The 114,718-nt window shown below is 51.7% G+C and overlaps 6 protein-coding genes, 1 long non-coding RNA gene and 1 other non-coding gene across 17 annotated transcripts; 3 read left to right on the top strand and 5 right to left on the bottom strand.

Moving 5' to 3' along the window:
- Window positions 1-5,564: 5,564 nt before the first annotated feature.
- On the top strand, window positions 5,565-6,836 carry LOC131915943 (ubiquinol-cytochrome-c reductase complex assembly factor 4). The gene is made up of 2 exons (XM_059269247.1): window positions 5,565-5,683; window positions 5,763-6,836. Exons 1-2 carry the CDS (start codon window positions 5,652-5,654, stop codon window positions 6,142-6,144), a joined length of 414 nt encoding a protein of 137 aa, XP_059125230.1. The 5' UTR covers window positions 5,565-5,651; the 3' UTR covers window positions 6,145-6,836.
- Window positions 6,837-10,036: 3,200 nt separating this feature from the next.
- Unkl (unk like zinc finger) lies at window positions 10,037-57,831 on the top strand. Of its 3 annotated transcripts, XM_059270299.1 has the most exons (15): window positions 10,037-10,138; window positions 11,072-11,281; window positions 22,736-22,912; window positions 23,865-23,998; window positions 28,847-28,982; window positions 30,455-30,572; window positions 35,363-35,447; window positions 36,664-36,746; window positions 38,481-38,540; window positions 44,226-44,403; window positions 53,433-53,516; window positions 54,116-54,343; window positions 55,109-55,311; window positions 55,442-55,696; window positions 56,676-57,831. In XM_059270299.1, exons 1-15 carry the CDS (start codon window positions 10,062-10,064, stop codon window positions 56,829-56,831), a joined length of 2,184 nt encoding a protein of 727 aa, XP_059126282.1. In that variant the 5' UTR covers window positions 10,037-10,061; the 3' UTR covers window positions 56,832-57,831. The 3 variants fall into 3 exon arrangements, with proteins under 3 accessions (XP_059126282.1, XP_059126283.1, XP_059126281.1); XM_059270300.1 differs by lacking the exon at window positions 54,116-54,343; XM_059270298.1 differs by lacking the exons at window positions 10,037-10,138; window positions 11,072-11,281; window positions 22,736-22,912; ... (3 more) ...; window positions 35,363-35,447; window positions 54,116-54,343 and having other exon boundaries at window positions 36,645-36,746.
- LOC131918094 (U6 spliceosomal RNA) lies at window positions 11,842-11,948 on the bottom strand. Its single transcript, XR_009380843.1, has one exon. It is a non-coding gene; the product is annotated as a U6 spliceosomal RNA (small nuclear RNA).
- On the bottom strand, window positions 25,525-31,791 carry LOC131916783 (uncharacterized). The gene is made up of 3 exons (XR_009380596.1): window positions 31,264-31,791; window positions 29,679-29,999; window positions 25,525-26,232 (listed from the first exon to the last, which is right to left on the bottom strand). It is a non-coding gene; the product is annotated as an uncharacterized LOC131916783 (long non-coding RNA).
- On the bottom strand, window positions 49,506-66,507 carry Gnptg (N-acetylglucosamine-1-phosphate transferase subunit gamma). 5 transcript variants are annotated; one of them, XM_059270296.1, is made up of 11 exons: window positions 66,417-66,505; window positions 66,278-66,335; window positions 66,139-66,206; window positions 60,856-60,910; window positions 60,705-60,788; window positions 60,515-60,608; window positions 60,328-60,442; window positions 60,162-60,244; window positions 59,960-60,091; window positions 59,790-59,871; window positions 49,506-51,533 (listed from the first exon to the last, which is right to left on the bottom strand). In XM_059270296.1, the coding sequence occupies exons 1-11, from the start codon at window positions 66,466-66,468 to the stop codon at window positions 51,391-51,393; spliced, it is 966 nt and encodes a 321-aa protein (XP_059126279.1). In that variant the 5' UTR covers window positions 66,469-66,505; the 3' UTR covers window positions 49,506-51,390. The 5 variants fall into 5 exon arrangements, with proteins under 5 accessions (XP_059126279.1, XP_059126276.1, XP_059126278.1 ...); XM_059270297.1 differs by lacking the exon at window positions 49,506-51,533 and adding an exon at window positions 59,287-59,700; XM_059270293.1 differs by having other exon boundaries at window positions 66,278-66,507.
- Window positions 66,508-66,538: 31 nt separating this feature from the next.
- Window positions 66,539-69,027, top strand: Tsr3 (TSR3 ribosome maturation factor). 2 transcript variants are annotated; one of them, XM_059270301.1, is made up of 6 exons: window positions 66,539-66,708; window positions 66,792-67,011; window positions 67,403-67,596; window positions 68,045-68,218; window positions 68,347-68,410; window positions 68,667-69,027. In XM_059270301.1, the coding sequence occupies exons 1-6, from the start codon at window positions 66,597-66,599 to the stop codon at window positions 68,869-68,871; spliced, it is 969 nt and encodes a 322-aa protein (XP_059126284.1). In that variant the 5' UTR covers window positions 66,539-66,596; the 3' UTR covers window positions 68,872-69,027. The 2 variants fall into 2 exon arrangements, with proteins under 2 accessions (XP_059126284.1, XP_059126285.1); XM_059270302.1 differs by having other exon boundaries at window positions 66,585-66,689.
- A 914-nt stretch (window positions 69,028-69,941) lies between these two features.
- Window positions 69,942-78,332, bottom strand: Baiap3 (BAI1 associated protein 3). Its single transcript, XM_059269246.1, has 33 exons — window positions 78,208-78,332; window positions 77,918-78,005; window positions 77,640-77,720; window positions 77,294-77,401; window positions 76,706-76,765; window positions 76,493-76,559; window positions 76,194-76,389; window positions 75,848-75,892; window positions 75,651-75,728; window positions 75,425-75,527; window positions 74,990-75,097; window positions 74,810-74,905; window positions 74,610-74,713; window positions 74,356-74,476; window positions 73,800-73,924; window positions 73,621-73,711; window positions 73,444-73,500; window positions 73,265-73,362; window positions 73,122-73,173; window positions 72,874-73,004; window positions 72,646-72,769; window positions 72,427-72,570; window positions 72,249-72,341; window positions 71,962-72,153; window positions 71,803-71,871; window positions 71,637-71,716; window positions 71,456-71,564; window positions 71,069-71,140; window positions 70,812-70,892; window positions 70,609-70,729; window positions 70,412-70,535; window positions 70,128-70,333; window positions 69,942-70,045 (listed from the first exon to the last, which is right to left on the bottom strand). Exons 1-33 carry the CDS (start codon window positions 78,330-78,332, stop codon window positions 69,942-69,944), a joined length of 3,453 nt encoding a protein of 1,150 aa, XP_059125229.1.
- Window positions 78,333-88,349: 10,017 nt separating this feature from the next.
- Window positions 88,350-103,720, bottom strand: Ube2i (ubiquitin conjugating enzyme E2 I). Of its 3 annotated transcripts, none has more exons than XM_059270290.1 (7): window positions 103,549-103,720; window positions 98,249-98,325; window positions 98,028-98,111; window positions 97,094-97,166; window positions 92,993-93,102; window positions 92,795-92,874; window positions 88,350-90,354 (listed from the first exon to the last, which is right to left on the bottom strand). In XM_059270290.1, exons 2-7 carry the CDS (start codon window positions 98,312-98,314, stop codon window positions 90,291-90,293), a joined length of 477 nt encoding a protein of 158 aa, XP_059126273.1. In that variant the 5' UTR covers window positions 98,315-98,325; window positions 103,549-103,720; the 3' UTR covers window positions 88,350-90,290. The 3 variants fall into 3 exon arrangements, with proteins under 3 accessions (XP_059126273.1, XP_059126275.1, XP_059126274.1); XM_059270292.1 differs by lacking the exon at window positions 103,549-103,720 and adding an exon at window positions 102,698-102,824; XM_059270291.1 differs by lacking the exon at window positions 103,549-103,720 and adding an exon at window positions 102,299-102,489.
- Window positions 103,721-114,718: the final 10,998 nt, after the last annotated feature.

Here is a 114,718-nt window from a genome sequence, read left to right as displayed (position 1 = left end):
CCCCCCACCCCATATAACCTCCCTGGTTCTGTGGGTTGCAGTCTGATTGTTCTTTGCTTTATATCTAGAATCCACTTATGAGTGAGTACATACCATGTTTGTCCTTCTGGGTTTGGGTTACCTCACTCAGGATGATATTTTCTAGTTCCATCTATTTGCCTGCAAATTTCATGCTGTCATTGTTTTTCTCTGCTGAGTAGTACTCCATTGTGATCATGTACCACATTTTCTTAATCCATTCTTCAGTTGAGGGGCATCTAGGTTGTTTCCAGGTTCTGGCTATTACAAATAGTGCTGCTATGAACATAGTTGAGCATGTATCTTTGTGGTATGATTGAGCATTTCTTGGGTATATGCCCAAGAGTGGTATGGCTGAGTCTTGAGGTAGATCAATACCCAATTTTCTGAGAAATCGGGTGGCACACACTTTTAATCCCAGCACTTGGGAGGCAGAGACAGGTTGATCTCTCTGAGTTCAAGACCAGCCTGCTCTAAAGAATGAGTTCCAGGACAGCCAGGACTACACAGAGAAACCCTGTTTCAAAAAAAAAAAAAAAAAAAAAAAAAAGAAAAAAGAAGGCCAGGCAGTGGTGGCGCACGCCTTTAATCCCAGCACTCGGAAGGCAGAGCCAGGCGGATCTCTGTGAGTGCGAGGCCAGCCTGGTCTCCAAAACGAGTTCCAGGAAAGGCACAAAGCTACACAGAGAAAGCCTGTCTCGAAGAGAGAGAGAGAGAGAGAGAGAGAGAGAGAGAGAGAGAGAGAGAGAGAGAGGAGAGAGAAAAGAGAGAGAACTCCAGAGCCAAACAATGGCTGTGGTGGTCCATGACTGTAATCTTAGCCCTGGGGAGGCAGAGTCAGGAGGACCCTGGGATCCAGCTAACCTCGCCTTCTTGAGTTTCAAACCAGCATGGGACTGTCAGAAAATAAAAAGGTAAGGCTGAGTATGGTGGCACAAGACTTTAATTCCAGCACTTGGGAGGCAAAGCCAGGCAGATCTTTGTGAGTTCATGGCCAGCCTGGTCTACAGAGTGAGTTCCAGGACAAGCCAGAGTTACCTAAAGAGACTCTGTCTCGAAAAATAAAAAAATAAAAATAAATAAAAAAGTAAACAGCACCTGAGAAAACCACACCGAAAGTTGTCCTCTGGCCTCCACATACATGTATACACACATTCACAAGTGCTCTTCCACATACATGCACACCCCACGACACATGCACATACATATCATACATACAAGCACACATGCAAGGAAACCAAAGAACACCAGAGCCTCAGCTGTTTCCTATGTGTGCAGAGACCCTCTCCTGCAGAAGGAGGGCATGGGAGGTCCCTCCCCAGGGCTGCCTCCTCCCCAGGGCTTGGGGTTTTACCATACCCCATCCCACCCCCACCCCTTCCTCCCCCTCTTGTCTGACCCAGGCATGTGACCATGGGTGGAGGACTTTGACACCTTGGACAACCTGACCTGACCAGGTGCAGAGATGCTCACTGGTGCTGGCTGAGAGAAGGCTGTCCACTGACAGGATCTTGTCCTTATCCTGGAGTAATTCTGACGCTCTTCACTGCCTGGCAAGACACTGTGGGGAAAGCCACAAGCTAGGATGGAAGATTCTAAAATGGGGAGAACCAGAGCAGACAGCCGTCTGGGAAGAGAAGCCTAAGAGGGGCCTATGGGGCCGGCATGGGGCCGGGAGACCTGAGAGAGTAAGCCAGAGTCCAAGCGAAAGGAACGGGGATCTTACAGGGGCAGACTGAGAGTGTCGGTGGAGGGGAGACCCGGAGACTTAAAGAGTGTGGTTAGGGAGTCAGCCCGCCACTTTCCACCCCCCGACGCGTTTTCAGCCATGTTCACGGCAGACTAGGTGTCCTGCAGGTAGAGACTGAACTCCAGCTTTTGTCTGGTAAGGCTTGGTTGGAGGACTCTGGGTCAGTGGAGACACACACTTTCCTAGAACGGTTGCCTCGTATGTCTAGCTGGCAGTTAGTGGGTGGGTAAGGCCCATCCGAGCCCGTCACCCTGGCTTTGTCACCTGCCATTTCAAGACCCTGGAGGAGGCAGGGGCTGAAGCATATGTCCTAGCATCTGCTCCTAACTGGGCAATGGTTTGGGTTGGGCCCAGCAAGTCTCTTTGCCCGCTGTCCCCTGCCCCGCCAGCCCCCACCCACTGTCAGGCCTCAGACCCTGGGAGAGCAGGACTCTGCTCTTACAGAGACACAGACCTGCCTGCCCCCAGGCACCTGGTATCTATTTTCCTGGGAAAATCAATAGCTCCAATATGTCAGCTCTTAAGTGGAGCTACAATAAATTACCCTGCCATTAAGCACGGTGACGGCTGCCGCCTCTGCCTCCCCATTAGAGAGACATTAGGCTTCCTATGAAGTTTCTCTGTGTGCTTTGCAATAATGACGGCTGAGGTGTTGGTTTACATCCCTGAGGGGCGAGGCAAAGGCTCCATATACAGTATGGTGGCATATCACATCTTGGAGCTTCTACTACAGGGCTGCTGCTTCTCCAGCTTCCTGGCCAGGCTCCTGTAGCAGAACCTGCTAGAAAGAGTGATTCCTCCAAAAATGTTTGTTGAAGGATGGTTGGTCCAGAAGCAGGTGGCTAAGGAATGGGGTCCAAGGACACAGGGCACTGCCCTGGACCAGATGCCTTCAGGAGCAAAGTGATGCTAAGGTGGTGTCTATATCAGTTGCTGGAGTTCTGTGACTGAGCGCCATAAACTTGGTGACTTAGAACAAGGGACATGTGGGGCTGCAGAGATGGCACAGCAGTTCAGAGCACTGGCTGCTCTTGCAGAGGACCTAGGTTCTGTTCCCAGCAACCACATGGTGGCTCACAACCATCCCTAACTACAGTTTCAGGGGATCCAGCACCCTCTTCTGGCCTCCATGGGCACCAAGCACACATACAGTGTACATACATATATTCATTGCAAAACATATACGCATAAAATAGACATTTTTTTCCCAAAGGCGGGGTTCTCTGTGTAGCCCTGGCTGTCCTGGAACTAGCTCTGTAGACCAGGCTGGCCTCGAACTCAGTAATCCACCTGCCTCTGCCTCATGAGTGCTGGAGTTAAAGGTGTGTGCCACCCCTTCTGGCTTAAATTAAATTAAAAAAGAGGATATAGGCCAGGCGGTGGTGGCACAGGCCTTTAATCCTAGCACTTGGGAGGCAGAGGCAGGAGGATTTCTGTGAGTTTGAGTCCAGCTTGGTCTACAGAGCTAGTTCTAGGACAGCCAGGGCTACACAAAGAAGCCCTGTCTTGAAAAACAACAACCAAAGGAGGATGTATTCCTGATGGTCTGGACTAAAGGTGTTCGCCGCCACCACCCGGCTTACAAAGAACTTCCGTGTGGCTGGTGAGGCTCTAACTCAGGTCCTCACGCTTTCATGGTGGTCACTTTACAGATGTGCTGCCCCCCCCCCCAGCCCTAAGTTGTCTATTTCTGTCTCTGATCTGAGACAGTCCTTGAGACTGAGATGGGCTCACTGGTCATTGTCAGAGGCTGGCCCACCCCAGGGTGAAACTAACTCTTGCTTCACCTCCTTGATGGTCCCATGGCCTGTCCTGGGCAGCTTGTGTCTGGTTTCCCTAGAGTCCTGTCCAGGAGCCTGGCTCCCTTCACACCTTAGGGCCTCAAGAGCTCTACCTCCTTCAGGAAGCCAGCCCACCCTCCCACCCCCCAGCTTGCACATTACCTATAGTTAAGGCCCTAGGTGCTGCTAGGTCCTTGCCAAGAGACTGGTGTAGTAGCGTGGGGTTCTGTGATGGAACAGGTGGGGCAGGGCGCAGGGAGGAGGAGCTGGGCAGACAGGTGCCTCTGTTGACATAGCAGCTCTTAGCCAGGGTCCGGGGTTGGGCCTCTCAGCATGGGGAGGACTCACAGGTGTTGCTGGGCTCCAACATCTCTAGTATTCCTCCTGCTCTAACACGGTGAGTGCCTGGGGCAAGAACATGAGTGTGAGGCTTTTGCCACTATTAAATGGGCACAGGAGCACAGCATACTCCAGGGCACAAGGAGGCTGCTGATTCTGTTTCATCCTGGGGTAGATTACAGCTCCCAGGACCCTCTTTTGCCCACAAAACAGTAAGTAGCCAAAAGCTAAGGTCACCTTCACGATGACAGACTGAGTGTGCTGCCCCAGGAGGGAGACCGTGAGCAAAGGGGAAAACCAGGCAAAAACCAGGTCCCAAGGTCCCAGCCTTCTGCACTTGGAGGGAACAAAGCAGGTGAGTTTACAGGTTGCCCAGTAAGCCTGCAATTGGAACAGGTACACATTTCCCTGCGAGATTCTGGATCTAACGTACTTCAGGTCTCTATTTCCCTGGGTGGGGAGAAGTTTAAGTTCAGCTCTGCAGCAGAGAAGTTTCAAGGGAAGACAGGTCAGTGGGGCTGAGTGTTTGGAGGTGAACTTCATGTCTTCAGGAGCCAGGTTGCTGCACTGTGAGGGGTTGTCTCGCTGTGTAAGACTGGGCTTCCCCCAGCAGGAATGTCTACCTCACTACCAGTCACCGGCTGAAAGGTCATCTTCCTGCCTAACTTCTCCCTTCCCATGCTCTGGTGCCTTCAGACACTATCCCCTGAGCAAAACAGAAGCATGGGGACTCTGCTTGCCCAGAAAGGATCCTAGGTTTCTGGGACTAACAGCTGTCTGACCCATGAGACAGAGAGGGAGGTGTTCATATTTTTTTTGTGTGTGACTGGTTTATAGATCAAGAACAAATCCAGAGTGACTGTCATTAGTGGGCGCGTTACTACGCCCAGGTGTGATATAACTCATGGCAGTTTCTATGTAGCATAGGTACACAGAAGATACTGTCAGGGCTGATCCTGTTTTTTGATTTTGTATTTTATATCAGGTTGGTGTTCTAGCTATATAGTCCAAGCTGGCCTGGAACCAGCGATCCTCTTGTCTCTACCTCCGGTGTGGCGATTACAGGCTTGCCTGGCTAGGGCTGATTCTGAAGATGCATTGAGCCTCAATCAGCTCCCAGCTCAAAACGCCGGGTGAGGTACGGAGTTTTAATTCCAGAATCGCCTCCCTGTAGGCTGGTAAGTTATCCAGGGTCTGGACATCCCCTACAGAGCCATTTCCATTCTCCCTGAGGGCAAAGGGATTCTGGGGACCTGGCCATGCGGCGTCTACGATGCGAAGGCTTCCCACCTTCGGGCCTGAGGGCATAACTGAGGTGGACGTAGCTGGCAGCTGAGACACTGGCCAAGCAAGAGGCTGAGATCCTGGATAGAGCGCTAAGAATGGAAGACGCGCTTCGGAAGAAAAGACACCAAGTCCCTCCGGGATGATGGTCCTGAAAAGAAGACAGCAAGGGTTCTCAAGTCTGTGCGCGTCTCGGGCATCAGACTGAACAGCTCCCCAGCCAAGCTCTTCTCGGAGCCGCCCCGCCGGCTCAAGTCTCCACGGAGAGACTGAGAAACAGACATACACGAAAGCCATCAGGCCACCGGGGCGGAACCCGAGACGGAAGAGCTCGAGGGAGGAAGCGCGTCATTTCCGCCGCGCGGCTGGACACACGTTCTGTAGTCGTGAGAGATAGTGGATGTGAACCCCGACTTCCGGGTTTGTGCGCCGGAAGGCACGAAAGCGCAGTGCGCCGCCGAGTGCGAGCCGAGGTCGCTATGAGTGGTGTCCTGTGTTCCCGGGGTGCGGGGTGAGCGCTGTGAGGTGCAGGTGGGCTAGGGCGGGAGGCGGCCGTGGCGGCGGGACGCTGACTGCTGACTCTCTTCCAGAGCGGTCCGGGCTCTGCGGCTTCTGGGCTGGGCTTCGCGAAGCCTGCACCCGCCGCCCCATGGCGGGTCTCCAGCCCAGCCTACCGACAGCGAAGAGGAGAAAGACGACCCCAACCTCCCCATCCAGTTTTCCTCCAGCAAAGCCACCCCAACCCGCTGGACGGTGGAGCATTCCCTGGGGAAGGAGCAGCAGCGGCCCGTGTGGAAAGTGCTGCCGATCACCCTCACCCTCACGATTCTGATCCTCTGGTGCTATCTAAGGCAGGAGACTAGCACGGACCAGTGGTTGAGACAGGTGTTGGGAGAGGAGGACGAGGAGGACGAGGACGAGCCGGACGGTCGTCCGGAGGAGCCTGAAGCTCCGGTTTTTTTACGGAGCTAGAACGTAACAGGGTTCCTGCTGAGGAAGAAAACAGGCCGCCGTCCTTCTGTTTGGTTGTCGAGTTTGGCGATTTCTGACCTGATTCTGTATGCGTCTTCGATGCTTTAAAAGGACTTTTGGCGCTGAGACGCGAGAACACAGCACGGAATTGGAGGCTCGAAATCTGATCCTTGCCAGGACACCAGTGCCCAGTGATTACGTCCAAAGGACTTTTGAGGTTCATAGAGAAGGTTTTGGCTGCACCGTGTGCTGTTGAATTTGTGATGTGTTTGTACAGCCTAATCATGTTTCCAGAGCAGTTCTGGTGGGGATGTTCCCTGCAGCTCTTTTGCTTTCTGAGACAGAATAACTGCAGAAGGTTTGCACTTTGTACTGTGCCATGGTGTGTACAACATCAGTTGAAGCTACTTTAAATACTAACAGATGCAAAATACATTTGTAAAGTCTAATGAACACAATTCTCCCCTCCCCTTGCATCAAGTGGTTTTTTGTTGTCGTAGTGGTCGTTGTTGTTCGTTTGTTTTGTTTTTTTGAGACAGAGTCTTCCCTATATAGGTCTGACTGGCCTGGAACTGGCTGTGTAGACCAGCCTCACCACAGACCGAGATCTGTCTGCCTCTGCCTCCAGCTCTCCAGTGATGGGATTAAAGGTGGGCAGCAGGGGGGGCTGGAGAGGTGGCTCAGCGGTTAAGAGCACTGATTTCTCTTTCAGCCAGCAACCACATGGTGGCTCACTACCATCTGTAATGAGATCTGGTGCCCTCTTCTGGCCTGCAGTCATACATGCTGTATAAGTAAATAAATAAATCTTTAAAAAAAAAAAAAAAAAGGTGGGCAGCAGGACCTATGGCATCTTATTTTTAAAAGGAGCAATTTTCTAGGCCAACAGCTAACCTTTTCTGTTTTTTTTTCCTCTTCTCTCCCACTTGAGAACTTAAAACAAAGCAAAACAAAAAGTAAGTGCTTGCCAGTAGTGAATGCCTGTAATCTCATCACTTAGAAGACTGAGGCAGGAGGATCCTAAGTTTGAGGTCTGCCTGGGCTCCATAGGGAGACCCTGTCTCAAAAAGCAAACTTACTTTTCAATGACCCAGTGGGTTTTTGTTTCTGTCTTTTTTTTTTTTTAACAGTGTTGGGGGTTGAACCCAGGAATCTAGCATGCCAACCTACCACTGAGCTCTATTCCCAGCTCACATAGAATTGGTTTGGGGGGAGGGGGGGAAATGCCAGGGGCTGGAGAGATGGCTCAGTGGTTAAGAGCACTGACTGCTCTTCCAGAGGTCCTGAATTCAATTTCCAGCACCTACATGGTGGCTCACAACCATCTATAGTAGGATCTAATGCCCTCTTCTGGTGTAAAGGTGCAGATAGAGCACACACACACACACACACACATAATAAATACTCAAAAAACTCACATTCCATGCAGCAGGTCCACGGTGCTCCCAGGCAGATCACTTCTCCCCAGTGATGTGGGTACTTGAACGCATGAGCAAAAGGAGAACTTTGGGTGTTTGGGACAGTGGGCACACTTACTACACATCTGTTTGGGACAGTGGGCACACTTACTACACATCTGTTTGGGACAGTGGGCACACTTACTACACATCTGCTTGGTGTTTTTTGCTTTTGTTTGTTTTTGAATTTTAAGACAGGGTTACAGAGAAACCCTGACTGTCCTGGAACTCATTCTGTGGCTGTAGCCTATGTTTTTCCTAAGGTGCTCAGCCTGGTAAGTGCCCAGTAAACCTCAGGTAGGGAGAGGACCTGCAAATATCAGCCAGCACCAGTGATTGCTGCATGTATGAGAGATAGATAATCTGTGGGGCAGAAGAAAATTATTAAATAAAATATGTTCTTTCAAGGGAAAAGGAGTTAACCTAACAGCCACTTAAAAAATTAGATTTTTTTTTCTTTGTTTTTTGTTTTTTGGAGACAGGGTTTCTCTGTGTAGTTTTGGTGCCTGTCCTGGATCTTGCTCTGTAGACCAGGCTGGCCTCGAACTCACAGAGATTCGCCTGCCTCTGCCTCCCGAGTGCTGGTATTAAAGGTATGTGTCACCACCGCCTGGCAAAAAAGTTAGATTTATTTTATGTGTATGATATATGCATGTATGTGCACCACATGCTTGCCTGGTGCCCATGCAGGTCAGAAGAGGGTGTCAGATCCCCTGGAACTGGAGTTATGAATGGCTGTGAGCCAACACGTGGGTCCTGGGAATTGACCTTGGGTCCTCTGGAAGAGGAGTCAGTACTTTTAACGACTGAGCCATCTCTCCTTCCCCAACAGCTACTTTTTGTAAGCTCTTAAAAATGGAAGGTCTCAGTAGTTTTGGGCAGTCTTCCAAAATGTGAGCTATTACACAGAGAAAACCCTGTTTTTGTTTTTAAGTTCCAGCCCTTGAATAACAGCTTCAATAAAAAGGAGACTTGGCCGGGCGGTGGTGTCCCATGCCTTTAATACCAACACTCAGGAGGCAGAGGCAGGCGAATCTCTGTGAGTTCAAGGCCAGCCTGGTCTACAGAGTGAGATCCAGGACAGGCACAAAGCTACACAGAGAAACCTTGTCTCGAAAAACCAAAAAAATAAAAAAAAAGAGAGAGACTTATGTGGGTGCCACAGGTGATGGAGTTTTCATTTCCCACTCCTCAGCAATCTTTGAGATGTGTTTATTCCTCTGTAGATCCTGTCTGTCCTTCCCTGCTTTGTTCTTCTGTTTGATCTATTTTGAAGTGACAATGTTCCTGGTTTTTGTTTTTTTTTGTTTTTCTCAGACAGGGTCTCTTACAGCCAGGGCTGGCCTAGAACTCACTATCTCCAGCTCTTGAGTGTGAGGATTACATACTTGTGCAACCACATCACCTTCCTTTTTAAAAGAAGTTAATTTCAGGGTTTGTGGGCTAGGGATAATACTCAATGATAGAGTGCTCGGCTAACATTCACGAGGCTCTGAGTTCTGCCTCTAGCACCAAAACCAAACCAAACTACCAAAAGTTTCAAACAAATTGTCTACAAAATGTCCTATGAAGAAGTAAGTCATCCTACTGGCAAGTGATAATCTTACCTTTTTCGTATTTTAAAATGTAGCTTACATACTTGGGCCATATTATTTTTGTTCATATTTCACATGGGTGTTCCTAGAAATGGGACAGATTATTTTCTGTAAGCAGGAGGATAAACTGCTTTCCAGCCTTTCCTTTCAGAGTACCTGTGGTCTTAGAGCTTGCTGCTCAAACTATCCCTCAGAGAACCATGCTGTCAGCTGAGGAGTTGTGGTCACTTTTCTTTGCATATACGATGTCTCCTGCCACACAGTTACATACTAGTGAATGCTAGCCCTGGCTTCTCCCTTGCGAATTCGTCCTAGCACCTGCTGAGCCCCGCCCCCAACGTGCGCCCAGCACCCTGTGGATCCCAGCTCACTCATTCCTGACCACCCTGTACATCTTTATCCTATGCACCCATCTGCCAACCTTTTACACGATGTTTTTTTTAAAAAGCAGCTCAACAGAGAATTCACACTCGGTCCATCCTGAAATTCACAATTTTTTGATAAAGTGGTGACCATCGCCACAGTCTAATTATAGACCTTTTCTAGCTAAAAGAAGCTTGTGCCCACGGGCAGCCCTGGCGTCCCAACACCGGTCCATGGCCCTGGACTCAGAGGCCAGCGAGGGGACTCTACACCGACGGGCGTGTCCTGCTTTGCGCCTATAACTTGCTGCCGTAGGGGGCCGGCAGGTTCTGCGTGCCGCCCCCGCCGCACAGCGCGCGTGGGCGAGGGGTCGGCGGGGGCGTGGCCGGCGCGGCGTGCCCGGGGGTGTGGCCGGCGCGGCGGGGGGCGCAGGGGGCTCGGTGCGGGGGGAGATCCGGGGGCGCCGGCGCGGCGCATGCGCGCTGCATTGTTTTGACTGAAAATGCCGTCGGTTTCGAAAGCGGCGGCGGCGTCGCTGAGCGGGTCCCCCCCGCAGACCGAAAAGCCAACCCACTACAGGTCAGTGCCTGGGCTCCGGCCCGTGGCCTCCGGGACGCCACGGCGCAGGGGAGCGGCTCGTGCGCGCCCCGGGCCCGGGTGTCGCCGATGAGGGTGCGCCCCGCCCGCGCCCCCGCCGCCAGCCCTTGCGGGTCACGCCGTCCGGGCGCGGGCCGCCGCCTAAGGTGGAGAGGTGGTGCCCAGGGTCTTCGGTGACCCCTGGCCTGGGGGCTGGGCTTGCTTCTGGTCTCCCGCGACACTAGGCGCCAAGCCGGAGTCTGGAAACAGCGCCTGCGTTTGGGGCTCAGGGCCGCGCCTGGGCTGGAGATGGACGCGCGACCATCCGAACCCGGGCAGTCGCCGCCTGAGCTTGAGAGGCGGCGCCCGGGGTCTGGGGTGGCCTCTGGGTGGGAGGCGGAGTCGCACCTAGGGTCGGATGGACGCCTGGGCTGTGAGCTTGGGGGTCGTTTCTGCGGCGCAGAAGAGGGGTTGCGCTTGGTGTGGGCGGGTGGAGCTTGCAGTCCATCTGGAACCCGAGAAGGGAGTTGCGCGGGAGACGGGAGACCGGGTCGGGAGATTGAGAGGTGGCGCCTGGGGTCAGGGACTGTGTTGAAGGGGGCGGAGAATGGAGTCTAGTTGTGTAGAGTTATCTGGGATCGGACTTGGGGGTGGCACGCTGGGAGGAGGTGTGCGCCTCGAGTTGGGGAACCTTATCTGCGGACTGGGAAATGGTGTTTGGGGTCAGGGGGCGGAGAGTCTACTTGGAGTTACCTGGTGTCTGAGTTGGGGAGTGGCGCCTGGGGTCCAGGGACTGTGCCCGCGGAAAGGGGACGGTACCAGGCGGTGGAAGTCAGATGGACTTGGGGGGCTTTGGGTCTGGGACCCTGCCCCGCCGCGTCCCAGGGGCCTGCAGCCGGCGGCGGCTGCGGCCCGCAACGCTGTTTGTCTTTTTAGGTATCTAAAGGAGTTTAGGACAGAGCAGTGCTCCCTGTTTTTGCAGCATAAGTGCAGCCAGCACAGGCCGTTCACCTGTTTCCATTGGCATTTCCTAAATCAGCGTCGGCGCAGACCGCTCCGACGGCGGGATGGCACCTTCAACTACAGCCCGGACGTGTACTGCTCCAAGTATGATGAGGCCACCGGCCTGTGTCCCGACGGCGACGAGTAAGTGGTGCTCCAGTGGGTGGCTGTTGGCCTCTCCCCAGGACAGGTCAACAGGTCCTTGAGGTTCCTGGTTTTTGTTTTGAGACAGGATCTCTATGTAGCCCTGGCTGTCCTGGAAAACTCTGTAGACCAAGCTGGCCTTGAACTCAGATATCCACCTGCCTCGGCTCCCCAAGTGCTGGAATTAAAGGTGTATGCCACTAGGCTGGCTCCTTGGTTCGTTTTAACATCTGCTACCTGTGGAGGGGAACTTCATTTTTACTCAGGTTTTCAGCAGAGTGTCTGTGTGAGGGGTTCCCCATTTTTAGGCTAGTTCCCTGAAAGATTAGGTGTGTTGTTGGAGAAAGTCTTAGGTAATACAAACGGATTTTGATTTACTTTCCACCCTTATCCTGCCCCGTGCTCTACTTTAAAATTGGCCGGTGTTTGGCATTTACCTGATTTACAGCGGTTTCGTGTGGTCAGTTGCTTTTCAGCCAAGCACTTGCGTACATATAAGCATGGAGTGTTTTTTTGCTGCTCCTGCATATTTTTTTGTTTTGTTTTACATCCCGACCGCAAAAAATACGGAACGTTTCATGAATTTGCGTGATATCTTTGCTCAGGGGCCATGCCAACCTTCGCTGTATCGGTCCAGTTTTAGTGTGTGTGCTGCTGAAGCGAGCACTTCCCTGTGTATTTTAAAGAAGGGGAGCAGAACTGTTAATCTGAGAAGGATTCGTGAGATGATTTCACTTTTTATTATTATTAATAACGTATTGGATATAAAATGACACCCATGGCCTTGCATATATTACGCAAGGACTCCACTACTGAGCTACCCTCCCAGCTCATTATTTAAAAAAAAAAAAAAAGTAGGATTTTTTTTTTTTTTTTTTTTCTCCGAGACAGGGTTTCTCTGTGTAGCTTTGGTGCCTGTCTTGAGTCTCGCTCTGTAGACCAGGCTGGCCTCGAACTCACAGAGATCCACCTGGCTCTGCCTCCTGAGTGCTGGTATTAAAGGCGTGTGCCGACACCGCCCAGCTGGAAAATTGTTTTATTAGCACATTGTCATTTATGTAACACTTTCATATTTTAGTAAGTCAGGGTTTTGTTTGGATTCGTTTATATTTTACACGTTTCCTAATGGAATTATGAACAGATGTCTTTGTGTGTCTCTACGCACGTGTATATGTGTGTGTGTGCTTATGTATGCAAGTGCAGAGTGTCTGTGGGTGCTCATACTCTTGTGTATACATAGATGGGAGTCCATAGGTCAGCCTCATGTGTTGTGTTCCTCACTTTGTTTTGAAAAAGAGTCTCTCATGGCCTGGAGCTGGTCAAGTAAGTTAGGCTTGATGGTCTGCTAGCAAGCGTCAGGGACTACCTGTCTCTGCCTCCCTATCAGCCACTGGGATTGCAACCGTGTGCCACTGTACCCTTTTTTTTTTTTTTTCTTTTTTAGAGTTCTGGAGATCAAAATCAGTTCTTTTTCTTTTCTTTTCTTTTTTTTAAAATCAGTTCTTTATAGTTGCAAGGCAAGTATTTTACTGACTGAGCCGTCTCTCCAGCCCCAGTTGTCTCATTTTGAAATACAGAGACAGAAAGTCCAAGTCAGACTCGGTGTTCAGAGGGAGGTGGTACATAGTATTGAGAGGTGTTACCTTGATCCTTTGGGCAGTTTGGGACTGTGGGGGTAGCTGCTTCCTGCCTGTGAGGTCAGTCTCTGTCTTGAAGGCCTGATCTCTTGACACTGGAGGATCTGGCACCCAGTGAAGTTGTTGTCATAGTATAGAGAATGTGGTGCTGGAGGTTCTTTTTGTTTTTGTTGGATGTGGGTAAGTATGGCTGTTTTCATATGTATGTTACTAGGGAGAGAAGCCAAGGGCCAGCCCTCTTCCACTGATCCATATCTCTAACTTCCCTCAGAGACTCACTATGTACTTCCAAATGGCCTGGAACTTACTGTGTAGACCTGACTGGCCTGGAACTTCCAGTAATTGCTTGCCTCTGCCTCTTGAGTGCTAGGATCAAAGGCATGTGCCACCATACTGGGCTTTTTATTTATTTATTCCTTTAATAGGAATTGTCTATGTAGTATAGGCTGATTTTTCAACTCTGATCCTCCTGCCTCATTCTCCTAAGGCTGGAATTACAGATACTGTCACACTTGACATTGTGCCTTCCTTTCTTTTTCTTTTCTTTTTTATTTTATGTGGTGCATTGGTGTTTTGCCTGCAAGTATGTGTGAGGGTGTCGGGTCCCCTGGAACTGGAGTTACAGAGTTGTGACTGTGCTGGGGATTGAACTCAGGTCCTCTAGAAGAGCAGCAGGTGCTTTTAACTACTGAGCCATCTCTCCAGTCCCATCTCTTTTCTTTTTCTTTCTTTCTTTCTTCTTCTTCTTTTTTTTTTTTTTTTTTTTTTTTTTTGAGACAAGGCTTCTCTGTGAAGCCCCTGGCTGTCCTTCATTCTATAGACCAGGCTGACCTTGAACTCACAGAGATCCTACCTGCCTCTGCCTCCTGAGTGCTGAAATTAAAGGCATGCACCACCACCTTCATCTTATGGGCAGTTTGGGGAGGTGGGGGATAGCTGCTTCCTGCTCAGAGGTAGGGTGTGTGTGTCTGTGTCTGTCTGTCTGTCTGTTTGTCTGTCTTGTGCACATGAGAGTTCAGGTGCCCACAAAGTCCAGAGGATCTCCTGGAGATGGTTGTGAATTACTCAGTGTGAATTCTGAAAGCTCAACTTAGCTCCTCTGCAAGAGCAGTACATGCTCTTTTTTAAAAAATCTTCTTTTTTAATGTATTTATTTTCATTTTCTGTGCATTTGTGTTTTGCCATGGGTGTCCTGTCCCCTGGAACTGGAGTTACAGACAGTTGTGAGCTGCTATGTGGGTGCTGGGAATTGAACCCCGGGTCCTCTGGAAGAGCAGTATATGCTCTTAACTGCTGAGCCATCTCTCCAACCCCTCAAAGAAGGGTTTTTAGTAGATATATTGTTACTGTTAATGTAGCTCCAGGGCCAAACTAGATAAATAATGTCACCTACTGAGCTTCAGTTAAGGTAGTGTTCTAGAGCCAGCAATACGGTTCACTAGGTAAAGACGCTAGCTGCCAAGCCTGATGATGACTTAAGTTTTATCCTTGGGACTCGCATAATAGAAGAAGAAAACTCATGCAAATTATACTCTGACTTCTGTACACATGCTCTTGAAGATGTCTATGCTTGCACACACACACACACTCTCTAAATACATACAGTACTTTTTGTTGTTGTTTTGAGACTGGATTTCTCTGTGTAGCCTTGGCTCTCCTGGAACTCACTCTGTAGTCCAGGCTGGCCTCAAACTCAGATCTGCCTGTTTGTACCTCCCAAGCCCTGGGATTAAAGGCATGTGCCACCACCACCCAGGAATAATTAAGAAAACAAAACAAAACGAAACAGAACAACAACAAAAAAACATAGTCTGGCCAGGCGGTGGTGGCGCACGCTTTTAATTCCAACACTCAGGAGGCAGAGCCAGGTGGATCCCTGTGAGTTCAAGGCCAGTCTGGTCTACAGAGCGAGATCCAGGACAGGCACCAAAACTACACAGAGAAACCCTGTCTCGAAAAAAACAAAACAAAACAAAAAAAAGAAAGACATGCAACCTGTGGAATTTAATTTAATTCTTTTTGAACTTGCTCCTTCAAACATGTCCTTAGAAGACAGGTGACCCTCTGGCTAAGACCTGGGCTCAGTTTCTAGTGTTCCATGATCTCTTGGTTACCTTGGGGCTGCTGCTGCCTGAGCTTGGAGCAGGAATACATGAGACAAATGGTACCCACCTTGTCTGACCTTGTCCTAGAGTATGGCCTGGGGATAGCTTGTAGAATTCACCAGTGATACTTTTAATTTGTAAAAAGAAAGAGTGACTTGGGCTGGAGGGTTGGCTCAGTGGTTAGGAGCACCTGCTGCTCTTCCAGATGACCTGGGCTCAGTTTCCAGTACCCGCATGGCAGCCCACAACCCATCTATGACTTCAGGTCCAGGGAATCTTCTGAAGTCTGCAGGTGCAAGCTACACACATGGTGCACAGATGTACATGCAGGCAAAATACTCACACACATACAAGAAATAAAGTATGTCTCAGGCAGTTTGTGGTTCTGAAACTTGGTTGTCCTGGTTATTGGAGCATGTCACTGCTGGGCATCCAGTGTGTGTTGCTCTGTAGATCCACCTGCCTCTGCCTCCTGAGTGCCGGGATTAAAGGCATGTGCCACTACCTACCACCTGGCAGGTATGTCCATTCTTAACGGGATGAAGTGTGCTGCAGTGATCACCAACCTACAGGTGATCATCTTTAGCTATGTACAAGTGGTAATTAACCATATGCAGTTGTTACTGACATGTTAACTAACATTCAGGCTTAGTAGTTTGTAGTTTATCATTAGGAAACCTAAGTGGGACTTGTCCAGATGCTTGCCATTCAGTTTGGAATGTGTTCTGTGGGCATGTATACTTAAAAAGAGTCAGATGTGTCTTAGGAAAGATTTTTGTTTGTAATTTATCTAGAGCACATGGGCTGAGTTGCCCTTCAGGAAGCATTTGACAGGCTGCCTCCGCTGGGCGTCTCTGTTTAGTAATTACTGAGAAGGACTTCCCCATCACTGCACATGTGGAATGGCTAGAGTTTGTCTTATTAATAATTGCATATTCTGGTTCATGCAGGGTTGCCATAGAAAATGTAAATTAGATAGTACCTTCCAGAGCATTGACGGTGGGGCTTTCTCTTTATTTCAGGGTCTTGAAATTCCTTTTTTTTTTTTTTTTTTTTTAATAGTTCTATCAAACAGTCAATAAGCATTTATTTGTTACAGTACTGGAAATAGAACCCAGGTCCTCAAGAAAGCTGGGCTTTACCTCTAAACCTCATGCCTAGACCCACAAATCCGTTATTTTAAAACATCAGCATTTCTCAGTGCAAAGCCCCCTTAGCCAGTGTGTGGTAAAGCGAGCAGCCAGTTAGTCTTGATGCTGGTAGTTAGTCTTGATGCTGGCTGGGCCCATGCAGGGCTCTGGGTCTGCTCCAGGAGGGTGGGCACCTCTGGGTGGGCAGCAGTGCTGGCACTTGTCAGCAGCCCTCCTCTCCCCTCACCCTTTCCTTCTGGGTTCCCTCCCATCACTAACCTGGGTGAGGACCCTCTCTTGCGTCGTCTCTCTCTTTAGAGTCCTCCCAGTTCTCCCTTGTTGACACACACACTCCCTGGGAAATCTTGCTGTCAAACCGTCCTGTTAAGATTGCTGCTGCACTCTCCTGGTTGGTGGTCACCCCCTTCCTGCCTCCTCCTGTGACCCCTATTCAGCCTGTCCTCCCCTCTGATACTCCTTGGGTAACTGCTGGACCCCTGCCAACTACGTCATTTGGAGGTTTGGCTCCAAAGGGTACTACTGCCTGCTTCATCCCATCCTGGATGACAACTTGCCCTTTTTTCTGATGGGCATGACATTTTGCCAGCATTGGCCTCAATTAGTTGCTCTGGGTCATGTGTGGTGGGCCTTGCCCTTGTGGGAACTGGCCTTCAGGCTCCACATGGCCTGCTTAGGTTGGCCAGCTAATTAGCTAGTGGTGGATCCATCTCCCACACCCACTAAGCAGCATCTAGGGCAGGCAATGGGGTTACGTTCATCCAGCATGGGTGCTCCTGGGGCTACAAGCAAAGTAAGTCAGTCTGTGTGTTATCCATCCATCCATCCATCCATCATCTTACTATGTGGCTTTGGCTGACTTCAGACTCACCGGGATCTGCCTGTCTCCTATCTCTGACTCCCAAGTGCTTGGATTAAAGTCATGTGCTGCTACACCAAGTACTTCTCTTTTGAGGTCATTTCTGGGGGGGAAAGTGGGACCAGCATGAAGGATAGAAGCTCCCATTCTTACCTGAGACCAGGTACGGTACCTCCGTGGGATCGGATGCACATCACTTGGCATTACGTATGCCTTCCTGAACTCTAGGAGACAAAGGCAAACTTCCAGGGAGCCAGGAGTGTGTACCCATGGTTGTTTGGATGGAGAAGGTTCAGGTAGCTCCCACGGTGTGCCAAATGACTGTTGTCTTACTTAGGCTCTGTCCCTGGTGTTGTAGCTGGCTAAAGGCTTCAGTTTGTCTTATTTATACATAAAATTGAACTCATTAATTTGATGCAACTTTTCTGAGCAGCAGGCCTCATTTTCCTACTTAGTTCATGGGGCAGCCCCCCTCCCATTTCCTAAAGATACTTGGGGCATCTGGGAACAGATATTGTCTAGGTGGGTTTCAACATATAAGGGGACTCTTTCATTGTGGATCTTTAATGGAAACTATCTTAGTCAGTGTTCTGTTGCTGTGATGAGACACCATGACCACAGCAACTCATACAAAAGACAGCATTTATCTGGGGCTGGCTTACAGTTTCAGAGCCTTAGTTCATTATCATCATGGTGGGAAGCTTGTTGGCAGGCAAGCAGACATGTTGCTGGAGAAGTACCTGAGAGTTCTACATTTGGATCCACAGGCAGCAGGAAGAGAGAGACACTGGGCCTGCTTTCAGCTTTTGAAACTTCAAAGCCCAATGACACACTTCCTCCAAGGCCACACCTCTTTTTTTTTCCTTTCTTTCTTTCTTTCTTTTTTTTTTTTTGCACTTGATTTTTATTCTAATGTAAGTGGTGATGAAGAACCAGCCTGCCCTCCATCTTAGGCTTAAAAGCCATCTTATAGTAAAGACAAACCAGGTTCATTTCTGTTTATGATTAAACCTCTGTTTCTCAAGGATTGGACTCTGTCCTACCTGTAACCTTAACTACAAATGGTTCTGGACTGCCTGTTCAGGAATGGCAATCATGTCTTTGTTTTAAAAAGTTCTTTATAACCATCTTGCACCCTACCTTTGTTTCAAAAGGTTATAACTACCTATAGCCACCTTGTTAGGACCACCTGTTGTTGTGACTACCTCGTTACGCCCACCTTGCGACCATGTCATTGTTTCAGGAGGTCATCAGGACTAACTGGTTATGCTTATATTCTTCTCCTGTAGCCCCGATTTTGCCTGCCAAATTCCCCATTTGGAAACCCCCTACCCCTGAGCTGTAAAAGCATTGTCTTCCTCGCATCCAATGCTGACCGCTCAAATCCTACCTTAGCGGGAGACAACTCGTGTTCAGGAATAAAAAGGTTGCTTTAACTAATTGCTTTTTTTTTTTTTTTTTTTTTTTTTTTTTTTTTTTTTTTTTTTTTTTTTTTTGAGAGAGAGAGAGACAGGGTTTCTCTGTGTAGCTTTGCGCCTTTTCCTGGATCTTGCTCTGTAGACCAGGCTGGCCTCGAACTCACAAAGATCCACCTGCCTCTGCCTCCCGAGCGCTGGGATTAAAGGCGTGCGCCGCCGGCGTGCGCCGCCGCCGCCGCCGCCGCCACCGCCACCACCACCCGGCCTAATTGCTTTTTTTAATTAATGTGAAGGCCACACCTTTTAATCCCTCTCAAGTAGTGCCATTCCGTGACCACACATTCAAATATATGAGCCTGTGGAGGCCGTTCTTATTCAGACCACCTCACTGTTGGTAACTTGCTGGGTTTCCATTTCTTCTTCTTTTTTTGGAGACAGGGTTTCACTGTGTATCCCTGGCAGTCCTGGATCTCACTCTGTAGACCAGGTTGGTCTCGAATTCATAGAGATCCACCTGGCTCTGCCTCCCGAGTGGTGAGATTAAAGGTGTGTGCCACCACCACTCAGCTGTTTTAGTTATTTTCTTGTGTCTGTGTGTTGGTATGTGCAGAAGCCTGCAGAGGCCAGAGATGTTGGATCCCCCTGGAGCTAGAGTTAACAAGTGGCTGTGTACCCCATGTGGATGCTGGGAACTGAACTTAAGTCTTCTGCAAGAGCAGTACCTTTTCTTAACCACTGAGCCACCTCTACCGCCTCTAGAATTTCCCTTTTTTTCCTTTTGTTGTTGGTTTTTCCAGACAGGGTTTCCCTGTGTAGCCCTGGCTGTCTTGGAACTCACTCTGGCCTCAGACTCAGATATCTGCTTGCCTCTCCCTCTTAGATGTGGTACTCCAGCCATCAAGCCTGCTCATGCTTCCCATTCATGGCAAAAGTTTGCACAGTCGCAGCTCATACTCACCCTACAGGGAGTCCAGCTTTCACTTAAGCCCTAGGCTCTACAAGTTTTTTTATCTTTATTTATTTTTTGAGACAGGATCTCACTCTGTAGCCCTGGCTGTCCTGGATTTTGCTTTGTAGACTAGGCTGGCCTTGAACTCACAGAGATATGCGTTCCTCTAGCCGACTAGTGCTAGGTTTAAAGGTGTGCACCATCACGACTGGTCCCCCTATGAGTATTTATATGAGTAAGAGTCTTTCCATGGAGATATCACAGGTAAGAATGTGACACATGCCATAGCCATTGAGATATAAGACAAGCTTCTCTAAGTCTTAGAAATGGAAACTCAGGCTAGGTGGTGGTGGCGCATGCTTTTAATCTCATCACTCGGAAAGCAGAGGCAGACGGGTCTCTGTGAGTCTTTGAGTTTGAGGTCAGCTGGTCTACAAAGCAAGTTCCAGGGCAGCCAGGGCTGTTACACATCGAAACCCTGTCTTGAAAAAAACAAAACAAACAAACAAAGACATACCTTTTATTTATTAAAGGCATTTTATTTATATTTGATCTAAGCTCAGGCTTTGAGGTCATGGAGTAGTGGGCAGCGACTGCCTGGCCAAGCAGAAAAGAGTGCTAGACAGTGGGGGTGCGGCTGCTCTGTGGAGAAATCTGAGACTGGGCTCTGGTTGCCATGGCAATGGTCCTGGAGCAGAGAAGCAAGGTGCCCCTCAGCACAAGTCAGAGCAAACCCCATGAGAATGGACATAAATTTAGTGTAAAATTGGGAGGATGGATAAGGGTGGGTGAATTGCGTCTGCCATGTAGGGACCTCTCTCCCTACCCCTCTGGAGTGGTGTCACACCTTTTTCTCTGATGGGATGGCAGTTAGAATGAATGACCACTGGAATGGGCACATCCCTGGTCACTGCAAGGTAGATGTGGGCTGTAAAGGGAGGTGAGGCCCATTTCGTGATATTCAGGGCTTGTTTGTAGCGTTGTCATCGCCCCCCCCCAACACACACACACACACACACACACACCCTACAGCATGAGGCCTCTTTGCTCTGTTCCCCTGTATTTCTCTGGTTGTTTATGACTCTCTGGGGAGTATATAACCATGCACCTGTTGTGTGATTGTGACATGGGTGACATTGCATTGTCTCTTCGATTTTGCCCCAGGTCCTGCCTTGGCTCTTCCCAACCTCTTCCCCTCCTTGGGGTCCTTAAAAGCACCAGGATGTGGACTCAGAGCTTATCCTTAACTTCTCTGATAATAACTTGTCAGAAAGATGACATGACTTGTGTGTATGACAAAAATGAACATTTAAGAATTTTATTCAGGGCTGAGAGTAGTGGCATACACTTTTAATCCCCGATTTCAGGATGCAGAGGCAGGCAGATCTCTGAGTTCGAGGCCAGCCTGGTCCACATAGAGGTTCTGAGCCTGCCAGATCTACATAGTAAGATCCTGCCTAAAAATTAAAAAAAAAAAAAAATTTAACTTCAGAACTGTTGAAATGGCTTAGATAAAGGTACCTGCCACCAAAAAAACATCATGGATTAAGTCCTGGAAAAAACAGACTCCTGGAGTTATTGGACACATAGATAAAATAAACAGTATAGTAAAACATTTCTTAGGAAAGAAAAATGGCCAGGTGGTGGTGGCGCATGCCTTTAATCCCAGCACTCAGGAGGCAGAGGCAGGTGGATCTCTGTGAGTTCAAGGCCAGCCTGGTCTAGAGAGCTAGTTCCAGGACAGGCTCCAAAGCTACACAGAAATCCTATCTTGAAAAACCAAAAAAAGAAAGAAAGAGAGAAAGAAAATGGTAAAGGCTAGGTGTGGCATCTGTCTGTAATTCTAGCACTTGGGAGGTTGAGATAGGAGAATTAAGAATAAAGGGCATCCTGGGGTACATAGCAAGTTTGAGGCCAGCCTGGTATATAGAAGACCTGTCTCAAAATATAAACCAGGTAGGAGAGTTTAGTTCCCAGTTTGAGAGAAGTGATGGGCACAATTTGGAGTTGCTTGCTTCCTATGTAGTCTAACTCCGAGAGAGAGCAAGATCACTCTGTGGCTTGTGCTTTAATGCTTGTTTGTAATAAAATTAGTTCTTCCTTTTCTTGGGGAGATGTTTTTGTTTTAAACTTTGTTTACCACATTAACTAAAAGACATTATTTAAAAACCAGTCAAGGAGGGCAGGAGCTGTAGTTCAGTGATAGATCACTTGCCTAGCATGCATGCAGTCCTAAGTTCAATTCCCAGTATTTCCAGGAAAAAAAAAAGTGATCTGTTGACTTACAGGTATCTGAACAATACGTTAAAAAGTAAATAACATAAAATCAGTGAAGGTCTGGGACTGTGCAGTTCATTGTTTACCTCGTGTGCACAAAGCCCTGGGTTCAATCCCTAGCACCACATAAACTGGGTGTGGTAGTCATCTTAGCATGGGGATTGGGTAGAGGCTATGCAGGCTTGGGTCACATGAGACCCTGTCTGAAAAAAAAAAGAACCCTGTAACTTCCTCACCACTCGGAAGCCTCTGTCTTTATGTGATCTCATGAGTTTTGGCATAGTAATTAATGATAATATGGACAATGTCTTAGTTTGCTTTTCTCTTTCTGTGATAAAACATTCTGACCCAAAGCAATTTGGGGGAGGAAACGGTTTAATTGGCTCACACTTCACATCACTGAGGGAACTTGAGGCAAAAACTGAAGCAGACACCTTGGAAGAACTCTACTTACAGTCTTTCTTACTGCTTTCTCACTTGGCTTGCTCACTTCACGTTCTTTTTTTCCCCCCTTTCTGTTTTTTGTTTGTTTGTTTGTTTTTTGAGACAGGGTTTCCCTCTGTAGCCCTGGCTGTCCTGGCACGGTGTTCTGTAGACCAGGCTGGCCTCGAACTCATAGAGATGTGCTGCTTTGCCTCCCCAGTGCCGGGATTAAAGGTGCCACTACCACCCTGTTCAGTTTGCTTTCTTACACAATCCAGGATCACCTGCCTGGGGTTGGAACCGCCTACATCAATTATCAGTCAAGAAAATGCCTCACAGATTGGCCTACAAGTCAGTCTGATGGAGGCATTTTTCTCAGTTGAGGTTCCCTGGTCTCAGATGACCCTGGCTTGTGTCCAGTTGACAGAAAACTGACGAGCACCGGTAGCAGTGCATGGTGTAAAATAGGGAAAGGTGGTGGGGCCAGGTACTCATTCGATAATGTCATCCTTCTGTCAGAGCAGCCCTCGGTGTGCATCAGTGTAGAAGCAGCTTCTGCCAGCGGGAGGCAGGGGGAGCGCAGGGTCAGCTCCGAGTCTACAAGAACTAGTCCGTGTGTTCACCCCTCTGCTTCCCAGATGCCCCTACCTGCATCGAACAACTGGGGACACTGAGCGCAAGTACCACCTGCGCTACTACAAGACAGGCACTTGTATCCATGAGACAGATGCACGGGGCCACTGTGTGAAGAATGGTCTGCACTGTGCCTTTGCACACGGGCCCCTGGACCTGCGGCCGCCTGTGTGTGACATCAGGTGAGTAGGGTGCTTACCTAAGGACTGGCTTCCTCCCTTGCTGCTTCTGGGGTCTTTGCTTCAGAGCATCTGTTTCCGAGGCCCAGTTTTATTTAGTTACTGTTTGGGTACAGGATCTCCTGTGTATACCACACTGGCCTCGGCCTAGCCTCCTGCCACTCTTTGGGTGCTAAGATTACAGAGTTTGCCACCGTACCTGTCTATGGTGCCTAAGGATCAAACCAGGGTTTCATGCGTGCTGTGCAAGCACTGTACCAACTGAGGTCCACCCCTCATCTGTTCTCTGTTTCCTTGTGAATTGTGAGCCACAGATAGGGACAGAGGTGTAATGCTTTCTGTCTAGACAAATGAACATCATGTGTGCCCAGCTGCTGTGGAAAGTAGATCCTTTCTGAGTCTACACCTTTAATACCCTAACACTTGGGAGGCCAAGTCAGGCTCAGACTGCCACGAGTTCAAGCCCTATCTGCAATATAGGGTGACTTAGTAAATACCGGGACATTCTGGGCTACAGTAGAGTGAGCCCCTCTCCTCCTCCTCCTCCTAAAAAAAAAAAAGAAAAAAGAAAAAAGGGGCCAGGGTTGGTGGTGCATGCATTTAATCTCAGCACTCAGGAGACAGAGGCAGGCGGACCTTTTTAAGTTTCAGGACAGCCTGGTCTACATAGCAAGTTCCAGTAGAGCCAGGATTACATCGACCCTATCTAAAATAGGGGTGGGAGTGGGGCAGATCTTTTGTAAACGAACCAGCTCTAAAATTGCAATTTGAGATGGAACTGGTGTTCCAAGACAGGGCTGCTGTGCTTGATGGCACTACGGTAGTTTGGCCCTAAACCTCCAGGTAGTGCCAGTGAAGGGACAGATCGGGTGGCTCTGGAGCCATGGGTTCTGCTGGCTTCCCTACCTTCAGGGACTCTGAGGCCATAACTGCTGTGCTGTGCTATTGGTTGCAGGGAGCTTCAGGCTCAGGAAGCCCTGCAGAACGGCCAGCTCAGCGGTGGGGATGGTGTACCTGATCTGCAGCCTGGGGTCTTGGCCAGCCAGGCCATGATCGAGAAGATCCTGGGGGAGGATCCTCGGTGGCAAGGTAAGCCCAGGCTTACTGCAGTACCTGCAGGGGAGAGCCGTGACCTTTCACTTGGTACCTGCTCCGTTCATGAGTTCTTAACATAGCCTGCAGGAGGGTCAGATGGAAAAACCAAGGTTCCTCGGTCCACTGCTAACCGTTAGCCATTTAGGAAACAGATGGCCAAATGGGATTTGAACCCAGCCATCTGGTCCCAGAATGTGCTGACCTGTAGCCTGTCGTCTTGGTGGGTGGTGTTGGTTGGCTGTGGGGCTGAGGGAAGTGTCAGGGCCCACAGCAACTTCAGGCAGCCTGTTCCAGCACATTGCTAGCTGGTGTCTGCTACCACCTACCCCATTAAAGTCGGATCCACCTGCCTAAACCTGGGTTTCTGTGGAGCTGGAGCTTAAATCAGATGTTTGTCTGTCCTTGGACTCGTCCATTGTGGCTATGAAACCCATATTCCCTGCAGGCCCTGTGAATGATAGTTGTGAAGAGTAAAAGTCTTGTTTTGTGGTAAAATCTGCATAAAAATCACCATTTTAGGGGTTTGGCAGATGGCTCGGAATAAAGTGCTTGCTGTATAAGCACTGGGGTCTGAGACTGGATGCCCAGCATTCCTGAGAAAACCCGAGTGTCACAGTGCAGGCCTGTAATCCAGGCAGTAGGGAGCTGGAGACAGGAGGACCCGGAAGGCTTGTTCTCCAGTCAGTTCAGCTAGTTGTTAAACTCTGGGTTCCAAATAATGAGGGGAAAGGGGCTGGAGAGGTGACTCAGCAGTTGACGGCGTGGCTGCTCTTCCAGAGGACCAGAGTATGTTTCCTAGCATCCACATGGCAACAGTCTGTAACTCTAGTTTCTGGGGATCTGATGCCCTCTTCTGGCCTTCATGGGCACCAGGCACACACATGGTGTACAGACATCCATGCAGACAGACACTCGTACACATAAAGTAATAAATGTTTAAAAATAATAAGATGAGGATGCCAAAGGAAGACACTTGATGTCAACCTCCGGCCCCCACATGTTCATTCAAGGACATGTGCACACACAGACGCACACAAAGACACACACACACCACACACACACAGGAAATTCCATATTCAAGGGTAGTCCTGTGTGTTACCCATGGACTGTGAAGGTTTTTCTGTTTGTTTTTGTTGTTTGGTTTGGTTTGGTTTTGGTTTTTTGAGACAGGGATTCTCTGTGTACCTTGACTGTCTTAACTTGCTCTGTAGACCTGGCTGGCTTCAAACTCATAAAGACCCGCCTGCTTCTGCCTCCAGAGTGTTGAGATCAAAGACCTCCATCACCATACCTGGCTTTTTTAAGATTTGTTTTTATTATTTTCTTAATTATCTATATCTGTGTTGGGGGTATGTCCAGTCTGTGAAGTTTTTAGCAGTGCAGTAAGTCTTGATGCCCTCCTCCAACTTGCTCTGCTCCGGGCTCTCTAGGTTGTAAGTAGTATGTTCAAATCGTAGATAGTCCAGCTGTGGGTTGTATTCCTGCAGTCCTCATCCCTCATTGGATAAAATGAACAGAGCTAGGTGTGGTGATATTTTATTTGTACGTCAATAAATAAAGTTTGCCTGGAGATCAGAGGACACAGCTAGCCATAAACAAAGACAGGTGGTGGTAGCAATAAAGGCACAGGTTAGACAGGAAGATGCTGGTTCGGTTCTCTTGGGAAGCGACAGCGGTGTGGTGAGCTAAGGTTAGTTGGTGGCTATTCTTACTTCTCTGATCTCCATGGCTTTCACCCCTGTATTTGGCTCTGTGTTTCTTATTTTATAAGACTGTTTAGAAATTCGTCTACAGCTAGGGGCCAGAGGCTGGATAATTAACAGCATGACTGTGGAGCTGTTTCTGACTCTGTCTGCCTCTTGCTGTGGTCCCCCTACTATGCTGCTGGCTGGCACCACTGAGACTCCCACTGTCCTCTTCATTGTCCCAGCGGGCTCAGTGCTGACAAGCTCTGGCCTATTATCACATTGCAGGTGTTGGGAGAGGAGGGGGGCACTGCCTGCCCAGTCTCTGTTGCAGAGGGAGACTTGCAGTGCCCTGTCCCAAAGTCACAGACAGCTAAAGATGTGACAGTCAGCTAGAGGATGGTGTGGCAGCAGCTTCATGTCTGGCTTTGCGTGTTTTTATCACCCTTGTTCAGCAGCTTCTCTGTTGGCAGGATCTGTTCTCCTCCTCCAAGCGGGCATCTGGTCCAGTGCCACAGGTGGGAGGTGAGAACCCCCACGTCTCTGTAGGGTAGATTTGGAAAGAAGGGAGGTGATTTTTCAGGGAATCTTTACTCGTGTTTCTGTTTGCTAAGGGTTTTGTTTTTGTTTTTGTTTTTTGTTTTGAGATAGGGTCTCACTAATGTAGCCCAGGCTGACCTTGAACTCACAGAGATCTGCCTGCCTCTGCCTCTCCAGTGCTGGGATTAAAGACGTGCGCCACTGCTTCCCAGCCTTGTTTTGTGTTTGTTTGTTTGTTTTGAGACAGGGTTTCTTTGAGAAGCCCTTGCTGTCCTGGAACTCACTCTGTAGACCAGGCTGGCCTCAAACTCAAAGATCCAACTGCCTCTGTCTCTCAAGTGCTGGGATTAAAGGCGTGCGCCACCACCGCCCAGCATAAAGTGAATCATTTTTAAGCTGAATGTTGATGATGCACACTTTGTGATTCCAGCACTCGGGAGGTGGATGAAAGATGATCATGAACTCAGGCCCCGCCTAGGCTACATAGCAAGAGTGTTTCATAGAGTTAACATAGATACTAAGCTGGGCGTGGTTGGTATATACCTGTATTCTTACCATTTGGGAGTCGGTCTGAGCAAGATTGCAAAATCTAGGCCTTCTTGAGCTACAGAGCCAGCTTGGGCAATTAATAGGACCCTGTCTCAAAATTGAAAGTAAAAAAGGGTTGGGTTTGTGTAACTCAGTATTAGATCACTTGCCTGGGCTCTAGGTCCTAGGTTCGGTCCCCAGCACTTCCCTAACAAAAGATCCAAGGTTTACTCTCCAGCACAATCTGAGCAGAGCATGGGGGTCAACACCTCTGATTCCAGCACTGGGGAGGCAGACACAGGAGGTTGAATTTGAAGCCAGCTTAGATTACGCATAACCTGTTTTTTGTTTTTTGTTTGTAAAAAAACAAAAATGTTAAGCATTTTTGAAAGTAAGAATTTCTTCTTCTCTCCTATCCTTATCATCATCATCATCATTAGAGGTGGGAGTGGGCATTCAAATGCTATGGTGCTTAGGTAGAGGTCACAGGACAACTTTTGGGGATCAATTCTCTCTTTCCACTGTGGGTTCCAGAGATTGAATTCAGGTTGCTAGGTTTATGCAGTAAGTGCTCTTACATGCTGAGCCATCTCACTGGCCTAAAAGTATTTTTAGTCACTGCAAACTGAGAAGAAAATCCAGGCCTATGTTCCTGTGCATCCCAGCCTTATTGACAGCATCCACAGTAAAGCCAGACATCTGGTGCATTGGGTAGACCTACCCTGGCCAGTCACCACCCAAGTCTGTGGAGCTTGGGGTTACATTTCAGTAAGTTGACTTTTTCTTACAGGAATAGAAATAGTTCAAGAAAGAGAAGACATCCCTGAGAATGGGAGTAGGTCAGCGAGCCGAGGACAAACATAGTCTCAAAAAAGCTGTTTCTGGCCTGGCGGTGGTAGTTCATGGCCTTTAATCCCCGCACTTGGGAGGCAGAGGCAGGCAGATCTCTGTGAGTTCGAGGCCAGCCTGGGCTACAGAGTGAGTTCTAGGAAAGGCTCCACAGCTACACAGAGAAACCCTGTCTCAAAAAACAAAACAAAACAAAACAAAAAAAAGCTGTTTCTGTTGTTTGTGTGGGGTAGGTGTGTGCATGCCTGTGAATATGTGTTTGTGGACAAGTGAATGTGCATTTGTGTATATGTGGAAGCCGAGGTTGACATCAGATGGTGTCCTCTGTCACTCTTTCCCTCTTATTCGTTGATAAAGGGTCTTTGAATTGTACCCACAGCTCACCGGATCTGCATTCTGAGTGATGGCATTACAGGCAGGCTGGCATGCCTGTGTGGAATTTCCATAAATTCTAGGATCTGAAGTCTGGTCCTCAGACAGCAATCGCTTAAGACCACTAAGCCGGTGCACACCTTTAATCCCAGCACTCGGGAGGCAGAGCCAGGCAGATCTCTGTGAGTTCGAGGCTAGCCTGGTCTACAGAGGGAGATCCAGGACAGGCACCAAAACTACACGGAGAAACCCTATCTCCAAAAACCAAAAAAAAAAAAAAAAAAAAAGACCACTAAGCCATCTCCTCGGCCTGTCAGTGGTTTTTAATTTGGTCACACAGTGTGTGATCATCACTTCACTGTCATTTGAATTCTCTTCCTTTTTGAGATAGGGCTTCATTTCACTAAGGCTTGCCTTGAACTTGCCATGTAACCAAAAATAACCTTGAGTTTCTGATGCTCCTGTCTATGCCTCTCAAGTGCTGGGATTACAGGCTGTCCCACCATGCCTGTATTGTGCTAGGGACTAAGCCAAGCTTTGTACACACTAGATGAGCCCTCTACTAACTGATCTATATTTCCAGCCAGTTCCCAAAGGAATCCTATCCCAGTTAGCAGGGCTTCCCTGTCTTCTGGTGCTCTTTCATCTCTGGGTTTCTCTCCTCTGTATGTCAAATGAATGTTGGTCATAGTCATAGCCTTGTGCCTGGCATCTCCTACTGCAGTCCATAGTACGGCAGGTCTGGTCCTTCCTCACGGGTGAACTGTGTTTGTTTATCTACTCGGTGGTGATGGATGGGCTTTTGGGCTGCTGTACCTGATGTTACTGAGAGCACTAAAGGCCGGGTTTTCTTGCATCTATTTTACAGACAGTAACTTCGTACTGGGCAGCTATAAGACGGAGCAGTGCCCAAAGCCACCACGCCTATGTCGCCAGGGCTACGCCTGTCCACACTACCACAACAGCAGAGACCGCCGTCGGAACCCCAGGATGTTCCAGTACAGGTGGGTTCGGGGGCCACAGGCAGGAGGACCCTGAGCCATCTCCCAGGTGTTCCCCATCAGGGGTCTGCTCTGGCTGTAGAGTACGTCTTTACTGTAACCACTGGCCTGCCTGCTGCAACCCCGCTGCCTCCGTTCATCTGGCAGGCGCCATGAGGCTTCTTCACTTCTTTCCAGTGACTCTTGCACCCCATGCTGGGGAGGGGGAGCATTTTCCACGCTGTTGCCGTAGAGATGTCCACTCTGAGAATTCTCCCGTTGAGGAGTCCCTGCTCAGCAATGCTGTCACCCCATAGGCAAGGAAGCTGTCTTAAAGGGCTGGGCTTGTTACAGACAAAGTAAAGGCTTGAACAGCTGTTGTAGGGATAAGTGAGGGCAGAGCAGGGGCCTCTCTCTCTCTGCACTCAGGCAGGTTCTCACGTGATCCTCCCACTGGCAGCCCTGTCTGGGGAACACAGCTGGGGATACCCCCTGCAGCCTGTCCAGTACCCTTAGCACTTCTGGTAACAATGCACCACCCTTATACAATGTACCACCCCTGTAATGTAAGGAAGGGCTGTGCCTCACCCAGCAGTCACTGCACCTTTGGCTTTAGTGGGATGTGAGATAGAGTTCACCTTCCAAACTGATAGCAGGGCACTGAATCTGGAGACTGGGAGTTCTAGGGGTTGCTGAACTTCTTGCCCTCTTGATTCTCACCTGCATCTGGGTTGGGGTCCCACCAGGCTGATGGTCACCCATCTTCCAAAGCATCATCTACTCTGCCTCCAGCTGCCCCTCTCTGTGTTGCTGGCCTCTCCTTTGGGCTTGCAGTCTGCACTCCTGGTGGCCCAGGCCTCAGTCCTCACAGGTTCCTCCTTCAGCCTGTTGGACCTTTTCTTTGCAGAGGGCTGCTACCCTCTCCTCTTTGTAATAATCCCATGTCCCCTTGAGTGCCCAGATACATCTGTTCTTATAGATGAATAGAGATGGTGGATTTGTGACTTCACTGCTTTCTAAATAGCTTCAGGGTCAGGAGACCTGAGTAGAAAACCAGGAATAGTATACATCAGTGGTGTTGTCTGTCACCACTGCAGGCCTTAAGAGGACCAGTGGGCGTTCTTGTAAAAAGGATGGGAAACCGGATAAAGGGAAAAAAGAGTCCCACGCGGGGAGTTCTGACTATAAACCCCAAATGACTGACTGTGAAGCTGCCAGAAAGTGTGGGGAGGGTGGGGGGTGGGGGTCACTTAAGCTGATTAAGAGTCTGAAAACAGCAAGCATCAAGTCTCAGATTCTACTTTGCTGAAGAAGACAGAGCCCTGGGCCAACCCCCGCTGTGGGTCCCTCACCCCCTTCACACAGGCAGCCCTGACTCAGATGGCAAGTTCACCCTGTTTTCCTTTGCACCCGAGTGGGAACATGGTCACTGTAGTTCACTTTGCCCTTTGCCCTCTGGATTCTGAGCACACGGGGCACACTCTTCCTCCTCTTAGGTCTACGCCCTGCCCTAGTGTGAAGCATGGTGACGAGTGGGGCGAGCCCTCACGGTGTGACAGTGGGGACAGCTGTCAGTACTGCCATTCCCGTACGGAGCAGCAGTTCCATCCTGAGGTAGGCACGGGGCAGGGCCTGGATGGAGTGATTGGCAGCTCACCAGGGGCTTGCTGTGTGTGGGATCCTCACCGGAAGGGCTTGTAGGACCAGGAACGTCATCACTCAGTGCACATTGTTGCGTTACACTGTGAGATGTATTAAATCAGCCTAGGAGGGGTTAGGGAAGGGGGTTGGGGGGAGGGAGGCAGGAGCGACCCCCACGGGGTGAGGACGACACTTCCCTTTCCCAGAACAGGGAGTCTGCGCAGGGAGTGACAGTTCTTACTCGAGGGTTCCTTCCCCCTGCCTGCTGGTACTGGCTGCCCTGTTGCCAGTACCTGTTGATGTCCAGCTGATCCCGTGTGGCCCACAACTCCACCCTGAGTGCCATGTGAGATGAACTGCCTGCCCTGAGACTCTCTCTTGAGGATGTTTCAGGGGTTCAAAGGTCACCACCAGGATGATCAGAGCTGTCTGTCCTGTGGCATGTTCTAGATAGGTGTTTGGCCCTGTCCTTGTGAGTTCACCTTGACTACTCAGTCACCAAGCAGAACACATTTAGATTTGAGTTAAAACGAAGAAGCAAAAGGACTGTCCTTGGAGCCCTGAGTCTGCAGGGAGCTGGGGCTAGGCTGGAAGACCTGAAGGAAGTGGGACTCCATGCAGACAGAAGTCTGCTAGTGCAGGGGTGCTGCTGTCATGCCCTTACCTGAGCCTCTTTAGTGGGTGATACGGTTTTGGTGTCTGGGCAAGTGTTGGCCCTTGAGGTAGAGTTCCTGGTGCCAAGGCTTGCCAGTCCTTTGCCAGGTCCCCATGGTGAGTGTGGTACCCTAAGTGAAGTGGTGAACAGTCTAGTCACAAGGTAGATGCTTGTATTCATTGAGCAGGCTTTGCTTGAGCGTCTGCTGTATGCCAGAGTTAGACCCCTCTTCCAGAGATGGCAGGTAGCAGAGTGGCTTGGCCTGGCGGTCTGATGGACAGGTTTGGCCCTGGCCGATATGTTCTTCAGAGGAGGGTTTTCAGGACGAAGGGCATCTAGGGGCGAACTGTGGTGGCCAAATTTCCATCACTAGAAAGAAAAGGTTTGTGTAGCTCCAAGTTTTGGAGGTTCCTATCCATGATCACATGGTCCCATAGCTTTGGGCCTGCCCTGCCTCCACAAGAGCATGCCTCATTGTTCCAGGGGCCGCCCACCAGGCCCTGACTTGTCAAGGTTTCACCATCTTCCAGTGCTGAGAACCAGCTGTGTGGTCTGTGATGGCTGGTGTGTTCCGAGCAGCCAGCTGTGCGGTCTGTGATGGCTGGTGTGTTCTGAGCAGCCAGCTGTGCGGTCTGTGATGGCTGGTGTGTTCTGAGCAGCCAGCTGTGCGGTCTGTGATGGCTGGTGTGTTCTGAGAACCAGCTGTGCGGTCTGTGATGGCTGGTGTGTTCTGAGCAGCCAGCTGTGCGGTCTGTGATGGCTGGTGTGTTCCGAGCAGCCAGCTATGTGGTCTGTGATGGCTGGTGTGTTCTGAGAGCCAGCTGTGCGGTCTGTGATGGCTGGTGTGTTCTGAGCAGCCAGCTGTGCGGTCTGTGATGGCTGGTGTGTTCCGAGCAGCCAGCTGTGTGGTCTGTGATGGCTGGTGTGTTCTGAGAACCAGCTGTGCGGTCTGTGATGGCTGGTGTGTTCCGAGCAGCCAGCTGTGTGGTCTGTGATAGCTGGTGTGTTCTGAGAACCAGCTGTGCGGTCTGTGATGGCTGGTGTGTTCTGAGAACCAGCTGTGCGGTCTGTGATGGCTGGTGTGTTCTGAGAACCAGCTGTGAGGTCTGTGATGGCTGGTGTGTTCTGAGAGCCAGCTGTGTGGTCTGTGATGGCTGGTGTGTTCTGAGAACCAGCTGTGCGGTCTGTGATGGCTGGTGTGTTCCGAGCAGCCAGCTGTGCGGTCTGTGATGGCTGGTGTGTTCTGAGCAGCCAGCTGTGCGGTCTGTGATGGCTGGTGTGTTCTGAGAACCAGCTGTGCGGTCTGTGATGGCTGGTGTGTTCCGAGCAGCCAGCTGTGTGGTCTGTGATGGCTGGTGTGTTCTGAGCAGCCAGCTGTGCGGTCTGTGATGGCTGGTGTGTTCCGAGCAGCCAGCTGTGTGGTCTGTGATGGCTGGTGTGTTCTGAGAGCCAGCTGTGTGGTCTGTGATGGCTGGTGTGTTCCGAGCAGCCAGCTGTGTGGTCTGTGATGGCTGGTGTGTTCTGAGAGCCAGCTGTGTGGTCTGTGATGGCTGGTGTGTTCCGAGCAGCCAGCTGTGTGGTCTGTGATGGCTGGTGTGTTCTGAGAGCCAGCTGTGCGGTCTGTGATGGCTGGTGTGTTCTGAGAGCCAGCTGTGTGGTCTGTGATGGCTGGTGTGTTCTGAGAACCAGCTGTGTGGTCTGTGGTGGCTGGTGTGTTCTGAGAGCCAGCTGTGTGGTCTGTGATGGCTGGTGTGTTCTGAGAGCCAGCTGTGTGGTCTGTGATGGCTGGTGTGTTCTGAGAGCCAGCTGTGCGGTCTGTGATGGCTGGTGTGTTCTGAGCAGCCAGCTGTGCGGTCTGTGATGGCTGGTGTGTTCTGAGAACCAGCTGTGCGGTCTGTGATGGCTGGTGTGTTCTGAGCAGCCAGCTGTGCGGTCTGTGATGGCTGGTGTGTTCCGAGCAGCCAGCTGTGTGGTCTGTGATGGCTGGTGTGTTCTGAGAGCCAGCTGTGCGGTCTGTGATGGCTGGTGTGTTCTGAGCAGCCAGCTGTGCGGTCTGTGATGGCTGGTGTGTTCCGAGCAGCCAGCTGTGTGGTCTGTGATGGCTGGTGTGTTCTGAGAACCAGCTGTGCGGTCTGTGATGGCTGGTGTGTTCCGAGCAGCCAGCTGTGTGGTCTGTGATAGCTGGTGTGTTCTGAGAACCAGCTGTGCGGTCTGTGATGGCTGGTGTGTTCTGAGAACCAGCTGTGCGGTCTGTGATGGCTGGTGTGTTCTGAGAACCAGCTGTGAGGTCTGTGATGGCTGGTGTGTTCTGAGAGCCAGCTGTGTGGTCTGTGATGGCTGGTGTGTTCTGAGAACCAGCTGTGCGGTCTGTGATGGCTGGTGTGTTCCGAGCAGCCAGCTGTGCGGTCTGTGATGGCTGGTGTGTTCTGAGCAGCCAGCTGTGCGGTCTGTGATGGCTGGTGTGTTCTGAGAACCAGCTGTGCGGTCTGTGATGGCTGGTGTGTTCCGAGCAGCCAGCTGTGCGGTCTGTGATGGCTGGTGTGTTCTGAGCAGCCACCTGTGCGGTCTGTGATGGCTGGTGTGTTCTGAGAACCAGCTGTGCGGTCTGTGATGGCTGGTGTGTTCCGAGCAGCCAGCTGTGCGGTCTGTGATGGCTGGTGTGTTCTGAGCAGCCACCTGTGCGGTCTGTGATGGCTGGTGTGTTCTGAGAACCAGCTGTGCGGTCTGTGATGGCTGGTGTGTTCCGAGCAGCCAGCTGTGTGGTCTGTGATGGCTGGTGTGTTCCGAGCAGCCAGCTGTGCGGTCTGTGATGGCTGGTGTGTTCCGAGCAGCCAGCTGTGTGGTCTGTGATGGCTGGTGTGTTCTGAGAACCAGCTGTGCGGTCTGTGATGGCTGGTGTGTTCCGAGCAGCCAGCTGTGTGGTCTGTGATGGCTGGTGTGTTCTGAGAGCCAGCTGTGCGGTCTGTGATGGCTGGTGTGTTCTGAGCAGCCAGCTGTGTGGTCTGTGATGGCTGGTGTGTTCTGAGAACCAGCTGTGCGGTCTGTGATGGCTGGTGTGTTCTGAGAACCAGCTGTGCGGTCTGTGATGGCTGGTGTGTTCTGAGAGCCAGCTGTGTGGTCTGTGATGGCTGGTGTGTTCTGAGAGCCAGCTGTGCGGTCTGTGATGGCTGGTGTGTTCTGAGAGCCAGCTGTGTGGTCTGTGATGGCTGGTGTGTTCCGAGCAGCCAGCTGTGTGGTCTGTGATGGCTGGTGTGTTCTGAGAGCCAGCTGTGCGGTCTGTGATGGCTGGTGTGTTCTGAGAGCCAGCTGTGCGGTCTGTGATGGCTGGTGTGTTCCGAGCAGCCAGCTGTGTGGTCTGTGATGGCTGGTGTGTTCTGAGAACCAGCTGTGTGGTCTGTGGTGGCTGGTGTGTTCTGAGAGCCAGCTGTGTGGTCTGTGATGGCTGGTGTGTTCTGAGAGCCAGCTGTGTGGTCTGTGATGGCTGGTGTGTTCTGAGAACCAGCTGTGCGGTCTGTGATGGCTGGTGTGTTCTGAGAACCAGCTGTGTGGTCTGTGATGGCTGGTGTGTTCTGAGAACCAGCTGTGCGGTCTGTGATGGCTGGTGTGTTCTGAGAACCAGCTGTGCAGTCTGTGATGGCTGGTGTGTTCTGAGAACCAGCTGTGTGGTCTGTGATGGCTGGTGTGTTCTGAGAACCAGCTGTGCGGTCTGTGATGGCTGGTGTGTTCTGAGAACCAGCTGTGCGGTCTGTGATGGCTGGTGTGTTCTGAGAACCAGCTGTGTGGTCTGTGATGGCTGGTGTGTTCTGAGAACCAGCTGTGTGGTCTGTGATGGCTGGTGTGTTCTGAGAGCCAGCTGTGCGGTCTGTGATGGCTGGTGTGTTCCGAGCAGCCAGCTGTGTGGTCTGTGATGGCTGGTGTGTTCTGAGAACCAGCTGTGTGGTCTGTGATGGCTGGTGTGTTCTGAGAACCAGCTGTGCTGTCTGTGATGGCTGGTGTGTTCTGAGAACCAGCTGTGTGGCCTGTGATGGCTGGTGTGTTCTGAGAACCAGCTGTGTTCTTCCCCCAGAACCCAGATCAATAAGCTTCCGTGTTTTGTCTTATTTCCTAGATCTACAAATCTACAAAATGCAACGATATGCGCCAAACTGGCTACTGCCCTCGAGGCCCCTTCTGTGCCTTTGCGCATGTTGAGAGTAAGTAGACAACCTCCCGCCTCCTGGGGCCACCTCAGCCACATGTCTCATTCAGCAGCTCCACAGAGTCTCACTCAGTTTTGGCTCATCCAAAGCCAGCTTTGAGGACCAGGAAAGAGTGACCTGGGCTCTGGCCACATCTGCACATAACGTCATGCCCATTTAGATGGCTGGGGCGGGGGCTCATGCCACATGGCTGGACCTGCCTTGCCTTTTGTACCTGAGACAGGCTGGACCTGTAAAACTTAGAAGGACACTTGCCCCAAGGCCTGCTGGGCCCCACCTACCTCAGGGACAGCCAGGTCTGTTTGTCATTCACTTGTTCACCTACACCTTGCCCTGAGCTACTGTTCTAGTGGGACTGGGTGGCAGTGGCTTTGTGGAGTCTTGTCTGTCCATGTAGCTGGAGGAAACACCAAGGTCTCTTAGTTAGGCTTGGCCAGCTGTCCCAGAGCCTCGGAGCCAGTAATTGTCACATAGGTACATAATAGATTCTCTAGAGCTGTCCCCAGCTCTGGAGTTTGGGCTCTGGGGGTTATAAAATAGTTACAAACTCAGACTTCACTTTCTGTCTCATTTGGGATGGCAGCTGTTCTGTTCACACTTGACATGTTGGTTTTCATATTAAAGTTACTGAACCCAAATGGCACTGTTTGGGGTCTAGAGAGATGGATCAGTGGTTAGGAGCATGTACCGCTCTTGCAGGGGATGCGAGTTGAGTTCTTTCCCAGCGCTCACTCAGGAGGCCCACACCACCAGGGGATCTAATGCATTCTCAAGGACTCCTGTGCACATACCCACACAGAGACACACGTCATACACATACTTAAAAGTAGACTTTTAAAAATAGATTGGTTTTTATGTACGTGAATGTTTTGTTTGCATGTATTTATGTGACCACACGCGTGCCTGGTGCCTGCAAAAGCCAAAAGGTGTTGCATTCCTGGAACTGGAGTTACAAATGGTTGTGAGCTACCATGTGAGTTCTGGGAACTGAACTCGGGTCCTCTGCAAGAGCAACAAATGTTCCTAACCATCGAGCCACCTCTACAGCCCCTAAAAAGAAATCTGAAAAAAAAGAAAGTTCAGTGGCTCTCTGAGGGCCAGCCTGCCATCCAGAAAAGGGGAAGTGGTTGTAACACCAGCCTGTGCTCTCCACCTGTCCTGTGGGCCGGCTGGCAGCCCCTCGCTGCCAACTGCTCTTTCTTCTTGGTAGAGAGTCTGGGAATGGTGAATGACTGGAGCTGCCGTGATCTCAATTCCAACAGCACCTCGGCTTACAGCAGCCAGCCTGGAAGTGTAAGTGGACATTGCTTGGCTTAATCACACTGTTGGGGACAGAGATGGGATGACATTTGGGTGGTGTGGTTGGAGGCAGTCTACACGTGGAGTTGAGGTTCCTTCTAGAAGAGTCTAGAAAAATCCTGGCTCTATTCTTGCGTGGGCTGGAGCAGGACACGCTCCCGGTGTGCTGACTGGTGGGATCTTGCTTTAGCAGGTGCCCAGTGCTTTGCCTCATCTTTGCAGATGCCGTGAGCTGTCGGGTCCCTAGGACAGTGGGAGGTCATCAGCAAACGGTAGCTGATGTGGCATGCCTCGTCTGTGTTACTCAACACTCCCGGGTGTTGGATAAGGGCATCATGGATCTGATGGGTAGGATGAGGATGGATGGTCTCATCGTACTTAGAAATCACTTCCTCTCCATGCCAGAGTCAGCCACTAGAGTAAATCCTGAAGAGGGCTCCCGGTATGGGGATAGGCTTCTCAAAAATGGACTAAAACTAGTATTTGGTTCTAAAACTGTTTGAATAATATTGAAATATTATTCCTGAATTTGCTGGGCGGAGGTGGCACAGACCTTTAATCCCAGCACTCGTGAGGCAGAGGCAGAGGCAGGCGGATCTCTGTGAGTTTGAGGCCAGACTGGACTATAGAGCAAGATTCAGGACAGCCAAGGCTACACAAAGAAACTCTGTCTCAAAAAACAAAATAAACACTACTGAATTGTTTGAACAGAGCCACTCTGCTTAGCTTGTGCCCTTTGGGTGTCGCTGCACTGTCTTCCCGAGGCCGCTTGTGTCGGGTGGACCCTGGGTCTGCTGACAGGCCGCTGAGACTCTGGAAGTGTTCTTTGTGAGTGACAGGCCAGCATCTGAGTGTCCTGGGTGCACAGGTGTGCTCTGCTGGTGTCGGCTCGGGACCCGGTGCAGCCGTCAGACTTCGATAGTGCATCGCCAATGCCTTCCGTGACGCTCCTGCCACTCTGGTGTCAGTGAGCTGTCCTGGGTCCCTTCCCCAGAGTGTGTGGACCATCTGGGTTGAGAGCCTGTGGAGGCAGCATCTCCACACTCAGGCTTTGGTGCCTGGGACTCTGCTGGCACTGTGTACCCAGAACTTGCCACTCTTCTCTTGGGGTTGTCACAAAACCCTCACAGGGCCACTAAAATGCCTGGAGCGATCCTCCTCAAGAAGGTAGAGCTGGGTCTCCCTGGCAATACCCACACTCCTGTGCAGTGTCAGCCTCGATGCTGTTTGGGTCAAACAGGAGACCAGGGTTCTTAGTTCTAGTCTCCAGCCTGAAGCCCTTGAATTTGACCACCTCATCTGAGGGCCTGTTCAGTGTGGTGAGTCCATGAGCCCATGGCCAGGCCTTCTTGAGCAACTCCTTGGCTCCTGGTGCCTGTGTAGTGCCCCATAGACTGTCAGTCCTGAGTGATCCAAGTGTGGGAGGGGCTTTGGTACCATGAAAGCACCTTCTCGGTTTCACGAGTCTTCCAGGACTTGTACTTTCTTGTTGTTTTGTTTTTGGTGGTGTTTGTTAGTTTTTGCTTTGAGGCAGGGTCTTATTACATAGCCTAGGTTGGTCTCAAACTTAGGATCTTCCTGCTTCAGCCTCCTTTGTGCTGGAATTACAAGCCTGAGCTAGCACACCAGTTCCAGCGTTTTCTAAATTCTAAACAAAGTGTAAGTCTGTGTGTTTCCAGAAGATGTCTCCTCCTTGCCTTTCCAACCTGAGCGGTCCTTCTCTTGCAGGCCAAACGGAAAGACTCCCCCTCTGAAGGAAGCCAGAAAGCTAGTGAGGACAGCAAGCAGGTACAGTTCTGGGGCCACACGGCTGTACAACTGGAGAGCATGGCTCTCTAGGCCTGTCCATGCACTGTGTGGTCTTGCTCCACCACTGAGCTAAGTCCCCAATCCTAGTGCCCATGTGCTCTGTAATTACCTTTCTCTTGTGCTTGGATTTATGTGTCTGTTGTTTTGTTGTTAAAAAAAATTTAAGCCAAGTGGTGGTGGCGTATACCTTTAATCGCAGCACTAAGGAGGGGCAGAGGCATGTGAATCTCTGTGAGTTCCAGGACAGCCAGGGTTACACAAAGAAACCCTGTCTCAACACCCCCCCACACACACACATACACAAAAAAAAATGTGTCCTTGAAAACAACAAAACCAAAGCTTTGTGGCATTTTTCTCTGGGAAAGCACAGGCCTTTCAGAGCCTGTATATCAGCCAGCTACGGCCACTGTATCAGTGTCTCAGACAGAGGCTTAAGTAACACACTCCATTTCCAAGTCCTGAGGTTAGAGACTGAGGTCAAGGTGGGGTCAGGCCCACAGACTTGTGTGCTCTCTGTGGCCTCACAGGGTTAGTTAGCCCTTGGTGCATGTCTCTGTCCTCATGTCTTACAAGGACACCACTCACCCCGTCAGTGACCTCGTCTTAACCTACCATGTCTATGAAGATGACTCTTGTGTCACCAGGAGGTGGTGGTGCACACCTTTAATCCCAACACTCGAGAGGCAGAGGCAGGCGGATCTCTGTGAATTCGAGGCCAGCCTGGTCTACAGAGCGAGATCCAGGACAGGCTCCAAAACTACACAGAGAAACACTCTCTCTTTTTTTTTTTAAAGACCCTTGTGTCCAGATTAGGTCACAGCCAGATGTCATAGTAGTAAGGGTTCCCACCCAAGGATTTAGGGGACACTGTTTAACTCACACCTCCATGCTAACGAGCCTGGCTTATTTCTGGGAATGGACAATAGTGGCTCTGGGGAGCCTCCCATCTGAAGGAGTATAGCCTGTCTGTGTTCATTAACGCTCCTTCACAATGCCCAGGTCCTGTGCTGGGAGCTCCATGTGTCCCCAACCCCAAGGCTTCTCCCCAACCAGTTTGGCTCCATATGTTGCTTCAAACTAAGTTGCCTGTTTTAGGAAACGGGGATTTTTGTCTTCACAGTGCTGCCCTAACGTTAGACTCAAGGTCATGTCTGTTTCCTTTCCACTGTAAAAGAACAGTGAGTGTTACAGGGTTCCGTGGTCCATGCCTGTAACCCCAAATCCCAATACTTGATAGGCCAAGTCAGGAAGGTCATGAGTTCAAGGCCAGCCAAACTACACTGTCTCTACCTCAAAAATAAATCAATCAATAGTAGTCAGCACTGACTGAAGGATTGCTCTGGGTGAATTTGTCGCTTCTTCCTGTGGGAACATTTTCTTATCCTCCCTTATGTTCTGCTTTCATAGAGCCAGGCCAAGGGAAGGAGGGTGAGGTGTTCATGGGTCACAGGACAGAGTATCAGTTGGGGAAGGCAAAGGGTTCTGGAAACTAGTGGTGATAGTGTTTGCCAAAGGTGACTGTAGTTAGTGCCACAGAAGTATACATTGGGAGCCAGGTGTTGTGGTGCAGGCACATAAAACCCCAGCTGCTTCAGAGGCTTGAGGCAAGCATATCACTGAGTGTAAGGCCAGCTTGGGCATGGTATTGGGGATTGTCTTAAAGGTTTTTTTTTTTTTTTTTTTTTTTTCGAGACAGGGTTTCTCTGTGCAGCTTTGCGCCTTTTCCTGGAACTCACTTGGTAGCCCAGGCTGGCCTCGAACTCACAGAGATCCACCTGGCTCTGCCTCCCGAGTGCTGGGATTAAAGGCGTGCGCCACCACCGCCCGGCGTCTTAAAGGTTAAAAATAAAGGGCTGGGGATGTAGCTCAGTGATAGAGTGCTCACCTAGTGTTTTAGTTGGGGCAGCTATTTCTGTGATGAAACACCACCACCAAAAGCAAGTTGGGGAGGAAAGGGTTTATTGACTTACACTTACATATCACTGTTCATCACTGAAGGAAGTCAGGACAGGTACTCACACACGGCAGAAGCCTGGAGGCAGAGGCCATGGAGGGGTGCTGCTTACTGGCTTGCTCAGCTTGCTTGCTTTCTTTCTTTTTTTTTGTTGTTTTTTGTTTTTGTTTTTCGAGACAGGGTTTCTCTGTGTAGCTTTGCGCCTTTCCTGGATCTCACTCTGTAAACCAGGCTGGCCTTGAACTCACAAAGATCTGCCTGCCTCTGCCTCCCGAGTGCTGGGATTAAAGGTGTGCGTCACCACCGCCCGGCTTTCAGCCTACTTTCTTATAGAACTCAGGACCACTAGTCCAGGGATGGCCCACCCACAATGATCTGGGTCCTCTCCCATCAATCACTAATTAAGAAAATGCCCGGGGGCTAGAGAGATGGCTCAGTGGTTAAGAGCCCTGACTGCTCTTCCAGAGGTCCTGAGTTCAATTCCCAGCACCCACATGGTGGCTCACAGTCATCTATAGTGGAGTCCGATGACCTCTTCAGGCATACATATGTACATGCAAATGGAACACTCATAAAAAAAAATACATAAATAAAATTTAAAAAAAAGAAAAGAAAGAAAGAAAATGCCCAGAGCTGGAGGGATTAAATGATGAAGAATACTGGCTGCTCCTCCAGAGGAGCTGGGTTCACTTCCTAGCATGCACGTGGCAGCTCACACATGTCTGTAACTTCAGTTCCAGGGGATCTGACAGACACACACTCAGGCAAAACATCAGTTCACATAAAATAAAAGTAAATAATTTAAAAAATAATAATGAGAGAAAAAATGCCCTATACCCAGATCGTGTGGAGGCGTTTTCTCAATTGAGGTTCCCTCCTTTCAGACGACTCTAGCTGTGTCAGGTTGACGACATCTGGTCAGCACAGCTAGTATGTGAGACCCTAGGTTCAGTCCCTAGTATCACAAGGAAGTACATGCTTCAGAATGATGAAGGGCCAACCAGATGGTTCAGCAGGTAAGAGCTTGTCACCATGCGTGATGACCTGGGTTTGACCCCCTGAGACCCACAGGTAGAGGGGGAAAACTGACTCCCATGTGTTGTCCTCTGGCCTGCACACACATGCATCCATACACATATATTCTCTCTCAATAAACAAAATTAATAAAACCCAGAATGGCTAAATGATTACTTTTATCCTGTGTGTGCATAGCTGTCTGTCTGTCAGTCTCCATCCATCCATCCATCCATCCATCCATATATCTATAGCTATATCTATATCTACCTACCTATCTATCTATATCTATATCTATACATATGTTTTGTTGTTGTTGTTGAGACAGGGTTTCTCTGTGTACTTCTGGCTGTCTTGGAATTGGCTCTGTAGACCAGGCTGGCCTTGAACTCACAGAGATCCACCTACCTCTGCCTCTGCTTCCTGAATGTTGGGATTAAAGGCATGTGCCACCACCACCTGGCATCCTGTGTATATTTTAAAAACAAAAAAGAAAAGAGAAGGAAGAAAGAAAAAAAGGAAGGAGAGAGAAAAGCCAGGCAGACAAAAGTGGCCTGAAATGAGGAATATCCCTGGTGGTGTCTCTCTGGCCCACTATGTCTGACTTTCTCATCATTTTGACCTTGAACGGAAAGGATTTTCAGGGTCAAGCAGTCTCCTAGCATCCTTACATGGGGAAGAGGGATGCATTCTCTGCTGGTATGATTGGAGGGGTGTTGTCTTAGTAGGTACCACTCTGAGACAGGACTGTTTTGGTTTCTTGAAGACCATGCATAGTACCACATGCACTAATGAGAACCGCAGGTATGGTTGTCCCCCTCAAACACATCTGGGAAGAGAGGATGGTACCTCAGTGCCCTAGGCAGGTCCCAGTTCCTCAGGCTGTCTGTCGGTTCCCAGATGGGGCCCCGGTGTCCCACAGCCCAGTTAATATTGTTGCTGTCCTCACAGTGTGGGTGAGGAGATAACCTGCCTGAGCTACCATCTGGCGCTCTCCACTGCCTCAGACCAGCTATGTTGATGGTTTGGCAGTAACATCCTGCCCCCTTAGAAGTTCTCTGCATTCTTGGTCTCTGGTTTAAAGTCTAGAAAGGTTTTGTTTTGTTTTAATTTTTATTTATTTTTATTTTATTTATTTATTTATTTATTTATTTATTTATTTATTTATTTATTTATTTTTGGTTTTTTGAGACAGGGTTTCTCTGTGTAGCTTTGCGCCTTTCCTGGGACTCACTTGGTAGCCCAGGCTGGCCTCGAACTCACAGAGATCCGCCTGGCTCTGCCTCCCGAGTGCTGGGATTAAAGGCGTGCGCCACCACCGCCCGGCTAATTTTTATTATTTTATTGTATGTGTTTGGATGTTTTTTTGTCTGCATGTCTGTCTGTGTACCACGTGCATGTCTAGTACCCACAGAGGCCACAAGAAGCCATTGGATCCTTGGGCACTGGAGTTACAGATGGTTGTGAGCTTCTGTGTGGGTGCTAGAAATCAAACCTGGGTCCTTTGGAAGAGCAGCTTAACTCCTGAAGTATTAAAGTCCCAGAAGTGACAGAGTACAGATTTTTCCTGGGGTTCCAGGCAACAGGCCTCTCTACTAAACCAGGACCTTGTGAGGAGTGACATGCTCCCCATTATTTGGAAAGAGCTGCATGTGTTTCTAGTGGTATTGGACTTAGGTGAAGTCTGAAGTTTAAGGTAGACGGGTGGAAGGGGGCAGTAGTGTGGAAGGGGCAGTAGTGTGGAAGGGGGCAGTAGTGTGGAAGGGGGCAGTAGTGGTACAATCCAAGATGCTGGCCTTTAGGCTGCCCTGGGGTGGCCTTCAGTCTGACTGATTGGGACTGTTTCATCTCTGGACTGGGCCCACTGGTGAAGAGGGTGGCTGAGAGACAGCACAGGTGCCTACAGCTTCTGTACCTGGTACCTGCATGATGGGGTTACCCCTAAGCTGTTGATTGCCCGCTGTGACGTGTGATCTATCGTCTATAGAGAGCTGGTCACTTCATGCTGGTAGCGGTTTCTTTCAGCCCATGGCCAGTGGCTGTGACTTGCTGATAGAGAACACCTGTCCTCTCTTTGGCCCAGACACCTCTGTCACTCCTGAGTGTGGGGTCACTGGGCACCCTTGTGGGACTCACGGGGAATGTGAGTGCCCTGGCGATGGCTCAGGGAGGTGTGGCGAGGCCCAGGATGCATGGGCTGCTTTTTCTCGATAGAAAGATCCCAGCTTCAGCACACAGTTTGACTTTGGTGTAAGTGTCCATGGTACTGAGACATGCTGAGGGTCTCTTTGTTCCCTGAATCTAGCCTGGGCCACCCGTTTGCTATCCTATGACGTGTTGTATCTGTTGTCTATCAGATGGAGATGGTACCGGTTTTCTCAGTTTTTCACTTTTCTGGTCACTGGGTGGGTAAGCAGTGGGGAGGGGCCGCAGAGGCTCCTGGGAGGCTGGGGAGAAGGGTTGGCAGGCCCCCAGCCCCGGCCTGTCACAGGTTTTATGTCTGCTAAGACACTTTCCACATCTGTTTGCCTGAGTGACAGCAAGACAGCCTGTCATGGTCAGTGCATGCAGCAGACGGTTCCCACCCCTCTGCAACCCCCCCAGACGCTGGCTGTCCTTGTGTGCTGCTCTGCGGTGTCTCTGCTGCTCTGGTGCTCCCAACAGCACCTGCTCACACTGTTTGTGTTTTTGAACAGAACCACCTCGCTGTGTTCTCAGTGCTTCACCCACTGGCCCCCAGCATAAGCTCCAGTGTGGCATCGAGTTTGGCGTCCAGCACTGGCTCAGGTAGCTCCTCTCCCACCGCTCTGCCTGCCCTCCCTGCCCGGGCCCTCCCACTGGATCCAGCTGGCAACACTGTGGAGGCAGTCCTCGGTAAGTCCACACTTCTGTACCTCTCACAGCGTGTCACACTGTCTGTCGTAGATGTTCAGGATGCACTGCTCTGTAGAAAAGCCGTTGACATGGTTCTGTTGTCTCTCAATTTGTATCACTCGGTGCTCTGCAGTGGAGCCCACATCAGATATTGCACAAAACACCAAAGAACCATGGCAAGTGGGCCTTCTGTCCCAGAGGCCAAAGGAAAAGGAGGAGGCTAGTGAGAAGTGGCAATGGAAATCATGATGAATTAAAGGTGGGGGTGATTGGGGCTGGAGAAATGGCTCAGCAGTTAAGAGCATAAGCTGTTCTTCCAGAGGTTCTGAGTTCAATTCCCAGCACCCACATGATGGCTCACAACCATCCGTAATGAGATCTGACATACATGCGGACAGAATACTGTATACATAATAAATAAATCAATAAATCTTTTTTAAAAAGTGGGGTGATGACAAGGTGAAGAGGAGAGTGGTAAGGAAGCCTGGAGCAGATAACACAGCCAGCTGTTAGCTTGCAGCCAGCTTCGTGGATTTTTTTAGTGCCTGGGAGTCATTCAGTGTGGTGGTAGCTGGGCTAGGATGGTGTATCAGGGCCTGAACAGGAGCCAAGAGCGTGGGCACAAAGGCCAGGATGAGTTAAGCAGAGGAGTGAGGGCCTGCATTCCTGTGTACACAGGTGCTTGTGAGTCAATGCTCTGAGCTGCCACATTCTGTGGTCCCCAGGGCCTAATTGACCCCAAGCCCGAGTTGCTTTGGTTTGTTTTGTTTTTTTGAGACAGCGTTTTTTCTGTGTAGACCAGGCTGGCCTCAGATTCACAAAGATCCACCTGCTTCTGCCTCCTGAGCTCTTGGATTAAAGGCTTGTGCCACTACCACCTAGCGTTTTTTTTTAAAAGATGTTATTTGCTTTTATTTTATATATATATGAGTTTGCCTAAATGTATGTCTGTACTGCATGCATGCATTGCCTGTGGATGCCAGAAGGAGGGAATTGGTTCCCCTGGAAATGGAGCTAGAGATAGTTGTGAGCTGCCTCATGGGTACTAGAAATTGAACCTGGGTCCCCTGGAAGAGCACCCGGTGTGCTCTTAACCACTGAGGTATCCTTCCAGTCCCCAAAGCCCGTGTGGCCATGGGAGGTACAAAGAAGAATGCGTTTGTGGTGATTTCAGAGATGAGGAACTGGAAAGGTAAGCCCTCTAACTGGAAATAGGTCATGCTGCCTAGGGGCCCAGAGTAAAGATGTCCATGGTGATGTACACGTAGGCAAGCCTTACCTAGAGGACATAGAGGTGTCACCATCCCACAAGACAGCACAAGCTCTATCTCGTAGGCCTGCTAGAATCCTACATCGGATGCAGGTTGAGAATGATGCCACTAGTGCTGGAGGAGGAGAATTCCCTCCACCATCCTCAAGGGACGTTAAAGACAGTCCTATACTCCATAGGGACTGCTAGGGAGGCTGGAGCTGGTGGGTGTGCTGCTGAGGCTCCTTCCACCTCCACCACCACCACCCTTTTTTTTGGTTTTTCAAAACAAGGTTTCTCCGTGTAGTTTTGGAGCCTGTCCTGGAACTCACTCTGTAGTTCAGGCTGGCCTCGAACTCAGAGATTCACCTGCGTCTGCCTCCCAAGTGCTGGGATTAAAGGCGTGCGCCATCACCACCTGGCTCCCTTTGGTTTTCTAGTGTAAAAGTAAAGAGGATACATAACAGAAGAATGCTGAGGGAAAGTTAGATTCCCATCCCTGAACAAGCAGACTGTGTGGCTCACCAAGGTGAAAGGTTGAACCAGGTGCTGTGAACATTGAATGAATCTCAGAAAGACCTGAATTGTCAGGTGTTTCAGATTGACAGATGTTAACGTATTTGCAGTAGTTTCCAGCCATCATTTAATATGCAGTGCATGGTTTTAGCCGCAGAGTCAGAAAGTTGGAAAATTTTTAAATTTTTTTTGCATTACGGGGAATGAAACCCAAGGCCTCGAGTTTGGTAAGCCGCCTGTCTTCATTTACAGACACTGTATTGTAGTTGCTGCTTCCTAGTTAAAATAGTGAACGCTTCCTCTCCTCAGTGCTGAGGTCATATGTAAAGCCATCTAGTTGGGTACTGTAATCTCAGTGCTTGGGAGGCTGAGGCAGGGGGATCACTTTGAGTCCTTCTAGACTGTATATCAAGACCCTCCCTGTCTCAAAACAAAGTCATAGCTGTAAGAGTCCCATCTTCAGCATTGCCTGGCACAAGTCAGTGGTGTCTTCCCAATGATGGGTATCCATGGTTCCTAGGCACAGGGGCCATCCTTGCCTCTACCCAGTAGCTAGCCTGACCCACATGCCGCCGCCTCATGGGGTTGGCCCTCATTCTGCGTCTTTCAGTTTTAAAGGGCTGGCGATGAAGAGGGGGAAGACTGGAAGGCAGTACCTCTTTTGGGTTTCCTTCTAATTAAATAAGCCAAGTGCAGGGCCTGCACATATAAGAGGGGCAGGGGCGAGGGTGGCGGGGGAGCGGAGTGGTTCTGTGGTCAGTGTGAGCACGCCTCCGGCTCTTGACCACGGGGGAGTGAGCTCCTATGAGCGTTCCCTAGGCTGGGCCCATCCCTCCCTCCCCCGCCCCCCCTCCCCCGTTTCCGTCCCCACCCCCCACCCCTGCTAGTCAGGCTTTCCGCGAAAATCTTGTCCTCTCTAGCACACCCGGTGGGCGGGTGCTGTGGGGGCGTGGCCTGGTGCTCCGGGGGCGGGGTGCACAGCGTGAGTGGGCGGGGCCTGCGCGCCGTTTCGGCCAGCGGCTGGCGAGGGCGGAGCGCGAACCAGGCAGGTTTGAATCCTCAGTGACAGCCGGGGCTGCAGAGGATATGAGTCAGCATTGACAGTGGCTGCGGCAGATCCTGGTCTCGCGTCAGCCTGGCACCAAGTTGTGGGTCGTCATTTCTCAGCGCTTTGGAAAAGCAGGCATACGTCCTCCCTCCTCCCGAGGTGTGCATCCCCCTCTCCGGTGCGTGTCCTCCAGGAGGCTGCTGTCCTACACTCACGTTCTCCCTGGTGGTGTTCCCCCTTGACTGGTATCTCCCCTTGAGATCGTCCTGGTCGGCCAGCGTACCCCCAGGTGAAGTAACAGCTGGTAGTTTCCCTTCTAAGTGTACCCTTCCATCTTGGTGCGCATCTCTTCCTTTCAAAATGCATGTCCGTCCAGGTGCATGTTCCCTGGAAACCATGTACCTCATTCACCGTGAGAGCATGAGATGGATACCAGGTTTTTCAGACTGCAGAAGAGGTTAGCTTACATGCCTACTCATAAGAACTTGCTTTTTGTTGGTGCTGCTTACCCAGGGCCCTGTTGCCCTCAAGGTGGCCCTCCTGAAGCCTGTCCCTAGAGTACTGGTGCCCCCAGTTCCTAACTATCCCAGTTCAGAGTGCAGGTATGCTGGTTGCTTGGTGCTCCTCTGTTCTGTAGCTGCAGATAGGGAAGGCACCCATCCTGTCTTGCCTTCAACTCCTTCCCACAGTCTGTGTGGTCTGTCACTTCGTGTATCCCTGATCCTGGGGGACTGCAGCACCTTTTGAATGTGCTGTGTCATATTGGGAACTGGGGATACCTGGGACAATACTCAGCAGTTCTCTGCTGGTTGCTGTTGAGGTCCAGGTGGCTTCAGGTCATTTGGTGGAGCCAGTTCTGAGTTAGGCGACACAGACTGGCCCTCAAACAGGTGTAGTTTGTGAAATGAGGCTCACCTGGATTGCCTTTTTCTAAGTTGGTTCTTCCTTTAAGTGTGATTCAGAAGTACTGGGTCTGATCATTGGGAATATTAGGGTTGGTGAGGTTGAAGAGCCTGGTGGACTAGGGTGTAGGATGGGCTCCTGAACAGCACTCAAAAGAGTCGGGGAAGCTGGGTGGTGGTGGTGGCGGTGGCGGTGGCGGTGGCGGTGGCGGCTGCAGCGGCGGCACTGGCGGCGGCGCACGCCTTTGATCCCAGCACTCGGGAGGCAGAGGCAGGTGGATCTCTGTGAGTTCGAGGCCAGCCTGGGCTACAGAGCGAGATCCAGGAAAGGCACCAAAACTACACAGAAACTGTCTTGAAAAAACAAACAAAAAAGAGTTGGGGAGCCTCCTGGCTCTGAAATAGGGCTGACAGGGCCCAGAGGCTCCCCAGATAGCCCCTTTTAGCTGACCTTTTGCTGGTCTCCAGGACAGTAGCTCACCCCCGGACAGTGGCTCACCCCCTGTGCTTCTGTTTGGGACTGATTGCATTATGGTTCTGTCCCAGCTTGGCCCCTCTGAGCTGTATGTGCTGTGGAGTGCCAGGCTGCCTCTGCACCTAGGACTCTGTGCTGAGCCACAGAGACTGTGACCAGATTGAAGCGTCCAGGGAACACACGTTCCCACTTCTATGCCTTTCTTTGCTCCTTAGTTCTTCGAATGAGTTTTTGCAACTTTGCAAAGGGGTGCAAGAGCAGTGGAACTGTCCCTCACTTAATTCTCCAGGCTGTCACCTCCCTGCTCCAGATGAGGTATAAAGGCTGGGTTGGGGCCTCTGCACTGGGACCAGCAGAGGCAGGATAGGGCAGGTTGCTGTGTGGAAGGATGGGGGTATGTCCTCGGTCTTCCTGCTTTGCCAGCTCTGTCCAGATGTACTGGTTCAGCACACAGGGTTTGGAGGCTGGTGAGATCTGGGACTGGTGGGACATGCTCAGCAGTGGGTTATGATGAGGAAGGGCAGTGGCCAGAGAGGAGTCATCAGGAAGCTTTGGCCAGCTCACTCAGGGTCTCAAGCTTGAGAAACTAGAACTCCGTACAGGATAGTACAGGACAGGATTGTTCCTGCAAGTGGTAGGCAGCTACAAGAGTGGCCAGAGGATGGATGGCAGGAGCTGTGAAAGCTGTCTGGGGTCTTAATGTGGGATAGAAAGAGCTGTGCTTAGCTTGTTGTCATTGAAGAAGGGACCCTGAAGCATGCCTGCTCTTGGGAGACACCTGCCCTCCCCAGCAGACTGAGAGATGAGATCCTGGGGGTGGGATGTGGTGCTGGGGGATAGCCATTTAGGGCACAGAGAAAGGGAGTAGGTAGTGTTGTGAGGATCCACCAGAGAAGATGACTCCGACGTGGGTTTGAGTCAATAGAAAGTCTTTATTGGCCAGCTGGAGACTACCCCTTCGAGGCCAAGTGCAGTCCTGAGCCTTTCTCAGGGTGAGCTTTTGAGCACAAAACCCACATCCTGGGCTGACACATCTCATTTAGCAAGAACAGTTAGCCAGAAGCAGAACTGTTGAAGCCAGAAAGCAGGGTTAGTACACTTAGGGACTTTCCCAGACTATGGACTTAGATGGGGTTAGGTCTCTGTTCTCATTTTGCTGCCTGTGTGCTGGGTTTTAAGGCCTGAATGGCACTCTGTCATGGCATCAGTTGTGCTAAGTTCTTGGGGCTTACTAGGGCCTGGGGTCCTGTTACCATAGGGCTTCAGAAACCACTATATATAGGCTGGGAAAGGCTTCAAGGCCCCCAGAGGGAGGCTGTGTGAGTGGGGTGTGGGGATGCAGGCTCAGCAGGGAAGACGGAACCCTGCAGAAACAAGTGCCTTGCAGGAGGCAGAGCTGGACAGAAGGGTCTAGAAGGCGGAGGAAAGAGTGGGGCTTGAGGAGGTATGAGAATGAGAGGGCTAGGAGACTGAGCAGAGACAGCAGCAGAAGAGCAGGGACTGGGGACAGGTGCCCTGACCATGTTGAACCCAGTGTGGCATGTGTTCCCAGCGAGAGACAGGCAGTTCTGTGAATGGAGAGCAGGGTCTGGAGACCATGGGGCAGACATGGCAAGGGAGTGTCTCCAGGTGGGATCCCTTTGTTGTGGGTTGATTTTTATCCCCCCCAAAAAGATGAATCTAGACTGGGAATATAGTTCAATGGTAGAACATTTGCCTAGACTGTGAGGCCCAGGTTCGATTACCACCATTGGAGGATACATCTGTGACTGTGTCCTCATTTGGAAATGAGATCTTTGTCATCAAGTTAAGATGATGTCAGTAGAGTAGGTCCTGATGCGCAGTGATGGTGTCCTTCTAAGAAATGCAGACACACAGGAGAGAACAGGATTGTGGCACTGGAGGCAGTCGGGATCCATGTAGCCACACACCCAGGAAGAGCTGACACCCCAGGAGGTAGAGCAATAATCCCTAAGCCAACAGAAAGAGTGCAGGCAGGTCTGCACACTTCGATTTTGAACTTCAGGACTCTAAGACGATAAACTCCTGAGCTGAAACTACCTAGTAGGGGTCCTCAGTCCTCACAAGCCCAGGATACCCATGGTCCCTGGTCAGCTGAATGCCCAGAATCCCATCTCTCTCTGTCCCAGGCTGTTTGGAAGATGTTGCTCAGATAACAGGAGGGATGTACTGAAGGACCTCAGAAGCTCAGTCAGGGACAGGTGTGCAACATGAGGAAACACACAGGAATCAGGAAACCTGTGCAGCAGGAGGCCTCTGCCGTTCATCAGCACTGGGACAGTGGCCCACTTTGCCCTGATTTGCTTCCACATTTGGACTCTCATTGCAGAGTTTCTCCCCTGGCAACTCGGTTTTTCTTTGTCATGATTCTCTTCAGTCGTCACATCGGTGCCTGGTTCCCGTGGCCCGAGAACATCAGGGGTTACAGAAGTAGGTGCTGGGGCAGCACCATCTTGCCTACGCTTTATCTTGTTGCTTTCCTAAGCCTCATTGGATCGGGTGAAGAGGCGTGATTGAGAGCGGTTCTTGTTAACCCTGTTCTTGGGTGCCGGAGTCCATGGTGTCAAGTGTCTAGGCCAGGAGCCCTGGGTTCCAAGTCTCAGCACCTGGCCAGCCCTGCCACCCTGCTCACTCACTCAGCAGCCTTACTGGAATGGCTTGTGTTTGAGAGTGGTTGCCTACAGATTTCTCTCTCCTGGGGCCTCCTGGGGGTGGAGATCCCTGCAATGGGTGAAGCTCTGGTTCCTTGACCACGTGGTACAAGGGGGAAGATTTTCTACTGGGTGCTTTGGCAGCCTGGCCTCAGTTCCCTGAAGATTCCTCTTGAGACCCTTGTCTGAGTAGTTCCTTTCACAGCTCCAGTAATGAGGAGGACATGGCTAGGTCTGAGGGAGCTGGGATCCAGTTGTGCCAGCAGCTCTAGGGATAAATTTAGAAACAACAGAAGTAAGCCAAAGGCCGATCCACTCTGGCGTGAGCCAGTATAATGGGTGTCTCACAGCCACGAGGCTCTTCTCAGAAATTAGGAGCATCCGGCTTACTCCTCATGGAGCCCCTGAGAACCAGTCATCAGGAGAGGTGTGTTCTGTGTTTGGCTCAGGTGGTCACCATGAGGCTGAGAATGAGAATCAGAGACCAGGAAAAGGCAGTATGACTAGGGTTCGTCTATGGTGTGCCCCCGTGTCGGTCCCCACAACTCTATAGAGTGCAGCTGGGACTGTGGCAGTGCCACCCTGTCTCTCACTGATGAGGGCGTCATTTGCATTCCAGGCCACTCCTCGGTTGCAGCTACCCTTGAATTGATCTAGTGCACTGGCCACTGCCACCCAGTGCCTCCTTTACTTCATGGTAGACATGCTTCCCTGAATTCTCACCCTGGCTGAGACATGTCTGGCTCTGTGCTAGGTAGAGACTCACCCTTGGGCAGTAGAGGTGTGCTGGCCACCTATATGTCACTGAGCAGTTTCACATGAAAGTCCCTAATGGACATGACCCAGAGGACGTGGTGACATACTAGACAGTTGGAGGCAAACAGTGGCTTCTAGAGTTTTATGTTGACCTGGTACAGAGAGGTTTCCTTATAGCCTGTGTAGTTCATCCTGTTGTAGAAAGGCCTTTTGTATCCAGCAAGGGGAGAAGACCAGGTCCTTCAGGGAAAGTTTATGGTGACCTGTGGCATCTAAAAAAGATTGGGATTACAGACATATGCCACCATGCCCAGTATGTGTGTTATCTTGAAGTTGAATTCACAGTTCTTGGGAACTGGAGGGCCTTAGCCAACAGTGGGGCTAGGACTGAATCACAGGACTGAATAACTGCGCTGTTCGAGTGAAAAGTGGGTGGGAGAGACAGTAGTCACCATGGCAGAGCTGCAGTCTCATTGCTTCTCAGTGCAGGTCCCTACACGTTTGACTGTGACTGTAAGGGAATACGACACCACTCACAGGCATAGTCCTACAGCCGACTCCTGTCCCCCTCCCCTCTGGCTGTGCAGGCCATCAACACGTCCCTACTACGTGGTCCCTGAACGGCAGCCCTGTTCTGGCTGTGCAAGTTGGAGGCATGTCCTGGTCTCCTCCTCCTCCTGCAGTTCACTATGTAGACCAAATTGGCCTCAAACTGTGATTCTCCTGCCTTAGCTTCTGTAGTACTGGGATGCCAGGTGTATTCTACCATACCCAGCAACCTCTGACCTTGAGAAGGAGACTGTTTCTGGGCTGAGTGTGGAGGTCCTGGTCTCCCTTAAGTCCTCAAGGTGTCAGAGTTCATTCTCTTAGTGTTCAGCCTAAAATGGCCTCAGAACCATTTGCCTGTTGGAATTGACCTCCTGTAAAATGTTTAATAGTTGAATATATTTTCTTGGTCAAATTTTAACAAGTGGTTAGAAGTAAAGGAGACAAAGCTGGGCATCTGGTCCATTCCTGTATGATCCCAGCACTTGGGAGGTGGAGGACAAGAGGATCAGAAGAAGTTCAGGTTGCCCTTGGCCGCATAGTGAGTTGAAGACAGTCATGAGCTACATGAGATCCTGTCTCAAAGAAACAAAAAGCAAACCCACAGAACAAAACAAAACACCACCTAGGACGGAGGAGGTTTGTGGGCCAGGGCTGTGTCTCTGAGTGCAGCCAGGGCTGTTCAGATGACGTACTCTGGCTGTGGAGGAGAAGGCAGAGGCAGGTGCTGCAGTGGGTTGCCTGGGGAGCTCTTTGGCTCTAGCTAGGTGGGTGTTGGTGGATATGGGGCCAGGGATTCCTCCTTAGAGGTTTTGTGTCCGTGCTGGGTGAGAGGTGAGTGGGTAACACCAGACTTATCTTACAGGTTCTGCATTAGATCTCCATCTTAGTGACATAAATATCGCGTCCTTAGATAAAGACTTGGAAGAGCAGGACCTTGGATTGGCAGGTGAGAGTGCTGACTGAGCTCAGGGGAACCTTTAACTTCGTGCATGCTGCCTGGCTTAATGGAGGGTTTGGGAGGGAGGCATCTGCTGGGATCCTCTTCTTGGAGTCTCCTTCTTGCCTCTGCTACCTGCCTGTGTGGCTCAGTTTTCTGCTGCTTCCTCAGTTTACCTCTGTTGTGACAAAGCAACCCTTTAGACGTGGCTGGGGCCTCTCATGGGAAACACAAGAAATTATTTTTACAGCTGTGTGGCATAGAGAGAAGTTCCTATTATTACATAATTTTCTTCATCCTGAAAGTTATTTTCTCTGTTTCAAAAGAAATCTACCCATCTTAGAGTCCTGGTGGCTCTGTGAGTACCATGCTAGTGGCGAGTTCCTGGCTCTGCCAGGACCACTACCAGGGCTCTCCGGAATTGGGGCTGCCTGACAACTACACCCCTCTGGGTGGTGCTTGCTGGCCTGGTTCCTCTGGTGTCTTCTGAGGTGACCCAGGTTTCCCTGGTGTCTAGCTGCCTAGTTACTGACCTACGGGCTTATTGGCAAGTGGCTCTGTGGCAGAACCCGCCTGCCCTGCTCACTCAGCCTCCCTCCTCCCACCAGGTCCCAGGTCGCTGGCAGGCTCAGCACCCGTCACCATCCCGGGCTCCCTGCCCCGCTCGCCATCCTTGCACTCGTCCTCATCCCTGTCCACCTCCCCACTCAGCTCGCTCTCCCAGTCCCTGTCGGGGCCTCTCGTCTCCTCGGCTATGACGCCCCCTCAGCAGCCACCACCCCTCCGGTCGGAGCCGGCTACGCTGGGCTCTGCAGCCTCATCTTACAGCTCTTTAGGTGCGTGCCTGGGCGTGGGTCCCTCCCCGCCGGCTCTGGGTCCTCAAACAGCTCCTGTCCAGTCTAGTCTTGGGGATTCCTGACTGCAGGCTTCTCACCTCTGTAGTTCTGTCTTGAGAGGCACCACCCCCTCCAGCCTGTGTGGCATAGATGAGTGGACAGACATGGTAGACGTGTTACCATGGGGACAGCTGGCTACCCACAGCTGGGCATTCTCACAGCCCTCCTCTACATCACAACCTCTTGCTTGCCAGCTCACTTAGGGCTCTGGGTAGGGCATACATGGAGCTACCTTGGGGTCCCCACAGGCAGTGTCTAGGATTCATTGTATGATACAGGCTGAGAGGGATCTGGTATGACAGATCAGCAGGACTCTGTCTTCTGCGCTCATATTTCCACTAAGAGGCTGTTCACATCTGTTCTATCTAGAAATGTGCCCATCTCCAGATGTATTTGAACTGATAATTAACATACATGAGGTAACCTCAGAACTAGAGCTCTTCTGAACCTCCAGGGTCTGCTATATAATGAGAACTGTTAGGGCTAGGAACTCTGAACCTATTTTCCTGTTCACACTCTGATCTTCCTGAGCCAACTGGGCCTCATTTAGGGGAGGCAGTCTTGGAGTTGAGTCTTGAGCAGTCATGAACAAGTGACTTACAGGGTACCAAGGTGGGTGGCCAGGGGAGGGGCAGAAACACCTGCACACACCTCAGGCCTTGGGTGCAGCATGGGCTGTATCATCCCTGTCTCTCCTAAACTCAGGTTTGAACGGCGTCCCTGGGAGCATCTGGGACTTTGTTTCTGGCAGCTTCTCTCCTAGCCCATCCCCCATTCTGAACTCTGGCCCTTCGGCTTCCTCAAGTGCAAGTCCAAACAGTGCTGAGCTGGCACGGGTCAGGCGACAGCTAGATGAAGCCAAAAGAAAGATCAGGCAGTGGGAAGAGTCTTGGCAGCAGGTGAAGCAGGTGAGCATGTGGGAAGGGAGGGGCTGGACATGCGGGTGAGGGAAGAAAGGGGTTTGGATACACAGGCAGGGCAGGTGAGCATGTGGAAAGCCAGGCGTGGCTGCCTTCTGCATGATATCTTGGGTTTTAGGCCTGTGATGCCTGGCAGAGAGAGGCTCAGGAGGCCAAGGAGAGAGCCCGTGTGGCGGACAGTGACCGGCAGCTGGCCGTGCAGAGGAAGGAGGAGGTGGAGGCCCAGGTGAAGCAGCTGCAGGAGGAACTAGAGGGCCTGGGCTTGTCCTCACTGCCAGGGCTGCGGAGCTTGGGTGACATTAGCGACATCCCTCTCCCCAAGCTGCATTCCCTGCAGAGCCAGCTGCGCCTGGACCTGGAGGCCGTGGACGGGGTGAGTCCTGATGAGTAGTTGCTGTCACTTGAGGGGAGGGCAAAGGGGACTGGCTAGTGAGGGCCTGAGACCTGGCCGGATACTGCTTCTCCTTCCTCTTCCCTGGCTTCTTGCCTGGACTCTGGTTGGTACCTTTTGCATGTGTCCCATTGACCACAACCAAGGTCCAACTACCACATGTACTTTGTCTCCAAGATGCAGTGTCCTGGGCTTGGGCCAGTCTCAACCATGGGATCCCACTTAGCACTCGTTGTGGGTACCCAGCTGCCAGCATTGCCTGTGGCTAGAGTGGCTCTGCTTCAGGACCCAGCTCCCTGATGGGGCTGGGGGTCTTCTACTGACTGCCCTTCCCTGTGGACCTCTGGCCAAGTGTCCACCCCAGGCCTGACAGTCAGGATCTCTGGCACTGCTGCTATAGCTGGTGGCCCACTGTCTTGGGGTAGTCATTTGCTTGGCCTTACCTGATCTGACTTGTGCCAGCCTGGTGCCTTGACCTGACTAGGGGCAGTAAGGGAATGAAGAAAAGACAAACACTGAAGAAACAAAACGTGGACACAGAAAAGATGGGGCCAGGTGGGCTGTGCATGCTCTGATGGAGCTGTACCTACTACCAAAGCAACCTGGAACCTTAGCGTGTTTATTACGTACAGCACAGAGGAGGCAGCAAGGAGGAGTTAGCTTGTCTAGGTGGGAGGAGTCTGTAGGTGAGCAGTCTCAGAGGAGGAAATATCTGAGAGGAGGAAGCTGCATGCAGTTGCTCTTTTTTGCACACACTGGTCAAATGTTTTTAAACACTGGAACTTGGACCAGAGGAAGGCTTTGCCAACCCCAAGCCTGACCTCTATTGAAAGGCTTTGCCAGTTTCCCATGGGTCTGAGGCATTATCCTTCCTTGATATAGTCATATCCATGTCAACTGTACACATTCACTCAGGGCCTTCTTGGCTCCCCACACTCTCAACAACCACCTCTTCCTACAGGTGATCTTCCAACTTCGTGCCAAACAGTGTGTGGGCTGCCAGGAGAGGGCCCATGGCACTGTCCTTCGGCCCTGCCAGCACCGTGTCTTATGCGAGCTGTGTGCAGCCAGTACCCCCGAGTGCCCCTACTGCAAGGGCCAGCCCCTCCCATGGTGATGAGAACCAGACCCATTCCTTCCCTGGTGAGCAGTGCAAAGGCCTCAGCATGCCATGTGCCACCACAGTGTCGAAACTGGCCTCCAGTACCACCCACGCCAGGATGTGAGTTCATGCCCACTGTCCAACAGCCTTTCAAATCACTTTTTCTTCCCTGCCATGTCCTACCAATGGTGTCAAGGTATTCTCAGAAAACCTCTGAAGCACCACCAAACCCACCGCCTGTCCCATGGGCAGGTGGCATGTTTTTGGTGCCCCCAGTGCTGACACTGCTGTGGCCAGGCCAGTGGGAGGTCAGGCCTTGTCAAAGCACTTTGTAAACCGAGGGATTTAGACATTATAAATTGTATAAGCTGCTTTCTAGGTCCATGTTTTTTAATATGCGATAACATGAAGCTTTATAAGTGTACTGTGAACTTGAAGTTTCCTATCAGTTTGTTGTTAACTCATAGTAATGGTAACTACGGTAGATTTCATATTCTGAAACTATTTAGGAAATGAACATTTATCTAGTAGTGAAGAAGACCTAGGATTTTTACATTTTAAAATTAAGTGCAAACAAATAGTATTTATAAGCAGAGAGTGGTTATTGAGAGACACATATACATTTAGATGTTCTTAATTTTATGAAAGGAACTAATTTTCCTAAACATGTGCAGGTGCACATGTAGATGGAGTTTTATATTCCAGTATCACAGAGTGATATCCAGAGCTCTGTCATGCACTTATGTGATCCGTGGCCACTTCCAAGTGCCTGTGCCTTGCAAAAGAAGTGAAGGAATTGGTTCATTTGGTTTTTTTCTTCTCCCTTGAAAGACAATTTCATGCTAATGAAAAATGCAGCAAAGGAATCAGGCATTCAGAGGAGTCCAAGATCTACTCGGGAAGGAGCTGTGTTCTGATGTCATGTCTGTAATGGCAACGGTGCTGTGGACCCCGAGGTCGCCTGGGGCACCCTAGCTTGTGCTGAACTAAGGGACTGTGCACCTGGACTTCAGTCTGCTGCCCCTGTGACCACACTCACCTCTAGCTGATCCAGAGATTCCGTGACAGTTTTAGCAAACATCTGGTACCTGAGCTGTGCGTCCAGTTATCACCAGATCTATCCCATGACCAGCAACCCCGGCTCTGCTGCAGCTCACCCATCAGCTTCCAAGGCGAAAGCAGTGCCCGCCCCTCACAGCTTGGCCTCAGGCCCATGGCTAAAATTCTGCTGAGGATGTGTCTAGGGTGATGACTTCAGCCTTCTACAATAAGGACTGGGACTGTTCCTGGAAATCTAGGGGGAGCATCTGTCCAGGCAACCCCTACCCTTGGTGGCAGACCTAGGCAGGGCAGGTATCCTACCTGCAGGTTCTGCCCAGGCCTAGAAGTGGTTCTCCTCTCCCATGGCTTTGCCAAAGACTTTTAATAGCATTTTTTAAGTGCAAAGTGACTAGGTAAAACGTTTTTATCAGTGACCAAATTAGAATGTATTTAATATAGTAGGAGATTTAAAAGCATTTTTTAAATATAAGACAAACTGGTAGAAAAGCTCTATCATTTTAAAGGAAGTGGATCCTCAACATTCCGCAGCTAGCCCACTACTTAATAAGGTAACTATTGACCTGGTTTTAGTGACTATTTTGTTTTTAATTATAGTGATAATGATTTCTTAGCTCAGTACCTACTAGATCATGTGTATTTTGTGCTACTGTTACCATGGTTTAAGATTGTTTCTTTTTACTCATATTTATGCACTTGTTTCCCATATTGGCCTTTGGTCTCTGTGGTAACAGGACAATGTTTGTGATTGATATCTCATCTGGACATTTTCAAGCTGTAACAGTTACAAGCATTAAGCTTTAGATTGTGTGTAAGCTACTCTGGTTAACTCTTCCTGGGCTAACATTCCAGGCTGGGGCTGGGGCAGTTATGGGACTGCTGTGTGATGGCTGGGGAGACAGGAGGCATTGTCCACTGGGTCCCAGCCCATGAGGGGAGCTCTCCTGAGCATCTGCTCTTCTGGAATCAGGCTCGGCTCTGAGGACAGGTGTGCAGGGGGAAGACCAAAGAAGGGGCCACTTCTCCCATCCATCCCAGACCTGTGAGCTAAGGCTCCTAGGATCTACCCTGGATGGGAAGGGCCAAGGAGGGGAGAGATGGGTTTAAGGCCCATCTGTAGGTAATGGAGGTGAGGCCATGGGTCTAGGAACTGAGGCTCTCCATGGTCCTGTTGCCTGTTGTCTTTTAACTCTCTAGTGTTATTATTAACAGTAAACAATGGTGTCAAAGTTTTGTGTGCCTGGTTGGCAGACCTTCCCCCAGTGTGGATGCGCATGTGGATTAACTTATGGAAGCCTTTGTGTGCATTTGTTTTCAGAAACTAGTTGAGAATGTTATGTGAATGGAATCTTCTTAACCCAGAAGGTCGTATTTATAATACATACCCATTTACTTAGTGAATTGTTTAAAGTTGTTAACATTTGTTTAAATTTTTTTACTATAGCATTTATGCAATGGTTTACAGAATTCATGGAGTTATTTTTTATCAGTATGAGATTAATTAAAACTTTGAAATTTATTCTGTCTGGGTCTCTGAGCACAATAAAGGCTGGCCAGCAGGTCCCTGCGTCTGTCAGTGACCCTGCCTGGCCTAGAAGATGCCAAAAGAAGCCATGTCTCTACCACACCAGTTTTGTGCACCCTGCTGAGACCACACCTGACCTCTCTATGAAAGGACACTTGAGGCTGAGGATGTTTCTGTTCTTTATCTTTCATGACCACCTGGATCACAGGATGTTCCCACGTAGTCCTGGGTCACCCCGCAGCTGCTCGGAGGTTGTGCCTATGGGGAGCTGCTGACCCAGGTGCTTAGAGTGGGCGGTTTCTGCCAGAACAGGTGGCATGTGAGGATCTGTCCCCCCATAGCTGCAGGCCCCAGGGTGGCTGACAGCTGACCAGGGTAGGCATACTGACCTGTGGGCTGAGTGTGGGGGATTCCATGCTGGTCCAGCAGACTGGTCAGTCTTCGTACCTCCTGGGACAGCTCTGAATGTGCCTGGACAAGAATGCCAGCCTGGTCAAATCCTTGTGGGGGCTACCAGGACTAGGGACCCTGTAACCTTCCCCTTGTCCCTAGACTCTACCTTTCTACAGCTGTCCAGGGTCTCAAGCCCCAGGCCCTTGGAACCTCCTGCCTGCTGGGTGGGATGAGTTTCTCCTGGGACCTTTAAGTAGCCAGCATCTTCAAAAAGCACCCTCAGCAACTTCTTATAGCCCTGAAAGTGGAGGAGGCATAAGGAGTGCCTGGTGGAGTAGGCAAGGGGACACCCCTGAGTGCGCACCCACCTGCAGTGTGATTAGCTCGTCTGCCAGGTCCTGTTCCATCTGGTCCCAGCGCTGCTGCAAGGCCTCTGGCAGGGTTGGATACACTACAGACCAATAGGAGCCAAACATTGCTGAACCTCCCACCTACCCTCCTCTTCCTTGGACCCAGTCCTACCCAGAAGCCTACCTAACAAGGAGTGGGGATGGCAGACGAGGGGGGTCTCGAATGTCAGTGCATAGATACAGGTGCTTGGCTCAGACACATGGGCCAGTCGATTGATCTTCCCACAGGTAAGCTCCACCTGGGAAGAGAGCCTCAGTAGCTTGTGGGGGTGGGGTAGCTCTCTACCATTCCCATCCCCTATGGGCCTCACCTGGCTCTGCCTGCTTCGGGAGTGGCAGGAGTCCCCATCAGTCATCCACATGCCCTTGAAGGTATTGTTGGTGATTTCCCATTCATGCCAGATGCTGGGGGAAGGAAGGTTGGCAAAGCAGTGATGTGGGGGCCTAGGGAGCAGACATAGCACTACTGCCCTGGCTCACTGCTGCCCTGGCTCAGCTTACCCAAGGATACCGCTGTAGGCATTCCAGCGGAAGGTCTGCTCATGCTGGGTCACGTTGTGGAAAGGGCAGAACTCATACTTGTACCTGGAGGCACAGGAGCATGAGGAGCTCTGCAGGCCAGCCCCACGCCACCCACCAGCCCGGCACTCACGTTGACTCCACTAGGCTGAAACACTTGCCAGCAAGTCTGGAGAGATGCAGGGGCCCTGGGGGAGAAGACCACAGCAATTCAACTTAAGTGTAAACCTGTGTTACCCCTAAAGCTAGAGGCCAAGGTAGGCAAGAAGGCACCAAGCTCCTTTCCCTATGGGATTGGGAATGGTCAGATGCTGGCTGACCTAACCCCTGGGGAGGACTGACACATCACAGAACTGGCTATCTGTGGCAGGACTCTCATGCCTGTTCCTGTGGAGGGGGCCCTCAGTGTCTTCCTAGGCTGCCCATAACCTGGAACCTAGTTGCAGACTTGGACCACAGACCCATTGGCAGACACTAGCCAAGAAAGTAGAGGGGTGTGTGTGTATATGTGTACATGTGTGCATACATGCTAGTGAGATTTGGGGAAGTTAAGGCAATAGCCATGTGGCAGCCTCAGGAAAATAGGACTGACTAGCCCAAAGCTTAGGACCAGCCTGCAAAGATTGCCAGAGTATTCTGCTTTTTCAAAGGACCAATTTTCAACAAAACCCACAAGCCATACAAAGAAACAGTAATACATGTTTATTCAAATGCGCATTAAAAAAAATCTATAAGCCAGGCTATGTATGGTGGCACACACCTTTGGTCCCAGCACCCTGGAGGCAGAGGCAGGTGGATCTATGCTCATAAATTGTTTTTAAAAAATCCATAAGCCAATGGGGAATTCCATATCCAAGAAAACCATCCTTCAAATAGGAGGGGGCTGGTGAGACTCAGTAGTAGAGTGTCTGCTTACAGGTTTTGGAACTCTGACATTGGAATACATGCTTGTTACATCTTGCTAAGCCCACTGTATCAACATACAATGATGTCCTTTCTAAAGAACTGCTAGTCTCTGAGCTGGGCATTGTAGTGCAAACCTTCAATCCCAGCACTCGGGAGGCAGAGGCAAGCCGATTTCTGAGGTCCAGGCCAGCAAGAGTGTCAGAACAAAACAAAAACCCTGCCACTCTCTGCCTATTGAATGGAGGGCTTAATCCATTTACATTTAAAGTAATCAAGCAAGATGACAGACATGTAAGCAGACAGGAGCTGTCCTGTTACCCAGACTGGTCTCAAACTTCTGTGTTACAGTAATCCTCCTGCCTCCGCCTCAAGTGCCTGGGACTGTGGGTGCATACTACTGTGCCTAATTCCTCCCACCTACTGGACATGTAACCCAGGGTCCACACATGCTATGTGAGTGCTTGTTTGCTTTTTTGTTGTTGTTTGGGGTTTTGTTTTGTTTTGGAGACGAGAGTTTTTCTGTGTAGCCCTGGCTGTCCTGGAACATGCTCTGTAGACCAGGCTGGCCTCAAACTCTGCCTCCTGGCTACATGAGTGCTTTCTAAACTGAGCTACACCTAGTACTGGGCCTAACTTTCAGTGACAAGTTCTGATTCTTTAGTCTTTTTTTTTTTTTTTTTTTTTTTTAAAGATTTATTTATTTGCTGGGTGGTAGTGCATGCCTTTAACCCCAGCACTCAGGAGGCAAAGGCAGATCTCTGTGAGTTCCAGGATAGCCTGGTCTACAAAGTGAGTTCTAGGATAGCCAGGGCTATGCAGAGAAACACTGTCTTGAAAAATTTTTTTTTTAATTTTTATTTTATGTATCAGTGTTCTGTTTGTATACATGTCTGTGTACCACATTCAGTGTCTGTGGAGATCAGAAGAGGGTGTCAGATCCCCTTGAACTGGAGTTACAGGCAGTTGTGAGCTACCATGTGGGTGCTGAAAACCAAACCCAAGTCCTCTGCAAGAGCAGCAAATACTCTTAACCACTGAGCCATCTCTCTAGCCAGCCCCTGATTCTCTTTTGAAAATACTGCCCTTTTTTTTTTTTGTTATTACCACTGAGATTTTTTTTTCTTTTTCTTTTTTCTTTTTCTTTTTTCAAGGCAGGTTTTCTCTGTGTAGCCATGGCTGTCCTAGAACTCAGAGGTCCACCTGCCTTTGCCTCCTTAGTGCTGGCATCAAAGGGTGTGCGCCCCCACACCTGGCTGAGACTTTTAATTTTCAATTTAGATTTTTACGTTATTTAATGTGACTACCATGGGGATTTAGAGTTCTAAATTGATATGGGGTTTAGTAGCACACACCTTTAATCCCAGCACTTGGGAGGCAGAGCCAGGAGGACCTCTGTGAGTTCGAGGCCAGCCTGGTCTACAGAGCGAGACCCAGGACAGGCACCAAAACTACACAGAGAAACCCTGTCTCAAAAAACAAAAAAAAAAAAAAAAAAAGGAAAAATTTAAAAAAAAATTAAGTTAACCACAATCCCATATAGAAAGGACTGCTATACAGCTCCCTCAGGCCCTTTGTAATTCATGTTTCTGATCACATGCTCAAACTGGCTGCTCACTGACCCAGATGTATAGTCAGTTCTTATGCACTGATTTTTTTTTTTTTTTTTTTTTTTTTTTTTTTTTTTTTTTTTTTGGTTTTTCGAGACAGGGTTTCTCTATGAAGCTTTGCGCCTTTCCTGGAACTCACTTGGTAGCCCAGGTTGGTCTCGAACTCACAGAGATCCGCCTGGCTCTGCCTCTCGAGTGCTGGGATTAAAGGCGTGCGCTACCACCGCCCAGCTTGCACTGATTTTATTTTATTTTATTTTATTTTATTTTATTTTATTTTGTGGCATTCTGAGACAGGGTTTCTGTGTAGTCCTGGCTGTCCTGGAACTCACTTTGTAGACCAAGTGTTCAAGGCTAGCCTTGAACTCACTGGAGATCTGCCTGCCTCCACCTCCCAAGCACTTGGACTAAAGTCGTGCACCTCCACCCGGCATGCATTGATCTTTTTCATTGTAGACTTGGCAACCAAAGTGGTAGCATGGGTCTTTCTCATCCCTATAACTCTAGCTACTTTATAAGAGATCTTCCTTCCTGTCTTCACCTAGCCCCTCTATGGTGTCCTCTCAGTTCAGGTTGAGTGGCTTCACTTGGTGTTTCTGCTAGGGCAGGTCTACTGATTCTCCTGCAGGTTCTGTTATTTAGAAAAATACCTGCCTTTTTGAGGGAGTATGCTAGGGCCTCAACCTAGGGCCTCGAGTATATATTCTGGAGTTCTGGTGCCTTGTGGCTTCTCCTAAGAAATGCACCTTAGCTTCACCTCAGGCTGAAGTGAAGGAGTGGAGCAGACACACTGTATGAGCTTTGTGAGAAAAATAAGGACGAAAGCTGTTTCTCTGAAAAGATCACAATCCCGACACTTGAGAACTGAGTATGGTGCTTTCGTGCATGTAATCCCAGCACTGTAGTGTAGGTGTGGTGGTGCATGCCAGCAATGGGGAAATGACTTATTCAGGAAAGCACGAGGAACTGAGTGTGGGCCCTCTGCACCCACATAAGAAGCCGGACGCCTGGAATCTCAGTGCTGGAGAGGCAGAGGTGGGGTGTACGTGTCTCTGGGGCTCGCTGGCCCGCTAGCCTCGCTGAACCCTTGAGCATTCGATTCAGTGAGAGACCCTGACTCTCAACAACGTGGAAAGCAATAGAGGAAGACACCCACCTTTGACCTCTGGCTTCCACACGGGCACACACAAACACACACAGTACACAAAAGGAAAAAACAAGGGGCTGCAGAGAGCTTAGTGGTTCCGAGCACTTGTTGCTCTTGTAAAGAGTCCTGGTTCAGTTCCCAGCGCCCACATGGTGGCTCTCAGCCGTCTGTAATTCCAGTTCTAGGAGACCTAATGCCTTCTGACCTCTACAGGCATTTCACACAATATAGTACACAGACATACATGCAAGCAGAGCACTCATATACATAAAATTTTAAAAGTTTACATAAAGATGAATAAATAAAATAGGAAAACCTGTGGCTAGACTGACTAGGAAAAGCAAAAACTCAAATAATTAAAACCAGAAATGAAGGTTGGAGCATTTACTACCAATTTTACAGGAATAAAAAGGATTACAAGTCACTATGGACAATTTTACAACCATCGAATTGATGTAAATGAAACCGACAAGTTTCTCCAAAACACAGGGTGTGCCAAGAATGGATGTGAGGAAACAGAAAATGTAAATTTAGCAAGCAAGGCATTTTAATGCAACCTGTCACCTAGGCTGAATAACTGTCCAACCAAGTAGGTCTCTTTCACACCTCTCCCCACCTCCTCTCCATTCCCTCTCCTGCCAAGACTATCGTAGAACTTAACCATGTAGCCCAGACCTGGTCTTGAACTAATGATCCTCTCCCTCAGTCTCCCAAGTGCTGGGATTGTAGTCTTGTGACAGCCTTGCACACTCTCTACTCTTTCCTTTTTCTTTCCAATATTACTCTCTATTAAAAATAAAATTAAACATATTTGCAATTTTGGGTTCCTGGCAATGTCTGGCCCCTCCTCCTAGCCAACCAAGGAGCTACAAGCTAGTATGGAAGGTCTATGGTGAAATCCCCACATCGTATGCCACCTCCTCACACACATACGTGTGCTCACAATGTGATGGTAGCAGGCCTTTGGACTCCTGTGTTTATCAGGAATGCCCCAAGCAGTGTCATCCCATGAAAAGGACTTACGATTTGTGATGACCGCTGAGCCTGACTGGTTCACTGCTGGAGGAGACTGGTAGATGTTCCCTGCCTACAGCTTCAGAAGCTCCAGCCATGGGCTACCTCTCCTCCAGGGGACCAATGCTACAAATCAGCATGTCCAACACACCTCAGATAGTGGGTCACCAAATCCCTGAGTGCAGTCCTCAGCTAGCCAACGTCCCTTCCTGCTGACCAGCCCTGAGTCTCTTTCAACAGCTATGTCCCACTCTCTCCCAGCTTTCCCTGTGCAAAGGATTTTGATCTTGATGCCCTCTCCACTCCCTCAGATCTAGACAGGGCTAAACACACCTGGAGTGACCTCTTCATGCCCAACACTCCTGCAACTCCTAATCAGTCTTCCTGTGGGAAGTGGAGACTTTAGGATCACAGGTTTAGGAGGCCAGCTTAAGTCTGTATGGAAACTCCGTCTTAAAAACACAAAAGCTAGGGATGTAGCTCAACGCTAGAGCTTGCCTAGCCCTAGGTAATCGCCAGCACGGGGGTCGAAAGGGGATTAAGAGTTCCAGTATATACTCCCGAACATCTACACACTCACAGGTTGACAAACGGATGCATGAACCTCCAGCGAATACATTATCGGAATCTTTCATCCAAGGCACCCTATCCTGCCGCCCCCTACCCCCAGCCGAGGGCTTCCCTCGCCGCCCCGCCCCCCGTCAGCACCTCGGTCAGCTCCCATGCTCCCTCCCGCGCTCACCCGATACAGGCGAAGGCTCTCTCTTAGGCTGAAGGCGACTTGTCTGGGGCAGGAACGGGTTATTCAGCCTAGGGGGCAGAGAAGGTCAGGGGAGCCGGCCACGCCCGGCCCCCAAGCCGCCGCACCGCCAGACACTCACCCGAATGTGTTGGGTTCCTCGACCACCTTCATCTTCCCGGCACGTGCTGGCGCGGGCCCTGCGGAGAGCGAGGCGATGAGCAGGGAGCAGAGGCCGGCGACGCCGACCCGCGGAGGGGCACGCTCGCGGAGCCACCGACCGCGCGCCGCGAGCCCCAGCAACATCAGGAAGCCGGCCAGCCGCACCGCCATCGCTCCCGGGGTCGCACGGTCACGTGAGCCAGAGCAGGAACTGCCTGCCCTCAAAACCGGAAGCGGCGCGAGCGCGCACGCGCACACCGCTCGAATAACCCCTCTGGCGGAGGCCTTTCTCTGGGGCTATGGGCCGCAGGAAGGTTGCGCGCGGGTCCAGGACGGAGAGCGGTCGCGTCCGGCGTCCCCCCGGCCGCTCTCTGGATACTTTCGCTGACGATGTGGGCGCTGCGCTGCGCGGTGAGTTTGGAGCGATCGGAGCAGCGGGTCGGGCTTGGAAGCCGGCGCTGAGAACCCGATCTTCTCTCTCTCTCTCTCTGCAGCATCCGTGCAACCTGAGGCGGCCGAGGGCCAGGATGTCCCGGGCCCTGCGGCGCTGCCTTGTGCCCTGGCTATGTGGGAGCTTGGCCACTGCGACCCCCGGCGCTGCACGGGCCGTAAACTGGCCCGCCTGGGTCTGGTACGATGCCTGCGCCTGGGCCAAAGATTTGGCGGCCTAGTGCTCAGCCCCGTAGGCACTCAGTACGTGTCTCCCGCCGACAGGTAGGCACCGGAGGCCTGGGGGACCGGGGAGGTGTCGGAGTGCCCTCTCCATTATCTCGTCTTTGTTAAACCGCCCCTTGTGGAGGGTATCGTTTTCTTCAAGCCTTGCTTCTTGGTCTTGGATGGCCACGCCTTTCTCATGGGCAGGGTTGTATCTAAGTTGACCCTTTTCATAGTGAGGCTTAGAGGGTAGAAGGGCCTAGGAGAAAAACTTAAGTAAACGTTGTCCAGCTACCCCCAGCAGCTGCCCCTAAGCTTGGTAGTGAGGGCTCTTTGTACCGTTGCGATAAACCATAGTTTGGAAAGACGAGCATATCTCATCTGTAGTGAAGCCGGTCTCCAAAGACATGTCTTACTTGGAGCCCCAGAACCTACCCTAACTCTCCGGCAGACAGCTGGTGGCACAGTCAGGGGTCGCTGTCATAGACTGCTCCTGGGCCAAACTGGATGAGACACCCTTTGGGAAGATGCGAGGGAGCCATTTACGGCTCCTGCCTTACCTCCTGGCTGCCAACCCTGTAAACTATGGCCGGCCCTGCAGACTTTCCTGCGTGGAAGCTTTTGCCGCTGCCTTCTGCATTGTAGGTGAGTTTCAGGCTGCCAGAAGCCTGACATGGCAGTCTGAGACCTGCCTGTGCCCCCCAAGACTGGTTCCTTCTGGCAGATTCCGAACAGGGGGATGTGAGGAGAATATATTGGGAGCCATCAGGCAGGGTTGGTTTCAGTTCCAGTACCCACATACAGCCTTGTGGAAGCGGTGGTAGAGGCAAAGTGGACAGCTGTGGGTCGTCACTGTGGTGACAGCACTGCCCCCAGACTGTTCTCAGCATCTGAAGGGAATGTAGGATTCAAGGAGAGGCCCCGATGGAGACCTCGTAAGACATTGGGACCAGCATAGTAGGGTTGTTTCTCAGCAAATGAGAAGAACCTGGGGAACTGAGAGGTGGTGAAGCTTCCTGGGAGGGCAGGAAGGGTGATACAGCTCTGCTCTCTAGATGGGTCCCACGTGTATTTCTGGTTTTTGTTCTACCAGGCTTCTCAGATCTTGCCGTCATTTTGCTTCAGAAGTTTAAGTGGGGCAAGGGCTTCCTGGACCTGAACCGAGAGCTCCTGGAGAAGTATGCAGCCTGCCATGGCCCGGAGGAGGTGCTGCAGGCCGAGCAGGGGTACTTGGCTAGCGCCAAGGACACCCCTGAGGAGGAGATCGGTGAGGCCTGGCATGGTTGGGAGCCCCAGGGAAGCTGTGAAGCCCCTTCAGGTCCTTTGGAGCCTGGAGCTACCAGTTTGGCTCTGCCCTGAAATCACTTAAGAGGTCACCTTCCTTTCTACGTTCAGATCCCTTTGATGTGGACTCCGGGCGAGAGTTTGCAAACCTCAACAGGCCTGTGGCCAGTACCTGGTAGGTCCTGTGGATCCATGCTAAGTGATGGCTCAAGCCCAGTGTGCTCCTGGAGCCTTGGCCCGATCCCTCCTGCCCTGTGGGTGTGGCTTCCCGAGCAAGGCCTGGTGGTGGTTACAGAGTTTAAAGCGGCTGACTGCTGGAGGGGGTTGGGCGCAGAGTATCTCCTGCTTGGGGGCTTCGATGGTTGAGTGTCACAGGGAAGGTAACCCTGTACTGGCCTTTGTCTATACCAAGGTACATCCCTCCCTTCCAGGCTGCCCGTGGACATGGATGACGCTGATGAGTCTGAGGACCACAGTGAGGATTCTGGGGAGGACAGTGATGAGCGTGAGGAAGAGGGAACTGGTGCTCCTGGAGGAGACAGCAGCTACTCTCAAGAGGTAGAGACAGAACAAGAGGCGCAGGCCAGAGACCCCACTGAACTCCGGAAAGACGTCAAGAGACAGCAGAGAGACTGAAGGTTGCAAACAAGTACATTATTGAAGCTGCTGTGCGTTAGTCCAGAGGTGGCAGTGGAACCTGGGGATGGACAGGCCTGTTGGGACAGTTCTGTGACAGCCTTGTTTGGAGTCCTGCCTTAGAGCTCTTGATAAAGCCGAGAAGGAGCCTCCCAATATGAGTTCTGTTGCTTCGTACTTGGCTAAGGGGTGGGGAAGTCTACCTGGGTGGATCTGGGCTATGGGGTTAAGTCCAGTATGGTCACATACAGATGTGTAAAAGGATATCTGACCAGCTGGCCATAGAGCACTTAACCCTGATCTCCACCTGTGGGCAATGCCCCTTTCCTCATGGTGACTATGGGAGAAACTCCTGGGCCCAGGAGCCAGGTGGGAACCAGAACTCAAGTAATCCTCAGCTGGCCCCTTGCTCACCTGCTGTGGGTAGAGCATCTAGATCAGGAGAGAGACGCTGCAGGCTGGAGAAACCCTCACCCTCTGCCTGGGGCCCTGGCAGCTGCTAACCTAACTTGTCCCCTGGCCTTCTTGCCTCTGCCAGTGGAGACCTATCCTGGGGGAGCGGGGCAGGGCCTCCTCTGTGAGGCTTCCTCTGTGGTACTACTGTCATGAGACATCCATCACTTCTCATCAGGCCAACTGATGGTTACAGGGGTGTGAACAGCAACACTGGCCTCCACCCCTGGCACCGGTACCCTCCACTCCCTAGTTGTGACCACAGATGTCTCCAGATACTACCTCATGGCCTCTAGGGGGCAGAGTCCACTGAGCATATGACTACTGCACCAGGGAAGAGAGCCCACTGGGGTCAGGTCCCATCCATCCATCCTGCTCTGCATCCACAGGCAGATGCTGGCCAGGTCCCTCCGAGTTGGCTGCTCATATTCAAGGTGGGGCATGCTGGGGCACAAAGGGGTCACAGCACACACCAAAAGACACAGCCAGACAGAAGCCACAGGATTCAACCAGAGCAGGCAGGTCAAATGGTGAGGGAGGGGCCCCCAGAACCCCTGGCTGCACAAAGTGGGCCCCACAGGGAAGTGGGGAGGGCCAGGCTGTGACCATCAGGGTGCTCAGAGGTCAGCCTCCATGCACTTCTCCAGCTCCTTGAGTTTCTTGACAAACTCTTGTGCCTCTTTGTTGGTGCGGCCTTCTAGCATCCGCAATGCAGACCTCACTGTAGGTAGATATGGAGGTGGGCATGAGGAAGCCAGTTTGGGCCAGGCCCACCACCCTCAACCCCATGGACTCTCACTCACCCTGAGCTCTGGGCCTGCGCAGGTGTAGTGTGATGGGCTGCCCGGGTCTCATGCCCCCTCCCACATGTGGCCTTGCGATGCCACTGACACCACCTAGGCCAAGGGCTGCCTCCCCGGCAAAGTCATTGGTGGACAGCCAGTCGTGGTCCATAACCGTGAACAGCACACAGGCCCCGCGACGGCGGCATGCCTCTGCAGGCACGGAGCTGTAGACAGGGCAGTCAGGAGCCTGCTGCAGCCATATGGCTCAGGCATGGGGCTCAGCAGGCCAGGCAGGCACTCACAAGTGGAAGAGCTCATCATACACCGGGTGCAATGTCCGGGCTTTCACTTGGGTCCTCTGGCTGCGGACCAGTGGGAAGAGGTGTGGTGGGCCAAGCTCCACAATCACAAAGGGGTCACTCAGACCTAGAAGATACAGTGTGAGCCAAATGTCTCCCCGGCCCCTCCCCCTGCTGCTGCTGCTGCTGCTGGGCCTCACCATTGGCATCCAAGGGCAGTAGATCTGCTGCATGCAGCACCTCCACAGCTAGCCTCTGCTCAGCCGCTTCATAATGGCATCGCACAGTCAGGCGCCCAAACCGGTTCTGCTCCAGAGACCTCTGTGGGAAAGGCCAGTGGAAAAAGCCAGTGAAGGAAGCTGGGTCTCAGAGCAGGCCTGTGGGTAGACAATGCCAGGCCCACCTGCTTGAGCTTGTCCAGGTAAAACTGCTCGATGCACTCTCGGGTGGAGCATTTGTGCAGCCGCAGTTCCTCCTCCAGCCTCTGCAAGGGAAACTGGCACTGGTAACTGGTCCCTGGCAGGGCAGCCAGGTGCCCTCACAGAGCCCATCACAGAGGCTGCCTCGTGGCCATCTGGTTTCACCGGCACAAGGATGCCTACTGCGTGGCAGCAGGCTGAACTTGTTCCCGCAGAAGGCTCAGCTCACCCAAAAGCTCACCTTGTAGCTTCCATCCCTCAGGTTCTCCAAGGGCAGCCCCTGGCCCTCAGCATGGAAGAAACTGACCAGAGCCTACAACAGGGAAAGAAGAGGGGCTTGTCAGAGGGCTGGCCTATGCTGAAGACCTGTAGGTTCGGGGAGCACTGGGTCTTAGGAGCCAAGGCAAAGACGCTTCTCAAATCTGAGGCACCTCAGACATCCCCAGGAGGCCTGGGAAATGCCAGCCCCTGAGGCCAGACAGCTTGGGAACAGGTGTCCTAAGGTATTTGGGCTGTAGGGAAGAAGAGCTGCCAGTAGACTGTGGAATACCCGGGCAGGTGTAGTGTCCTATGGGGCAGCAGGGAGAGGGCCTTGGGAGACGGACCTGGAGGTTCCTTGTGACCCTACCTCGAGTGTGAAGTGGAAGCGTCCATAGAAATCAGCAGAGACATCTCTGTTTGCACTCAGTGCCTGCAGAATGGCCTGAAGAAGCAGCTCCCAGAGAGCCTCCAGCACCCTGGAGGAACACCACCTGGGTGACTCCCAGGGCCAGCAACCACCCCCACCTGCCCCACTCCCTAGCTGGTACCTGCTCAGGTTCTCCTTCACCAGTGAGTCATTCAGCAAGGCCAGCTTCTCGTCTAGGTATTTCAGGAGTGGGGCTACAGCCTGTAGGCGGGAGTCCTCAGGGCTGGCCCAACTGGACTTCAGCCTGCCTCTGGCATACACACTCCCCGATAATCCCCTCCACTTACCTCATCATTCTGAATAGAGTCGGGGGACAGACTGATGTGCTGTACGTACTTCCTGATGTCTGCCACCATCTGAGAGAGGGGTGGTGCTCAGAACAAGAGTGGGGATTCAACAATAGTCCCCACATGACTACGAGTCCCGGGCCCCACCCCTCTGCCCACCTTGGAAGTCAGATGCGCTGTCACGGTGTGGGCCTCCCGCTGGAGATCTTCATCCAGAGCCTGTATGCTGCTGAGGAGAGGGCGGGGGAGCACTCCCTCCAGTCCACTGGCCCCTTCAGGCCATGCCAGGCCTCTTAGCGCTTGCCCTGAAGCTCTGCGCACCAACTCTACGTTGTTGAGCACCACACAGAGCTGGGGAGGTATGGCCAGAGGCAGCTGAGCATCTGTCAAGGGAGTTGGGGGGTGATCCCACCCAGCCACCTGTCCCCTTACATCCAGCCACTCACCTGTTCACTCACTGCCTCACCAGCAGCCCCTGGCTGGGTGTCCACCTTCTTCCTCAGCAGCCCCGTGTAGAAGAGGGAGGCCTCACACATGTCCTGGGGCAGAGACGGGCAGGGAGCTTGGGACCCTGCCCCTGCCCCATCTCCTGATCTACTCCCCACATATCCCCAGCCCAAGTACCTGGCTGAGCTGAGTGCCTAACGCCTGGGCCTGGGCAGGGTCAGGCCAGGCCAGGCGGACCCAGAGCTCCTGGATGTGGCTAAGGCAGAGGCTGGCGGTGGCTGCGGAGCTGCTGTGTTTGGAAGCCGCATCCACAGGCTCCAGCTACAAAGGCAGAAGGGGGCTGATGTTGCAGGGGTACAGGAGGAGCCAGCACCATGCAGCTGAGCACACACTCACCGTGTCTACATCCACAGCTCCCTGCAGCCGCCACTTGGCCTGGTCCCTCAGCACCTGCAGCCAGAGCTTCACAGCCGGCAGAAACGGGGTGTGGATGCCAGCCAGGGCTAGGGAGCGGCTTTCCCTGCAGTGAACACTTGCTCAGAGCCCATCAGGACTCACATACCTTTACCCAGAGGTCTCCAGGTGCAGAGCTAAGGAGATACCAGTTCTAGGTGGGGTACCCACCGTCCAGGGATGCAGCTCCAGAAACGCTGGGTATCTGCCAGGGTCAGGTAGAGCTCAAAGAGCCCTGAGGCTACCTCTAGGTTCATCTTGGGGCTCAGCTCCTCTGTCAGTACCCATGCCTCCTCAGCCACCTGCTCAGATGGTGGGATTAGGCCATTGCCAAAGTAAATCTAGGGACCCTCTTAACCAGGGACTTCTCCCCGGTGTCCAGTTCCCACAGGCACCCAGGGTAAGGGACTCCCCCTCACCAGACGTTCCAGCTGCCGGAAGGTAAGAGTGAAGAAGTCCACCTTAAGGATACTGTAAAAGACACGCCTCAGCCACCCGTTTCCCACCAGCCAGCCCTTCCATTCCAATCCAGCCCGTCTGACCTTCCAGGGGAAGGGCCTACCCATGGAAGAGGCTGGCGTAGACCCCATAGCAGGACTGCAAGTCCTCATAGATGATGTCTGCAAGTTCAACAAGCCCCGCTAGGCGCTGCGGCCCTGGCTGCAAGAAAGCCAGGCTTGAAGTGACCAGGGTACCCCCTGAATGCCCTGGGTCTCCAGCCCATGCCATCCAGATCCACACCTGTTCTCGAGGACTCTTGGTGCTCAGGAGCTGGTCATACCACTCACGATTACCCCGCTGTCGTAGTAGCCAGTAAAGCATGCCGCGGATTGAAGGGAAGAGTCAGGTTAAGCACCTGTGGACAGCAGGGCCTTGCAGGGGCCAAGGGAAGGGGGGCCAAGATGGGTCCAGACACACCTTCAGAGCAGCAGCAATGTCCATGCTGAGCTCTGTCTCGAAGGGACAGATCTCGAAGGCTGGCTGGAAGAGCTGTAGCTTCTCCAGGCACCTGGTGAGGACAGCCAGCTGCGGAGGCCTGCTCCAACCCCCGGCCCTCCAGCGCCCCCCACCCCCCCGTCCTGCTGTGCTACACCCACTTGAGCAGCAGCTCCAAGCGATACACAGCCGTGCTGTTGGTGGCAGGGAAGTAATCTCGGAGCTGGCGCAGCAGCCTCAGCCCGAACTCTGAGAAGGCGGAGAAGCTGTCAGCTAGGCTCTCCTCCTGCAGGGAACGGGCTCTTCAGAGTCAAGACAGGGACAAGGTCCAAGGCAGCGCTGCTCACAGACACTGAAAAACCACTGCTTCGTGTAGCTAGCCCTGTCCTTTCCTAACGGCCTGTCCCACTCTTGACTCCCACAACTCGGCCCTCGCTGCACCTACGGCCGCAGCGCCTTTATAGCCTCTGTCCTCTCGGCTCCATGCTGCCAGTGCCCACTGGCTCCTGCTGCTCAGACACTCGCCACCTCAGAGGCTTTGCCCTCAGCCCAGGTTGACCTTTGTGGCATCCTTCCAAAGTTACTCCACCTCCTACTGCACAGCACTCTCTCCCATATCATGTGTTTCATGTTTTCAAACCCTATGAGGTAGGTCCCTTGGCTCCCAATGAACTCTTCATCAATAGCACACAGACCTGTAGCCATGTCCATGCCCACCTGTTCCTGGGGCAGTGAAGCTGCCTCCTCCCAGTGTGCCTGCACATCTTCCAGCAGCCCCAGCAGGTAGCCATAGTCCAGGGTGCGTGTCTGATGGTGGCGGCTACTGACTTGCCAGTGCCTATAATAGGAGCCCAAGCTTGTGGTCTGCTCTTGCACAGCAGGTCCCACCCCACAGCACTGTCTTTCCCACGCTCCACCCACTTACAGCCTTCTCCGGCGGTTCTACCCACAGGGCCACCCTGCCTACTCACAGCACCGCCAGCTGCAAGGGTGACAGATTGCTTTGGGCTCCATGCAGACAAAGGACAGTGGTCCCAGGCCCACTGAGCTCACCACGCCAGCTGCTGGAGTTCGGCTGGAGAAGAGAGCCAGGGTGGGCAGAGGCCAGAGAGCCACTCCATCCCTGCTCTGGGCCCCTTACTCTACTCAGCAGCCCAAGGGCACCCACTACCTCCTCCACCCGGTGCTCAAACCGCAGCACACGGCTGAGAAGCAACAGGTAAGACAGGAAGCCCGAGCGTCCACGCTGACTCATAGCAGTGTCCCTCTGGAAGGCAGAACCGAGGTCTGTCACCAGCTCTGCCTGAGCCCCGCAGGCAGGGGTGCAGGTGTGGCTCCCATAGCTTCCCACCTGGGTGGTGATCAGCTTGAGGACCAGGTGGCAGTCTCCTTGCACACGGGAGGCACTGGAGCGTGGTTCCAGCTTAAACCAGCGGTCCGCACCCGCCACAGGCACCTCCTGAGAGGAGTGGAATGGGAAGGTGTAAGACCAGACCTCAAGACTGACCCTTTTCCCTCCCACACAGTCCAAAGGGCTCAGGAATAGGGTGCTTTCAAACCCCAGTAAAGACAAAACAAGCTACCCTCTGGGACCCTGAGGAGAGGGGAATGCTGAGTAGGTGCCCAATGCAGCCCACCTCCTCCAGCCCCAAGAGAGTGGGATGCTCTATGGGAATCATGGGACACTGCCACTGGAGATGCCCAAGAGCTCTGGGGCACCCCCATGCACCCACCAAGGATCCTAATCATCCATACACACCCAGTTAGTGTTCCCTCCCCCACATACCCTGATAGGGATGTTGAGGCAGCCCAAGAAGTCATCAGTGTGGTCTTCGGTGGGCCCTGCTGTCCCATTTGCACGGGCCGACTTGACAATCTGTTTGAAGTATCTGGCAAAACAGGTGGATAGCAGAGTGGTATCACTCTGGTGATCCTGGAAAGCCACTGACCCCTGTGGCTAAGCTGCATGCACAGATCTAGGGTTATGACTCCCCACCTCCCCCACCCCATACCTGCTCATGCCCTTCAGGCCAATAACTTCATTCAGCTTCCTGCATGCTTCTGCTAGGGATACGTCGTCATCGTGGTCCCTGAAGGTGGAAGATGATCTGACTGGAGTTCCCAGCCCAGCTCTGAGCCCGCCCTTCATTCTGTCCCAGAGCAGAGATGCCACCCCACCCCATGCCCTGCCAAGCTCAGGGTCCTCTACCAGATGTCCAGGTGCAGCTGATCTGTGTTGACATCCTCAATTTCACTGCAGAGAAGACAGAGAATTGTGTATGAAACTCCCAGGCCACATCTGGCCAGGGTTGAGGCAGGGAGCTATCCAGGAGCAACTAGTAGCCATGTTCTCTACACAGACTGCTGGGCTCACATCCTAACCTCTACTTGCTACCAGCTATGAGGCCACAGGGACACAAACAACAACTGTCTGTGGGTCTTAGACTATTCCTCTGGGAAGTGGGTGCATTACCAGTCCCTCTTACAAGTTTCCTGGGCAGCAATGAGTGGTCATCGTTTGGGGTATTTGGCTATCATCGGGCTAGGAGCCTTACAACAGGAAGTGCTCTTTCCAGACAGGATTCAGAGTGCTGCTCTTGACCTCGGTGACCTGGATACACTTGGCGGGCAGTGGGCTGCTACGCTTGCTGCCTTTGCGGAAGCCAAAGCGCTGCTCCTTCTGCCCACTTGACTCCTGTGGGGCACTAGAGGCCGGCAGGATGCCCAGCATGCAGTATGGATCACTGAAGCCTGAAATGGAGCAGGTGCCTCAGCCCTTGACCCTCGTATTTTCCACTGTCTACAGCTGGAACAGCTGCCAGGCACTACAAGGGCCTACCAGATACCCACTTACCATTGGGGTCTTTAGCCAGAAGGTTCTTGGCACGCATGACGGAGACTTTCAGGGCATATGTGGGAGCCTACAGACAGAAGGGTGCTGGGGGACTTCACAGGACTAAGCAGCCTCAGCATGCATGTTACAGTCCCCCACTTATCCTGCCACTCTGGTATCCCTTCCTGCCACACAGATGCTACTGCTGGCCAGCCTGGGCATGCATAACCTCACCTTGGCTTTCTTCACACGGGTGATGGCCTCCATGTGTTCTTCAGAACTGGTGCCAAACACCTGTGGGTGATAGGCAGGTAATTAGGAGTCTGGGGGAAAGCTTGCGCTGTCTCAGGAGTCTCAGGAATGTGCACAGGAGGGAATGTCCCTCTGGCCTACCATGTGGAAGACCACTGCCCAGCTGGTGCTATGGTTCTGAGCATTCAGAGGAGTGAGCGGGTGAGGGCATGGCACAGATGTGGTGAGCAGGGCGGGGACAGGATAATGCAGAGCACAACCCAGTGGGAAGGAAACATACCCTCTGACTACTCTGCCCTGCCCTCCTCTGAGTACCAGCCGGTCCTTTCTAACTATGTCTGTGTTATCTGTCTTGCATCCTCTGCACATGTGTCTCCATGTCTAACCAGGTCTCCACCCACTGTGGATATTCACCAGTGTACACTGGTGTATGCATTTTGTGTTGTCATCCAGGTGATACTGGCACCAGTGTGTGTGTGTGGGGGGGGTATGTACAGGTGTACACACATCTCAGTCCTCCCCAGAGTGAGGCAGGGTGGGTGGGACCCAGGTGGGTGGAGCCCTGCTTACCTGCTGAAGGTAGCTTAGCAAGACCTCCTCGTCATCTACCTGGTCGGGGCCCATGGTGCCTGCCCGGTGGAGGACTGTGTATAAGGCCTCCTCGTAGAGCATCTCCACCTTCAGGAAACAGGCCCTGAGTTCCCAGGCACAGCAGCGCATCTCAGCCCCTACTCTACCCTTCGGGTGCATCAGCCCCAAGCAGCCCCTCCCACTATGAGTGGATCCCCAGCCTTAGCGCCTCTGCTCCTGCTCACCCGACTGCCCTACCCACCTGTCACCAGACCATGGGCCCTACAATCCTCGAGAAAGGAGTTACAGTCACTCCCTGGGCTTAGACGTCCCGGACACCCATTACCTCTTCCTGGGTCAGGTTTCTCATGCCACGGTTGGGGTCCACAGGCTCAGCCGGGGCCGGGGAACCACTGCGTAAAAGAACCTGTGAGGGAGTTAGACTGCCAGGGGAAGGTCTGTGAAGGCAGGGGCGCCTGAGTCTGCAGCTGCCCGGACCCTCTAGCTGGATGAACGGAGGTGCTCATGAGATATGAGAGGTTTGAGGTGGGGGTCAGATAGGACCTAGAACAGTAGCCTGTGCTGAGTAGCAGTCCCTACACCATTTAGAAATGGAGTCCTCACCTCAGGGCATGGCAGGCCCTGTCTGCCATCCCCCTTTTTCAGGATGAGGCGCATGTGGGCGAAGAACTCCACACCATCCCCAGGTTTCCTGGAAGAAAGCCTAGGTCAGAACATGATTCAAGGAGCCACAGAGTGGATCAAGGGGACAACCATAGTGTTCTTGGCCTTGAGCTTAGATCCCCTTGGTCCCTCTCCCACCCACGTGGATTGGCACTGGACAAGTGTACAGGCCAGCCAGTGGAGGGAAGCCAGGCCCACATGCCCTGTACAGTCAGCCCTGGGGTACCCACCAGGCCCCTGTGGCGGGCTCCTGTGCGTCTGTGCCTGGGTTCTCCTGCTCCGTCTTACGGCGGAAGGATGGGCACACCTGCACCTGCCTGAGCACGCTGCTCTTGATGTCCAGCAAGGTTGACATGGCAGCCACCTGCAGCGAGCACAACATCAGTTTGTCCTCGGCTTTACCACTGCGCCGCTGAAGCTAGCGGAGGGGGCTAACGGCCCGCAGGTCTGAGACCACCCTGCACTGTGCTGAGTCCCCGCAGGAGACTTTATGGACTCTGCTGCCACACCGGGCAAGTGACCTAATAGCCTTTATGTCCCTTGTACAGCGGCCCTGGGATGTGGTGACAGATAACCTCAGATGGGAGTGCCAGGCACAGAGTTGGTTCTCTGTGAGAAAGTACTGCTGGGATCTCAGTGGAGACAGGTATGTTCTTCTCCCACATCCAAGGCCGGTAGGTATCCCAGCTGAGCCCCAACCACGCAGGACAGTGTGACAGAATGTGTCTGTTTTCTGTGCCCTTACCAATACCCTTGTCCAATTGGAGCCAGGATACACAGGCCTTCTCCACAGAAGGCCAAAACAGCGAGGCAAGACACTAGTCTGTGGTTCGGCCCTTACACCCATGAGTCCAGGGTAGGGTTGGCACTTGTCCCTGAGTCCAGAATGACCAGGAGGGAGCTGCTCTATAGTCCTTACACATATCCAACACAACATAAGAGCCAGTAATCCCTGAAGCAGAGTTATCACCCCACAATCAGTAAAAAGGAGCATGAAACTCATGTGTCTCATTTGGGGAAGGCTGGAAGTGTTCAGCTGCATCCCGAGCTCCCTGCTTACTAGTCCACTGAATCAGTTGCCCGCCTGTTGCTGTGGCAACCAAGCTATCCTGCTGCATCCTGCACCCTGCCAAAGCAACCTGGATGTCATCTCTAGGAGAGTGGATTCCAAACTGCTAATGGAGTCCAGGCCCAGGGTGACGCTGAGCCTGACCCTATGGCTTCCTGTCAGCCATTCTACTCGGAACTTGAGGTCTGGGGGTGGAAGTGTATGGACTGAGCACACTGGTAGCCCTGGTAGGTGGCTCGGGCATCAGGGATCAATTCTGAGACTGAATACCAGGAGGGCAACCTTCTTTTTGGGGTGACAGGCTTAGGATCATCTGAGAATCTCTGCTTCTCTTATGCTTGATGAGTTCCCGCACCTCACCTACCCACCCACATTTGGGAGGAAGAGCTGGCTGTATCTGCATCTGCATAATCTTCAGTAAGAGCTGTTTACTCTGTAGACCCCAAATTGAAGGGAAATGTGGTAACTTGGATACGGTGGCCTCCCATCCATTTCCACGACACCACCCTGTGCATCCCCTACCCTGGGTCACACAACCACTTCTGGGCCTGGGCCTTCCCCACACTACCCCAGGGAGGTCCCCTCTCTTTCCTGAGAAACACTATCCAGGCCATCTCTGTCATCTCTGTCACACAGCACTCACCCCCTGGGGTCCCTGTCTTGATGGTCACAGTAACAGGATGCATATAGTGTGTGCCTGCCATCCCCCACTGGACACTGGCACTCATCTACACAGTTTCATTAGTCCTAGCAAGGGGAGACTGTCACTTCCGTTTCATAAGACAGGAAGTGGACTCCACGGCAGGCAGGTTCTTCTCCTGGCCCAGGGTCTCAGGGGTGGTTGGAGGTTGCGGAGCTTCTTTGGGCCACGGAGCCTGTCTGTGGTGAGGAGCTCTCCATCTTACCTCTATTTCCACTATTCCCACTGGCTGAAGCCAGCATCCCTCGGGGGGGGGGGGGGGGCTGCATTCTGACCCCTTTGCTCCAGTTCCTATCTGGTGAGACCCCAGAGCTGCAGATGTGGAGGAGGCCGAGTGGCTCTGCACCCTGAGGGGAGCCCCACAAACCTCCTCCCAAATGCCAGAGCCCAGCAAGCTTTTGCCACGCGTGGCCAGTCCTGAGGTCCCAGGTGGCCAAGTGTCACAGGCTCAGCTCTTCACTGACTCTCAGAGGGAGGAGCTGCTCCCCCTGCACCCCAAGCCAGGCAAGCAGCTGCTTCTTGAGCTGTTGCCAAGGCAACCGCCAGCTGCATCTACGTGTGATGGGGCTACAGGGGCTTGCAGTCCCGGAGACAAATGTGACGCAGGAGCAAAGTAACCTGACAGTATAGGAGCTAAGGGATGCACCCCTGCCTTGGCTCAAACCAGGAAACAGGTGTGGGCTTGGGAACCTGCCCGGGGTCACCAGCCGCAGGTGGTATCCTGGGACTTAAGGCTCTGCTGTGCAAACACTGTATTTTCCTGTGGTGTCCTGAGCTTAGGTTCAGCTGTGCCCCCTGCCCCCATCCTGAGTCTGTTGCTAGGATGAGGCTAACAGCAGTATGTCAGCTGCAGTCTCCGTAAGAGCTGGCTCATCCTGACGCCCAGACACAGCTCTGGTCCCCTTGGAAACCTCAGGCTGTCTCAGCAGTTGTTACCATCTCTGACCCAACAGCCCAGGCCCTGAGAGACACCTGTCAAAGAGGCCTCTGTGTCCAGCCAGGACCCGATCATTCACCGTCACAAACCTGTATGCATTTGAATACTACCCATGGATTTCTGGAAATCTCAACCTGTAGAGGGCAGCAGCGAGCTAAGTGCAGCGCTCTCCCCAAGCCCCACTTCTACCAGTCTCTCTGGTGGGCCCCGCTCAGACGCTAGTCTCTATTTCACTGTCCCTTCTGGCCTTGGAGAGTAGTACAGCAGGATGTGCTCAGCCCTGCTCACACCCAGTCACTAGGGCCAGAGTCATAGCTCCCAACAGTCCAGCAAGCAAAGGAAGGACCAGTCACGAAGCTCTTTCCATATGAACTAAGGGCTGAGCGGAAAGCTAGTTACCATTCCTGTCTGTGACTGGGGCAAGCTGTGCAGAGGCAGGATTTCACCCAGGACTCCCACTCTAAGCTGTCCCCTACTAGCCAGCCATTTGAAGATCTGGTGGTAATGAGGCAGAGAATTTAAGGGCAGCTTAGGAGAGGGCTGGAGGGGTCTTCCTAGGTTCCCAACCCATAATAAACACTAGAGTGCCGAGGAGGCACCTTTAGTGCATATGGACCTCTGGAAACTGGGACAGATGGTGGCAGGGTGGCATCCTGGGGTCTCTTCTTTGGTCTTCTCTGCTTCCCCCCCCCTCTTCCTGGCCAGTCCCCACCTTACCTCTCAGACCCTTCCCAAGTTTTTCTGGATTCCCAGATCTCCCCCTGGCCTCTGGACCTCTTCAACTTCCCCTCCTCATGTGGGACAGTGGCCAAGTACGGCTCATCTGGTCTACCAGTTCACATGCTGTTTGAGCGTCCATTCCTCCCTGATTTCCCAGAGAGGAGCCAGGGGATGTGCACTTTGCTCTCTGTAAGTGAACTAGAGCTTCTCAGGTCAGAGGCCAGCGGCAGGCAGCGGGGATGCTCTCCATGCCCCACTGATAGAGAAGGGGCCACTCTTCCCAGGAGCCTTACCTGCCACTTACCTGTCTCCGTTGAGTTGCTCCTGATCGGCTGTTTTTTGTGATGGGGAGGGGGATTGTGGTTACCCTCCCCCGCTCTACTGCAGTTTCTCCCCCTGGAAGGCAGGAGGTCCGAGGGGAGTATGGGAACTGCTCTGTTGTAATATTTCTGTGTGTGTGTGTGTGTGTGTGTGTGTGTGTCTGTCTGTCTGTCTGTCTGTCTTCCTCTGTCTGCCTGTCTCTGTCTCTCTGTCTCTTTCTGCCTATTTCTGTCTCTGTCTCTGTCTCTGTCTCTCTCTCTCTCTCTCTCTCTCTCACACACACACACACACACACACACACACACACACACACACACACAACGTCAGACCCCAGACCAAACGGTGAGGCCCGAATTCCTGGGCGACCAGGGAAGACCAAGGCTTACCCTGGGCAGGAATTTCAGGTTAGTAAGGGCAAGGGTCTCACGGTCGTCGGAAAGTGGGGGGGACACGGGCGCTGGGGGCTAACTTGATGGGATTCAGCCCCCCCGCTAGAAAGGCTTCAGAGAAGCCCCGCGGGGCGTCTCCGAGGTCCCCAGCTCCGCTTCAGTCAGCGGCCTCTACTGGGAAGAGGGGTCACAGTCAGGTAGCTCAGCAGCGGCGACCGTGGGAACCGTGGTAGCAGGTGCGCACTCTCGGGGTCGTGAGGTCCCGCCCTTCAACCCTCCCCCGCGTTCTGCAGTGCAGACCCCGGAGCGTCCTCTGCTGCGTTCAGAGCCTATGACGCCGGCCCTGCGACCCCGCCCCTCTGAGCACGCGCGGCCTCAGTTTCCCCAGGGCCTCAGTTTCCCGTTACCCCGATGCCTTCAATCCCGGAGCCCCATGGGGAGCGGAGTGTATTAGCCCGAGGGCCTGAGCCCGAGGGGACCCGTCGCATGTCTGTCTGTCTGTCTGGGTGGGAGGCAGGTTAAGCCCCGACGGCAGTCTGACGGCACCGGGCAGGAGTTACAGCACTCACCGTGGACAGGGGTTCGGGGACCACGGGGGTCGGGGGGTCCCTGCTGGCGTCGCTGTCGCACTGGCTGGGGACACCAAGGCACAGCAACCGCTAGCAGCCGTGCGCGCTGGAGACTGAGCACTGCAGAGCGGGAGCGGCGGCGGCGGGCGGGGGGCGCGGGCGGGCGGGCGGGCAGGCGGGCGGAGGCGGGGCCTGGCCTCGTTTGCTGGTCAGAGGTTCCAGCCCTGTCCTCCCCCACCCTGCGCGTCTGGGGTCGGGAGGGGGTTCTTGCCCACCTGGTGCTGGCCAGAGACCCCCTGCTCTGGGCGCTGGGCTCAGTAACCCACAGGTGGGTGCAGAGAGGGGCGCTGCGTTGGATCTCGCTTGGCTGTGCTAACCCCTCCACCACCACCCCCACCACCACCCCCGCCCCGAGGGAGGAGGCTGTCGCGGGGTCTCCTTCCCAGGGCCGCAGGGAAGAAGCTACAGTCGCCCAAGGGCGAAGTGCCTGGGTTTCTTGAAGTGCTCTACAGTCATATCCAAAGCCAACCCTCTCACCAAAACCCTGCCCCTCAGTACTGCCTGGAGCTGCTTTCTTCTAGGGAAATCAGCTCTGGCATTAACCTGGTACATCTCACGACGTCACTGTTGTCCCTGAGTGTGTGCAGAAGGTTGGGTTAGGCCACAGTAGCTGGATTCTGCTGTTCCCAGGCCACTTATTCCCTAGACCCCCTCCTCACTCAATCTCCACCGCTTGAGCAGAGTGATGGTCACCTGGACGCCTGTTAAACCAGTTGCCTGTCTGTTCCCGAATATGCGAGCTCTGGAGCTGGGGCAGAGGACACACCTGACAGGGTTCCTGCTGTATAGGTTTCCCAGCCACCCAGGGAGAGCTGCCGAGTTGTTCTTGCCTGTTCTAGGGCTCAGTAGGCTTCTGGGGACCAACTCTGACTCGGTGGGATACCACTGGCCACCTTGCTTTACGGTTTATCCCAAAGGTCTCGTTTTATGGGAAGGACTCCAACCAGTGTTGGAGGAAAAGAGGCCTGAAAATCCTCCACCCCAGACTGTAGCAAAGACCATCTCCTCTGGGGAGACCAAAGCGAAACTGGCTTCCAAAGGAGCGCTGGGCAGGGGCCTGTGGTCCTCATTACTGGGAACTGGGCAGGAAACTTCTGGGAGGCAGCAGCCTGGCCATAGCCCTTCACCCCAGGGAGCAATACAGGTGAGGTGGATATTGCCACCTGTCTGTATCCCAAGTCACAGCTATGTCAAGTCCTACGCCCACCCCTGTGAAGACAGGAGACAAAACAGAACATTGTCCTGCAGGATGTTCAGTTCCCATAGTCAATCTCCAGCTTAGCACAGCCAGGCCAGGCGAAGGGGATAAAAGATGTGACTCCACTGTCAGGACAAGGATGTCAGATGAGCAAGGGAAGGGGTCCTGGACTCTGTGCCCCACACTGCCCCTCTATAGGGGATAGGAATTGGAGGGGAGCCGCTGACCTCCCTCCCAGGATCTGGAGTTGCGCCCCACTATTGGAGTCTTGCGTCAGGTTTTACCAACCAACCTGTTGGAACAAACACAGTCTGGTTGCCATGGTGATGGTAATGGCTTTAGGGTAAAAGGATGAGCTAGAGGCTGCTGTAAACAGGAAGTGGGGGGGCAGCCCCACTGCAGGGGCTCCAGCCTCTGAGACTCTAGACTGGGTGAGTCTTTGCTCCTGTCTTTGACAGGGGAAACTGAGATCCAAACATGGAAAGAGGCTTTGAGTCACATAGCAACAGACTGAGTCCCAAACCCATCCCCAAGAGTCCAGTTTTCCCTGGGTCCTTCCCTCCACAGACCTTTAGTGTGTGTGTGTGTGTGTGTGTGTGTGTGTGTGTGTGTGTGCGCGCGTGTGCGTGTGCGTGTGCGTGTGTGTGTGTGTGTGTGTGTGTGAGAAGGGGGGTGTTGAGTGAATGACAACCCATTGGTGACTCAGGCTGTCATCTTTCTTGACTCATTCTGAGGCTGTCATGGGTCGGAGCTGCAGGGTCACCTGTTCACAGTCCTCCTTTGCTCAGAGCCTCCTCGGTGCCCTCATTTCCTCATCTGTAACAGGGGATGCGGCTGACCTGAGAGACTGCTGATTCCTGGGCTAGGCCTGAACCTGGAACCATGCACCTCTTACTGCAGGGAAAGGCAGACCACCCAGTGGAGGCTCATAGGGTCAGAGAGCTTTGGGGCTTTGGCCAAGCACCCCGAGGCCTGCGAGAATCTATCCACTTGCTGAAGAGAAGTGTCTTTAGGGGTATGTGGGGCTCCCGAGAGCCTTCTGCCTGAAAAGCTGGTCCTAGAACTGCAGTTCTCACCAAGTAGTTTTGACTTTCTTGCATCCAATATCCACGTACCTGGAACCAGTCCAGGTCTGGGGTGGTACATGACCTTTTTTTTTTTTTTTTTTTTTGGAAGTTTGTTTTTGTTTTTGTTTTGTTTTAAACCAAAAGCCAAAAAACAACCATGTTCTCTTGTAGCTCAGATTGACGTCAAACTTCAACTTGTTATGCGGCTATGGTTAACTTTGATTTTCTGATCTTTCTGCCTCTCCCTCTTAAGTGCTGGCATGTGCCCCATTCCCAGTTGTATGCAGTGTTGGGGACTGACCAGGCCTGGCTTTGTGCACCCTGGGCAAGCCATCTACCAATAGCTACATCATTAGACCAAAGATTGACTGATCTGTCAGTCTTTTTTGTTTGTTTTCGTGCAGGGCACTACTGAGGACCTAACCTAGGGTACGAGGCACGCTAGGCCAGCATGTTACCCACCAAGGACTATCCCCAGCTTCATGTACTGTTTTTTGTGGGGCCTGGCTGGAGGGAGGCAAAAGAAGCATGTCCTGGACAGGGTGCAGCCAAGGGCAACACAAAGGCTATTGGGTGCGTCTGAGTCCCTCTGTGAAACTCTAGAGGGCCTTGGCATCTGTCCTGTATCATCATCAGTACCAGGGAGGGGCCCGTTTCCATAAGGGCCCATTGCTGTGGTCAAAGGCTGAGTGGAGAGAAAGGACGAGGGCTGCTATCGGGACAGCTGGTCGTGCAAGGCGCACCTGGCTCCTATGTGCCCATCATTCTCTGCAGAACCTGGGGCTTGGAGGCATCCTCTTTCTCTCATCTCTGGGCCCAGCACCTTCCAGAGACAGGAACTCCTGGAGGGGTGAGGACTTTTCTTTTAAGGGGGTGTCCTGGGATGAGGACACAGATGATCTGGCCTGGGTAGGCAGGGGCCCAGATGGACAAGCCCAGAGCTGTTTCCTTACATTTTTGTTGTCCCTTTTCTCCTCCAAGAATTCAGGTATGGCCTCCAGGCCAGGCCAGGCCAGGCCAGGGACACATGATGGCCCCAAGTCAGGCCCAATGACTCCTCAGAGGCACTAACAATATCTGGAGGCCTCTAAGAGTCTCAGGAGCTACCAAATGCCCCCATCCCCGACTCAGTGTCAGGGTCAGCTGGACAGGGGCTCAGACACAACGTTTCTTGATCCCTCCCTTCTGGAATTGGTTCACATCTGTTCCTGCAGGTACAAATCAGTGCTGGGCCCCGACCTCAAAATTGGTCCCCGACCAGGGGGACCAATAAGCTCTAAACCATCACTGTTGGGGGCAGCAGTGGCTAGGCTTTCTAGCTGGCCAAGTCCCAGTGGGGCTTGATAGATGTGAGGTTGTGCTGGCTACTTTGATGTCAATTTGACACATGCTAAAGTTATCTGAGGGGAGGGAACCTCATTTAAGAAAATACCTCCAAGACACGGTGGCAGCAGCCCACACCTCTAGTTCCAGCACTCAGGAGCCAGAGGCAGGGGATCTCTGTGAGTCTGAGGCCAGCCTGGTCTACAGAGTGAGTTCCAGGATAGCCAGGGCTTAACAGTGAAACCCTGCCTTGAAACTGTCCTCTCCCTCGAAAAGAAAAAAAAAAAAAAAAAAAAAAGAAAAAGAAAAGAAAAGAAAAAGAACATGCCTCCATAAGATTGGGCTTCAGGCAAATCTGTGGGGCATTTTCTTAATCAGTGATCGACGGGGGAGGGCCCAGTCTATTGTGGGTGGTGCCCTCCCTGGGCAGGTGATCTTGAGTTCTATAAAGAAAGCAGGCTGAGCTGGGCAGTGGTGGCGCACGCCTTTAATTCCAGCACTCGGGAGGCAGAGCCAGGCAGATTTCTGTGAGTTCGAGGCCAGCCTGGTCTATAGAGCAAGATCCAGGACAACAAAACTACACGGATAAACCCTGTATGGAGAGGAAAAAAAAAGCAGGCTGATAAATTCTATAAGCAGCCATGGGGAGCAAGTCAGTAAGCAGCACCCTCCATGGCCTCTGCATCAGCTTCTGCCTCCAGGTTCCTGCCCTGCTTGAGTTCCTGTCCTGACTTCCTTGGATGATGAACAGTGATGTGGAAGTGTCAGCCAATAAACCCTTTCCTCCCTAACTTGCTTTTTGGTCATGGTGTTTCGTTACAGCAATAGAAACCCCAAGACAGAGACCACGATGAACACTGTGGACAGAACACAAGGCCCAAGTTCCTGGGAGCCACAAAAATCGGCTTGGGAACCCAATGGGCAGGGCCAGTCCTGGACACTAGCATTCCTGGAACTCTGTCAGACTTTATTTACGGATTTTAAAACTGCGTATGTGCTAGCTAGGGCACGCGCGGTTTGTCTGTGTGGGTGCTTGTGAAGGCCAAAAGAGGGCCTATTGGATCCTCTGGAGACTGAGTTACAGGCAGTTATTGAACAGTCTGACGTGGGTGCTGGGAACCAAACTCCACTCCTCTGCCAGAGCTCTTAATCACTGAGCTGGCTGTCGCCATAACCAACTACACCAGGATGAGACTCTTCTGTGGTCTTGACCTTAGTTTCCTCATCTGTAAAATGGGCAGCCAATACTTTTGGAATTCAGGTCTTTCATGTGTAAATTACGAAAGACCAGAGTGACTTGAATGCATGAAGTCATGCCCTGTCCGTCCCCCACTCACAACCATGAAGGACGATTGGTTTATATTTCTATTCAGCTCAGTAGCAGATCAACAGGGACTTCGACTGGGTGGCCTTCAGGACAATAAAACTAGGCCATGGGCTTGAGGAGAATTTGGAAGTTCCCAACTGATAAGAGAAACAGGCTGAGAAGTTCTGAGTGGTTTGTACTGATAGAAGCAGAGTGCACCAGGAACCCTTGCTAAATGCTGGCTGTCACCTCAGTTTCCCTGTCTGTCTAGTGGGGACACTACTAGGACTCATTTCATAGGGCTGCTATGAGGAGTCCATGAGTTGATCCACACAGAGATCTCATTTCTGGCACAAAGTTATTATTATCTAAGGCCCTAAGCCCCAAACATCTATTGTTAATTTGAATAACTTCTGAAATCATGGTGAGCCCAGGAGAAAACATTTGTTTTCACAAGTTCATCAGAGGCCGCCTCTCTCCAGCCACAGCCCCCACCTCCACCAGACTCCTCAAGGAGCACTTAGTAAAACTCCCCTCACGAGGAAGACCCACCCAGGGAGCAGACCTTACTTTCACAGGCCTGGGCATGCTGATGAGAGGTGGACGCTAAGGGCGTGAGAACAGGTGCACCTGGCTAATGGCGTTGAGAGACCCCACCAGGACTAGCAGACAGACAAGGCAGGACGAGGAAGCCAAGGACACACCCTGAGGGCTGCAGTTTGTGGAAATGTTTTAATTAGAGGATTTGTAGATACAGTGGTTAATCTGTGGCCCACAATTCCTTACCAATGAGGCCTCATGCTGGGACACCCTCCTCCCCACCATCTGAACACAGGATGGTCACAGACCAAGTTCTCATGTTACAAGATTCACATCTCTGGTAAGCCAAGGACCGTGGTACAAAAGGAACATTTCATAGCTGGAGTCACTACAGTTTGCTAGAAACATCAGTTACTTTAGAATACTTTTAACTATAAAATATATTGAATTTCCATATATTAACCATATACATGTGAACCTATTACTAAATGTAGTCAGTTGTTACAAAATAAGACATTCTGAGAGCAGGCTACACACACACACCAGCCTGAACTCCCCAGGTGAGGCCCCGAGCCAACTGCAACTGTCCATCCAGCTCAGCTCCGGACTGGATTTGTGGCTAAACATACCCAGTCCATACAGGTGCCACCAGCTGTGGGAACACAAATCCCTCCAATTTCAGAGTGAAGACTCCTGCTGCAGACCTGGGCATGGGCCCAGCCCTCCCTTGCTTGGTCCCTGAACTTGAGCCACTGGTGACTGATTCCCATGCCAAGGGTCTTCCAGGGGGTCTCAGGAACAAGTCTGATGGAGCCCGTGATCACCGGCTATGTCCACTGCACCTCCTTGTGCACTGTGAGCCCCAAGATCACAGACCCAGCCCGGCCCAGGCATGGGCTACAGCCTACTGCTAGGTAGCGGCTTCACCCCAGACCAGGTCCAGCAGAGTATGTGGACAGTGGTACCCGAGGTCATCCTGGGCCGAGGCCATGCCCATGCTGGTCCTTTGGGTTGTAGGGTGGGATTGAATGCAGGCCAGGAGGTGCAGGAGCTGTGTGCTCAGGTGCTCTAGGCAAGGACCTGCTGTTTGCCAGGGCCGGTGGCAGGGCTGCCTCCTCCAGGGTGCAAGGGCAGGGCATCAAAAGGCCTGAAGCCAGCTATCAGGGCCCAGTGGGGCCCATAGTACAACTGGCAGGCAGGGAGATCAAGACAGGCCACTGTGTCCTTGGCCCTCACTTGGTCTGGATCAGCCAGTCTTTCACCCTGCTGGGTTTATGAAGGCCGATGCAGATTCCGACTTCTTGAGGGTCTCATGCCGCCCAAAGACCCAGGTGGGGAGAACAGGACACACCTCTGTACACAGTCCTATTTACAAAGAGCCAGATGAAGATGGAGCTGCATGGGGCCTGGCACAACTCTAGCAGAAGCTGTAAGAACTCCTAGGTGCTGGTCCTGGGGCTCAGCCTCGGTGCCTGGCAAGGGCTGCAGCCATATAAGGAGGCCAGACATACTGAAGTACCTCCTCACATTTTAATGATGATAATGCAACAAAAACCTTTATATAAACAGTTTATTTACTCTAAACAGCAACACAGACAAAACGCCATATAAACACAAAGGAAGTGGTGCAGAATGGAGACGCTGGCCAACTTTGGATCTGAGGCTCATAAGCAACAGCCCAGGTTTCTGAGGAGGACGAGGGTAGGGGGGAGGGGCAGTGTGGTTCTGTCATACAGCCAGCTGGAGGCCAGAGCTCTGAACAGTGGGAAGCATGCCTGCATCCGAGCGCGAAGAAACTAGCTCCTAGGGGCTTACCAAGTACAAAAGTTTATCATTTTACAGCAGTTGAAATACTGACATCAATATTAAAATAAAAGCAAGTTTTACATAACAATCAAAAATACAAAAGACTGAAGGAAGAGACCCTGTATGAAAAACTGGGGCAATTCAGCGAATTGAGACTGTATATGCCAGTGGCGGAAATGGAAAATGGCGCCCGCTCAACCCTCCCAGGCGACTAGTAACTGTACGCAGCGACTTAGATCTGCAAAAGGTTGTAAACAAGTTCTTGCCAAGCCAATCCCTTCCTCGTCCTGGAGTCACAGGGCCGCTGCTTACGAGGGGGCAAACTTCTTCGCTTGTGCTCGAACCCTTTTTTCATATTCCACTCTGTTTTGGCTGAGGAGGTCAAGAGAGAAAAGACAGTTAGACAGGGTGGTAACATGACCTGCTCAGGGGCAGGGAGGCAAGGTGGTTGTACCCAGCAGCCACTGGGACAGGGGAGGGACAGAACAGACTACCACACGGAAGCCAGAGCGGTCTCGGCTTCCTGCACTGTCACTACTGTGCTCCGTCTATCCTCTTGGGAATCCTCAGGGTCTTGTTTGTACCCAGGCTGGAGTGCAAGGGCACTCCCAGCACACTCCCACTGCTGACCAGTAAGTGCAGTCTGCTGGCTCCACTACCGGGAAACCAGATCAATGGTGAACTCACCACATCACAGCCTAGAATCTTGGCTAAACTGACCTTCTCACCTCAGTCTCTCAGTACTGCCAGGAACCTAAGCGTGTGTCTCCACCTAGCGAGTTTAGCAAGACTAGTCTTAATCAGCCATAACAAGCAAGGACGAGACGGTGCTATCACTAGAGGACTGCCCATTGGCACTAGGTTTTGCTCAGTTCTGATAACAGGTAAGAGCATCTGTGGACTTTCAATATGGAAGGCATGAGGCCACTGTTGACTTCATACCTAAGCCGGCCTGCACTATGTATGGGAACAGAAAACTGACATGAGAGAACAACACGACATTTACAGGCTGGGCTCCTTAGGGCAGCAGTCCTTGGGGGTCTCACTGTACAGCCTGAACTGCAAATATCAGTGAACTTGCCAAGTGTCTCTAGAGCAAGCCTGAGCCCAAGCTGCCCGACCCCAGACTTTAGACACTCTCAAACCTGAGAGACAGGGTAGCCAGGGTGCAATGACAGGTTCTTGTGCCAAGGTCACCCCAGAAAGGCCCAGTACCAGAACCCTAGCAGGGAGGGCAGGGAGGGCATAATACTTAGAAGCACATGCTAGTCCTGGGAGGGGGCTGATGAGGACAGCAGCCCAGCCCTCATCCAGTAGTACTGCTATTTACTAAACAAGGACACTGACCAATGAAAGCAAGGCACTAGCCACTCAGGAAAGAGGGACACGAAGCTCCTACATATATAGTGACAACAAGCAAGCCAGGGACAGAGATCTGGATGACGCAGCAGAGAGAAACCCCACCACTGAGAACTGCAGTAAGGGCTGGAGGAACAGAGCGCATGTTACCTAGGAGGGAACCGAACCCTCAGGGCAGCTGTGAACAGAGCTAAGCACCGGGACAGGGACAGGGACAGGCTCCAGAGGCCTGGCAGGAGCCTACCTGCTTCATGAGCTGCACAGTCCCTGTGCCAGGAGGCATACAAGCCAGTAACAGTAACCCTCCCACACAAGGATCAGGCCTGAAGAGCCTGAAGCACAGGTGGTCAGCGCACGCTCACCAGGGAATGCACCGAGCGTAAGACACATCCCCCAGGTGCCAGTGACAACTCTAGACAGGCCTGCCTTGGCCACCAGAGAGGGCAGGACACAAGCACCAAGGCTGGACATGCGCCCAACTTCCCCCTGGCCTCTTCCCTGAAGATATCCACTCCTCCTTCCTCTTCCTGCCTAGCTCTTGGGAGGAGCAGACCCAGTGGAGTGATGGACCTCATCAGGGCCACAGGCTAAGACAGAGGTGCCTAAGGACTCTGCTCTGAGGACCCTTGCTCTATTCCCACTGGGGTGAGTAGAGGGTGGTGCCTGAGACACAGAGAGGGCAGCAGGTTCAAGGTCCTTGTAATGGGATCAATCTTGGATTCCCAGCCAGGATAACTCCAGTGCTTGCCTAGACCAGCAGATCCTTGTAGACAGCAAGAATGAAGCATACACAGCATGTTTAGTTTGGCTATCAGTTCTCGTTCCGGTGCCATCCTAATTCAGAGGCAGACAATTCTTTTGTGCCTCCCTGGAAGTCACCAGACTCCCAACCTATCTTCTTATGGCCCCATAGAGGATGGGGGGTGGGGTGGGGGTCCAGGGCACCAAAAACATGGGACCTCTATTTTGAGGGTTTTCCTTGCCTCACGCACTGGTTCAATTGTCATTCAAATTCTAACTGACCCTCCCTGAGCAGATGCAAAAAGAGCCAAGAAGACTGCGCTCCCAAGAAGACTGCGCTCCCATGCAGCAGACAACAGCTCTTTACACACCCACCACAGATCACTAAAGGTCTGTCCACCAGCGCCCCATCACCTGTTCTGTATCTGTCATCTTCTCTCACATCATGCTCTGGTCCTGTTCTTGCTCAGGGTAAGGAAGCTCTTTGTACATACAGTTCTGCTGCTGATAGGTCAGATACGCACAATTTCCTGGATGGTTCTGACCACATCCCACGGTCACCTAGTGTTGTGCTGCCACCCAGTGGGAGTTCGTGCCTCTTGCTCAGTGCCTCCCCCAGGAAGAATGTTAACACCCCAGAGCTCCTATCTGACAGGCGGCCAGTCTGCACTTCCAGGGAAGGCAGGTTAGCCAGTGGGCAGTTGCTACTAACCAGTAAATTGTGTAGGCCTCTGCTTGAGCTGGGTCTTGAATATTTGGTTCATTTAGAAGTTCTTGTATTCCTAATAAGATCTGTGGGAGAAACAGAAACAAACAGCTAATGTTGATGGGGCCCGGGTGTCTGAAAAGCTGCTCGGCCCCTGTGAACAGGACAAACACATGGCAGCGTGCCCAGATGGCCGCTCCATACCTGTTTGATCGTGATAGCTGGCCTCCAGTCCTTGTCTTCCTCCAGGATGGACAGGCACACTGTGCCAGAAGGATACACGTTTGGGTGAAACAGTGGCGGCTCAAATTTACCTGGAGGATAGGAAGGAAAGGAGAACTTCTGGAGGCAGATGCTGCACCCTCAGCCCATGCTGCCCTTGCCTGCCTCTCAACACCGAGTACCTTTCAAAGAAACCCAAACTCAGTAGCAGAGGAGCCACAAAGACAAAGATGAGAATACACCTCTTCCTCTTGAGCCAGGCCTAGATACACAAGAAGAACTAGAGCAGCTAGAAGGGACTATGGCCTTCTCCCATGTCCCTACTCAGTTTTAAGGCTGGAAGAACAGGCCAAATAAACAATCCCAAAGACCTTCCCAGTGTAGATCACATCCCAAGACAGGCTTCAAGTACAGCACATTTCTTTACACAGAAAAGTCTGCATGGTAAGCCTCATGCAGGCACTCTCCATAGCTGATACTTGAGGACTTGCCTCACTGTGACCTAGGCAAACTTCTGATGTTTACAAAAATGTATACCCCAAAAATGACAAGTCTAAAGGCAGCCTGGCTTATCAGCACATGAAGGAGTCTAGGGATGGAGCCCTGGGGCAGGGCACTTCCTGGTGTACATAAGGCTTTGGACTGCTAACAAATGGGCTGGGCAGCTGTGGTGGCACACCCCTACACCAGCTACTTTGTAGGGCAGGCAGAAGATTATGAGTCAAAGGCCAGTCTAGACGTCTTAGTGAAATCTGTTTTTTAAAAAAATAGGGGTAGGGTTGGAGGTTAAGAACACTGTGATGCCAGAGGATCTGGGTTCAATTCCCAGGACTCCTATGGAGACTCACACCTGTTACCTGCCTTGGGGAGGTTTTGTTTTGTTTTGTTTTTCTTCGACACAAGGTTTCTGTGTAGCCTTGATTGTCCTGGAATTCACTCTGGAGACCAGGCTGGCCTCAAACTCAGAGATCTGCCTGTCTCTGCCTTCCCAAGAGCTGGGATTAAAGGTGTGTGCCACCACTACCAGCCAGTTTAAACTCCAATTGTCCATGAGCTTTGAATAACAACAAACAAACGTGGGCCTGCAGCTCAGTGATGGAATACCTAGCATCTGTGAGGCTCTGGTTCAAGCCAAAGCACCACAAAATAAACACGAAATTAATGAAGAAAGACAAGACAGAATGAACATCAGCCATTCATGCCAAAAGCTCAGGAAACTCCTAACTCTTCTGCACAAGGTCTGTCCAGAAGGGCTGTGGTTTACAGTGTGTGCCTTGTGGTTGTGGGTTTCTGCATACCACTCGAAGCAAAGCTTGAATGTGACTTGTGCCACAGGTCCATCGACATGCAAACGGAGAGGGCAGTGGGTACCAAGGTCCTCAACTAATCCCATCAGGATCTTCAGCTCAACTGTCTCACAACTGGGCCTGAGCCTCTAACATCTTGGTTCCTATCTCCACAGAGACCCCTGGCAGCTGCCTTAAATTATCATTACTTTAAACAGAGGAGAACGTGGTGGTGCACACCTTTAATCCCAGCACTCAGGAGGCAGAGGCTGGATCTCTGAGTTCAAGGGCAGCCTGGTTTACAGATGGGAGTTCCATGACAGCCAGGACTACACAGAAAAACCGTTTCAATGCCGCCCCCAAAGATATATATATTTTTTAATGCATGAGGGTATTTTATCTGCATGTATGTTTGTAACCATGTGTGTGCAAAGCCCATGGAAGTCAGGAGGGTGTCAAATCCCCTGGGACAAAAGTTACAGCCAGTTGTGAACGATCATGGAATGCTAAAATCCAACCTTGGTCCTCTAGAAGAGCAAGCAGTTCGTGTCCTAACCCACAGAGCCAACAGCAGTTCCTGGCAGCCGCTTTAAAGGCATGTCTTCTCAGCACAAACCCTCCTCCAGCAGGCATCTCTCTCAATTCAGGGCTCATCCTTGTCTTCTTTTAATTGCACTTTTCAGCAAATTCAAGTTTAATCTCCTGTGACAACCATGTTTCCTTCTTCTAATGATGACCTGCATTTGAATCTCAGCTACCAGGCCCCTCTGCTTTTAGCCTCACTCCAGAAGAACTACTTTGAGAGGCATGGATCAAACGTTAAGGAATCCACCATTTTGCTGTCTGGGGGATTTATAAGCCACATCTTTGCTTCCCTTGACTCTCGGTATTTCCCATGCTGCTACTAATGCACACCTGCACCAGCTGACTTCTGGTTATCACCAATGAGGCTTCCATGGCATTTCTACTGCTCAGATCTAGAGTAGTGGCAGGCCAGCTTTAATGGTCACGGCAGAGATCTTCCAGAGAAACAGCCAACCTTTACACTCTGCAGCAAGTGCCCAAGAGCTCCTGCTGCCCAGCTATTGGCTACATCTGTCTTCCTCTTTTATGAGGGGTTTACTCTACTTCATGGCTGCTTAACTCCTTGGTAACCTAGAAGAGCTAGAGATCTGTGAGGTGTTCTCTGCTCCCTGCATCTCTCTCACTAGCTACTGTCTAAAACTGTGTTAACTCCAGGGCCACAGATAGCCAATCCCTATGGCCAGCACCTCTTATACTTCCTTGGTGAAGAAGACCTTCCACCCCAAGATCATGGAAAATCTCTGGAGCCTTCTCCAATGCTGTCCTATTCCCCATTCACTCGGTTGAGCTGAACCTACAGGCTGTGGCAAAGGGGACCCCCATCTCCTAAGCAACCCCTGGCAGTTTCATCACATATCTATTGGGTAGGTATGGCTTTTCTGGACTATCCACTCTGCTTCATGGTCTGCTTGCCCCATCTTTGCTAACCATGTCTTGGTAACTGGTGATCCACCCTGCTAACAGGTCCGGACGATCTCTTTACACTGGGTCTCCAGGACTCTACCCTTTGCATCTCCACACACACTCTGGAGCCTGCCTGACTGAATGGGACACCCTGTGGCATGTGCAGACCAGCTAGAAGGATGGTCATCTTCCTATATAATTGTTGTGGGTATCCTGGGCTTCTCAGAAATGTTCATGGTTTCCAGTATCTAAGACCTCTCTCTCAGGGTATTTGGCGCTACTGTGAATAGCTTAGTTTTCAAACGTCCATGAGCTACAATCCATTTCTTCATTCACTTCTTCCTCGTAAGAAGTTGCATCTTGGTTTTTCTTGCCTCACTGTATTTGCTTAGGATTCTAGCACCACATGAAAGCAACGAGACAAGCAACTGCGTCTGTCTTAATCTTAGATCCCTATCCCCTAATTAAAAGAACGCAGCCGGGCAGCAGTGGCACACACCTTTGATCCTGGCACTCGGGAGGCAGAGCCAGGCGAATGTCTGTGAGTTGGAGGCCAGCCTGGTCTACAGAGTGAGTTCCAGGACAGCCAGGGCTACACAGAGAAACCCTGCCTCGATCCCATCCCCCCAAAAGCCCACTAATAACAGCACGGCAGAAAACACTGAGACACAAGGTGATCCCCAAACAGAGCAAGACTCCATTCAGTGGTTCCCAATAAGCGATGTTTAAGTATTCCTGGTGGGGTCACTGCAATGGGCAACATCTCTATTTACAAACCAACTGTGAAAGCTCAGACCTGGTCTTACGCTGGGCAGAACTGCCTCCCAAAGCAAGTTCCGCTGACCTCTCTAGCCTTCTGGACACAGTCCAGCCTTCTCTTTTGATCTAAAGGCCTGAAGGCTCATCACTTAGGCTGCACACAGTCTCTTACTGGGATGCTGGGCATAAATGGGAACAAACAGAATGCAGCAGACTGAAATGAGGGAGATTCTTCTCTCCTTTGGTGTTTTGAACTGAACTCAGGGCCTGATATATACTAACACTCACCCAACCTAGAGGAGCATCTAGATTCCTGCTTTCCTACTCCCCAGTGGCACCTGGGTACCAAAGTGCCCAGGAGCTTAAGCTTGGAACTCACAACTTTCCCTCTGACACATGCACCTTTATCCTGGGACTTGTGACTCAAAGCAACTCACCAAAACTGCCTTCATCCCAGCACTGACACCTGCTTGCTGGGCAGAGCATCCACAGACATGGCTCCCAAAGGCAGGCTCTGGGAAGGGGACTGCAAGCTCTCTGCAGAACTTACATTTTGGTGGTGAGGACGGATAGTCATCTTTGAAAAGCATCCGCAGTTTGAACAAGCCTCCTTCCCATGGCGTCTGTGGGAAAGGAACTAAGGTTAGTGTGTGGCTCACTTGCCCAGGTTAAGCCCAGAAGTTCCCCCAAACCTAGGTCCTCTGGGCCTGTTCTCTGACTGCCCCCACACCATCACTGTACCTCTAGGACTGAGACTCCCACTGTGCCTAGAGGGAGCTAGACAAGGGCCTTCTTCAGGTAGGATGGAGGCAGAAGCTGGCTTGAACACATGTAGGGGAGCCTACCAGATGCTGGAGGGCTCAGGACCTAGTTCTTGGGCAGCTGAGAACACCAAAGAGCTTAGCAAACAAAGCCAGGCCCAGCAGCTGGGAACTGTCTTACTTAGTCAAGTCAGCACCTTGGATCCTACCCTGGGAGGGTGAGTCTTCCTACCCCATCTCATGTGATGGAAGCCTCACCCCACACTCTGCAATAGAGCCTTGTACAGATGAACCCATGAACCCCAACCTGCATTTCTGCTCAGGCACTAAGCTGAACCTGGAGGCCCTAGTTTAGACAATGCCTGAAGTAATAGGACTCTCCCTCTCATATGCTTTACATGTTCTGGGCAAGGACAGACAATTGGCAACATTGAGGCCAATGTGCAGCAAGACACACAGCCTGTGCTCTCCAGGGGCACCTTGCCATTGGGGCTCACCACTTTGTAGCCAGCAACCTTCACCAGGGCTGTTCACTGATCCAATGACTTGCCAGGGTCCAAGTCTCCCTACCACAACCCACTCCTTGGCTTGGTGAGGGCTGTGACCCGGTGGGCTAGCTGCGGTCAGATGTCATAGATAAGTGAACCCAAGTCCCTTCTAGTAGTTCTGCTCCTTCAAGTCTCTTGTGAAAAAGTTAGGTACAAAGCCAGTGGCAGCCCTTACCCCCTTCTTTCCAGGGATAGCGCACTCCCAATTCATCAGGTTCATCGTGCCATCAGGGTTCTTTGTTGGGACAGCCACAAAGCCCTGAGAAAGAACAGTCACAAAACAAACCAGCTCAGAGAACAAGCCTGGATCTCACCCAGTGGCTACAGGCTGAGCAGCAGGGAACACAATCCAACAGAAGGCCCCTCCTTGTGGCACAGAAACAGAATACTCCTTACAAAAGGGTGGTCCTTCCTCCAAGCTTTCCTTTCCTGGGCAAGTCGGCTGAGGGCAATCCCCGACATATTCAAAGTCCCTGGAACAGATAGCACAGAGGGAGGGTTAGGTGAAAAACACATACACATATCTCTGCGCCACCTCCCCACCCCCATCCTGGCCAGAGGGCTGTTTCCAAGAAGCAGGTGAATAGAGCTCAAGTCCAGGTGGGCAAGCTGCCTTTACACCCCTCAATAAGAGCCCCCCCCCCCACGTCCAGGTAGGCAGGTGGGGCACAACTGCTAGGAGGGGCAGAGAGGAGAGCTGCACAAAGGCTGCCCCCACTCTACAGTCAAACTGTCAGGATAGAAAGCAGACACTGGAAGCACTCACCCGAGGCTAGGATGTGGCACAGCGGCTAACCTCAGCACCACACCCCCACCCCTCCCTAAAAGATAGGGTGCTAGCCTGGGAGTGAAGGAGGTCAAGGACAAGGTACTGCCCTTGCTCTAGGACCACAGCTCAGAATTAGGCTCAACAGCAGGACAATCACTACACCTGGAAGCACTGGTGAGAAAAATCTGATCCACAGGGCAGAGAGCAGGGTGAACTTCCATAGGCAGCCGACTCCAAGAGGCTAGACTAACCTAACCTTAACCTCTCTGCTTCCTGCTATACTACAATGGTCCTCAGGCTTGTCAGCTCAATCCAGAGATTTGCCCTGTGACCCCGGAGAGGAGGGCAAGCCTCACCAGGGTTAACAGCATTTGCCAGGACCCATTCAGTACACCTGTACAAGACCCTTAGGTTCCACCCAGCACAGGTAAAGGGCCGTCCCCACATAGGCCATAGCCTGCCATCACTTTGACTGTGACTCCAACTTTTCTTTTCCTTTTAGTATCACATGAGACAGCACCCAGAGGCTCCCAAACCTCCTGAGCACTGGGATCTAGAGGTGTGTGCATCACAGGGAAGCCAACCCCCTGAGCCAAGGCTCTCGTAGGTCAAAGGGTATCTTTCTGAAGTGGTTTACACTGAGCTGCTCCTCAGAGGACAAAAGTCCCATATCTGACCCCAACACTTCAGGCTTCCATCATTCTCATGTGGGGCTCCACTGGGCATATGGGCAAAATCTCACAGCAGGGCAAGCACCAGCTCAGCCTATTTTCAGCTCAAAGTGGTCTCCGACCACTGGGCTGTCCTGTAGAACCTACACTCTGAGGCAGAGTCTTCAATCACCTTAGGACAAGAACAAGATTTTTTTTTTTAAATCTTTTTTTTAAAGATTTATTTATTTATTATGTATACAATGTTCTGCCTGCATGTATGTCTACAGGCCAGAAGAGGGCGCTAGATCCCATCACAGATGGTTGTGAGCCACCATGTGGTTGCTGGGAATTGAACTCAGGACCTCTGGAAGAGCAGCCAGTGCTCTTAACTGCTGAGCCGTCTCTCCAGCCCAAGAACAAGATTCTTGACAGGACAGGTTCCTGCTACAGCCTCTTAGAAACCTCAACCAGACCTCCCAAAAGTTCTTGCTACTTAATACTTAGCTCAGGCTGCCTATCTTACCTGCAAAGTCACAACTCCTCTAGGAATAACCCTGCATTCCTGACCCAGCCAGGGCCTCTACAGCTCATTTACCTGCTCAGAGGCCGTGATCCCTATGCTACAGGTGGTCTGATTAGATAGGTACCTCTACCTGTGAGCATAGTTGTTCTCTGACATCCCCTAAACAGACACACTGGGTCAAAGTAATCTGGTAGAACCCTCACTGAGGTCCTAGGTGGCTTGTTTTTAAGGTAAGAGTGTCACACTGTAGCCCAGGCTAGCCTGAAACTCACAACAATCCTGGCTAGCTCTTTAGTATTGGGATTATAGGCATGAGCCACCACATCTGGCTTCTAGACAGCTCCCTACTCCCGTTTTTGAGACAGCAAACACAGGTGTAGACCAGGCTGGCCTTAACAAATTTGCCTGCCTGAATGTTGACATTAAAGGTATGCACTACCACACCTGGCCCTAGGCTGCTTTTGATGACTTTACTAAATACACAAGTACAAAAGGGCTGGGACTGCCATCAGGGGCGGTATACTGCCTAGGAGTCCAGGTTTCAGGAACTTGGGTGAGGTCACTATAAAACAAACACAGCCAATTGGTGGCGGCACACGCCTTTAATCCTAGCACTTGGGAGGCAGAGGCAGACGGATCTCCGGGTTCGAGGCCAGCATGATCTACAGAGTGAGCTCCAGGACAGGGCCACAAAGAAAAACCCTGTTTCAAAACTAACCAACCAACCAAAACAAAACCCTAAACACCCAGTATTGGTATTTTTAATACCCTATATACTCTCAAAACCAACATGAAGAAAAGAAATTCTTTAAGAAGCACCACCAGGACAAGCCTGTGACAGACAGCCCCTAAGTGCCACAAACTCCAGTCCCTGAGCCCAAAATGCATATATTAAAGACTCCTCTCTTTACCTGACCTCAAGTCAAAAACATAAAGGCTCAAGCTCAAACCCAAACTTTCCTTCCCCACCCCAGGTGTAGAGCCTCTCCAAAACAAGCATGGCCGTTAAGGTTCTACACCAAACCCCCAAGACCTGCCTGAATAGTCTTAGAAAACACAAGATCCAGGTGGCACTCATCTAAGAGGGAAAGACAGGTTACTGCCCACAGGGACTCACTGTTGAGAAGAGGTGCCACAATACCCAGGTGATACTGGCACAAGAAACACGGCAGGGAAGGGCTAGCTCTGAACTGTCTGGATAGAAGGGCACAGGGGCGGGTGGGGAACAGACCCCAGGACGTCACTGGCTGGAGCAGAGCTTGGAAGCCTAGGGCTTCACTTCCAATATGCCCCACTTTTCAACTACTTCTCAATGGACAGGCCTAATTGCATCCTTGGGCTTCTGGGAACTTGCCCTCCTCAGGCTTAGGGGCACAAGCACTCTAGCTTCCCCAACTGAGGGCAGGCTATAAAGGAGCTGCCATCCCTGCCCAGCCAATCAAATGGCAGAAGATCCCAAGCAAGTCTGGGCAGGACTTCCAAACAGGTTCCTGAACCCCTGGCCAGCCAGCGCTCTGGAGAGAAGAGCCTGGGGTATTGTGCTGGACAAAGCTGTTGGGACAGTCATGGCTGACCTCAGGAGAGAGGGGCCGGGCCAGGGAACTCTGTCCTAGCATCCAACTGTGATTATCTTAAGTGTGCACACGGTGACTCATGATTGCACACTCATTATTAAGGTTGAACCAAGGGGACCACCAAGAGTTCAAGGTCAACCTGGGCTACAAGAGATGTTGCCTCAAAAGGATTGAGAGGGGGAAGTGAGAGATGGCTCTACAATAGCTCTTAAGGCCTTCTGCCCCACGGTCAAGGAAAGGAGGAGCCCTAGGGATACACCTGCAATGATCTAGGCAGAAACCTGATCCTCAAGACAGTACCGCTGCTCCCACTGGCACTCCAAAAGCCACTTAAATACAACTTGCCTTCCCAAGTTAACAGCCACTTCACGAGCAGGAAAGTTTTGTGATGCAAAGACAAAATAACCCTCCACTACCAGAGACAGGCAGGGAATACAAGGCTAGTTCGTCTTACCACACCAGGGTTCCGGCATGTGCTATCTGTCTGGCGACACCACATATTTCAGAGCTACTTACCGGTCAGAGAGCATGTGCAAGGTGGCTTATCTCCACCCACCTCGACTTAACTCATACGCAACACGGGTACCAGGTACTACGGCTGGCGCGGGTAAGGCTAAGTGGCCTCTTCCACCAGAATGCACACGGCAGGCCCTAAGAAGCCTTCACTAAGGATACTAGGCTTTCTTAAGTTTCCAGTGGCAGAGACAGCTAGAGGAGGGCAGGACTGCAATCACCCATAGCCTAAACACCTTTAGAAAATCAGAACAAATCCCCCTGCGACGCCCGTTTTCTGTTGCGGAGGCAGGTTAACTCACCCACTAAAGCAACAGTTCCTTAAGAATAAAGGGCACTGGGGCAGAGAATGTACAGAAGACACCCACAAAACCCAAAGGACAAGCCCAGCGTCTGGGCAACCGACGAACCGACCAAGTGAGCAAGCCTCCTGCTGCGACTCCGGTGCTTACAGGCCGCGACACGGCCCAGTGCCCACGGCCTTCCTGCACTCCCGCTCGCCCAACCACTGCCCCAGCACCGCCCAGAACGCGTCTGGCGGCTACTGGAAGGCTCAGATTGTCTGTTGTGGGGTCGAAGGAACTCAGTCCGCCAGGAGTAGGGGGGTTAGTAGACCGTGTTCCCAACCCTGCACTCGCCCGGGGCACAGCGGCTGGGCCCCAGTGCTTCGAGGGCCGAGGCTTGGAGGCGGGAGGAGGCCCCGGACAAGAGGAGGCCGCGGCGGCTCAGTTCGGCACCTCCCGGAAGCCTACAGGAAACGGCGGCAACGCGGGGCGAGGATCGGAGTGCGCGCGCGGGCCGGTGGCGGCTCACCTGGGCGACCGCGGCCCGGACCGTCGCGGCGGCAGAGGCGGCGGCGCTCCTTTGTCTCGGGACTTCCCTCCGCGCCCGCCGCGCGCAGCCCGGAGCGCAGGACCCCAGCGGGCGGGGCGGGGCGGGGCCTGAGCCGGGCTGCCCGCCGCACGCCTGCTCCGCGTACCGTCGCTCCTGTCCCGTGTCCTACGCCGTCTATGCAAGCACGCGCTTCCCACCACCCACACTCGGCTGCCGAGCTCCCGTTGCCCACGACCGCCTACAGAGCCCGGGCCCGGGGCGCCTGTCCAGGCAGGCGGCTCCCTGAACGGCCGCACTCTTAAAGGGGCCGCGTCCTAGGCTCGAGGGAGCGTCTACAAACTCCTCTTCGGGATAAGCGCGTCCACTCGAGGACACGCCGGCGAGCCGTGTGGAGAAAAGGAAGCCGAGATTCCCAAGGGTCGTCCGGATGCTCAGAGAGCACCTTCCCGGGCACAGGCCCTGGAGGTATCCTTGGGCTTAAGGTCCCGGTTCTGGGAGCAAAGATGACTGAGGCCTAAGCATCCTAGGAATCGTCGCAGGACGGTACCGATCCCCGGAGCATTAGCACGCTGTGAAACTCCCTGCGATTGGCAGGCTCTGGGACCTGGGCGGGGCGTATCTCGAATCTACCCAATGAACTGACCTCATACAAAGGGTCAAACGCATGCAAAACCGACGGGAAGCGAAATGTGGATGCTCCCTAACTTACTGGCTGGCCCTTGGTGGGGGAGGGGAACGGGTCTGAACCATGGGGGAGGGGCAGCAGCCGGGAAATCACCCCCACTCCCCCAGTCCCTGCCACTACCCCGCAGCCTCCACCTCAGTTCTACCTGAAACCCCTGCGCGGCTTCTGCTGGCCCTGCTGGACACGTTCTTGTCGCGCTGTGGCCTGGTCCAGTTTCCTCAGCCAGTCCTCAGCAACCCAGCTCCCTCCCTGCCCCGATGCCTCCTCACCGACGGGACGGGTACTTGGAACCGTCGGCTGGCCCCCTGGTGGCCACCCTGGCGCCTGCTCCACTTTTTGGCACGTGCCGAGACCTTCCGGGGCCTGTTCCAGCCGACAAGGGCTTCCTGGGATCTTTGGACTATGTGTCCCAGGGTCCAGGGGACTCCAGGAGTGACCAGCCTTTATCTGTTCATCTGTTGGTCCATCCATCCATCTATTCACCACTCTGCCCCTCCTCCTTCTCTTGCCTTCTGAGGCTGTTGGGTGCTCCAGAACAGGGGCCACAGTCCCATGTCCCTTTCCCCCAACTGCCCCGTGTTCCTTGGAGTCCAGCCTGTAAATTCCTCCTGTTGTTTTGGAAGAAGAGTAAGATCACAATGAGCACCAGATCCTGAGAGACCTGGGGCTGAGTTGTAGACAAGGTCAGCTTAGGATACAGTCCTCTGCCACCCAGATGTAGTGGTTGGTGACCCCAGCAGGTCTGTCCCCCACTACAGAAGGCATCTGTTTTTGATCTGTCCCAGCCTGCACAGCAGCTTCCAAGACTGATGGGTCCTGGGCCCTCTGTTGACCCGGGACACCCCTGGCTTGTGGGTCAGGGACCAAAGTCATCAGTAGATTGTCTGGAGGTTCTGAGTGGCCCAGTAATTTTTTTTTTTTTTTGGTTTTTCGAGACAGGGTTTCTATGTGTAGCTTTGCTCCTTTCCTGGAACTCACTTGGTAGCCCAGGCTGGCCTCGAACTCACAGAGATCCACCTGCCTCTGCCTCCCAAGTGCTGGGATTAAAGGCGTGCGTCACCACCGCCCGGCCCCAGTAATTTTTGTAATTTTTATTTATTTATTTATTTTTTAGCTTAGGGTCTCATATATTAGTCCTGGCTGGCCTCCAACTCAAGGATGACCTTGAACTCTTGTTCCATGTGATTCCACCCCCCAATTGTTGTACAAGTGACACTATATCCGCTTTGGAATCTAGGTTTTTAGCCAGCACCACAGTTGAGCCTGATCTGGACTCATGGCTATTAGGCTTTCTGCAGGAACGGAGGCCGACATCACTGGGGGGGAAGGGGTTCGGGGGGCGGCAAAGGGCTTGTACTAGAGGGAATGTCAGGAATGGTGGTGGGGGCTGGTTTGGGATGGGGTAGGAGACTACATCAGCCTAGTACCTTTTATTTGTCAGCACATGCGTTCTCGGTGGACAAGGGTCTTGACTGGGACCAAGTTCCTGGTTATAAAAGAGAAACCAAGACTGAAATGGGGTAAGAGGTTTGTGGAGAATCAGTAAATCCCAGTGAAGGGTTCTGACTGTTGTGAGCACCCACCCTTTGCCCTGAGAATCAGTAAATGGAGCACTGCCTGATGTGGGAGCAGGGCGCCGTGTTCCCTGAGTGCTCTCTCCTGGTCTGCTGCAGTAGGTGGAGCACTGCCTGATGTGGGAGCAGGGCGCCATGTTCCCTGAGTGCCCTCTCCTGGTCTGCTGCAGTAGGTAGAGCACTGCCTGATGTGGGAGCAGGGCGCCGTGTTCCCTGAGTGCTCTCTCCTGGTCTGCTGCAGTAGGTGGAGCACTTCCTGATGTGGGAGCAGGCTGCCATGTTCCCTGAGTGCTCTCTCCTGGTCTGCTGCAGTAGGTGGAGCATGTTCCCTGAGTGCTCTCTCCTGGTCTGCTGCAGTAGGTGGAGCACTGCCTGATGTGGGAGCAGGCTTCCATGTTCCCTGAGTGCCCGCTCCTGGTCTACTGGGCTGGGCTCTGCACACATGGTTGTGAACAGGGCTATGGTTTCAGTGAAGGATTTACAAGCAAAAGCATGAATCTGGATTCCTACCTCATTCCGTATATGAAAGCTAGTCTGTCCAACATGGGTTGGAGACTTAGAGCTAATTCGATCAAACTCTTGAAAGAAACAAAGTTTGACAATAAATTTTGAAAATTTGGCAATAATTTTTTTTTGATGGATGGGATACAACAAAACAAAACCAAACCCTCACAGGCAACAAAAGTAAACTTAGATCAGTTGTACTTTATCTGAACTTACGTATCAAGCCCAGAGAGATGGCTCGGCAGTAAAGAACTGTTGTTGCTCTTGCAGAGGACCCAGATTCAGTTTCCAGCACCCACACGATGGCCACATTCATCTGTAACTCCATCTAGATCCAGGGAATCTGACACCCTCTTCTGATCCCAGTTATGGATTCATTCGGTGCGCATACATACGTTCTGGCAGTATACTCATACACATATTTTTTTTTTTTTTTGGTTTTTCGAGACAGGGTTTCTCTGTGTAGCTTTGCGCCTCTCCTGGAACTCACTTGGTATCCCAGGCTGGCCTCGAACTCACAGAGATCCGCCTGGCTCTGCCTCCTGAGTGCTGGGATTAAAGGCGTGCGCCACCACCGCCCGGCCACATAATTTTTTTTTAAGATTTATTTATTTATTATGTATACAGTGTTCTGCCTGCCTGCATGCCAGAGGAGGGCACCAGATCTCATTTTTAGATGGTTGTGAGCCACCATGTGGTTGCTGGGAATTGAACTCAGGACCTCTGGAAGAGCAGCCAGTGCTCTTAACTGCTGAGCCATCTCTACAGCCCCCACCCCACACACATAATTCTTTAAAAAAAAAAAGTGTGCATTAAAGATTATCAGTTGAGTCATAGGCCGACCACAGAGTAGTAGAAAGTTTTGCCGACTTGCTTTTGTCTGCTGAGGGCAAATATCCAGAATGTGTGGAGATCTACAACTGGACAGGAACACCTTTTCTAGTCCAGGTCGGATGCCTTCTGCTTCCCCTCACATTGAAGGTGAGACCCAGAGAGTCTCCCAGCCTAACCAGACTGAGAGTCAGGAGATGCAGAAGTAGGTATGCCCTTTCTTCCTTTCTGTAATGGCCAGTCTTGGTTGTCACCTTGATCTAGAATAAATACCTTTGAGGGATTTTTCTTGATTGGATTATTTGAGCTGAGAAAACTAAGTTATTGTCCTTTTTTTTTTTTTTTTTTTTTTTTTGGTGTTCCGAGACAGGGTTTCTCTGTGTAGTTTTGGTGCCTGTCCTGAATCTTGCTCTGTAGACCAGGCTGGCCTTGAACTCACAGAGATCTGTCTGGCTCTGCCTTCCAAGTGCTGGGATTAAAGGCATGTGCCACCACCACCCAGCCAAATTATTGTCTTATTGATGTGATGAAACACCATGACCAAGGACTGGAGAGATAGCTCAGCAGTTAAAAGCACTGGGTGCTCTTCCAGAGGTCCTGCGTTCAATTCCCAGCAACCACATGGTGGCCCACAACCATCTATAATGAGATCTGATGTCCTTTTCTGGCATAAGGCATATATGTAGACAGACCACTCATATATAAAATATATAAATAAATAAAATAATAAAAGTAGAAAGATTATGACCAAGGCAACTTATAAAAAGAAGCATTTGGTTGGAGACTTGTGTACAGTTTTAGAAGGCTAGTCCATGATGGCCATGGTGGGGAGCATGGAGGCAGGCAGGCAGGCAGGCAGACAGGCAGGCAGACAGGCAGGCAGGCAGGCAGGCAGGCAGACAGGCAGGCAGACAGGCAGGCAGGCAGGCAGGCAGGCAGGCAGGCAGACAGGCAAGCAGGCAGACAGGCAGGCAGACATGGCACTGGAATAGTAGCTTAGAGCTTAACAACCTGATCCTCAGGCATCAAGCAGAACGAGGGAGACTTGGCCTGCCATTGGCTTTTGAACACTCAAAGCCCACCCCCAGTGACACACCTCCAACAAGACCACACCTCCTAGCCCTTGCCAAACCATTCCACTAACCGGGAACCAGACATTCAAATATATGTGCTTATTGGAGCCGTTCTCATTCAAACCGCAGTAAAGATGCATCCTAAATCTGAAGCATTTGAGATGAGGAGACCCTAAATATGAGCCACATCTTCTGATGACAGCCCACATAAAAGGACATGGAAGAAGGAAGCTTTCGCTTTTCGCCTGCTTCTACTCACTCTTGCTGGCAAGTTCATCTACCCTGCAGCTGAGTCATTACTTCCCTGGTATTAGAAGCTGTTTCTTCAGGATTCCAACATAGACTGAAGAACCCCTAAGACATTTAGGGACTCATTTGTCCTCAGCATCTGTCTGGTGTACCTATCAAATATCTCACCTGGGGCCTGGCATCTGACTTAGCCCTATACAGAACTTACCTGCCCGTACTTCAAGTAGGAAGGCTGGGCAGCCTTAAGAGTGTCATGCTCCCTTCCTTCTACATCAGGTGAGGTGACCATTTGTGGTTATCAGGCTTGCTAGGTCCTAGCTGGTAGTTGGACAAGGAGCAGGTGCAACAATCTCTGGCTAGTTTTTTGTTGTTTGTCTGTTTGTCAAGTGAGAGTCATTTGGAAAGAGGGATTCATAGTTGAGAAAATGCCTCTATAAGACTGGCCTGGGCTGGAGAGATGGCTCAGTGGTTAAGAGCACTGCTTGCTCTTCCAGAGGTCCTGAGTTCAATTCCCAGCAACCACATGGTGGCTCACAACCATCCATAATGAGATCTGTTGCCCTCTTCTGGCCTGCAAGCATACATGCAGACAGAACACTGTATGTGTAATAATAAATAAATAAATAAATAAATAAATAAATAAATAAATAAATCTTAAATATAAATAATAAATAAATCTTAAAAAAAAACTGGCAAGTCTGTCCCACATTTCTTGATGTGGTAATGCTCAGTCCATTGTGGGTGCTGCACCCTTGGGCAGGTATTCCTGAGTTGTATACGAAAGCAGGCTGAGCAAGCCAGTAAGCATTTCTTTCTTTGGGGGGAGGGTTTTGTTTTTTTGAGACAGGGTTTCTCTGTGTAGCTTTGGAGCTTGTCCTGGAACTCACTCTGTAGACCAGGCTGGCCTCGAACTCACAGAGATCTGCCTGCCTCAGTAAGCATTTCTCTATGGTCTCTGCTTCAGTTCCTGCTTCCAGGTTCCCGGCTTCAGTTCCTACCCCGAACTCCTTTCATGATGGATTGTGATTGGGACCCATAAGCTGGAATGAAACCTTTCTGTCCCAAGTTGCTTTTGGTCTCAGTGTTTTATCACAGAAATAGAAACACTGACTAAGACATCACCCAAGAGAAAGGCCAAGACCAGGTGTGGTCTCAGAACATGGCTGCGGCCTGGCTCTCTACCCGCACTAAACTGCTGGTAGAAATGTGAGTTCCACCCACACATGACCATCAGAGAGCTGAGAAAAACAGCTATCTGCCACCGCCCCAGAGCTGTCCCTTGTTTAGTTCACCTGGTGTGATTATGATGTCCCCTTCAGCATGCATCAGTGAGGAATCTGGCGTATGGCCTCTAACCTCCTAAATGGAGAGAGGGACCCAGTGAGCCAAGGTCGGGAGCATGGCCTCCTCTCTGCCCCCATGTGGAGATTCCTTTTCCTCTTCCTTCATTATTCCGGTATTTAGTCTACACCGGTTTAGACACCTGTTAGCTAGGTTTCCTCCAAGAGAGCTACACACAGAATGAATGGTTCGGGTGTCCAGCAGCTTTCCACACCACATCCCTCCAGAAGTCTGTGTTCCCCTGCGCCTTAATGTCCCCTCCCCCAACAGCATCACAGTGGATCCACAACTTCCCGAACCGTTTCTCACTTTCCCCCTCAGCTTCTCTCTCCACCTCTCCAACAGCAACCCGGTGATGTTGCTGTCTCCTCTAAATCCTGCACCTAAGCGACAGACAGTGGTGCATTCAAGGACGGGGATGCAGGTCTGCAAAGGATGGGACGGGAGAGGCTTGGTTTGGGTTCACTGGATTCCAGGAATGAGAGATACGCGCTGGAGGTTAGACCTGACCTTGCCAAGAAGGCATGTCTGAGGTTTTAGGATGAGGCCCATTCCGAAGAGTCAGGAAGGCTTTTCTGGGGTTTAGGAAATGGGCCTGGGCAGGGCTTGGAGGAGAAATGGTGCCAGGAGTTCAGCAGAGCAGCCTGTAAAGGGATAGGGACTCAAGCAAAAGGAAATCAGGGCACTTTGTTAAAGAAGTCACCAGTGTCCTGAGTGGCCAGCTGAGCAAAGGTTGATGGGAAGACAAACATATCTCAGTAACACACTTGTGCAACATCGGAAGATGCCCAGATTTGGTACCTGGTTCCCTGGAAAGCATGCAGCTCTGGCTGTGTGCTGCTCCCTGGCGAGTACATTGGGAATGGTGATGCCTTGAGACAAGTGGCCAGGGTGTGAATGGAATGGATGACTAGGCTTGTCTAGGCTGGGTTCATCGCCAACTCAGAGGGAATCCCTTCGAGGACACTGAGAGCAGAATCCAGAGCCATGCCTACAAAGTGGGTTGTGTCCCTGGTCGGACTCAAGTTCAGGCGCCATACAGCTGCCCCAGATGTCTGCTCTCTGTTTCCATCAGGTTCTCTGGTGCTTCAGGATCTGGGTGTGCTGTCACATTGTCCAAGGCAGCTTCCTGCATTGAGGCCCTCCAGTCTTATTCCCATACTCTGGGAATTTGCTCTGCACTAAAATGTTGAGGGTTGTGCACAGTTACACTCACTTTCACTAGTAAGATTAAATCTTCTTCTAGATGTATACATTTATACACGTGTTTTAGATACAATGTCCGTGTTTTCTATGTTTCAAATATAGTGTCTTGGGTTTTAGTTAAGATATTACTTGGTAGGGGCTGGAGAGCTGTACGGCTCATCTGAGGACCTGAGTTTAATTCTCAGCATCCATGTCAGGCATTTCACAATCACCTGTAACTCCAGTCCAGGGGGATCTGACTCTTTTGTCCTCTGTAGGCACCTGCATTCACACGCACGCACGCGCACCCACGCAAAGAAATAACAAGGGGTTGGGGATTTAGCTCAGTCGTAGAGCACTTGCCTAGCAAGCACAAGGCCCTGGGTTCGATCCTCAGCTCAAAAAAAAAAAAAAAAAAAAAAAAAGAAATAACAAAATAAATCACAAAAGATGGAACTTTATTTTTATTAATAAAACAAAACAAAAAAGGCCAAGGGCATGGCTCAGTCAGTGGTAGAGCACTGGTCTCACACGAGCATCCCTATTACTGCAGAACAACAACAACATGTGTCATTTTGCTGGCGTGGTACACACCTGCAGTCGCAGAGCTCCAGACACGGAGGCAGGAGGATCAGACGTTCCAGGCAAGCCTGATGACTTCAGTCTTTGCTTCAAAACCACCACTCCCATCACCCACAACATTTTTTTAATTAGAAAGTCTTCATTTTTATTTTCTGTGTGTGAGTATTTTGCTTGCACCACAGGAATACCTGACTCCCAAGGAAGCCAGAAAATCACCTGGAACTGTAGTAACAGATCAGGGGGAGGGATGGGAACAGGAGGGATCTGGTGGGAGGAGGATGTGGGGAGAGAGTCCTGGGAGAGACAGTCCCTGGAATCTGGGGGCATCTCTGGGATGAACTAGAAACCTAGAGCAATGGAAACTCCCAGGAATCGATGAGGGTGCCCTAGCTAAGACCCTAGCAATGGGGGATACAGAGCCCGACCTGGTCATGTTCTGTAACCAGGGCAAGACTTCCAGTGGAGGGACTAGGACACCAACAGAGCCACAAAACCTTCGACCTACAATTTGTCCTGCCTACAGGATGTGCTGGGGTAAAGGTGACGCAGAAATTGTGGGAGTGACAACCAATGACTGGCCCAGCTTGAGACCCATTCCATGAGAGTGAGCTGATCCCTGAGGGCTAGGACCCAGAGGCAGGATAGCCCAGAGACCTGGGATAGAACCAAACATGACTGGCAAATTTAAAAAAAAAAAAAAAATTTGTTTATTATGTATACAGTGTTCTGCCTACATGTATGCCTGCTCACCAGAAGAGGGCACCAGATCTCATTCTAGATGGCTGTGAGCCACCATGTGCTTGCTGGGAATTGAACTCAGGACCTCTGGAAGAGCAGCCAGTGCTTTTTTTTTTTTTTTCCCCAGCCAGTGCTCTCAACCTCCGAACCATCTCTCCAACCCTGGCAAAAAAAAAAAAAAAAAATTTAAAGTCAATGAAATGATTCCAAATGATATTCTGCTGTACTCATAGATTGGTGCCTAGCCCAACTATCATCAGAGAGACTTCATCCAGCAACTGATGGAAATAGATGTTAGAGACCCACAGCCAAACATTAGGTAGAACTTGGGGAATTCATCAGGAGAGGGGGAGGAAGGATTGTAGGAGCCAGTGGGGTCAAGGGCACCACAAGAAAACCCACAGAACCAACTAACCTGGCCTCCTAGGGGCTCCTAGGGACCGAACCAACAACTAGGGAGCCTGCATGGGACTGACCTAGGCCCTCTGCATATGTGACAGTTGTGTAGCTTGGTCTTCTTGTGGGACTCCTAACAGTGGGTGCAGGGGCTGTCTCTGACTCTGTTGCCAGCTTTTGGGATCCATTTCTCCTACCAGATTGCCTCGTTCAGACCTAAAAGGAGAGGAGGTACCTAGTCTCACTACAACTTGATATACCATGGCTGGTTGATATCCATGGGAGGCCTGCTCTATTCTGAAGAGAAACAGAGGAGAAGGAGGAGTGGATGGGGAACGGGGAGGGGAGATGGAGGAGGGACTGGGAGGAGAGGAGGGAGGGGAAACTTTGGTCAGGATGTGAAACTAAATAATAATAATAATAATAATAATAATAATAAAAATAAAATAAAATAAAATAAAAATTTAAAAAGTTGATGTGGTTTGAAATTTTTTATTAATGTTGGTGTTTAACAACTCAATTAAAATTTCCTGAAAGTGCCGGGCGGTGGTGGCGCACGCCTTTAATCCCAGCACTCGGGAGGCAGAGGCAGGTGGATCTCTGTGAGTTTGAGGCCAGCCTGGTCTCCAAAGCGAGTTCCAGGAAAGGCACAAAGCTACACAGAGAAAACCTGTCTTGAAAAACTAAAAAAAAAAAAAAAAAAACCCAAAAAAAAAAAAATTCCTGAAAGCAAACTGGGTATTAGGACACACTCTAAAGCAGGGGGATTAAGAATTTGAGGGGGCCAGGTGGTGGTGGCGCACGCCTTTAATCTCATGGAGACTGTCTCAAAAAACACATGAACTGAAGAGGAGGAGGAGGAGGAGGAGGAGGAGGAGGAGGAGGAGGAAGAGAAAGAGGAGGAGAAAACAAAATGCCTGTGGGCAGCGTGAGGTACACAGAAAAACCTTGATACCAAAAAAATAAAAATAAAATAAAATAAAGTGTGCCTTCTCATCTGCAAACACAAGCGTCAGAGCTGCTCCTGGACCTTTGATCTCAGACCTCCAGACTAAGCAGTCTCATAGCACCAACCAAGGGCTGCAGAGGAAGGCAGTTTTAGCTAGGAAATACATTCGCCTGGGCTGTGACAGGCAGCTGAGGGTGTCTCCACCCTGTCCACACTTCCACAGGGCTGGTCTCTAACTGACCCCTTATCCCCCATCTTAACTGAACCCTGCAGGCCAGCGGAGGGCGCTGAAGACCTGACCATACCTCAGGCTGCTCGAATCCCATAGTGCCCCTCCCCGTAAGCCTTGACTCCTTGGCCCTGCTGTGACGCAGTGTGGGCGGGATAGGAGACCTGGAACTGTGGCTGAGGTCAGTAATGCCCAGGAGTGCCCATCATCTGATTAATCTGTGTTTGCAACGCTGGATCCAACAGGACCAAAGAAGGCACTGGGTGGGACGGATGGTCACTTAGGGTGGGTCTCCCAACTAGAACCCAGCATAGTCACAGCCCTCTCTAACTGCGTCCTGATGATCTGGGGATACTGGTTCAGGAGGGGTCAATAAACTTCCTTCCCTGAGGAAGACATGAACAAGGTCCAGTTCTTCCTCCTAAGGTTCCAGCAAATCAAAGTATGACTCTACCACGGTTCCCCCAGAGCAATTGGTGAGCTTCTTGGCTTGCTAACAGCACGGGGGGTACTCACCCATGCAGAAAGGTGAACAGGCGACCCTAAGGCAGCCAAATGGATGACAGCAAGCTCTTGACTGAACAGCAAGTTGGGTTGGGAGGGAGGGATGGTTCCTGTGGGCAGAGTCCTGGGTGGAGGATTTCTGAGATCCTCCCCAGGCTGCAGAAGAATCCTCCATCCAAGTATTTGGGGGTGTCCCTAGCCTACAATGAGCTTGGCTTCACTATCTTCCATCTTCCCTGAAGGGCTCCTGTCCTCCAGGAAAGAGCTGGAAGCCTGCACTTTTGGAGTTCAGCTTGAGTAATGGAGGCTCTACGAAACTTAGCAGCTGAAGAAAGCAGCTGAAATCATCGACCACCCCAAGGACAAGAGGCTGTCTGCCAAGGTGGGCTCAGGCACTCCCCTGCAGAGACTGGAGGCTCCTGAGCTGCTCTCTGAGCACCATCCACTCTGCTTCTACCCCAGCTGCCTCCCTGGGAGTCTTCCAGGGGAGGATGTGCTCAGTGACTGGCTGCAGGGACATCAGAGTCAGAAGTAAGGGAAAGGGACATGGTGGGCTGAAGTTAGGAAAGACAGCATGTTAGATGAATCGCTTTGATGGAGATCCCCCCAATGGTGGGGTTTCCAAGAACCTCTGTAGCAGCATGCCGGGGCCGATGGCTGCCGAGAAATGTGTTCTCTGCAGCTCTGTTCGGGGACAGCAAAGCCAGTGTGGATGCTGGTTGGTGCCATTGGGAGGCTCCAGGGAATCCAGCCTTGCCCCTCCCTGTCCCTGGTGCTACTGCTGATAAAGCTCAGTGAAAATGACAAGTCAGTGACAAAATGACAAGAAATGGGGCTGGAGAAGTGCCTTAGTAGGGAAGAGCACTTGCTGCTCCTGCGGAGATCTGAGTTCGGTTCCCAGCACCCATGTGGCAGCTCACAATCTTTGGTTTTTTTATTTTTATTTTTTAGTGTGTGTGTGTGTGTGTGTGTGTGTGTGTGTGTGTATGTGTTTTAGTTTTAGAAATAGGGCTTTCTCTCTGTAACAGTCCTGGCTGTTCTGAAACTCACTTTGTAGACAAGGCTGGCCTTAAACTCACAGAGATCCGCCTAACTCTGCCTCCTGAGTGCTGGGATCAAAGGCGTGCGCCACTACTGCCCAGTGCTGGCTTACAACCATT

Source organism: Peromyscus eremicus, chromosome 8a, assembly GCF_949786415.1.
Source record: "Peromyscus eremicus chromosome 8a, PerEre_H2_v1, whole genome shotgun sequence".
Classification (NCBI taxonomy): Eukaryota; Metazoa; Chordata; class Mammalia; order Rodentia; family Cricetidae; genus Peromyscus; species Peromyscus eremicus.
The sequence above is the reverse complement of the archived record's forward strand: the minus strand, read 5'-3'. Positions and strand labels throughout refer to the sequence as shown.

Coding starts and splice junctions, on each gene's coding strand:
- LOC131915943 (XM_059269247.1), top strand. CDS start 5,652: ATGAGTGGTGTCCTGTGTTCCCGGGGTGCGGG. Junction 5,684..5,762: donor CTGTGTTCCCGGGGTGCGGG/GTGAGCGCTGTG, acceptor ACTCTCTTCCAG/AGCGGTCCGGGCTCTGCGGC.
- Unkl (XM_059270299.1), top strand. CDS start 10,062: ATGCCGTCGGTTTCGAAAGCGGCGGCGGCGTCGCTGAGCGGGTCCCCC. Junction 22,913..23,864: donor CCGCCTGTGTGTGACATCAG/GTGAGTAGGGTG, acceptor TATTGGTTGCAG/GGAGCTTCAGGCTCAGGAAG. Junction 38,541..44,225: donor CTAGTGAGGACAGCAAGCAG/GTACAGTTCTGG, acceptor GTTTTTGAACAG/AACCACCTCGCTGTGTTCTC.
- Gnptg (XM_059270293.1), bottom strand. CDS start 66,468: ATGGCGGTGCGGCTGGCCGGCTTCCTGATGTTGCTGGGGCTCGCGGCG. Junction 60,789..60,855: donor TTCAGCCTAGTGGAGTCAAC/GTGAGTGCCGGG, acceptor CTGTGCCTCCAG/GTACAAGTATGAGTTCTGCC. Junction 60,609..60,704: donor GCCTACAGCGGTATCCTTGG/GTAAGCTGAGCC, acceptor TCCTTCCCCCAG/CATCTGGCATGAATGGGAAA.
- Tsr3 (XM_059270301.1), top strand. CDS start 66,597: ATGGGCCGCAGGAAGGTTGCGCGCGGGTCCAGGACGGAGAGCGGTCGC. Junction 66,709..66,791: donor TGTGGGCGCTGCGCTGCGCG/GTGAGTTTGGAG, acceptor CTCTCTCTGCAG/CATCCGTGCAACCTGAGGCG. Junction 67,597..68,044: donor CGCTGCCTTCTGCATTGTAG/GTGAGTTTCAGG, acceptor TTGTTCTACCAG/GCTTCTCAGATCTTGCCGTC.
- Baiap3 (XM_059269246.1), bottom strand. CDS start 78,332: ATGTCAACCTTGCTGGACATCAAGAGCAGCGTGCTCAGGCAGGTGCAG. Junction 71,141..71,455: donor GCTTCCACTTCACACTCGAG/GTAGGGTCACAA, acceptor TCCCTGTTGTAG/GCTCTGGTCAGTTTCTTCCA. Junction 70,730..70,811: donor ACCTGGACAAGCTCAAGCAG/GTGGGCCTGGCA, acceptor CCTTTCCCACAG/AGGTCTCTGGAGCAGAACCG.
- Ube2i (XM_059270290.1), bottom strand. CDS start 98,314: ATGTCGGGGATTGCCCTCAGCCGACTTGCCCAGGAAAGGAAAGCTTGG. Junction 92,875..92,992: donor CAGCTATCACGATCAAACAG/GTATGGAGCGGC, acceptor TTTCTCCCACAG/ATCTTATTAGGAATACAAGA. Junction 90,355..92,794: donor GAGGCCTACACAATTTACTG/GTTAGTAGCAAC, acceptor TGACCTCCTCAG/CCAAAACAGAGTGGAATATG.